The following is a 143,523-nucleotide window of genomic DNA, read 5'->3' on the forward strand; positions in this document are numbered from 1 at the left end:
GGAAATGCTTGACTAACAAGCAGAAGGTTGCCGGTTCGAATCCCCGCTGGTACTCTATCGGGCAGCAGCGATATAGGAAGGTAGGAAGCAGCGATATAGGAAGGCATCATCTCAGATTGTGTGGGAGGAGGCAAAATGGCCCAGGTGTGTGTGTGTGTGTGAAAGCCTCCACAACACTGCAGGATCTGACCCAACTCACATCCTTGTGGCCCCATGGCCTGACAAGGGATGCCACTGGCAGTATTTTGATGCCTCCTATTCACAAAAGATCAAGAGGGTGGGGAACAGAAAAGGGTTACACAAATGAAAAACCAGCAGGGCTACAGCAATGTAAACGGTGACTTTTATTGTCATCTCTCCAAACAGTACCATGAAAGGCACGCCACAAACCTTCTGGTAACAAAATGCATTGGCTATGTTCCTTACAGCACTCGCTCGGTCTTGTGCACACCACTGCCCTGACAGGAAGAGCCTTTCACGGAAAGGATTAGTTCACTTATGCAGTGGAATGCTCATTGCCAGGACACAGACCACCGTTGACAGCAACAGAAAGCCAAAAGGGACCCCATATCCACTCAGTTCACACACACACACTTCATACCATAATGCGGGGGTTCTCAAGTTTGGGTCTCCAGTCAAGATATTGCAGTCTCCAACAATGACCTTTAGCCACTGTGGCTGAGGATGATGGGAGTCGTAGTCCAACAAGATCTGGAAACCCAAGTGTGAGAGCCCTTGCCACACACTAAGGCTATTCTCACGACCAGCAAAAATCAGGCTAGGAGAGCCTAGCCCGATTTTTGCTGCTGCTCGTGTAAGCCACCGGGCTTGTAGGCAAGCCCGGTGGCTTACAAGTGGCTAGTGCGCTTGAGTAGCCCTGCCCTCAGCCCAGGTTAACGGAGCGTGAGCCTCCCAGCTCGGGGGTCCCAGCTCAGATCGCAGCAGATTGCTTTTTACACTCGTATAATATAGAGAACCTGCTTCTTTGTATCGTACAGAGAACCCTTCTTTGCCTGGCTCCGGTCCCGAGTGTAATCATAAGGCACAGGCCAAGAGCAATTATTAATTCTTCTCATCACAGCACATCTGTCATGGCGAGGCAAGTGTGCTTTTAACACAGGCAAAGCTCTTTCTCACACATCCATGCCCAAGGCATCTTAACACTTGGCCAAACTCATGCATAAAGCGGGACAGGGAGTCGTTTTTAAAACCCAAGAGGGACATGAGAGAGGAGAACGTTGATCCTCACTCTGTTCTGCTGTTTGGGGCAAGTTGGCTGGAAAGAGAAGTGCCCGAAGAGATGAGACACAGGAACGAAGACCAGAGAAGGGGCCAGATTCAGCTTCTCTCAGCCATGCACACACTTTGTAAAAACTAGACCCCCGCCCTTTTCAATATGGATGGAAGGTACATGAAACATAAACAAACATGGCTGCCATCCTGTGACGTCTGGGATGGACAGCCCACAAAGGCCTCCATCGGCTCTTGGAGCCAGTGAGGGATTGAGCACCCATGGTGAAGCGAAGTCTACCATAACCCCCCACATCGCTTGCCCAGATGTGGAAGATTTCACCATGTGACTGGACTAGGGTTGACATATTCTGGCTATCCAAATCCGGGTGCCTAATTTAATTTGCATTATTATGTAAATTGGCTTGGAAATAATTTTTGAGCAGAAGAGTGACTGCATGTTTTGCTCCATGTTTTGCTCTCTTCTACAAGAGCTAGAGCTTAATTATTATTATTATTATTATTTGGAATGAAAGCTGAAATCCAGGTGACTCTGGGTGGGCAAAGCAATCTGGGTGAGGTGCTTAAAATCTGGGTGAAACCCAGAATGGGGGCATGGCAACTCTAGACTGGACACAGCAGCCAGCCAATTCTCTACGTGCTTAGTTAGCATTATGCCAAAGGCCACTGGGGTGGGGGGTGATGGGCACTGTAGTCTTACAAGATCTGAGGACCCATGTTTGAGACACCCACCCCGGCTAATGGATGGCAATCTTTATTCTTTCAGACCAAGTCTTCTGAATCAACCAACCAAGTTTATCGGGAACTCCTTTAGTGAAGAAGGAACCTTCCGGCTGAAGGCCGCTGTTAACCTGCAGCTTTCTCAAGGGACCCTTCCTTTCCTGCATCTCCCTGACCCAGAACAGTCCTCTTCTCACAGATCGGGGCGATGGCCCACTCTGCCTCTCAGGCCTATGCAGCACACGGTCCCTGGAGCCGGGCGTGCTGCCCAGTGCTTGGAAACCTTTCTTGCTTTATTTCTGGGAGCCAACTACACCTTGCGTTGCGTTGCAATGGCTACCAGTCTGGTGGCTCTGGGGCACCTCCAGCCTCAGGGGCAAGATGCTTCTCCATCCCAGTTGCAGGGGAGCAACAGCAGGAGAGGGGGTGACACAGGCAGCTGGACTAGACAGGCCTTGTTGGGCCTGATCCAGCAGGGCTGTTCTTACGCAAGGCGGTTGGCCCAGAAAAACCAAATACGTCAGAGTCAAGTGACGGCTGCAGGGCTCCCCAATCCGATCAGGACTGCAGTGGGAGTGGGGAGGAAAGGGAGTTTTAACCATGTGCCCCAAACCCAGTCCTAGTCTGAATCGGGGCTCCCTGCAGCCACTTAGCTCAGAAACACGGCCTCAGGAGCAAACAATTTGTCAGTGTTAGGCAGGTGACAAAACCCAGACGGTTCATCAAGTCCTGCTGTACCTGCGTTCTGAAGGGGCCATCCAACTTCTGTTGGGCTTGGTGTGGGAGGGGGCAGCCCACAGTTCACACAGGCCTGAGGCCCATTCACATGTTCAATACTCGCACAAGTGTACAGTGTACACAGGGACAGTCATTTACATGTTATGTTGAATGTGGGTACAGCAGTACACTGCCTATCTGTACCATGCATTTGAAGGGCCTGTATCCAGGTTCACTTTTAAAATGAACACAGGGGCAGTCATTTACACAAAGGCATGTACAAGTGTATAGACATCTGTATAGCATGTCTGAAACTGGGCTCTGGTCTTTACACCACACAGAGCCAAAATGGGTGGGATTAGCCAATCCATGCGAAGAAACTACTGGTGAAGCATCACATGAAGACCACTACCTCACTCTTATGCACACACACATACACCCTTTGTAACAAAGCAAATTTCAGTGGTGAGCTATAAATGCCTTCTAGCAGTTAGCAGATGCGAAGGAAAAATTATAACTAGGGTCCCAGCACGGTTCATGGGAACCACACACACCGTCGAATGTGGCAGCCTTCTCAAACAGGGGTTTTCAGTGCTCAGGTTCTCACTGGCTTCAAGAGCGGATGGAGGCCTTTGAGGGCCTTGAGTCATTGTGTCTGCGGATGGTGGAAGTTGTAGTGAAACATATCCAAAGCAACCAACACTTCGGCAGTTTAAAATGTCAACTGGTTCTTTGATAAGGTATTTCCTGGCCCAACAGTTAACACTGATTCACCCATTTTGATACCCAAGGAAAAGGAAAAAAAGGAAGGAAGGAACTGCTCATGCCTCTTTATAAAAATATCCGTACACTTTTAGCTTTATAAAATAATACATATTTTAAGAAAGACTCCAGTTAGAAAAAAGATGGTGTATCAAAATATGGTAACATTATGGCAGTAAGTACAAAAACCCTCAAAAATATTTCTGTGTTTTTTTTCCCCTTAAAGGCATTGTGCTGTGAGAATCTTCGTTTTTGTAAATGATTCCCCTCAAATAATGGCTGTAGGTATTGTACACCATACCTACTCCTTATAGGGGATCATCCTGATCCATTTAAAAAGAAGTCCATGGCTGCTATCCTCTGAACACCAAACCCTAAAGTAACCTCTGTGAAAGTGGCACGAATATTCCAGCAGACGCATGCATCCATATGGAACTTTCCCACGGGTTTAGTGCTAGAACACATGAGCAAGGCCATTTTGGACACTGGTCAGAAACTGGACTGGCTGCAGGCTACTCCAAAACGTTTGCCATTGCCATGTTCACAAATCAGGGAGCTAAAGCCAATTGCAGCACTCTGGGACCGGTATATTTTATAGGCGACAATAAATAAATACTTGTATATACACACAAGGGGGGCCAGAAACAAGCATTTGCTACATGTACACATTGCAAGTTTAATGGGTGCATGTCAATTTGTTTTGGAAGTGTCTTAAACAGAGGTGGGGAAGTGACCCTAAAGCACTGCAGCACAGGAATTACGGGGTCAAGGCCCTTTCTGCACACCCTGGGACTCCTAACTTGGGAGAGGCTGAACACTCCAACTTGGAATACCACTTATTTTAGAGGAGAAGGGAAGGAGCAGGATAGTGGCTCAGCCATGTCCCTCCTTAAACCACTGCAAGGGGGTCAGGCTTACAAACGTCTTCTACAGAGAACTGGTGGTCACCTACAAGCTCCTCGAAGTGCAGGAATGACAGGACTCCACTCCTGCTGTAAATGGCTCCTCTTGTGTTGACAGAGATCCTCCCACTTTGCAACTTTAGGATGCTTGGGTGGGTCAGGCCAGCATGATCTGAGCGGCGTGGACCACAGGTGACAGATGTTCATCTGGCACCCTTAAAAGTGGTCGGAGGATGGCAGCCGGTAGGAATTTGGCTACAGACTACAACAGAAACAGGATTGCAGCATCAGTCTCGAAAACCACACCCCGTCCTGCTTCTAATGGGTCATGCTGGAACTTAAGTAGAAGGGGGAAAATACAATAAAAGGGAAGCATCTTAGGTAGCAGGCAAGTCCCAGTTCAAAGAGGAGGGACAAGGTATACTACTGGGGGGAGGAATTAAACACAAAACCCCACACATGCTTACAAGGCAGAAGCAAACTCCTTATTCTTGGCAGCAAAAAGGGAGACATCTTCCCTCACTGCACGTAAGATCGATGCTTACATGATTGTCTATATATGTATCATAAAGGAAAGAAAGTGTAGTTAACTCTTCCTACAACAGGCATTTAAAACAAAAAAGACAAACAGAGCGAGGGGGGGGGACGACACATGAAAAGGGGTCTATGAGTTCCAAACATACATTAAACATATTTTCCTCTCTATAGACTTATATATGTATTTTTATATAATCTCTCTCTTTCTCAAACTTAAGGTACTTTGGTCAGCAAATCGTATTGCTACATCCTTACAGAGTATTTGCTCATTAGGAACAACAACAACCAGCTTCCAGAAGCTTTCCACGTCCCAAACTTTGAACATCTCTTTTTGTGTAAACTTAACAAAGTATCAGATGGGGGATCCGCTTGGATTGCAGCCCAAGTAAGTTTTTGTTTTTGAAGAACGGGGGGGGGGGGGGGGATGCAAGATGGCTTGATCACAGCATCACTTGCTTGTGCCCCACACCCACAGTCTTCTCAATGTGAGGAGCGCCCTTTCAGTGACTTATTGCTTACACCTTTGTCTGATGCCATCCGTTCTGGATGTGATCTTTGGCTTGACTCAAAGCAGCAAAAGGAAAACAAAAGGCAGACCAGCACTCTCACTTTTGCATCTTTACCACAACAGCATAAAACCAAAATAAAGGCTGAATGGTGATGCAGCAGGAGCCACGAAACCCGTAGCACGGAATACTTTCGAGGCAAGTCATGAGAAACTTAAAATGAACCCAACAATACTGTGCATCTTTTTGTCAAAATAAGAGAGAACAATGGCTGTTCCAATGGGCCACTTCCAGAAGAAAAGGCAAAGTCTTTTAAACCCAGCTGATCTATAGTACCCAGACGGAATCCTGCCACGATCACCACCACTGGTGCCAACTCCACTTTTGCCACGGGCATTTGCAGAAGCGCCACAGTTGACAAGACCTTGATTTTTCGTATCCAAGAGAAAAGAATTTGGGGAGGGGGGGGGGAAATCCCTATATGGCACCAGAAAGAATTTGAGGAAAGCGGAGATTTGCACCAGAGTATCAGCTCTGGAGCTGCTCCCAAGAGGCAGGGGTCAGACCACAAACTCTGGAACGTCTTCGTGGGCAAGATCCAGAGAGAAATATTTGCTGGCTCTTTTGACGGGAAAAGCGTCTTGGATGTTGATGCACTGTTGAGCCAGACAGCCATTACAGTACAGACCCTCCTCAGCCAGCCCATGGCCACAGCCGAAGGTATAGCTCTGGGCCGTCTCCTGGCACAGACTTGCCAGGCGCAAGAAGTCTTTTTGGTACAGGCGGATGTCATCCAGGCTCAAGCTGTGCCGGTCGGTGGAAGTCTTTGGCTTTCTGCAGACCGTCTGTGGAAAATGAGAAATCAGATGCACTTAGGTCCACTTTGCTGTGTCAGTCATATGGCACATGTGATCAACGTCAACGTCAATTGCGTTGACAGGTGCATCAGTGGAACCAAGTCCATACAAGACAACAGGGAGGTGAGAATTCATCCTGCCACCTCAACAGCAGCACCACTTTTGCTCTGGTCTCTGGGATGATCTACTGGACCTGCCGACTGCTGCAGAACATACCCTCCCACATACTGTAGCTACCCCTGAGGATCACGTTGCCAAGTCGCTTTAGATGCACACAACAACTCAACAAAATGCACAAGGCACAACTCACAAACCTGTGGCAACGAATCGGTGCTCTGGCCCCGAAGCTTGACAACGGTCTCGGAGGAGCTGGAGGTGGAGGAGCTTACTTCTTTGACGACTAATCCTGAAATCAGGCAACAAGCAACAAGAACCAAGAGGTGAGATTCGTCATTATTCAGGAAGGGCTTAGTTCTTACCAGGCTTGCTTATGGCACGGTATGATCGAAGTTCACGTTTTGTTTTGCCCTGGGAAATTTCAATCCCTCCGCTAATTGGACGGATTTTATGGAGATGTGGCAATTATGTCGAAGTCAGCCTGCTCCCTGCTCCACTAAATCAGGAGCTCCCAACTTTGGGTCCCCAGATGTTGTACTACAATTCTCATCATCTTCAGTCACAATGGCCAATGGGAGTTGTAGTCCAACATCACCTGGGGGCTGAAGCTTGGGAATTGCTGTGCTAAACCCTCTGTGCCCAGATAATTTCTGCTAGTTTAAGTCCCGGAAAGGACTGTAATACTGTGTTAAGCTTAAGAAATGGGGTACCGGTACTAATGTTGTTTTGGAGGCTGATGAAGCTTTGTGGGCGAAACGGCACATATCCGGAAGAGCCGTTCGACTTTGATTCATGAACTACATTGATTCATGAAGTTTGTTTTTCTCCACAAGGACATGCAGTGGGCTTTATCTCTGATCCAGGTCAGCTTATTTATGGAAGCATGCTCGACGGGTTCTTTGCTATCAGCATGCTAGTGATTTTACATCTTCACTTCTGTGCAGACGGTATTGAGCATTTCGCCATTGAGGACGTCCACACCTTTTTTTGAGACCATGTCTGACGCAGTGCTTTTGTCATCTGCCACTTCCATTTTGATACTTGACTTTGCCTATGTCATCCTGCAGCCCAATTTTTGCCTGGCTCAGTTACACCTCCTTCCTTAACTTTTGACTGTTATTGTACATGCCATTATCTATGTATTCTGCATTGTGAGAAGGCATTACTGTTATTGCACATGCCATTATCTATGTATTCTGCATTGTGGTTGGTTTGAGTATTACTGCATACATTATTATTATTTTTCTTGTGGAATTATTTAGTTTAGATTCATGATTTTTGTTTATTAATGTTATGGATTATTTATTATTGGCTTATTATTTCTGAATATACATTTTCAGTGTTTATCTATATTTTCAGTGTTTGGTTATCATTATCTGCATTTTTTTGTTTTGTAGTCACGGTGGGATTTCCCTTTCTCCTCTTTATTGTTAGTTTCAGCCCCAGCCCCAGTTGACCACCTCAGAGAATGAGGCCAGACGTACCCTCTCTTTTCTCTCTAACAAACTCAGAGTAGCTTTAATAGGCTTAACAACCACTCTGTATTAACGGACAATGTGCAGGCTCAGCAATCATTTGTGCAGAGATGCTCAGGGGCCAATTTTCACCATGTTTTTTGATATTAGACCCACTTCACTTTTTAAAAAAAGAATGAATTAAGTATCTATAACACCTGACTAAATAATTGATAACTCAGATGGTTTTGATTCAGCAGATTGTAATGGATGAAGATATTGTGCCACTGTTGCTTATTTCCTTGATTGTCTTTGGAAATATGAACTGGGCTGTTCATCACTATTTAGGGTAAGCGTTTGTGTGTGTCTGTGTGTGTATGTGAGAGAGAATGTGTGTGTGTGATATTATTGTAACTACATTCTGTAAAATAGTGTTTTTTGTTAAAACTATTTTTAAATTTTTTGTGATTTTAAATTTTTTACTGAGTTTTATTGTTTTGAGCTGTGTGCCCCACCTTGTGGCTTCAGCATTAGGCGGTCTATAAGTGTCACAAAATAAATAAATAAATTACAGATTTTCAACAAAAAGTAGTTTTCAAAATGATGGCAAAAGGAATGAGAAAATGGTTCCCTGTCTGCAAGGGGTTCGCAATCTAAAAAGAAACACAAGGCACGCACCAGCAACAGCCACTGGGAAGGATGCTATAATGGGATGAATGGAGACGAATAGATTCCTCCAAGGTCCCTTCCAGTTCTAAAAGCCTACAATGAATTTAGGCTAGACATCAGGAAGAATTTCCTGACTGTAAGGCTTGTCGAACAGTGGAACTCTCTGCATTGGGCAGTGGTGGGCTCTCCTTCTTCAGAGGTTTTCAAACTGTGGCCAGATGACCATCTGCCAGGGATGCTGTAGAAGATTCCTGCACTGACCAGGGGGTCAGATTAGAGGACCTCCGAGGTCCCTCCCAACTCTTCCAATTCTACGTCTGTTCTCCCCTTGCTAAATACAAGAGGGCCATTACTTTAAAAAGGTGCCTGTTTTCTTCCCAGCAGAGTTTATTAAAAAATAAGTTCACTTGGAATCTTCCCTTGCTAATGTTGAGCCACAGTGCATTACCTGAGTGCCCGTTAAATTTCCTGGCCATCAGCATGTCCTCGGTGATGTAAATGCAGACGTCGGGGCTGATGTCATCCAGGGACGTTTCGCTCGTTGGCTCAATGTCTCGGGGGTCATCAACCAGCATCTCTATCTCTGAGCCAGACAGAGAGGGGAGGGAGAGAGAGGGTGAGATTACTGTGGTGGGAAGGAAGCTTTGAGTGCAAGGAGGCATCAACCTTATCTGAAAGGTGGCATAATGGCAACCTTGGAAGATAAAGGCAGTTCCACATCACAGTTCTCCAGATGTTTCACAGCCAAGTAGATGAGATGCATGAGCAGTCCTCCCACCTTTTAATAAAAACCCAGAAGAGTGGCTATGGGAGGAAACAATCAGAGGAATGGCAAGGGGAGGAAAGGGACTTCATCCTAGAGGTTATTTGTCTCCTCCAAATCCATCCCCACGACCTGTTTTACTCCCTGCAGGGGAAAAGATGTAGAAGGAGGTGCTTCTTAGCTAAAAAAAAAAAAAAAAAAGGCCCACAATTAAGAATTAAGCAACCTTTCCCATTGCCATTCCTTTAATGCTGATCACTCCAATGCTTCTTGTTTATTATTTCTCATTTGTAAATATTGGCAGTTCACAGCCAATAATTAAAACAGTTAAAAGTTTAAATTCTTGCAGCTACTGCTCAGTTAAAAAACAAAGCACCCATCAGGAAGCTGCCCCCCACGCCTCGTCGACTTTGAGCCTCAGTTCTGGCCCGCTGGAGCGAGGAAAGGGTTTCGGCCATTTGCAGAGGAGCTTGGGATTTCCCTCTCTTGCCCCAGTTTTCTCTTAAGATGCTGGGTGGTCCAGAAACACCTGCCAGTGACATTTTCCTTGAATGGAATGTTCCGAGTCTGCATGATCACCAGAATGTGGAAGGAATCTTCATCACTAGAAGCAACAGGGACATGCAGACTGACAATCTGAATAGCTCCAGCTATATCCTTTACATCCCTTATTTTGGGGCATATGGCTTCACATTCTAGTCAATAGGGTGTGAGCACAACGTGTTGGTCTTGGAGGGGAAGAGCTGGGCTTGTGGTAGCAAGCATGAATTGTCCTTTTTGCTAAGCAGGGTGCATCCTGGTTTGCATTTGAATGGGACACTACATGTGCGAGGGCTGTAAGATATTCCCCTTAGGGCAGGGCTGCTCAACTTCGGCCCCTCCTGCAGATGTTGGCCTACAACTCCCATAATCCCTGGCTATTGGCCACTGGCTGGGGATTATGGGAGTTGTAGTCCAAAAGCAGCTGGGGAGGGGGGCAAAGTTGAGCAGGCCTGCCTTCGGGAATCAGGCCGCTCTGGGAAGAGAATCTGCATGCTTACATGCAAAAGGTTCCACGTTCCTTCCCCAGCACCCCCAGGAAAGGGCTGCTGAGAGAGACACCTGCCTGCTCGTCTGGTGGCTACACAGAGACGGACCTTCTCTGTTGCCGCCCTGAGACTCTGGAATGCGCTCCCTGCGAAAATAAGAGCCTCCCCAACATAGACATAGGAACATAGGAAGCTGAGTCAGACCATTGGTCTATCTAGCTCAGTATTGTGTTCACAGACTGGCAGCGGCTTCTCCAAGGCTGCAGGCAGGAGTCTCTCTCAGCCCTATCTTGGAGATGCTGTCAGGGAGGGAACTTGGAACCTTTTGCTCTTCCCAGAGCGTCTCCATCCTCTGAGGGGAATATCTTGCAATGCTCACCATTCTAGTCTCCCATTCATATGCAACCAGGGCAGACCTTGCTTAGCTAAGGGGACAATTCATGCTTGCTGCCACAAGACCAGCTCTCCTCTCCTTATCTCCATCTTGGACCACTAAAAAAAAACTTTAAAGACACATTTATTCACCGAAGCTTTTTAACTAGGCTTGTGGTTTTAAATTGTTTTAAGGTTTTAATTTCTGTTTTAATTTATTTTACTGTAAAACACCTAGAGACAGAAGTTTGGGGCGGTGTACAAATATAATAAATCAATATAAACCTTCCCCAGTTCTGCCGCCTGAGAACCTCTTTAGAATGGAGATGCTGGGAACCTAGGAAGCTGCCTGCTACTGAGTCCGACCCTTGGTCCATCTAGCTCAGGATTGTCTACCCAGACTGGCAGCAACGGTTTCTCCAAGGTTGCAGGCAGGAGATGTCTTGGTGATGCCAGAGAGGGAACTTGGGACTTTCTGCATGCACACATGCACGTGTTCTTCCCTTAGCGGCCCCATTATCCCCTCAGGGGACTATCTCGCGGTGCTCACACCTGTGGTCTCCCATCCAAATGCAAACCAGGGCAGACTCTGCTTAGCTAAGGGGACAATTCATGCTCGCCACCACAAGACCAGCTCTCCTCCTCCCTGGGGGACCGAACCCTGGACCTTAACCTGCCCAAGAGCCGCAGCCACGCCAGCGGGGTTACCATCATCCTGGGAGTCCTCCTCCTCCAGCCGCTCCTTCTCGCTGCTCTCCACGCCGGAGGTGTGGGAGCTGCCGTGGCTGGTCATGGAGCTGCAGGCCCTCCTCAGCTTCCGGTGGACGGCGGCCGGCAAGAAGTCGTCCTCTGCCCCCCGCTCCCGGGGCTTGGGGTCCGCCTCAATCCCCGAGGTGTGGGAGCTGCTGCAGCTGGCGGTGGAGTGGCGGGAGAGGCGCTTGTGCTTCGTGCTGCCCGAGCTGCTCCCACTGGCCCGGGAACGCTTCTCCAGCTGGTCCATGTCCATCTCCAGGGCGTCGCTGATGTAGGACTCGCGGTACTGCTTCTTCTCTGGAAGGAGAGCCACCAGTTGGAGCCGGGGAGGAGGGCAGAGCCATTTCTAACGGGACGTCCCAGTGGCGGGACAGGGCAGTGGCCCCCAACCGGTGGTCCTCCAGAGGCCACTGGACGGCAACTCTCACCACCCCCAGCTGCAATTCATTGTGGCTGGGGAAGATGATGGGAGTTGTAGTTCAGCAACATCTGGGGGGGGGCACAAGTTGGGGACCATAGGGTTCTCGGGGGGAAATGTCCAAGTCACACACATTGTAAACGGCTCAGCCAGGGGATGGGGAGAATCCATGAGACAGACGCACACGTACACTGTGGGGTGTTGCCGACTGGGTGTGAGAGACCCGGACTGAAAATCACCAGCTCTTGGGAACTCCCCGCATCCTGATCTCCAACTCACCTCCTCCCTGTCCTGCTTCAGACAGATGCTGAAGACCTCCTCATTTCAATTGGTTTTCTGCTAGCTCATGTTTGGATTCATGGCTGCTCTTTTCTGACTGGCGGCTATGTTTTTATTGCTGCGGTCCCTTTGCATTTTTACCTCGGTCGACTGTACTTCTATTGTATGGACAAAATAGACCAAGTACACTGTTTTAACTATCTAGGAATAACCTTCCATTCTTCTGGTTGGAGAGATGCACACCTAGATTGTCCTTCACAAGTAGCACAGAAGAGTGCCTCAGCTATGATATCCTACTCTCACACCAAAGGAGGGCGATATGTCCCTGCGGTTTTGAAATTCTTTGAGGCAAAAGTAGTGGCACAGCTACTATCGGGTGCACATTTGGGCCCTTACTTGAACCTTGCCTGGATAGAGACAGTGCAATCTAAGGTTCTAAGATCAATTATGCAAGCCCCTAGATGCGTCTCTAATGCAGCACTAAGATTGGAATTGGGAGTCATACGAATGGAAACTCGGGTATGGATGACCACGCTTAACTATTGGCCGACGGTGGTATTCTCACCAATGGGTCTGACCCCACTGATGCTTGAAGATAGTTTCCAATCACAGTGGGAGTCAGTCGTTAAAGAAAAGCTTGCCTTTTATGGCTTTCCCCTTGAAGTGCTGCAATCCATGGGTTACGGACAAGCAAAAAAAAGGCTGTAAAGCAAAGAATATTGGATATGGAGTGGCAACAGGTCCCAAAACGACTTAAATCATGGAGATCTGCTTTTAGCACCAAGCCAGCCGATTATTGTCAAGCCCTAATAACTTCCAAATATTGTAGAGCATTTGCGCTGGCCCGCTTTGATGTATTGCCTTCGGCAGTTTTATATGGTAGATATGGTGGGACTCCTTATTCTGAACATTACTGTCCATGTAGTACCCAGGCCATAGCGGATGTGGGTCATGTTTTATTCTGTTGTAATTTTTATAGGGATTCGCGTGAATCATTGATTTTATCCCTGAGTAAGGACCTACCAGGCAGAGGAGATGAAGCATATATTTTATTTCTCTCATCAGACCACCAAGTCCACGTTACTCATAAATAAAAATAAAATAAAAATAAAATAACATGGCTAGGTTTTGTGTAATAGCAATGAATATACGATGATTACTCATAACTCATAATGAATATTATAATCACTCATAATGAATATACGTGATTACTCATAACGTGGCTAGGTTTTGTGTAATAGCGATGAATATACAATGGCATCTAATGAGTAATCTACTGGAGTAATCTACTATACTACTGTATATCCGTAAAGTTATTGTTGCTATATTATTGTATGGACCTGATTTTGTGCTCCCCACCTCCCTTCTTGCTTCTGTACTGGTCAAAGACTGTAATAAAGTTTATCTATCGATCTATTGTTTTGTGTGCTTTTCTATCCATCTATCTATCTAGTGCTTCCTACATTTATTATTATTGTTAATATTACTATCATAGAAGCTGCTTTGAATCCACTTGGTGGAGATTTTTAGAAGGCTGAAACCCTTTTAAACCAACCAACCACCCACCCACTCACCCCAACCCACCCACCCAACTCACCGCTCTGCTTCCAAGCTTACAGGGTGGCTCTTGGAACCACCAGAGAGAGGTCTGAGGGTACCACATGGCTGCAGCTTGGATGGTGTCATGGCTCAGTGGCAGAGCACTGGTTGGCATGTGGAAGATCCCCAGTTCCATCCAGGCAGGGCCGGAAAGCGCCCCCACCCTCCGTCTGACCCTGGAGAGCTGCTGCAAGTCAGCACAGTCAGTCCCGAGCTAGATGGAGCTCCGATTCTACAGAACGACTCAGAATGGCTAAAATGTCTGGGGCTGTTTAGTTTGGAAAAGAGGTGACTCCAGGGAGACATGATCGAGGTGTATAAAGTTATGCATGGAGCAGAGAGAGAGAAAGGACAGAGAGCAATTTTTTCTCCCTCTCTTGCAACACTCGAACCAGAGGTCATCCCATGAAATGGAAGGCTGGGAATTTTAGGACCAACAAAAGGAAGTACTTTCCCACACCGCGCACGGCTAATCCATGGAATTCTCTGCCACAGGAAGTGGTGATGGCCACCAGCCTGAATGACTTTAAAAGGGGCTTAGACAAATGCATGGAGGACAGGTCTCTCAATGGCTACTAGTCCGAGGACTATAGGCTACCTCCTTGTTCAGAGGCAGGATGCCTCCAGATACAAGTTGCAAGGGAGCAACAGCAGGAGAGAGGGGCACCCCTTTGCTCTTGCTGGAGGGCTTCCCAGTGGCATCTGGTGGGCCACTGTGGGAAACAGGAGGCTGGACTCGATGGCCTTCCTCGGCCCTGATCCAGCAGGGCTGTCCTTATGTCCTTACGCCTCGGGAGAGAGAAGGGGCGGCTACCTTCGTTCTCCTCCAGCTTCCGGATCTGCCGCAGGACGGGCTGCAAGTTCATGTAGAGGCGATGGCTGTTGCTCAGGAGCTGCAGGAGGTGCCGGGAGCGTGTGGGGCAGCCCGTGTAGTAGGTGAGCTTGCGGGCGGAGGGCAAGCCATCGGGCAGGATCTCAAACCTCTTGCCCTGTGGAGACGAGGAGAGAAAGCCACCGTCAGCGGCACACAGGGGCTCCCACCAGGGGGCCCCTTCCCCTTGCTCAGCGGCTCCGGGGCCCGCTGCCCACGGCTCTCATTACACCTTGCTCCTTGCCCTCGATTCCCCTCCAGGGCCTGCTTACCCCAGCTTGCCAGTCCTTGGGGCAGGAGCCCTGGCACCCTTTCCCCAAGAGCCATTGCAGTCCAGAGGCGAGAGCCAGAAGGAGCACCTCCTTCCCCAGACTCCCTCTTGTGCGTCTGGACAGGGCCACTGTGGCAGGGGGTGATGGGAGTTGTAGTCCAACAACATCTGGGGACCCAGGCTGGAGAATCCCTGCCCATCAGACTGAGGCTTGTGACGGGTGTCGTCCTGCCTTTGGAGGTGCTGGGAGTGCCTCCTCCAGCATGGTCCCTGCTGTCTGGGATACCTGGCCATATGGGCCTTTTGCTCAGGGAAGGTGAGTTTCCCCTCTTTTGCTCAGGGAAGGTAGAGGGCGGCAGCCATACTTCAGGCCAGCTTTTCCATTGAGTCGTAAAGGTTGCGCACACAACCAAACCTAGTCGGGTGAGAGGAAAGGCAGGATTTTACCTACCTGCAGCCAGATGACCCGAGCCCACTTCTGGCTCATGTGCCAGCATGGCAGCGGTGTCCAGAGCAGGGATCTGGAGGAGGAAGTCCTCCAGTATCCCACAATGCATTGCACAGGCAGCAAAGAGGCTACTGTTTCAACACAACATCTCCCGACATCCTGGCCACTCTGGCCACAGCATTCCCTGGTGGAGATCGTGCCCAGCTGCAGGGGAGCTGCTGAAAACAGCCCGATCAGACCGACAATCGAGGCTGTGAAGTCAGATCGGGCCCTTAACCTGGTGAAGACCAAGATGGAAAATTCAGGGAGCCCTAGTCTGGGGCAGCAGGGCAGGTGGCAGTCCTGTGGCTCCATAAGAGCCTGCGGAGGTGCGTTTACCTGTGCGTTTAGCCCATGGAGGTGCGTCCTACCCTGGAAGCGCTGGTCGTGATGAACGACCTCTAAGTATTAAATTAGCAGCAGCTGTATCTGCATCTCAGCAAAAGAGGAGGCAACGGGGTAAGAGCCATTCTGCATGCAAGCCCATTTCTCAAGAGGGAGATCTTTGGGCCAGGACCTGCGTGATCTGGCCAGCAACAAAGCCACCCACCCAACAGAGACACTCGGACGTGTGTTCTGGGGTCAGCCAACGGTGCCTGCAGAGGAAAAGGGGCGGACTCCCGACGCCTTGCTTGGTACTCACCACAAAGACCAGCTTTCCCACATTCGTCCAAGGGAAGTCATAGAGCAACTGTTTTTCACTGTTTGCGTTCTGGGGGTGCAAAGAGAGAAAGAAGTGACAATGCTAGTGGACCGTGAATCCCGCTGTTCTGAAAAGGGTATCATTTTTCACCCAAAGAAACACGCAAGGCCCACTGGAGCCAGCACCACGTCTCACCTCAGAAGCAGATCTAAGAATGTGAGCTTCAGGCGGATGTACTTCAGGCATTTTGAGTCTGGTATCCCAGCCCCAGACGGATTTTTCCTAATGGGCTGGCACTGTGCTTGCCCCATTACAATATGAAGTTGCCTGAAGCCATGTCAGACCCTTGGTCCAGCTAGCCCAGCCCTGCCTGAACAGATCTGCAGCAGCAACTCGGAGGTCTCAGGAGAAGCATTTCCTGCCTCTCCTACTCTGGGCCTTTTAACGAGCAACCCCACAGGTGGAACCTGGCAAAGTATGTGCTCGGTCACTGAGGTATGGCCCCTCCTGTGGTCACTTGACTGGCTGAACACGAGCTTGGATTGTTGGCTAGCTACCATCAGGACTTGCTGATCAGTTAGCACAGTTTATAAATGAGCAGCCAGAGGACTCTTGTGGAAGGATATGTACACTTGTATCAAATTTTAGTGGCATCAGTGTGGAAGTGTGCACATGTACACACACACACACACACACACACACACACACACACACACACACACACTCACTCACAGTTTTGTTAAAACAAAAGCAATAGTCTTCCCTCCAGGACTCAGGTCAGTGCAGTTCAGCCTGTCTGCAGAAGCAGCCCATTATGCACAGCCCTGATTGTCCGGTGCCCATAACATCATGAACACCCTTCTTTCCTCCCACTTACTGGAGCAGTTTTTCCAATTAAAAAAGAAAGAAAAAAGGACGGTGCATTTTAAATATGATAACAAATTAGCATTCAACTGGATAAGTGTACAAGTCAAGCTTTTAAAAAATAAAAAGGGCAAACAGACCACATGGGAGAGATGTGCAAGGTAGACAGGCAAGTCAGTGTTAGAACTGCTGGCAAGTCAAATGCATTGCTAAGGAGTGGGTGAGAACTGTCTCCATTCCATGGGAGGATATACTGCAGAGTGTTCTGCTACAGGGCACATTTAAACTCATCTTAAATTTCGGAAACCACGCCCCACCTCACCTCCCTGTCCCAATCACTGGACGCAACTGCAACTGACAGTTGCTTAATTTCATGCTCATTTCAGCCATCAGGAGGACTAGAAACCTTTATCCTAGGAAGAGGCAATTCTTCTCAAAAATCCAAATGCTGTGTCTGATGTGAAATTCTACACAGAATTTAGCATGCAAAAAAGCGAACAGCCTCAGGTTGGCCCCTTATGTTGTGCACTCAGGACAGGGCCTTCTCTGTTACTGCCCCCAGACTCTGCAATGCTCTCCCGGTGGGTATCCGCTCCTCAGCCTCCATCACGGTTTTTAGAAAGCATGTCAAGTCGTGGCTTTTTTATGATAGTCTCCACTGCTGCTGCTTGTATTTTGTACTGTTTTTATGCTTGTGTTTTAATTTTCTATCTAATCTAATCTAATCTAATCTAATCTAATCTAATCTAACTCAATATTTTAATGTGTCTTTTTTATAATCTTGTTTTTAAATTTTATTGTGAGCCGCCTTGGGATATTCTTAATGAAAGGCAGGGTATAAATTTAACAATAAAATCAAAATAAAATAAATTTTAAAAGTTCGGGATCCATACCTGGAATATCTGTATCCCCCGAGTGGTAAGCCCAAGAGTCAGGGAGGCCTCAAATTCCTTCTTGTCCTGAAAAAACAGAACTACAATGAAAAGTCCTCTTCTACAGTCGCCATTCTACACATCCCATCACCAATGTCATTGGCTGTTTCTATGGGCTGCCTGCGGGAGGGAACATTCGGGCAGGAGAAGCCAGATGGATTGGCTTTTCCCCTGCACTGGGACGGATGGCGCTCAGCTAGCCCTGCCTCGTGACGGAGCAGATATCAGAGCATGTGGAGCTGTGCGAAGGCGATCCTTGCAGGGGAGGTGTGCTGTGCTCAGCCCTTCTCGTGCCTACTCTTTCCTGCAAATGAACCCCAAAGCTACTCTCCAGCTAGGCTTACGTCGGGTTTTCAAACCCAGATGGGGAAAGAGGATGAGAGAGAGCCCAGGCCAGCATTTGCAGGGATAACGGGCCAGTTGGGGGGCGGGGAGGGATTAAGCACCCCCCACGCCTGCCTGTTGGTTCCAGCTGGCAAGTGGCCCTCACTCTGTGCATTGGCAAAATATGGGACTGAGAACCCCACATTTCTCCTGTAACATAACAGTTCTGCATTAAGCCACAGGAAGCAGTGTGGAAACTCCGGGAAACCAGAGAGGATTTTCATAGCCTGGAGCTGTCTGGCCCTCTGCCAGGAGAGAAGGATGCCCTCACTGTGTCTATGGCCTGCAACACGCCCCGTCTCTTTGGGTTGTAAAATCATAGGCAGGCCACGGGACCGTGCAGCCCTCCCTTTCAATGTGCAAAGACCCTCACAGCCTTAGCCAGGGTTAAGGCTTATCATCTGCACCACCCTTAACCACGGTTAATGGTAACCAGGGTTCCCTCTCAAGCAGGGTCAGCAGATGCAGGTCAGCGCCTGGTTCAGCACTTGGCATGGTCAAGGCTGGTGCAGACTATTATTACCTTAGCTTACGGGTGTTGAGGAAAGGGTGTGGGGAGGAAGGTTTCCTAATTGCATAGCGTGGTCCTGCACTCTGAACCGCACCAGAGACCAGGCGTGTGGCATCACCTGCACCAGATCTCAAAGGCTGAACTAGGAGGCCCATCAACACACAGAGAGTTCCTTTTTGTTTGGAAAAAGTGCTGTCAACATTTGCACGGGAAACAAGTCTCACTGCATCCAGGCTGCATCGAACAGATTTGGTGCCAGGCCGAATAGACCATTTCCGAAAGCTCCACTGCCAGACGTCCTCCCCCTCACAACACCAGAACTTACAACACGTCTTTATCTCCGTTTCTGAAAAGCACCATAAAGAGCTGCAGTTTCCCAGCAATTCATGTTAAAATGCGCCACTAAAATCTGCCTCCGAGGCTGATGGACGATAATGATTGGGAGACAGCTTCAGTTCACATCTTCCAGCCAGGAAACTGCTCAGCAGCAGCTGCTGCTGCTCCTACAGATGCCTGCGCTTCAGCTGACCCATACCTTGTACAGTCTGTAATAATGCACAGCGACATCGTCCAGTCGCACGGCCTCTTTGATGTACTTGAGGTGGGCTTCCGAGGCGGTCAGAGCGCACTGGTCCTTGTGCATGATGGGAATGTGCTTCAGGATGTAGTCCTTCCCTCTTTTTGCCACCACCTGGCAAGAGACCCAAGACACAGCGGGCATTAAGGGAGGGCTGGGAGCTGCCCGTCTGGATTAAGGGACCTCCCTCGTTATTTGCCAAAATGCCGCCCATGGCCCAGCGAAGACGTAAACAGGCCTGCGCGGACCATACTAAACATGCACATGAGAACTCTGCAATGCAGAGGATGCAAACTGAGTCCATTTCCATAACGTCTCACTTAGTTTGATTTATTTTAACTGAGAGGGGCCACAGCCCAGCAGCAGAATGTGGAAAGTTCCAGGTTCAGTTCCCGGAATCTGAAGTTAAAAAGGATCACAGGTGAGAGGGGAAAGACCTATTAGAGAGACAAGTCCAGGTTAGATAGACCCGTGGCCTGACTTGATTGAGGAGAGCTGGTCTTGCAGTAGCAAGCATGACTTGTCCCCTTTGCTAAGCAGGGTCCGCCCTGGTTTGCATTTGAACGCGAGACTACACATGTGAGCATTGTGAGATATTCCCCTAAGGGGATGGGGCTACAGCTCACGGGAAGAGCACCTGCTTGGAGAAGCTGCTGCCAGTCTGTGAAGACAATACTGAGCTAGACGGACCAAGGGTCTGACTCAGCATAAGGCAGCTTCCTATGTTGCTATGACTCAATATAAGATACCTTCACACACACATTTTGCAATGTTTGCAATTTATCTTGCTTTTGCCCATCATGGGAGGGGTAAGGTCACTGAAGCCAGCCCCACCCACTTTAAAGTACATCTTTGTGATCAGAAGGAGAATACACACACACACACACACACACTCCTTCTGATCACAAAGAGAGAGATATATATATGAAGAATAATATATTTTAAAGAAGAATAACCCTTTGAACATTTTATCCACTACTGTAGAATTACGACAGTGTGTACACACACACCGCTTATGACAGAACCCATAAACATGGCTTGTTGTTTTGCTTATCTCTGTTGCCTTTCATCAACAGCACTCAAAGCAGTCTAACAATAATAAAAAACCACCATAAAATACAAAGCCGCAGTAGCATAAAAGAACGTCGAGAGAGCAACCATTCAATAACTCAATTAATTCAAGCCTGCTTCAAAAAGCAATCCCACCCTCTCACCCCTCGAAAGAAAGTGAACCAATAAGATTAACCACCAAAAACCCAGAGAAACAGAACTGATTCGTGGCCAAGCTAGAGAAGCAAGAAATAAGTCACTGCACTTTTGTCTGTCTTTTAAAGAGGGGTGTGTTTTTTGGGTTGGTTTTTTTTGTTGTTGTTGTTAAATAGTACTTCTGGATTGGGACCACAGCATGGAGGAGGCAGGGTTTCATCCTCCTCACTCCCCAAGCTTTTTTCCTGACAAGGAGCCAGTGCATTTGATACCTTACTGGCCCATGCAATGAGAAAGGGGACATATTGAGAACATGTCTGTCTGGGCGCTTTGCACAGACATCCTGATGCCCTCCGAGTTGGAATGCAGAGCGGCCATTTGGATGAAGAGCTCACCCCCACATGGTAAAGGGTCATGCCAGGAGGGCATCAGGACGTCTGCGTAAGTCGCAGAGAAGCCATTCAGAAGAACAGCCCACCTCTATGTGATAAAGGGACATGCAGGACAGCATCAGAACATCCGTGGAAGATGCCCTGGAGGGTGTGCTCTAGAGCAGAGACTCTCAACGTTGGGTCCCCAGGTGTTATTGGACTTCAAATCCCATAATCCCCCGCCCCAGTGGACTTTGGTTGGGGATTATGGGAGTTGAAGTCCAATAACATCTGGGGACCCAACGTTGAGAATCCCTGCTCTAGAGGCACCCCCTTCTTAACCACGTGGACTGGGAATGTGTCGTCTGAAGCAGGGCAGTGTTTCTCCTTCCAGGGCAACCCGCAGCTTTGGGAGTTGGGAGGGGGCTGCCTAGCTGTGGGGCAGCCACAGAGATCTCCTCCTCCAGGGTGACAGCCCATCTCGCTTTCGCAGGCAAGGGCACCCCAAGACAGTCTTGGTTGCTGGGCAGGTACATAGGAGAGCAACAGTAGACCGTTCTCTGGGCAACCTAGAGGCCCAGCCCATTTAGGGCTTCAAAAGGGTCCAAGCAGCACTTTGGATCGTGTCCAAAAGCCACCTGGGAGCCAAGGAGGTTCCTTAAGATTCTGCGCAACCTGCTCACAACCACTGCCTGGCTTCCACGCTCTGCACCTTTTGGAGTGTCTAGACACAGCAACTGCCTGCTCTTTGCTTCTGGGCTGGATTGAAGGGATTTTCCTCAAAGGTCCTAGGAGCCTGCTTACCTTCGGGCAGGGGTTTCAGCAAAGCCAGCTAACTGAGCAAAGAGGCACCTTTTAAATTTCCTTCTATTTATTTATTTAATTTCTTAAAATTTATATCCCGCTCTTCCTCCGAGGAGCTCAGAGCAGTGCCCATGCTTATTTTTATCCTCACAACAACCCTGTGAGGTAGGTTAGGCTGAGAGATACAGGTCTGGCCCAGAGTTAGCAAGGGGAGAGCAACTGGCCCTATCCATCCCCAGCAAAGCATCCCTCCAGTGGCTGTTGCTGGTGTGTCTACCTTATGTTTCTTTTAAGACTGCGAGTCCTTTGGAGATAGGGGACCATCTTTATTTATTACCTAGTTCTAGTTTCTCAAACTTGGGTCCCCAGATATTGTTGGACTACAATGCCCATCATCCCCAGCCACACAAGGCCTTTGTCCAATAAGATCTGGAGATCCAGCTTAGAGAACTTTTGCCTTTGGGCATGTCTCCTCAAATACATACCTCCCCTGCAGAGGCTGCTTGAACAGAAGAGTACATCAGGCTCAGTTTCTGGACACTTTACTGGCACTTTTGTTCAGGAAAATGTTCTAAAGTGGCACTGGCTAAAGGGCGGAGTAGAACTCAATTTTAAGCAGATATCTTTATTTCTTCTGCTGTTAAACTGCTGCTGGTTTTAAATGCTGTCTTGTTTTTAATCAGATCCATGGTTTTAATTCTCCATTTTATTATTATTTAGGACTTTCCTATCTGCTGTCCTTCCAAGAAGCTCAGGGTGGTGTGCATGGCCCTGTCCTCACAACAACCCTGCAAGGCGGAGAGATAGGGAATGGCCCCAAGTTAAACAGTCAGCTTCAAACATCTGAGTGGGGATCGAGACAGAATTGTAAATTTGTATCTACTTGCAAAGCGTATTAGTTGTTTCTCAAAACACACCCACTGAATTTTTTTTAGGACAAGCAAGAATTGAGATTTTTAGATAAATGAATAGCCACAATTCTCTTGACGATTTTAAATTTTTGAACAATTGCACAATACCCGTTTCCCTCCTGCCTTCTCCAGGCAAGAAGATGCATTGCTCAGGCATAAGATTGGGGGTTTTGCATAAGAGGAGGCAGCAGAGCAGGGAAGCATCACCCAGTCCCGTCATGCGTGCCCGCCCTCCCTCCCTCCCTCCCTCCCTCCCTCCCTCCAGGGTCTACATCCCACGGTCCCTGCTCTTAAGAGGCCAAAGCAGCGCCCAGCAGCCCAAATCCTAAAATATGGGGAGGCTTTCAGCTGGGTTTATCTCCCCTCTGCTCTCTGGCACGCCAAGGCAGCAGCGTGGAGGGAGCTGAGGTGGGAAGCGTTCCTGGCTCTGCAAAGCATTTCCACTTCACAAGGTCTGTGTCATCCACGCAGTTGAGTGAGCTACCTGAAGGCGGAGGCATTTTAAAACACAGACCACACGTACACAGAGAGACGTGAAAGACTCCTGGGAAGGAGGGCTGAAAATGGAAATGGTGACTCAACACTGCTGCCAGCATCTAATCCTCTTACCTGGCAAGTTTGTACTGAGGGTTACCTGGGGAGTTGGCTGAACGCAAAGCAGAAGCTTGAAGCAGGCCAGTGAAATCGGCAGGAAAAACCGGCCACCACGCCTCAGAAGGAAGGCCTCGCAACAGACCTGCCACCAGCGGAATGTCACTCCGTCTAACCCAGTGTTGCCTCCTCTCTGAGTGGCAGCAGCTCTTAAGGGTTTAGGCAGAGAAAATGCCAACCAACGCCCCGAGGACAGGGCCGTAGCTCAGTGGTGGGGCATCTGCCTTGCATGCTGAAGGTCCTAGGTTCAATCCCTGGCAGCATTTCCAAGTAGGGTTGGGAGAGCCTCCCGCCTGAAACCTTGGAGAAGCTGCTGCCAGTCTGTGCAGACAATACTGAGCTAGACGGACCAAGGGTCTGACTCAGTAGAAGGCAGCTTCCTATGCTTCTGGAAGCCTTAGTTCTCCTGCACCAGAGTCAGAACTAGAGATGCCGAGGACCTTGTGTGCAAAGCATATGCTCTACTAGTGAGAAAATGGAAGAGAGCTGGTCTTGTGGTAGCAAGTGTGACTTGTTACCCTAGCTAAGCAGGGTCTGCCCTGGTTGCATATGAATGGGAGACTAGAAGTGTGAGCACTGTAAGCTATTCCCCTCAGGGGATGGAGCCACTCCGGATAGAGGAGAAGGTTCCAAGTTCCCTCCCTGACAGCATCTCCAAGATGGGGCTGAGAGAGATTCCTGCCTGCAACTTTGGAGAAGCTGCTGCCAGTCTGTGAAGACAATACTGAGCTAGATAGACCCATGGCCTGACTCAGTATATGGCAGCTTCCTATGTCCCAATGTTCCCCCGAAAACTCCTCTGAAGACCAAGGCGGTCCTTTCATGAGGCAAGGTGGGGCTGCTGCCTCAGGGGGCAGCAGGGCAGCAAAGGTGCAGGGCGGCTCTCCTCACACTCCTTGCAAAGCTTGGAATGATGGACCCCAAGGGCTGGACATCACGGTTACAGCATTCCCCTCTGCAGACAGTCACCGTGGTAACCATGAGCAGCAAGGTGGAGGGTGGGGTCAGTGAGGCCTGCAGGTGGGCCTCCCAAACCACGTCTGGTGCTGCTAAGTGCGCAGGCACTTTTCAAAAAATGGCTGAACAGGGCAGTTGTGTGCAAGGAAGCAGATTTCGGCCAGACATTAGGAAGGACTTCTTAACTGGAAGAGCTATTTGACAGTGGAGCCATCTGCTTCGTGCAGTGGTTGGTTCTCCGTCACCAGAGGTGCTGGACGGGTTTCCTGCTCTGAGGAAGGCGTTGAAGAACTCCAAGGTCCCTTCCAGCTCTGACATGATACGTTTCTGTGATTAATCTAATTAATTTCACATGTATATCCCGCTCTTCCTCCAAGGAGGTTATGTTTGCCCTCACAAGAACCCCGTGAGGTCGGTTAGGCCGAGAGATACGTGACTGGCCCAGAGTCACCCAGTGAGTTTCATGGCTGAATGGGGATTTGAACTCAGGTCTCCCCGGTCCCAGTCCAGCACTCTCACCACTGCACCACACTGGCTCCCAGTGTGGCTTCCCAGAGCGTCCCCATCCCCTAAGGGGGATATTTTGCAGTGCTCACGCATGTAGTCTCCCATTCAAATGCAAACCAGGGCAGCCCCTGCTTAGCAAAGGGGACAATTCATGCTTGCCACCACAAGACCAGCACATGGATTCTTGTACGCGGCCCAGTGGCCAGCGTTTAGAAAGCGGGCACCATCGCCCTTGTTTCTGGCAACCTTACTGCTATGGCAGTGAAACAGTTAACTCCCCTCTCCCCCCCACACCCCCTTGCCTGTTTCCATATCGCAGCCAGAGGCATGAATGTCTCCGTTATGCATTCCCTATGACATCAACCTCCCTTTATAACCCGATCTATTCTGGGGATGCCCACAGCTGCGAGGGCGACACCGAGAGAGCCAGAGAGCCGTTCTGACTGAAGCCACACAGGCGGCCACACACCACAGGGGGAAAGAGGCCCAGCACAAGTGTCCGGCGGATCGGATGTGCACACCCCTTGGAAGGAAAAGAACGCCGAGTCCCTGGGAAGGTCAGACGGCCGGCCAGTGGGAACACACATTCCCAGATTGTGTTGACCACAACTCCCATAATCCCCAGCCAGAGGCCACGGCAGCCTTGAGTCAAAAACATCTGGAGACCCCTGTTAGAGGGACACTGTTGCTGGCCCCCCTGCCTGAGATCCTGCCCCCAATCTGCCCCTCTAAAGCAGCACTGCCAAGCTGTTGAGCTTCTCCCTCCCTCTCCGCCCCTCTAGAATCCAGTGGATGCAGCATGTCTGTCTCGGCTTCTCTGGTCCGGCTACGGCCAGCTCAAAAACGCAGCACCACAGACGGGTGACCCCAGACTTGGCTTCCGGGTGGCGGGCAGCAGTGGGCAACTGCTCTGCTGAATGGTCCCCTTTGCTAAGCAGAGTCTGCTCTGGTTTGCATTTGAATGGGAACTGCACGTGAGCCCTGTGAGATATCCCCCTTAGAGGATGGGGCCACTCTGGGAAGAGCAGAAGGTTTCAATTTCCCTCCCTGGCAACTTCAGGTAGGGCTGAGAAGCTGCTGCCAGTCTGTGAAGACATTACTGAGCTAGACGGACCAATGGTCTGACTCAGTAGAAGGCAGCTTCCTATGTTCCTATCCTTGACACAGCCGCTGCAAGCCCCACCAGGACTCTCCAAAAGGCCAAATTGCACGGGATATCACATGCCAAAAAAGATCTTTCCAAAGAGACTCATCAGCCAGATTTCCAAAAGCAAAGCCAGCTTGTTGCCCGCCCAGCTGGAAAGCCCCCACCGCCCTCCACTGCATTTTTTCCAGCTGAGAGACACCCACCCACCCACGCAGAGCTCAGCGCAAGGCCCGGCCTCCTAGCTGTGGCCCCACAGAGTCAGGCCCTTAAAGACCCCTCCCTGAAGAAGCTGGCCTGCCGCGCCATGAGGCAGCCTGGGAAAGGTCTCCTACCCAAGCCGGGAAGTAGGCTTCAGGCTCAAAGTATTTCCCGTAGTGCTTGTTCCTCTTGAAGTTGCCCAGGTCAGCCTGGAGGGCGAAGGCTGCCAGCAGGAAGTAGGCCTCCTCGCGCAGCACGCACTGGGAGCGAAGGACTTGCTTCCGCAGGTGCCAGTAGTAGTAGTAGCGGGCGGTTCTGTCGCTGGAAGGAGGCAAGAGAAGAAGGCACAGAGCAACCAGCGGTCAGGGCAGAGGGAGGGAGAGCCAGACATGCACTGCTTTGATGGCCAACGCCAACAGAGAATGGCCCCAATCCAGTGGTCACTTACTTAGTTATTTATCTATCAGATTTGTATACCCCCTGATATGTAAATCTCTAGGCGGTGTACAAACCCCAACATTAAAAATCACAGGTTAAAATCCATAAAACACGACAAAAACAGGGCGGGTTCATGACAGAGGAGGCGCTCTCTTAAACAGTCTGGTCCCAAGCCATTAAGGACTCTATAGGTAATAGCCGGCACTTGGGATTTCACCCAGAAACATATTTTGCATGTGAAAAGCTACATTTTCCACATGTAATTGCATGTGAAAAATGGGCCCTGGCTATCTGAAGGACCGCCTGCTCCCAAGAGTTTCTGCCCATCCAGCATGATCGTCCGGGGAGGGGGGGGGGCTTTGCTCCATGTGCCAACATTGAGAGAGGCTACATTGTCGTGCACATTATTTTTATTATTATTATTATTTGTTGCATTTATATCCCGCTCTTCCTCCAAGGAGCCCAGAGCGGTGTACTACATACTTAGGTGTCTCCTCACAACAACCCTGTGAAGTAGGCTAGGCTGAGAGAGAAGTGACTGGCCCAGAGTCACCCAGCTAGTTTCATGGCTGAAGGGGGATTTGAACTCGGGTCTCCCCGGTCCTAGTCCAGCACTCTAACCACTACACCACACTGGCTCCCACATGTCCCACATGGGACAGGGCCTTCTCTGTGGTTGCCCCCAGGCTCTGGAACGCTCTCCCACTGAGTGTCCGCTCCCTGACAACTGTGGCTGCTTTGAAAAAAACACACAACCAAAGACCTTTTTATTTGTTCGGGCGTTTGCCCCTTATGGGCTGCCAGGTTCCTCAGCTCCTCTGCTATTCTGTCTTGTTTATGGTTGCTTTTTGGTGTTTTATGGTTTTTAATTGTTTTAACTGATTTTAATGTTTTAATGTGAATTTTATGGAGTTTTATTGCATTTTAATTTTTGTAAACCGCTTTGGGTTGTCTTAGGAAAGGCGGCATAGAACTCAAATGAATAAATGAACGAATAAAGCACTTGCAGACGTGGGCACAGTGAGCTGGGTGGTGGCCCAGAAACAGGCCATGGTGGCCGTGCTGCGGCTGCAGCCATGCTGATGCGGGGGGTGGCAGGGTGGTCAGCGCCCTCAGGCTGCCCCTCTTGCTGCCCCAGTGCTCCCCCTTGCTCTGAATGGCAGCCAGGTTCCTTCCCAGGCCGCCTGCTGCTACTGAGATTCCCCCTCCCGGCCTCCCCCCGCCCCACACGTGCCCTGCGCCTCCCTCCGCCGTACCTGATCAGCCGGCCATTTTCCACATAATACTGGACCCGGAAGTGAATGATCATCGGGGGACCAAACTGGTCGATACCCTGCAAACAAAGGCAAAGAGAGATTCAGCCTCCCGTGCAAGCAGGCGTGTGGGCAAGGGAAGCACAGCCAAATGAGAGCGGCAGAGGCCATCTCCTCCTCTCTCAAAAGGGTCCCCCTTCTGGTCAGCCACCTCCTCATTCGAGAACTGCAGGAGTCCCCCGCGTGGGTCGGACGACAACTCCCACCACGGGATTAAGGGCTCTACGAGCCACACCGAAGCGACGGGGCAACTGACAGCGCCCAGGCGGGCATTGCTACCTGGGAGTCTTAACCTGCCTGCCTCACTGGAGGGCCCGCGAATGGCTGGCGAGGTCAAGCTTCGGAGACCGGCTGCCGGGACTCCTGGCTCAAGACCGACACCCCGGCCTATCCTGGCCGCTGCCAAGGGGCGCTTCCGTGTCCTGCTTCTGAGGCACCCGCCTGGCCGCTGCTGGGACAGGACACTGTTCTAGGTGGGCCTGGAACCGCTCCAGCAGGGCTCTTCCACAGCTCAGTGGTGGAGCATCCGCTTGGCATGCAGAAGGTCCCAGGTTCAAACCCCGGCAGCCTCTCCAGGTCGGGCTGGGAGAGACTCCTGCCTGGAACCTTGGACAGTCGCTGCCAGTCGGGGCAGGCAATCCTGAGCGAGATGGACCAAATGGCCCTGGAACGCAGGGGATTGCCAAAGGGCCAATGGCCGTCTGGAAATCCCATATGGCCACTGGGGAGGAACCAGTGCATTCCAGGGGGCATTTCCTGTCATTCATTTTAGGACGAGGCTGCAGCTCAGTGGTAGAGCCCTTGCTCTGAATGCATAAGGTCCCGGGTTCAAACCCCGGCAGCCTCTCCAGGCAGGACTAGGAAAGACTGGGAAAGAGAGCTGCTGCCAGTCAGTGTCGTAGACAATACAGAGAAAGATGCACCGAAGGTCTGACTCAATATAAGGCAGCTACGTTCCATAGCTGGAAAGGAAGGAGTCCCATCAGGAAGGAGCACAGCGATGGTTTTGGGGGCTAGCAAAAGAAGAATTACGGCGAGGCACAGAAGTGGGGGCCAAAGAGCGAGCAGGCTTCCCAGAGCAGCTGGGATACTGGCTGCAACGTGCCCTTGGACAAGAACCTGAGCTTCAGATGCCCTCCGGAGTCAAGCCTCAGCCGCCACCGCCACCACCTTTAGGTTATTGGTTGGAAGCAGCCCGGCCCTGACCTTATGACACTTTGACACATAGGAACATAGGAAGCTGCCATATACTGAGTCAGACCATGGGTCTATCTAGCTCAGTATTGTCTACCCAGACTGGCAGCAGCTTCTCCAAGGTTGCAGGCAGGCATCTCTCTCAGCCCTATCTTGGAGATGCTGCCAGGGAGGGAACTTGGAACCTTCTGCTCTTCCCAGAGCGGCTTCATCCCCTGAGGGGAAGATCTTGCAGTGCTCATACATCAAGTCTCCCATTCAGATGCAACCAGGGCAGACCCTGCTTAGCTATGGGGACAAGTCATGCTTGCTACCACCAGACCAGCTCTCCTCTCCCCATGACACCCATCTGTCTGGAGAAGGGGGCAGAAAGCAAGGCCAGCTCCCACAGGTCCTCAAAAGGCAATTTCCCAAGACATCGCCCTGCAGGACTGCAGTGCATCTTTCAGCAGGCTGGAGTTTCAACACCAAGTCAGCCTGGAAGGCTAATGATGCCGTATATTTCTGAAGCGCCTGGCGTTAAATCACTAACCAATTTAAAGTTTCCAATTCCCGCTTCTTAAGAAAGGGGGAAAATACATATAACATTCTTTCTCTTTTCTTTTTTGAAGGGGGAAAAAAAAAAGAAGAGCTGCAATGGGTTACAGATGATTTAGCTTTTAATTAGATCTCCTCTGCTCCAAGCTGACAACTTCATTTACAGACATCACAAAAACTTCAGAGACTGCCACAAAGACAGCACTGAAAACTCAAGTTTCCTCCAGATTAACTCTGGTAATCCGGAAGTCAATCACATTACATTCTCCCCACCTCACAAACACTGCTTGTGATAGATCAGGGGTATTCAAACTTGTGCCCCCAGATGATGTTGGACTACAACTCCCATCATCCTTTGCCACAACGGCCAATAAAGATGAAAGATCCTGAAAGGGGCTAGTCTCCCTTTCATATGCAACTATGGTGGACCCTGCTTAGCTAAGGGGACAAGTCATGCTTGCTACCCCAAGAACAGCTCTCCTCTTTACGCTTGTGCAACCAGGCCTAACACCTATGGCATACCTCATATGTTCCGCAGGAATTTTGACTGCTAGCTGAGCATCGTGCCCCTGCTAGCTGAGCAAAAAGACACCTTTCAAAATGGGGATCCTCCTATATTTCACAGAGGGAGAGCAACTGGCTGTACCCATCCCCAGCACAGCATCCCTCCAGTGGCTGTTGCTGGTGTCTGTCTTATGTTTCTCTTTAGACTGTGAGCCCTTTGGGGACAGGGGGCCATCTTATTTAAAGTAAAGCGTGCCGTCAACTCGATTTCGACTCCTGGCGGCCACAGAGCCCTGTGGTTGTCTTTGGTAGAATGCAGGAGGGGTTGACCATGGCCTCCTCCCGCGCAGTCTGAGATGATGCCTTTCAGCATTGTCCTAGATCGCTGCTGCCCGATATAGTACCAGTGGGGATTCGAACCGGCAACCTTCTGCTTGTTAGTCAAGCATTTCCCCGCTGCGCTACTTAAGGTGGCCCCACCATCTTATTTATGTATTGTTTATTCTTCTATGTAAACCACTTTGAGAACTTTTGGTTGAAGAGTGGTATAGAATATTCGTAGTAGTCAAGCCAAAATCAACCTAGTTCAGATTACGGCTTATTTTAATGAATTGATTAGCCAGTGAACAAGTGGATGAGCAATCAACTAAAAATGCATTAATCTGTGGACAGCTGTATGTAGGCTAAGCTAACACAGGACCACTCAGCGAGGCATTACTATCATGGTGGCAGACTCAAAGAAAAGGAGATATGGGAGGGAAGCTAGAGGTGTTGCTCTCCTTCTAGTCCTCCAGGACCACAGCTGCAAAACGAAAGGGCTGCTCCTACCTTGCTGGCTTCCTTCTTCCACTCTTTTGGGCAGTACTTGTAGAGCTTCTGGGACAATTCCATGTAGACGTGCTCATTGTCTGCAGTGGAAACAAACCGAATGACTGGATCAGACAACTGGAGGTTGCCATGAGTTCCCTGACATTCCTTTGAAGAGAGTAACAATTCTGCATTCACAGCTAAGGAGAGCCACACTTCAAGGCAGCCTTTGTGATTTCACTGAGCCTTTTCTGCCGAAAAGAGAATTCCCACGCAAGCTCGTCCTTAGACTATTGGACACATTTCAAAGATCTTATTTTGTCATTTAATAATCTAGCACATCTTGTCTACTTTAATTAAAAACAAAAAAACAAAACGCCAAATCATGCCTTTCCAGGCCTTAACAATTTTTCTTTGTATCTAGGAGTCAGCCCAAAGATTTGCAAACCAGACCAGGGACAGTTGACAAGAATTACTGGACTTAGTGACAGACACTGTGGGAAAGGTGAGGGTGAGTGGGCTTCTCTTTATCCCCTTTACAAGTAACATACTTAGAACAAAAACCAGGCTGCCTGGGACAAATTAAGATTTCATTAAATAACTCCACCTCTGAATATCAGAGTCTGGGTGCCATGGCTAGATTAATAGGTGCCATGGCTCCCGGGCGCCTGGGATCTGTCAAGCCCTGTGCTTCAACACAACTAGACGGCAAGCCAGTTTTTAACTTACTTTCCTTAAGGTAAGTAAGCTTATGACATCACCCAGGGGTGTGTGTGTGTGCGCACGCCCCCGCCCCCAAACTTTGCAATGCCTGGACTGTTTTGAACCAAATTTGGTATAGTTGTAGTGACACCTCAACAGTGTGGCTTGATGTCATCCACCCCAATCTGGCCCTCTCCACTCCCAGCACAGGACTTCCAGTGACTGTTGCTGGTGTCTATCTTACATTTCTTTTAGATTGTGAGCCATTTGGGGACAGGGAGCCATCTTATTTGTTTGTTATTTCTCTGTGTAAACCGCCCGAGCCATTTTTGGTAGGGCGGTATAGAAATCAAACTACTACTACTACTACTACTACTACTACTAATTTGAGATGGCAGATGCGTGCATGTCTGAGCTGGAAGTGGGCTAATTGAGCTTAAAAGATCAGTCAAGATTATAGTGAAAGAAAAGTAGGCAGATTAGTTCTTGCCAGAACTTCTTGTAATCGGTGCAAAATGGAAAATTGGAGGAGGAGAGAGAGCACAGAGGGGGCTCATCCACACCGGGCCCAAACGTGGCAGGGCATGAGCCACCAAAGCTGCCCTCCGGGGCAAGCGGAAGGCAAGTGGCGTGCACCAGGGTTCCGGGCAGGAGCTTTGCAAGGAATGCCATGCCCAACGGCCAACAGGCAAGCAGGGGGTGTCCGGCCACGTCCCCATGGGGTGCAAGCGCCATGCGTGGGGGAGGAGCCCAGCTGAAGCAGGAGCCACTCCACTCCGACTTACTATGGATGACGCTGAGCCCGAAGAGGTGGCCGTCCTTCAGCCGCAGCAGGTCACACACCTGGACGAGTAACTCGTGGCACAAGATTTTAACCTACAGAAAGGGCAAGCAATACATCCCATTGTTACTTCAGAAGGTCTCTTTGAGCATGGTCCAAAATAATCCACTCCATTGCTGCTTCAGCAACATTGGTTACGGAGTTGCTTCAAAGCCGGAGGTGGGCAGACCTGGCCCTCCATTGTGGCTGGGGAAGATGGGAATTGTAGTCTGACAGCAGCTGGAGGGCCAGGTTTGCCCACTCTGTTCTAAGCCTAAGGGAAAGTGCTGGTATTAACCCCTGCAGCCCTTCGGAGCCTGGGGCCAGGAGAACGCAAGGCCAGGGGACTGCCTTCAGCAACTGAGCTCCTCATGGCAGAGCGGATGAGACACACAAAAGGGGGGGAAAGGGAGCCTCCTCAACCACAGAGCCAAGAGTGAGGGATGGCAAACAGGTGTCTGCCTCATCAATGGCTTTCCAGTGCCCAACCAAGGCTTGGCTTAGGAGGAAATCTTTTAGGCTCACAGAATGCGGTCTGTTGCGATGGTTTTCATAGGAAGCTGCCTTATACTGAGTCAGACCACTGGTCTATCTAGCTCAGTATTGTCTTCACAGACTGGCGGCGGCTTCTCCAAGCTTGCAGGCAGGAATCTCTCTCAGCCCTACCTTGGAGATGCTGCCAGGGAGGGAACTTGGAACCTAGATGCTCTTCCCAGAGCGGCCCCATCCCCTAAGGGGAAGATCTTACAGTGCTCAAACATGTAGTCTCCCACTCAAATTCAACCAGGGCAGACCCTGATTAGCAAGGGGACAATTCATGCTTGCTGCCACAAGACCAGCTGTTTGTTTGTTTATACCACCTGATATGTAAAACTCTAGGCGGTGTACATAAGAACTGCCCTGCTGGATCAGGCCCAAGGAGGCCCATCTAGTCCAGCATCCTGTTTCACACAGTGGCCCACCAGATGCCTTGGGGGAGCCCACAGGCAAGAGGTATGTGCATGCCCTCTCTCTTGCTGTTACTCCCCTGCAACTGGTACTCAGAGGGATCCTGCCTTTGATGCTGGAGGTGGCCTAAGCCCTCTGACTAGTAGCCGCTGAGAGACCTCTCCTCCATGAAGTTATCTTCACAGGTTAAAATACATAAAGCACAATAAAAACAATATAAAACAAATTATTAAAGTTATTAAAATTCTAATTAAATGCTTGCGAGAACAGGAAAGTCTTGAGGGTCTTCCTGAAAACAAACAGAGAAGGAGATGCAAATTTCAAAGCCCTGGGGAAGCCACTGAGAAAGCCCGGTTGTCTTTTGTTTTGTTGTTGTACGCCACCTTAGGTGTTTTCCCCACAGAAAGGTGAGGCATAAATATTCAAATAAAATTAAATAAAATTCCTCAGTGATTGTGCAGGGAGACATTGTTCCAGGCTCTGCACCATCCTGATGTCTTAAGCGGCTGCCACAACCATCAAGGTCTACCAAGGTCAATGATCATTCACATGAGGTACTGTACCTTCATCCAAAAGGAGCTGACAATCTATGGCCTAGATTTATTATGCACATCAAGAAGATCCTCATTTTTGAGGTTGATCTGCATAACTTGGGGAGGCTGGGAAGTTCTGTTGCTGAGTGCTGGGCTGGTCAATGGAAAGACCTCAGGAACCTAGATATTTTCCTGAGAGAGCAATGGAAAGCTGGAATGCATAGTGGAGATTTGGCTGGATGAAGCAGGCAAAGTCAGTCTCTGAGCTCTGTCCTCCAAGTGTCTCTGTTTGGCACCACAGCCAAAAAGTCCCTTTTCCCAGTTGCCACCCACCTAACATGAGCCTGGGTGGGCTGAGACCTGAAGACTACTCTGATGACAATCAGAGCTGCCAAATACTGAGTCAGACCATTGGTCCATCTAGCTCAGTATGGCCTGAACTGACTGGCAGCGGCTTCTCCCAGGTTTCCGGTAGGAATCTCTCTCAGCCCTACCTGGAGATGATGCCAGGGATTGAACCTGGAATCTCCTGCATGCTAAGCAGATGCTTTTCCTCTAAACTATGGCCCCATCTCCTCAGGGGGATATCCCACCACAGACATGTGTTCACTCATCCAAATGCAAACTAGGGAAGACCCTGCTTAGCAAAGGGGACAATTCAAGTTCACTACTGCAAGACCAGCTCTCCTCCTCAGTCCTAACCCCTGCTAAAAGAGCAAAGAGGCACCTTTTTAACACAGCGATTCTCTTTATTTAGCAGGGGGAGAGTAACTGGCCCTATCCACCCCAGCACAATACCTCCAGTGACTGTTGCTGGTGTCTGACTTATGTTTCTTTTTAGATTGTGAGCCCTTTGGGGACAGGGATCCATCTTATTTATTTGTTATTTCTCTATGTAAACCACTTTGGAACCTTTTGTTGAAAAGCGGTATATAAATGTTTGTTGTCGTGGTTGTTAACAACTGAGCAGGTTTATATGGGACCATCCAGCTCTCTTTCTTCTCTCCTGCTGAAGGTCACCTCCAGTACAGGTGGGATGACAAGGAGAAGCAGGACCGACATGAATAGTTGCTCCACCGATGGATACCAGCAGAGATAAAAGTTGCTAATTTTTCTGGGAGGACTTTGGATATATCTTTGGGAGAACACCACTTCTCAAAATAAGCCACTGAAGACAACCGATTTCAGGTCGAAACACATCTGGCTGCTGGCTCTTATGGAAACTAAGGACTCTTTCCCTATAAGGAATCAATTTATTTCTCCTTGATGACTGACTTGATGACTGATTTGGATTTATGCCACCTTTGTGTAACATTACAAATCTTTCCATAATTATTTATAATTTTAGCTACAGTGAGTGTGAAAGCTATCTAAGATTTGTTATATGGTGTATATATTAACTAAGGTGTGGCAAGGACAGTTTTTATGAATAGATTGCGACATACTTTTTCACATGCGTGTTTCTTTTGTGAGATGTGACAGTATTAAGATATGTATGGATTAGTTATGTATACACATTACCTTGGATTCTTTTATTGTATCTATTGTGGCCTTTTGAATCTGAGGAGCACGCGGTCCCTTTTAGGTGTGTTACATTTATACAACTCAGTCAGGAGTGTGGGTTGCAGGGAGTAGCCACTGTGCAGGAACTGGCATCCTGTCAACCACAGAGAAACAGCTGCGACCATGCGCAACACACACCATCGTTTGTGTTGAAAATGGGGGCTGTAGCTTCTTTGTAGTGCCCACGCTTTGTGCACAGAAGGTTCTGGGCTCAATCCCCGGGTAGGGTTGAGAACCGTGTTGCCTCTTAAGTTTTTTCATCTGTGTGCAGAATGAATTTTGTTCTTGATGGCAGTATCAAAACAGTGTGTGCGTACGTGTGCATTCAGAGGGGGACCTTCCTGATTCAACCTGAGCGGGATCTAAAATTAACTGAGCGGACATCAAAAAAGTTGTGTGCATGTGCGCATGTTCATGCCTTAGAAGGAACACTGTTTGGGAACGACCTCTCCCAGACCCTGGAAAGCTGCAGCCAGTCAGTGTAGGAAGTACTGTGCTAGAGGAACCAACAGAAGGCGTCTTTCTATATTGCTATGGTGTTAGTGGGCAGATTGAGGGCACTCCACTTCGCCTAACTGTGGTTAAAGCAGAGGTTCTCCACCTTGGCTCCCCAGATGTTGACGGACTACATATGTAGAGTTGTAGTCCGACAACATCTGGGCAGCCAAGGCGAAGGGCTAAGGGAAAGTGATGGCTGCACCCAGCTACAGTGTCCCAGACAAGAATGCCCCTCACCAGTATTCCCTCTAACAGGGATTCCCAGATGTTGACTACAACTCCCATAATCCCCAGCCAAAGGCCATTGAAGCGAGGGGGTGCTGGGAGTTGTAGTCAGCAACATCTGGGAATCCCTGTTAGAGGGAACAGTGCCCCTGTATCCCATTTTCATCCTCCGTCAGCAGTTAGGAAGCAGACTGCATCAAACTGTAATCTCCTGCGATTAGTTTGCACCAAGTGGGACCTGAACAATGCTGCAGGGGCCAGAGAGAGAGGGGGGGGGGAGGGTGTTTGCTCACAGCTGCTGCATGGAGGCCTCGTCATCTACCAATTTCGTGGCAATTATGGGAATGACATGCACATTTAGAAAAACATGCAAATCCACTGCGACATATTCTGATTTCCAGCATGGCTCTCGATACTGCAAAAACGGCTCCCCTGCCTTGTTGTGAAAGCACCAAGTCAGGCTGAGTAAGAGAAGCAATAAAAGAAGCAGCAGCATTAAAATGATGCCGTGTGTGAGAAGGCGAGAAAGATAAATACATGGGCCCAGTCAAGATGACAAGAGAAGGCAAAGCTCTGAAATTATGATCACTGGGAGATTCTTAATAGGCGACTGACCTGTCAGGGGAAGCAATTTGGGAGAGAGGTGGGTATTTCGTGCGGCACGCAACAGCCAATATATTGCACAGAATGGCTATTTCCCAAAGCAAACACGATCCACACAGCTGAGATAAAGGGCTTTCGGACGAGAAGCAGAAATGGAACGGGCCCCCTCTGCTTTGTTTCCCCAAGCACAAAAGGCAAGGCGCTCCCACCAGAAGAGGCCCAGTGGGCCACAAGGGAACCGGAAGCACAACGCTTTTTCTATGTGATTTCGGAAGTTCTGTTGCTGAAGATACCTGGGATGGGATAGGCGGGCTTCTTAACTGCCAAATCTATGATGCCTGTCTCTGTGGAACTGCAGCCACAGGAAGCTCCAGGATTCCACCCCGAGAGCAACTGTGGGTGGCTTCAAATTGTGTGGAGGAGTGACAGAGTGGGGGTGCTGTTCGTGGGGAGAGAGGAGAACTGCTTAGCCCTGCCTCTTCCCACTACTCCACACAAGCAGAGGAAGATGGGAAGCTGACTCCTCTGTATAGAACAGTTTGTCCCTGTGCTTGGGTGGAAGAGATGGTCCAGCTCTTGGTCCATCCAGCTCAGCATCGTGTACACCAACTAGCAGCAGCTTTCCAAGGTTTCAGGCAGGAGCCTCGCCCAGCCCTGCTTGGAGGGGTTGGACCTGGGGCCTTCTGCATGCCAGCAGATGCTCTTCCACTGAGCTATGGCCCCCTCCGCTAAAGAGAATATCTAGCCGCAGACAGAGCTCATGTGCCCGTCACCCAACCCAATGCAAATCAACATGAGCCCTGCTTAGCTAGCTCACGCACGTTGATGATGATGTTGAGGGAATCGTCGTTGGGGAGGAAGATACAGACGCTGCGTCGGTCTTGCATGACTCTGTTATTGTGGAAGTTCAGTTTGTTCATCATGCTCCGGGCCCTGCCCGCGGACTGGTTAGAGAGCTGCGCCGGGACCGCACGGGAAACTCAGGGTCAGAGCACTCGGTGGCCAGCAGCTCCTCTTCATCACCCAGGTCACAGCAGGAGGGACATCTCGGCATTTCTCCCCAGGGGCAGCATCGCTGGGAAGGAGAAGAAGCACAGGAAACGTTACGACACCGGCTGACATCGCCTCAACATCAAGCGAGAGCCAGGACTCCTGTCCCCACGGGGAGGGTAGCCGGCAAATCCCCATCACCAACCGGATGCCAAGGCAAAGGCCCTAGACCCCGGTGGCAAGGAACCTGAACCCAGACCCCCAAAGACGGTCCCTCCTGGTCTGGACTCACCCAGAAACCTCTCACCCTTAGGTGCCCAGTCACCAAAGTAGAGGTGGCAACAGAGAGGGGTGGTTGAGGCCCGGCAGTGCTCTGAGCTCCCGGCCTGGGGGCTGTCCCTTTAAGAGGGGACATTCTGCAGGAGCCTGAGAGGCTGGCCTGGCCAAGAGACACACAAGGGCTCCGCTGGAGCTGGCATCCACACGTTCCCTCTGAGCTCCCATAGACCGGCCAGCCTCACGGATCCTCACAGGAGCCCAGGACAGTTTTGGAGCTGGAGAAAACGGCAGGAATAATTCTGCTTCCTGGCACTCCCTGCCCACCTTCTCAGAGAGCACTCAGGTTCAGCAGTTCCCCTTAATGGGCTCCACTGGCCCTGGGGAACATTCAGCCCTGCCTGAAGGTGCCTGGTGAGAATGGCCACCCCCGTGCAGTGCCCAGAGGGCAGTGCAAAGCAGTCAAGTATGCCTAGTTGAAGCTCTGCACAGGTCTGCTAGTTACCTCCACCCTGGTCACCTTGTGAGCTGCTCAGGGGCATCCATAGGAACAAAGGAAGCTGCCTTCTACCAAGTCAGACCGTTGGCCCTCCTACAGCAGGCCTGCTCAACTTAGGCCCCCCCCCCAGCTGTAGGCCAACATCTGCAGGAGGGCCGAAGTTGAGCAGCCCTGGTCTACACAGACTGACAGAGGCTTCTCCAAGGTTGCAGGCAGGCGTCTCACTCTCTGTCCTATCCAGAGATACCAGGGAGGGGTGGGGTGGGGGCTTAGAACATAAGAACAGCCCTGCTGGATCAGGCCCAAGGCCCACCTAGTCCAGCATCCTGTTTCGCACAGTGGCCCACCAGATGCTTCTGGGGAGCCCACAGGCAAGAGGTATGTGCATGCCCTCTCTCCTGCTGTTGCTCCCCTGCAACTGATACTCAGAGGCATCCTGCCTCTGAGACTGGAGGTGACCTACAACCCTCCAACTAGTAGCCATTGATAGAAAACACCTCCACGAAGTTATCCTAACCCCTCTTCAAGACATCCAGGTAGTTGGCTGTCACCACATCTTGTGGCAGAGAATTCCACAAGTGGATTATGTGTTGTGTGAAAAAGTACTTCCGTTTGTCGGTCCTAAATTTCCTGGCAATCAATTTCATGGGATGACCCCCAGTTCTAGTGTGATGGGAGAGGGAGAAGAATTTCTCTCTATCCACTTTCTTCCACACCACGCATGATTTTATAGACCTCTATCATGTCCTCCCACAGTTGTCTTTTTTCTAAACTAAAAAGCCCCAGGTGTTGTAGTCTTGCCTCATAAGAAAGGTGCTCTAGGCCCCTGATCATCTTGGTTGCCCTCTTCTGCACCTTTTCCACTTCTACAATGTCCTTTCTTAGATATGGTGACCAGAATTGTACTCAGTACTCCCGGTGTGGCTGCACCATCGTTTTGTATAAGAGCATTATAATATAAGCCGTTTTATTTTCCATCCCTTTCCTAATGATCCCTAGCATGGAATTGGCCTTTTTCACAGCTGCTGCACACTGAGTCAACACTTTCTATGAGCTGTCCACCAAGACCCCAAGATCCCTCTCCTAGTCAGTCACTGACAACTCGACACTTGGAACCATCAGCATGTAAAACAGACGTTCTAGGGAATGTTCTACAATGAATGGCAGGGAACAGTGTTCTCTCTAATTTTTTTTCATCTGTGTGAGGAATGAGATTTGTTCTGGGTGGGAGTATCAAGGCAGTGTGTGCACAAATGCATTCAGAGTGGGGCCTTCCTGATTCAACCCAAGCGGGATCTAAAATTTACTGAGCGGACGTCAAAAAACTTGTGAGCGCAGGCATGTGCGCACACCTTAGAGGAAACACTGGCAGGGAATGCCCACTGAAAAGCCCTGTTTCCTTCCAAAAGGCTATCAAATGCATGGAATTTTCAAACGGCCAATGGCCATTAGGAAACTCCATGCATTCCCATGGGCCTTTGGAAGGAAGAACATAGGAAGCTGCCTTATACCGAGTCAGACCCTTGGTCCATCTAGCTCAGTATTGTCTACACAGACTGGCAGCAGCTTCTCCAAGGTTGCAGGCAGGAGTGTCTCTCTCTCCGGAGATACCAGGGAGGGAACTTGGAACCTTCTGCATGGAAGTTAGTGGCAGAGGGCTGGTGCAGACAGGCCGTGGTCTGATCCAGCTCAAGCCATTCTCACATTGGTCCCTCGCTCACAGGGTCGAAAAGACCACCTTCTGCCCTGTGGCAGAACCATCTGCTCCCCCAACCGCCACAAGCCAACACTCACACACCGCACAAGCCACCACGCAATCCAAAAGCAGGCACACTTCAGAGAAGCAGCTTACAAACATATGGCTCACCACCTCCAATTGTAAACTCTAATGTAAAATGTACTGGAATTTACTTTAAAGGGTGGCATGCAAAAACGTCTACTTAGTCGTATATTGTTTTAAAAAGTCCCAAAGCATCAAAGTAGCAGTTTAAAGTACCAGTTCCAAGATTCAAATACAGGAGGATCTCGATATCCACGGCAGTTCCATTCCTGGCTGCAACCACGAATATGGAAACCGCGAATATCGAGTCATTGGGGGGTTATGCGATTGCGGGGGTTAGCTTCCTGGTTGTCAGGGAAATCACAGAAAATGACCAAAAACTGGCCAGATTATACTTTGCTGGTCCCCTGAATTGCACTGTGCCACAAAAATCGCCATTTAAAAACACTTTTTAAAAAAACCACAAAGAGCTATTTTGAGGCTCTGAAACACAAAATGGTGGCCAGAAATGACCTCCATGGTCATTTCTGCTCAGCCCCCGACCTGTGGATACACAAGGTCAGCATGTCCCCCCCCCATAATATGCCAAGGTCAGGTGTCTTTTACCTGACTGCAGATACACGAATCCGTGGATAACAAATCAGCAGATATCAAGGTCCCACTGTACTCTTCCTCGCTATTAATTGAATAAAACAAAACAACCACCACCACCACCAACAACAACAGGAGAGTTAGAAAAATCCTAAAGTCCAAACTCAATGGCGGGAACACCATACAAGCCATAAACACCTGGGCTATACCTGTTATCAGATACACTGCAGGAATAATAGACTGGACCCAGGCTGAGCTAGAGACGCTAGATCGTAAGACCAGGAAAATAATAACCATCAATCATGCTCTGCACCCCTGCAGTGATGTATATAGGCTATACCTCCCTTGCAGCTCAGGTGGAGGAGGAATGCTGCAAGTCCATCAAACAGTAGAGGAGGAGAAAAGAGGCCTTGAAGAATATATCAAGGACAGTGAAGAAGATGCACTTAAAATGGTCAATAATGCGAAACTATTCAACACCAATGAAAGAAAGCAGGCCTACAAGAAAAAACAAGTCAAGAACCGAGCAGAAAAATGGAGAAATAAGCCCCTGCATGATCAATATCTACACAAGATAAGTGGAAAATCAGACATCACCAAGACCTGGCAATGGCTTAAGAATGGCAACTTGAAGAAAGAAACAGAGGGTTTAATACTGGCTGCACAAGAACAGGCACTAAGAACAAATGCAATAAGAGCAAAAGTCAAAAAATCCACAACAAACAGCAAGTGCCACCTTTGTAAAGAAGCAGATGAAACCATGGACCACCTAATCAGCTATTGTAAAAAGATCGCACAGACTGACTACAAACAAAGGCATGACAAGGTAACAGGGATGATACACTGGAACATCTGCAAAAAATACAAGCTACCTGTAGCCAAACATTGGTGGGACCATAAAATTGAAAAAGCTGTAGAAAATGAAGATGTAAAAATATTATGGGACTTCCGACTACAAACAGAGAAACATCTGCCACACAATACACTAGATATAACTGTAGTCGAGAAGAAAGAAAAACAAGTGAAAATAATCGACATAGCAATACCAGGGGATAGCAGAATAGAAGAAAAAGAAACAGAAAAAATCACCAAATACAAAGATCTACAAATTGAAACTGAAAGGCTGTGGCAGAAAAAGACCCAAATAATCCCAGTGGTCATTGGCGCCCTGGGTGCAGTTCCAAAAGACCTTGAAGAGCACCTCAGCACCATAGGGGCCACAGAAATCACCACCAGCCAACTACAAAAAGCAGCTTTACAGGGAACAGCCTATATTCTGCGACGATATCTATAACAACTGACAATAAAATTCAGCCATCCCAGGTCCTTGGGAAGGACTCGATGTCTGGATAAAACAAACCAGTCAATAACACCTGTCTGACTGTGTAAATAAATAAATAAATAAATAATTAATATTGCTGGTACTGTTTGCAACACTCGAGATATATTGCACCAGAGGGTCCAGATGCTGCAGGCGTTCTGCAAATATCCCGATTGCCGATGCACAATCAGTTGGGTCAGCACAAGGCCAAACTACACATTCCTTAAAACTGTGCAGTTATGTAGGTCTGACTAACCAGGTGGGCCAACATGTCAGGCATCGTCGGAGGAACTTCCATCACTACAGCTGGAGCCTGCTAACGGAGCAAAGAGGCACCTTTCTCACGTGGTGATTCTCTTATATTTAGGAGGGGAGAGAGCAACTGGCCCTTTCCAATCCCAGCACAACAACCCTCTGGTAGCTGTTGCTGGTGTTGCTCTCATGTTATGTTTGTTTTGAAGATTGTGAGCCCTCTGGGGACAGGGAACCATTTTATTTATTTAGGTTTATTTTTCTGTGTAAACCGCTTTGAAAATTTTGCTTGAAAAGCAAAATATAAATATGCAAAGTAGTAGTCGCCTCCAACAGCTGGAACGCCTTAGCAACTACTACACACCCCACAAACCCCCATTCAGGCACCTAGGAGGAAAGTTTAGGCAGCAGAACGCCATTTCCTGTCTGAGTCAGGAAGCCAACATTTCTGTCAGATCCACCCTCCAACACGGCCCCTTCCAACATTGCCACGGTCATGTTGGGTCAGAATTCCACATTTCTGGCCATGTATGCACAGTCCTCTTAAGCGAGTCATTAATTGGGAGGTGCTTAACTTTCTTTTACTGAACAGCAGTCATTGAGGGGGGGTGGGAAAAAAAAATCTCAATTGGAATTATCTCAAAATATCTCAAAAATATCTCAAAATATCTCAACTGGAACCGTGGCATTGGGGAGGGCTTGTTGGCCCCACTCTGGCCCTGTTGTGCTCCTGATCTGGATCACCTCCCCAAACCTGGCCTTTGCCCCGGGAGCAAAGCTGATGCCAATGGGAGCTATTTCCCAGGGACACGTAAGGAGCTGCACGAGGCCCCTCCCCCCCCCCGCCCACACACCATGCATGCAAAAGCCTTCCAGAATACCAAGGGTTCTCAAGTTTGGGTCCCCAGAATTTGTTGGACTACAACTCCCATCATCCCCAGTGACAGTGGTCTTCATCCAACAGCATCTGGGGACCCAAGGCTGAGAAGCCCTGACTGATGGAATTTGCTGCTGGAGATGTCAGACTGAAAGCTTCCCAGGTGGGGAGAAATGCATGGCCAGATATGATTGCTGGTACTTAAACAGTAAGTGAGTAATACAGACACCATGTGTGGGAAAGGATCCGAAGGAAGGGAGAAACTTTTCCACATGGCTTTAGCACAGACGCTGGTTCTGGCAAGAGTGGAGTGGTCATTTTATTTCAGACTCACCCAGACAATGCCTCCTTTACAAGATGGAGTGGTCCATCTGGCATACACTCTAAGACAGGGATTCTTGAATTTGGGCCCCAGAGGTTATTGGATTCCATCCATTTTTCCTTTTGAGAGCTTTGGCCATGGTGACTGGGGGTGATGGGATTTGTAGTCCAGCAACATCTGGGGAGCCGCGTTTGAGAACCCCGGTTCCAAAGGGTTTGCTGAAGCAATCTCTCTTTGTGCTGAAGACCCTCAAAACCCAGCAAGGCTCCGATAACGGAATGGAACAAGCAGGCAACTCAGCTTGACATTGGAGCAGGAAGAGGCGGCAGAGCGGATTCTGGATGCCACCACTTCTAACCGCAGGTTAAGAAATGCCATTCAAAAAATGCTTCATGTTAAAAACCAACCTTCTCCACAAGTAGAAAACCCAGCACATTGGGGGGAAAGTTACAACCTAGGCAGCTCCTCCCTGTTTTAGCTTCCTACTTGCAGAGAAATGTGTTTATTTATGCAGGAGAATATTTACAAAATAACTGAGGTTGAATGTAACAACAGGGACCATTCTACCGGAGCAAAAGTGGGACTTCGGGGACAGGGATAAGCACTCCACTACTGCCCAGAGAGTGGAGAGTGGAGGAGAGCTAGTCTTGTGGTAGTGAGCATGAATTGTCCCCTTTGCTAAGCAGGGACCACCCTGGTTTGCATTTGAATGGGAGACATATAGTATATGAGCAATGTAAGACATTCCTCTTAGGGGATGGGGCCGCTCTGGGAAGAACACCAGCCTGCTTGCATGCAGAGGGTTCCCAGCTCCCTCCTTGGCAGCATCTCCAAGATAGGGCCGAGAGAGATTCCTGCCTGCAACCTTGGAGAAGCCGCTGCCAGTCTGTGTAGACAATACTGAGCTAGATGAACCAAGGGTCTGACTCAGTATATGGCAGCTTCCTATGCTCCCCCTTCAAATCAGACCTTCCCCGTCCTTCTGCAGAGACCTGGGTCCTCAGACATGGTTTCCCACTGAATATGTAGTTTTGATCTTATTGTGCACGTTTGTGGTCTGACAGGCTAATTTTCCCATCCTTTCCTCCACTTCCATAACACCAGAGCCAACACTGGGCCATCAGCCAAATTATTTAATGAGGATTGTGCTCAGTCCTGAGACACCAGGGCGATTTCCAGATTAGACCCTGCAACGGGGTCACGTCGTATCTTGGAAGTGTGCTTCCACGCTTCCTGTGTTGTGACACCGCAGTCCCTACGCTGACAGCAGGGTGCCGTTCACATTTCCGATGCCTTGTTTCGAATTTAATCGCTGCAATATAGAGCTAGGGTGTCATATATCCGGCGTAAAGAAGTTGCTGTTTTTTCAGGTTGTTAGTTTCTGTGAGACTGCTCCCCCTGCTGTTTATGTTTCAAGTGCGACTTGCCTGAACGGAGGCATCTTGCTGCTGTTGAGCAGCTAGTCTGGAAAGCGCCCAGAAGAGGAAATTCCCGGCTATGCAGACTAGCACCTCATGGACTCACCTCCCACTTTTTAATATGCTTTTAATTCTACTTCAAAGCTTCCTCACACACATCTGCCGCATAAAACGACAGCTGTTGCCTTTCTGAGGATCCTCTCCGTTTCCCTTACCTCTGCTCCCCGAGGGCTGTTTTGGAATCTGATAGCTTTGGGTACCAGTGAAAGTGGAAGGCAAAATGTTTTGCTGATCTCTGTTTGGGCTGGCACTTAATTGCTTAGAAACTGCTGCTATTGATTGATTGAGGATCCACAGCCTCAGCGGATGCCAGCCTCTTGAGCCGTTTGCTCACACACTAATATATGGAAAGGGCCAGGATTCCCTAACGCCAGTCTGGAAGCCATGCTCAAGGCCACGAGTGGTGAAACAGGCCATGGATTCATCTGCACACACATTCTAACAATAAAAGTGTCTTTGCCAAAACCTCTTCCAGAATATAAAACACCTGCAGTTCACCATTTGCCTGGTAAATGCAAATCAATATTAAATGCTCAAGCCCTCTCTGACAGCAAACCAGTCTGAAGAACAGCCCTGCTGGATCAGGCCCAAAGCCTATCTAGTCCAGCACCCTGTCCCACAGTGGCCCATCTGATGCCTCTTGAGAAGCGCACAGGCAAGAGGTGAGGGGGACATGCCATCTTTCCTGCTGTTGCTCTCCAGCAACTGGGATTTAGAGGCATCCTGCCTCTGAGCCTGGAGGAAGCCTATAGCTGTTAAGACTTGTAGCCAGTGAAAGACCTGTCCTTCATGAAGTTGCCTAAGCCCCGCTTAAAGCCCTCCAAGCTGGTGGCCATTATCACATTCCATGGCAGGGAATTCCCTTGATTAATTACGTGCTGAATGAAAAAAATACTTCCTTTTGTAGGCCCTAGATTTCCTTCCCATATACTCCCCTCCTCCCAACAGCACAGCCTCCATCCATGGTCCCTTGGACCAGTGTAAACTTCTTCTTTAGTGCTTAGCCCTTACAGGTGCTTATTGAGAGTGCAGCAATGTTAACTCCTCTCAGTTTTTAAGAGGATGTCCATGCAACAGAAATGGAGCAGAATCCAGGAAGGAGGGAGGCTCAGGACCTCTCATTCAGCAAGGTGAAGAAAGTTGGTTCAGGTGCTGAATTTTCAGGAGCAGATTTGGAGCCAACCATCCCCAACTCAATCACCTCTGTTGTGGCTGGCAGGACTGCAAAGCTGCCGGCACCACTCTAGCCAGCCCAACTCTATGATCAGCACCATTCTAGCCCAACTCTATGTACAAAACCTCCTCCTCCTCCTCCTCTCTCAAGTCTCCTCTCAGTCTTCCACGGCTGCTGCAGGATACAGCATTAAGAACAGCCCTGCTGGATCAGGCCCAAGGCCCATCTAGTCCAGCATCCTGTTTCACATAGTGGCCCACCAGATGCCGCTGGAAGCCACAGGCAGGAGTTGAGGGTGTGCCCTCCCCCCTGATGTTACTCCCCTGCAACTGGTACTCAGAGGCTGCCTTTGAGGTTGGAGGTGGCCTTTAGCCCTCCAACTAGTAGCCGATGATAGACCTCTCCTCCATGAAGTTATTCAAATCCCTCTTCAAGCCATCCAGGTTGTTGGCTGTCACCACATCTTGCGGCAAAGAATTCCACAAATGGATTATGCGTTGTGTGAAAAAGTACTTCCGTTTGCTGGTCCTAAATTTCCTGGCAATCAATTCCATGGGATGACCCCTGGTTCTAGTGTTATGGGAGAGGGAGTACCTCTCCCAAGCTTGCTGGGACAGGAAAATGACAGAGAGAACTCCCAGCAGATGGCGCATGCTTTGGGTCCTAGATGCTGCTTCTGAGAATGTGCAGCAGCATCCAAGGATAATGGGAACCATGGGAGTGACATTTCCCATGGCTCCCAGGGCCCTTGAATGCTGCTGTGCAGCCTCACACCACCATCCATGGCCTCTTTGCCACTCCCTCAGGAAGTGTGGGAAAGGGAGGGAACAGCAAGGGACAGTCTTGGCGGATGCAGTTGCTAGGCGACACAAGAAACAGCCCTGTTGGACCAGGCCCAAGGAAGCCTATCTAGTCCAGCATCTTGTTTCACACAGTAGCCCAGCAGCGAAGCCCACAGGCAGGGGGAGAAGGCATATAAACAGTGACTGTTGCTGGTGTTGATCTTATGTTTCTTTTTATATTGTGAGCCCTTTGGGGACAGGGGTCCATCTTATTTATTTGTTGTTTTTCTGTGTAAACGTCCCTGAGCCATTTTTGGAAGGGTGGTATAGAAACTGAATGAATGAATATAAATACGACAAATACTTATAAACTGCTTTTCAACAGAAGTTCCCAAAGCGAGAGAGGCATGCCCTCTCTCCTGATGTTGCTCCTCTGCAACTGGTATTTAGAGGCACAGGTCCTGATCATACCATCAAATGTTCCCTGAGGCTCAGACTCCTGTTTCAGATAGGATTAACTCTGCATGTCCAATTCAAATGGGAACCATTCCAATAGGGTCCATTTTCCATCTCAGCCATTCACACACCCTTATTATAGCCAAGGGCAACACTTCGCACATCAACATAATTCCCCCCCGCCTTGCTTTCAAAACTGTACTCTGGGAAGGCTTCAAAGCCATGATGATGAACATCCGATTTAAATCCAAATCCTTATATGGGCTTAGCCCAGACTTTCACTATCCAAGACTCAGCCTGATAAGCGCCAACCTTCACCCACTGCAGTCATTCCAACTAAGGGTTGGCCTCAGACAAATTGCAGGGGTAATCTTTAAACCTGAGGTGGTGTCACCCAGGAAATGAAAAGGGCCCTTTTCTCTTGCCTTCACCACCACCACCACCACCCACTTCCCAATGTTACTGTAGGAGCTTTCTAAACAACCAAGACAGAGAAGGAACAGGTCTTGAGTTCCAGGAGCAGGTCTCTTCTCTCTTCTCCAGGGTGGAGTTACATGTCAGCAAGCAGGGCCTTTTTGGATGTGGCACCTTCCCTTTGGAATTTTTCCATGGTTAGCTCCTTGGGGATTTCCAGGAAACAGGTGAGAACCTTTGTGTTCCACCAGGACTTTGGCGTCTAACTTTTCTGAGGCCGGGGTCTATGAGGAGCAGTTAGCTGATCAATATTGTACGTAACTGAAATAGGTTACAATTATGTATTTCCAGACTTATTTCTGTGATGAACTGTAGTGTCTCGTTATTTGCATCAAACAACTGCATTGAACAGCCGCTGTTTTTTGAACAGCCTCAGGGGCTTATGTAAGCCAAAAGGCAGAATGAAAATGGAAGAAAACTGATGCATTTCTGCAGGGGCGTCAGTAGGCGGGGGGGGGGCACTCATCAACCTCCTCCCTCCATCATGACCTCTTCTGAAAGGAAGTACAGAAGTGGTGGCACCTGCAGAGAGCAGGGGAGATTGCTCCGAGCTCCACTTTCCACCTCCATAGGTGTCATAATAGAGGCTTTAAAAAAAACAAACTAATTTTTCTTGGAGGGTATATTATTGAGTTGAATGATTTAAAAAAAAGCAGGGCTGCATATCTGGGCGCCAGATCCTTTAAGTACACCTAGCAATGCCCCTGCATCTCTTGCAGTCATGAGGGCTAGCAACTTGATTGCTTTAAAAGCAATGAAATCGGAAGTTTCCAGAATGTTGAATCCTCTTCCTCAGTATGAAGTTATGAGCATATGCAGGATTGCCCAACAGCCATGGTTTCTCGGGTCTGGGTCTTGGATATGATCTCTCTATCCCTCCCCCTTCCCTCCCTCCAAAAAAAAAAATCGCTGATGATTCACACTGGAGTTTTTCAAGCTGCTTCACGGCATTCGTTTCGGCTCTCTGCTTAGGTGACTCAGTTCACTGAGTGGAATCCCTTTCCCCTGCCCACTGCCGTCTGTCCCTGATAAAAGTATCACAGCTGTCCTGAGAGAGCCCGGGTGGGTGGGAACAAGCTCATTTTGCAGGGAGCAGCAGCTTCTGCAACCCAGTGTCCAGCGCACTCCACAGAGAGAGGGGCCAAACGGCCCTCGATCAGCGCCACATGAAGGAGATGGCCGGAGAACAGAAGGCAATTCATCTCTTCTCACAAGTGGCCTCCTCAAGCCAAAAGGCTCTTCCTGGCCACGGAGAACAGCTCAGCAGTTCAACGCCGGCATGAGGCAAAAGCCGTTCTTGTCTGCTGCTTGTGCAGAGCATTTACTGCAGCGGGGAATGCTGCCACACTGACCCCCACATCACGCGGCACTTGGACCAAGTTCGGCCTCCCCAGTAGGCCATCCTGACTGCTCTTGGCAGCAACAGGACTCTTGTGGTCCAGCTCTGCAGGGCTGCAGCTTGCAGATCAGCTTTCAGGACTTCAGATGACTAAGTGGGGCAGGAATCTTGGGTTCCCAGATGATGATGATGATGGACTAAAACTCCCATCATCCCCTGCCAACACATCTCAATGGGGTGATGGGAGTTGTAGTCCAACAGCACCTGGGGACTCCAGGCTGAGACCTCCTATGGTAGGGAGCATAAGAACAGCCTCCAGTGCATCATAGGAACACATAGGAAGCTGCGTTCTACTGAGTCAGACCATGGGTCTATCTAGCTCAGTATTATCTACACAGACTGGCAGCAGCTTCTCCAAGGTTGCAGGCAGGAGTCTCTCTCAGCCCTCTCTTGGAGATGCGGCCAGGGAGGGAACTTGGAACCGAGATGCTCTTCCCAGAGCGGCTCCATCCCCTAAGGAGAATAACTTACAGTGCTTGTCTCCCATTCAGATGCAACCAGGGCAGACCCTGTTTAGCTAAGGGGACAAGTCCCACTTGCTACCACAAGTCCAGCTCTCCTCTCCTCTCCCTCTGTCAAGGTCTCCTCTCTGCCATCACATCCACCCCAAGGCAAGTCCCACAATGAACTGGGGGGGGGGCTCAGAGGAGGGGGCCGGGAGGGCAGTGTGCCCTGTTGGGCCTCTGGAACCCGGAGCCGGCCCCGATTTAGACCAGCAGCTTCGGTCTCCCTCCCTCCCCGCTACTGCACCCTACACACATGCTTCTTTCTCTCCCTCTCTTTTAGGCCAGAGGAAGAGGGCTGGACTTGTGGTAGCAGCTCATGGGGAGGTGCCAGCTCTCACCAGTAGAACCCCATTTACGGCAATGCCTGTAAGTCCCATCTCTCCACTGTAACATGAGAGCTCAGGCTGGCTTACAGGACAAGACAAGCTAAGTGTATAATGCAAAACACGCAACGCAGCAGGAAAAGGACACCTGGAGACTAAAAGCCACCATCAAAGAGGTTAACCAAGGGCTTGCCTAAACAAAGGAAGTGTTAACTTGACATGGGAAAACCAAGAGAGGGGAGCATTTCATGGGGCAGGGAGTTCTACAGTCTGCCTGCAGCCAATGAATCTTTTCTTCATTCCCAACTGCCCTCTCTAGCTGGCCACAGAGGATGAGCAGGGCCATATAAGGGGAGATATGGTTCTTCAAGTATCATGGCCCTAAACCAGAGGTTCTCAAATTTCGGTCCCGAGATATTGTTGGACCTCAGCTCCCTTCTTCCCCAGATGCAATGGCCATGGTCCAACAACATGTCGGGACCTATGTTTGAGAAATTCCTGGTTTAGAGCCACAAGAGTTTAGGACTGCCTCTATCCAGGGGCTGCCTTGGAACATGTCACTCCACTTTTGCATTGACTTCACTGGCAACCAGCACCTTAAACTGCACCCAGTTACCAGTAAGCAGCCTAGCAGCATCTGCCCCAGCCGGTGTTTCTGAACACTATTCAAGGGCAGCCCCACACAGAGTGCATTGCAGTAGTCCAGTCCTGAAATAATGAAGAGAATGCAGCAGCCAGGTAGGTCTCTGGGTCATCTCAAAGAGACCATCTTACTCCTATATTAAAAGAACGACACTGGCTACCAATAGGTTTCCAGGCAAACTACAAGGTGCTGGTTAGAACCTATAAAGCCCTAAACCACCTAGGTCCAGGGTATTCAAGAGAACGCCTTCTTTGCTCTGAACCACACCGCCCATTGAGATTATCCAGAGAGGTTCGTCTGCAGTTGCCACGGGCTCAACTGGTGGCTACTCTGGGACAGGCCTTCTCCACTGCTGCCCTGAGACTCTCTGGAACACCCTCCTGCTGAAATCAGAGCACCCCCATCTCTGACCACTTTTTAAAGTCCCCAAAGATGCATTTATTCATCCAAGCTTTTTAACTAGAATGGTGGTTTTAAATTGTTTTAATGTTCTACTGTTTGTTTTAATTTGTTTTCTGTCACTGCATACCTCCAAGAGGTGTACAGATACAGTACACCACCCCAAACTGGCAACTCGTGGAGGTATGTACCCTTTGCTAAGCAGGGACTGCTCTGGTTTGCTTTCAAAAGGGAGACTCCATATAAAACCGCCTTGGGATTGTTTTAATGAAAGGTGCTATACAAATTTAACAAATAAATACAAAGAAATAAAATACGTGAGCACTGTCAGATATTCCCCTTAGGGGACGTGGCCGCTCTGGGAAGAGTACCTGCCTGCTTGCATGCAGAAGGTCCCTCCCTGGCAGCATCTCCAAGATGGTGCTGAGAGAGACTCCAGCCTGCAACCTTGGAGAAGTCGCTGCCAGTCTGTGTAGACAATACTGAGCTAGATAGACCAAGGGTCTGACTTTGTTCATAGGAACATAGGAAGCTGTCATGAGCCAGCGTGGTGTAGTGGTTAGAGTGCTGGACTAGGACCAGGGGGACCCGGGTTCAAATCCCCATTCAGCCATGATGCTTGCTGGGTGACTCTGGGCCAGTCACTTCTCTCTCAGCCTCACCTCCCTCACAGGGTTGTTGTGAGGAGAAACTCAAGTATGGAGTACACCGCTCTGGGCTCCTTGGAGGAAGAGCGGGATATAAATGCAAAATAATAATAATAATGTACCAACAGCTGCCTGTCATCCGAGCCACACCCCAATGCCAATTTCGCCCCTAAAAAGGTTGCAGCCCAGAACAACAGGAGGGAGGGAAGTCAAGTGGCAACATTCCTGTCAAGGTTCATTACCAGGGAAGAAAGAAAGGTGCAGAGCGGGAGGCGGCAACCGACAGCGGCGGGGAGAAGAGAGCTGTCACTGCTGCCTGCCAAATACCTGCAATCGCAGCACCTGAGGCTGAGTTCCTGTCATGTCGGATCAACTCAAGCTAGCCCTCTATCTGGGCACGGTAACAATAGCGGCAGCCACAGAAGGGCAGGCGGGAGACAGAAAGCACCAAGACACCTGTGCTGGGAAGAGAATCCAGACTTCCCGGACGCAGCTGGAGGGTGGCCGCGTAAATGAAAGCCAGGAGCAGGCCTGCACCACATAAGGCCCGAGGTCCAGATTCAACCGGCAGGGCATATTTTACTGGCCCCCAGGTATCCTGCAGCAACAATGGAACTGGGGGCCTGGAGCACCCTAACCCTATGCATGTTTCCTCAGAAATATGCTCCGTGGTGTACTCAGTAAGGCTTACGCCAATGTAAGCATGCCTAGGATGGCAGCCTGAAAGCCACGGCAGTTTAGAGAGCTGAGAGGACTTGGCATTTATTTGGGGCTGGCATGCACTGCAGGGGCCCCACTGATGGAACAGGGACAGGATCCATTCTCTGGCCACTCTCCTTGGGTAAAACTATGGGTCTAATGACAGGGGGAACAAACCCACAAGTAACTAATAATATTTTTAGTTCAGCCACAATGGCCAGAGGGAGGAGAGCTGTCCCTTTTGCTAAGCAGGGCCTGCCCTGGTTTGCATTTGAATGGGAGACTCCATGTGCGAGCACTGTAAGATATTCCTTTCAGGGGGTGCGGTTGCTCTGGGAAGGGCATTTGCCTGCTTGCATGTACAAGGTTCCCAGTTCCCTCCCTGGCAGCATCTCCAAGATAGGGCTGAGACAGACTCCTGCCTGCAGCCTTGCATAATCGTCCAGCTGTGCAAAGTCACAGGGATTTTCAGAGTTGCACGCGTGTGCAGCTGTTCCAAGCAAAACGTGAGGTACTCAGCGCAAACAGCCAGCGCAACAGCACTGCCTTCGCCAGGATGCCAGCTGCACATGTATGCGGACACAAACAGAGGCATCGGAAGGAGCCGTCACAGATTAATCACTGCAGAGAGAACTTGCACATCACTTGACGTCAGCTGAGATGCAACACTTCCCCCCAAGTCCCAGGAGGACAGTTGCCAAAAGCTTTTAGTGGGTGATCTCTGAGCAGTACAGTCCTCCAATCTGAAAGTGCTCTCAGGTACAGACTGTGCAGTTTGCTTGAAAAATTAAACCTCGGAAATGCCCTTAGACCAGGGGTTCCCCAGCTTGGGGAATGTTGCTAGACTACAATTCCCATTATCCCCTCCTTGCTATTCACACCCATGGGGTTCTCCCTCCAAACCGCCCCAAGATTTCATCTTTGGGATCTGTTGCTATGCAAATATTACAGTCATGAGAATGTCCATTGGCCACTGCGACTGGGGCTGATGGGAGTTGTAGTCTGGCAACATCTGGGGACCCAAAGTGGGGAGCCCCTGCCTTAGACAGGATCAGAAAAAGAGAGCTGCAATGGATCCAGTGAGCCTTTAAACACCACCTCCAACGGCAACATTTTGCAAGCTGGTCCGCTGCTCTCGGCTTCCCAAGACCAATGATTAGGATTAGGGGAGGGGGCGTTGTGCAACATTTCATCGGGCTCCAAAGCAGCCTGGTTCAGATTTCACCCAGCTGACGACTCCCTATGTTCTGCCACTCTTGGCAAGAGAAAAGAAAGTACTTAGGAACTTAGGAAGCTGCCATTTACTGAGTCAGACCACAAGCCCATCTAGCTCAGCATTGTCTACACAGACTGGCAGTGGCTTTTCCGAGGTTGCAGGCAGGAGTCTCTCTCAGCCCTCTCTTGGAGATGCTGCCAGGGAGGGAACCTGGAACCTTCTGCTCTTCCCAGAGTGGCTCCATCCCCTGAGGGGAAGATCTTACAGTGCTCACACATCTAGTCTCCCATTCAAATGCAACCAGGTGTGCCCATGCGCGCGCGCACACACACACACACACACACACACACACACACACACACACACACACACAGAGGTTTTGAGGACAGCGTCCTCTTTCACTCTGCAGGGCCTGAACCTTTAACTAGCAGTTCTGGGGTCTGCCTTCTCGATCAAGGAGCAACACCCTCTTCTGTTCTCAGGACAGCTACATTCACTTACAGATCCCAAAGATGAGATCTTGAGGTGAGAGTGGGTGGGAGGGAGAACCCCAGAGATGTGAATAGCAAGGCAGGTGTTGTACTTCAAGCACAGTTTGCATCAACAACAAGGATTCTGGTGGGGGGGGGCAGCTTGGGCTCAAAACTGATCTCAAAGGCTTGGGAAACACTAATTCACAGGGGTCAAGGAATGCTGACTCAGTTCACTTCACCGGCCAGACAAGATATTTTACTCCTCAAAGGGTTCCTCGAGCTATGTTGGTACATTACTCCTCAGGATTTTTCCTCACTCGTCAGACATCATTTTTCACTTGTCACAGACCAGCAGACTAATGGATTTCCTGAGCCCTGCTATGGGAACTTCCCGCTGCGGAATGCAGCACATCACACCAATGAAAATTCCAGTCCACATTCCAAAAACAAGGAGGTCAAGTTCCTAGTTCTCATGACTATTTCAGAACTGCATGAACATGTAAAATTCAAGCAACTGGTGGAGGAGAAAGCTGGATCTGCAAAGCTGCACGCCCACTTGCTAGGCAGAGTAAGGATCGTACGTGCCTCCCCCCAAATGTACTTTCAGTGGCAAGTCCAGGTTGAGGTCTCTCGGTGATGTGGGAAAAGACCCTCAAAGACTCTTGGCTTGCTTTCCTTCTAGCTGAGACAGGCTCTTCTCTGAGGGGGGATGCATTCAGGGCCAAGTGATGGGGGACTGGAAACTGCAATCTCTTTTTCAAAAAAGCAGTGGTGCGTGGCCCTAATTTGGCCAGCAGCCACAGCAACAGAGGGAGTGGGACTTAATGCTCTCCTCCTGCACGGACCCCCCAATTTAAAAAAAAGGTAAAGGTAAGGTGTGCCGTTGAGTCGATTTCGACTCCTGGTGCCCACAGAGCCCAGTGGTTGTCTTGGGTAGAATACAGGAGGGGTTGACCGTTGCCTCCTCCCACACAGTATGAGATGATGCCTTTCAGCATCTTCCTATATCACTGCTGCCCGATATAGTACCAGCGGGGATTCGAACCGGCAACCTTCTGCTTGTTAGTCAAGCATTTCCCCGCTGCGCCACTTAAGGTGGCCCCCCCAATTTAAACTGCCCTCCAAAGTTGCAATTAAGCTGGGGAAAGGAAGACTGACTTCGTTTCCCCCTCCGAGAATCAGTGTGGTGTAATGGTTAGAGGGCTGAACCAGGAGACTTGGGTTCAAAATCCCCATTCAGCCATGAAACCACACTGACTCCAGGCTAGTCACTTCTCTCTCAGCCCAACCTACCTCACAGGGTTGTTGTGAGGATAAGCATAATCATGTACTGGGCTCCTTGGAGGAAGAGGGGGATATAAATGTAAATAAAAATAAACAGCAGTGTTGTGGTGTTAGCGGGTGATGCAGAGCAGGGATGAAGAACAGGCGAAGGGAGTTAGAACCCCTCCTCCACACCACGGCTTTAATCCAAACTGGGTCCCCACACAAGCCCCATTCACACGTTGCGTTATGTTCAACATGTGTACAAGTGTACAGATCTGTATACCGGTACTGTGATTCACATGTTATGCTGAAAGCAGGTGCAAAGTACACTTCCTGTCTGTACCATGCATTTGTAATTGATTGCCAGGAAATCTAGGACCAACAAACGGAAGTACTTTTTCATACAATGCATAATCAACTTGTGGAATTCTCTGCCACAAGATGTGGTGACAGCCAACAACCTGGATGGCTTTAAGAGGGGTTAGGATAACTTCATGGAGGAGAGGTCTATTGACGGCTACTAGTTGGAAGGCTACAGGCCACCTCCAGCCTGAAAGGCAGGATGCCTCTGAGTACCAGTTGCAGGGGAGTAACAGCAGAAGAGAGGGCATGCGCTTAACTCCTACTTGTGGCTTCGAGCAGCATCTGGTGGGCCACCGTGTGAAACAAGATGCTGGACTAGATGGGCTTCCTTGGGCCTGATCCAGCAGGGCTGTTCTTATGTTCTTATGAAAGTCCAGTATCCAGGTTCACTTTAAAAATGAACCCAAATACTATCATTCACACAAACACATGTACGGGTGTATGGATATCTGTACACACTGATACAGCCTAAAGTCTGAATCGGGGTACTTGTTTTTTGAAAAAGACATCGGGACTTCCCCGTCCTGAGTCTGGCTTATGGTCTACCCTCCAAAGCACCAGCAGGGCATCCGAGCCGGGTGGACGGTCTTTCCTCTTTGTGCTGCTCTGGAAAGCAAGCCGGAATGGGTGGAGCAGCCACCGAAGTCATGACCACCGCTCAGACCTGGTTGGAGACCAAAATCAACCTCCCTTCCCCGGGTTCACTTTCGGGCTCGGAAGTGCTTTCGAGTAGTAAGATTTGAAACCGGTGTCCACGCTTCAGCAGATTTAAAATGGCTCCCAACATGGGAGGTGTGTCCATTTAAGCAGCGCTTTAAAAGAAAAAGCCGTGTCATCTGATGCATTTCTAGCCATGGGGGGTAAAAAGTGCTGGAGTCAGGGGAAATTCGCTGCAACCATCTGCTTCTCATTTCCACAATGAAAGCTTTGATTCCTTCTCACACACACTCAGGGCAGCCTCGCTGCCAGGTCCTCCCCCTCAGCACTGGGCTCAATCCTAGCAAGCGACTTTGCTGCACACTTTCCTGTGGTCTGGTGGCTTAGAAAGCAACCTGCAAGTGCAACACTTCTCTGGATTGGCTGAATCCGAGAAGGGACCCGTCTTTCCTTCTGCTGTCCTGGGAAGAGCCTAAACAAGAGGGTAGGCAACGGGCAACGTGGGCTCCCGGACTTCCCAAGGAGAAGAGCTGGTCTTCTGGCAGCAAGTGTGGATTGTCCCCTTGACTAAGCAAGGTCCATCCTGGTTTGCACTTGAATGGGAGACTGCATGTGTGAGCACTGGAAGTTATCCCCCCATAGGGGATGGAGCCACTCTGGGAAAGAAAAGGTTCCAAGTTCCCTCCCCGGCAGCATCTCCAAGATAGGGCCGAGAGAGACCCCTGCCTGCACCCTTGGAGAAGCCACTGCCAGTCTGTGTAGATGTAGATAATACTGAGCTACATAGGAACACAGGGAGCTGCCATATACTGAGTCAGACCACAGTCCATTTAGCTCAGTATTGTCTACACAGACTGGCAGCAACGGCTTCTCCCAGGGTGCAGGCAGGAGTCTCTCTCAGCCCTATCTGGAGATGCTGCCAGGGAGGGGACTTGGAACCTAGAAGCTCCTCCTAGAGCGGCTCCATCCCCCGAGGGGAATCTCTTCCAGTGCTCACACACTTCTAGTTTCCCATTCAAATGCAAACCAGGGTAGACCCTGCTTAGCTAAGGGGTCAAGTCACGCTTGCTACCACAAGACCAGCTCTCCTCTCCTAGATAGATGGACTAGTGGTCTGACTAGGTATATGGCAGCTTCCCGTGTTCCAACACGCGGATCACAAACCCATCTCTCTGTGCCCCCTAACGATCAAATTGCTTTTTGATCAGCTAATCTAACAAACAGCTAATCTAATCTAGGAGGCTTCCAGCCCTGGAGGAGTAACCCTTGTGCAAGAGGATATGGACACATCACCCAAGGAAGGGGTCCCAAGGAAGGAGCGTTCTCCTTTTCCTCAGACTGATAACCTCCGTCCCCGAGACCTTCACTCTCCATGACAGCAGAGGAGCTGTCCGCCTGGGAGTGGGATGCCTCTAGCCCATCCCTGAGGGCCTCACCCACATACCTCTCTGCCTCCCTGAGCCTCCCCAGCTCAGCACAGCAGTCTTGCAAGCTCTGTGGCGGTTCCCACCAAGCTTATATCCCGCTTCTCTAACACAGTGCACAGACACCGTAGCCCTGTTCAGACACGATGCTGTCTGTCCATTCATGTTTCTGTACACATGTACATGTTTTTACGTGAATGAGCAATATTAATTTTGAAAGTGAACTTGAATACAGACCAATGCAGGAGACAGACCAGAAAGACCCATTCAGATGTTCTGTTGTACATATGGACAGGAGAGCTGGTCTTGGGGTAGCGAGCATGAAGTGTCCCCTTTGCTAAGCAGGGTCCACCCTGGTTTGCATTTGAATGGGAGACGGCATGCAAGAGCACTGGAAGATATTCCCCTGAGGGGATAGGGCTGCATGCAGAAGATCTGACTCAGTATATGGCAGCTTCCTATGAATCTGGACACATGCCCATGTTTTTGCATGAATGACTGTACAAGGGTTCCCTTTAAAAGTGAACCAAATGCAGGTAGTGAGTACATGTGCTGAACTGTACACAGATTGGACATGCATCGAACATGATGCACAGAGAGGGCTAGTGCATGCCGCACCTGTTCCAGGACACCTTCTCGGCTCATGCGCAGCAATGCTTAAGCCCAGCAGGCCTGCACAGCACGCAACATGCCACAGGAGCCTCTGCAAACGCAGGTTTTCTAGCCAAAGTAGAAGGGCTCCCCAGTAGAGACCTTGAAGCAGGAAGACTGAAATGAAGGCAGACCGTTTGATAGATCAGTACTCCAGCTCTGTGGCGATCTAGCCCAGCAGTGTCCATCTGGCACCAGAACCCCCCGCATGAAGAAGGCTAGGTTAGAATCCTTATCCTCATCACACTCGTTTTCTGCATGCAGGGAATGGTTTCTGCACGGAGGATCTTTCAACTGTGATCCCTTGCTCTGTATTTGGCCATGGTACGGTCCTGGGCAGGCTGCCCTTTTCCGCCACACAATCCTTGGCACCTCTGAGATTGCAGAACAAGAGACTAAGCGATCAGCTGCAACCCACAAGCCCTTCAATTACATGTTCCAAGCCTTTCATTTCGAGATCAAAAGAGCTGAGCAAGATACAGGAGCTCTGGTTAATACCAAAGAGTTGTAATTAGGCAATTAGGAATTAATGAATCAAAAGAGCTTTGCGCAACAAAGACAGGCAGATCAAGAAAGAGGAGAGCTAAAAGCAGCCTTGTTTGGAAATTCAGAGGTGTTCCATGTTTTGCTACGGCAACCTCAACAAAGTCACTGCCAACTTGAGCGTTTTTCCCAACATGAAGCAAAAGCTCTTGCCTAGAAAATGGGAAATGGGGCAGCAACAGGATTTCACTTTACTTCTTGGAGAACAGCCTTCAAATCCCTCAGCACCTTTTCCGGATACTGCTACATCTGTTCCAAAAGGGAAACAGAGAATGAATTTACCATCCCTATAGGCTGTTCTCAACCCATCTAATTTATACAACCAGGCTTCAGATGCACAGCAAAGCCATGGATGAACAGAGTTCCGAAAACATTCCATCTGCAGATGCTACCAATAAGAAATCCATCCATGTTTTCACGCAGGGAAAGAGGTCTCCATTGAAACACAAACTCCCAGTTACTGGTGGCCAAGGACATCACCACTCAGCCAGAAAAGGAATACGGAGAGAGAAATAGGAAGAGGGAGCTCAAATGTCGCTATTTCGATAGCAACATAGGAAACTGCCATATACTGTGTCAGACCATTGGTCTACCTAGCTCAGTATTGTCTTCACAGACTGGCAGCGGCTTCTCCAAGGTTGCGGGCAGGAATCTCTCTCAGCCCTATCTTGGAGATGCTGCCAGGGAGGGAACTTGGAACCTAGATACTCTTCCCAGAGCAGCTCCATCCCCTGAGGGGAATCTCTTCCAGTGCTGACACATCAAGTCTCCCATTCAGATGCAACCAGGGTGGACCCTGCTTAGCTAAAGGGATAAGTTACGCTTGCTACCACAAGACCAGCTGTCCTCCCCAGAGGAGATCCAACTGCCTCACCTTCCAACATACAAGACTGCTGGACCACTGGTCCATCCACCCCAAGAACGTCTTCTCTGTTTGCCAGCATCATTCCAGGGCCTCCGGTAGTGGCAGAGGGCTATCCTAACTTGTTATCTGTGATCAGGTGGGGTTTTTTTAACTTCCTTTTTTGATGTTGCTTTTTTTTTTTAGTGTTATCTACAGCTAATCTGGTGTTATCTACAGCTAATCTGGTTTTAAACTTTTTAAGCCTTTCGCCTTTAAATCTGGTTTTAATGGGTCCTGTTTTCGTTATTTTATTTATTCTACTAATGTTGCTGATCGTTTTACTATTTTTGTGAGCAGCCCCAAGCAGAACTGCACTGAAGGAATGGGATATAAATATTTTAAATAAATATGAGATAAATACTAATTTACTCTACAATTGCTTGCCCCCCACAGATTTAAAAACCAAAAGGGTGTTTGTTCATTTGGTTATAGATTTACTTGTTTATTGTTAAATGTCTATACCACCTTTCATTAAAACAACTGCAAGGTGGTTCACACAAAACTTAAAACAAGACAGACAATTAAAATATCAGCTAGAATATAAGGATATAGATCCGATTAAAAGATTTAAAAACAAGCACAATATAACCACCACAAGATACAAAGCAGCAGCAATAGGATCATATAAAAGCCTTGGCAAAAAGCCACAATTTCACTTGCTTTCTAAACAATGTGATGGAGACCGGGGAGCAGATGGCCACGGGGAGAGCATTCCAGAGTTGGGGGGCAACTACTGAGAAGGCCCTGTCCTGCATGCCCAACATCCGAGTCTTCCTCATTGTTGGCACCCGGAGCAGAGCCTCCGCAGACGACCACGTCAAGTGGGCAGCAACCCTTGGGAGCAGGCGGTCCCTCAGATATCCCGGGCCCAAACCATTAAGGCCTTTAAAGGTCAGAACCAGCACCTTGAATTGGACCCGGAAACAAATTGGCAGCCATTGCAGCTCTTTCAAAATGGGTGTGATGTGATGTGACCCGAGCAGGCAGCTCCAGATAAAACTCTTGCCTGCTGCATTTTGCATTAGCCGCAGTTTCCAAATATTCTTCCAGGGCAGCCCCACGTAGAGCATTTTACAGCAATCCAGCCGCGACGTGAATCAGGCATGGGTGATTGTGTCCAGATCTGCCTGCTCAAGAAGAGGGAGCAGCTGGCACCTCACCCTGACTGGCTCTCCTACTGACCAACGGTACCTCCGTTTTGTCCAGATTCAATCTCAGTTTATTAGCCCACATCACAGCTTCCAACCTCCAATTCAGGACATCCACCACCTCCCTAGGATCAAGTGACAAGGAGAGATAGAGCCGAGTGTCATCCACATATTGCTGACAACTCAGTCCAAGTCCCCAAGTGACCTCTCCCAGTGGTTTCATGCAGATGTTAAAGAGCACGGGGGACAAAAACGAACCCTGCGGGACCCCACAAGCCAATGGCCCTGGAGCCGAGCAGTAGTCCCCCAGCACCACCTTCTGGACCCCTCCTCCCCCAAAAGGACTGAAGCCACTCCAAAGCAACACCTCCAGTTCCTATACTAGAGAGGCAGTCCAGAAGGACACCATGGTTGATGGTATCGAATGTCGCTGAGAGGTCCAGCAGAACCAACAGGGACACACTCCCCGCCATCCGTAGGTTGTCCACTAAGCGACATGCAAACTGATCACAACGGGCTGTAGATGGTTCCTCCCCCATTACCTGGGGGGATCTGTGGGGGAACGTTCTAAAACAAGGGTTCCCAACCTGTGGTTCCCCAGATGCCGATGAACGACAACTCCTATCATCCCCCATCACAATAAACTGTAGCGGGGAAGATGGGAGTTGTAGTTCATCAACATCTGGAGTAGCCCCAGAGGTTGGGGAGCCTCGGTTCTAATTTCTTTTCACTGTAGAACAATTTTAAGTTTGTCAGCAACTCCAAATGCCTCCAAGCAGCTATGGGTGTGAAATGGCTGGTAGTGAGGTCTATGGCGCCTTCGTGTTTGCATGCATGTGGATCGATGCTAGAAATGAAGCTCCCTGCTCTGAGACTGTGAACTACCGGAGTCCAGGCAAGGGAGCTGGGAGCAGGGGAAAAGGGGAAGCCTCCAATCCTAAACAACGCAGTCCTGAAGACCCTCTCCAAGCCCCATCCTCATTAAGAGTTTCACCCCGACCTTAAGCATCTCACTCAGATTGCATAGCCTACCCAGATTTGCCCAGATTTCAGCTTTCATTTTTTTTAAAAAAAGAAAAAGCTAAGCTCTAGCCCTTGTAGAAGCGGAGTTAGGGAGCAAAACGTGCAGCCTCTATTCTGCTCAAAAAAATATCTTCAAGCCAATTGACATAATATGCAAATTAGGTACCCGGATCTGGAAAGCATATGGCAACCCTACGCCCTCATTAGGACCTGAAACCACAGAAAATGTCCGATGCTCTTTGCCCTCGGCTGTCCTTGAGCCCCATTCGTGAACTACCCCACCCCCCTGCCTCCGCCCATCCCCACAACACGAGCTGCGCATCCAGGATGCGTCAATGGTGAGAAGTGAACTGGGAAAGTTCCGCGGGGTGTTGCAGTCTTAGACCCACTGCAAACTGCGGCTCCGCTTTATTTTGCTGGAGGAGAAGCCGGGCATTTGGTTACCACCCACAACCCAAAATGTCTCGTTTCCTCCGTGGAAAAAACGTCTGCTTGATCCCCAGGGATGATGGAAGAATCTGGTCAGGGCTGCAGGAAGAGGGGCCGCACCAGTGCTGATCCAAGCACTCTGGGGCCAGAAGTGGCCTTCCGGCTTCCGGCTTCAGGCTAAGTTTAGGAGCCTGGCTTCCCAAGGATTTATCATCAGAGCTGCTGAAAACGCAGGCGCGCTCGCCAGACCAGCGGCATTCTCGGCCAGCCCGGGCGAGTGCTGCTTCGCCTCCAGAGGTCTGTCCTGAGCTGCTGCTCATGGGGATGCTCAACCTCCCCAGCGCCTGCTCAGCCTGCCACACTGCCATTCTCTCTCTCCTAGGAACGCAGAACAGAGGAAGCTGCCATATACTGAGTCAGACCCTTGGTCTATCTAGCTCAGTATTGTCTTCACAGACTGGCAGCAGCTCCTCTAAGGCGGCAGGCAGGAGTCTCTCTCAGCCCTCTCTTGGAGAAGCCAGAGAGGGAACTTGAAACCTTATACTCTTCCCAGAGCGGCCCCATCCCCTGAGGGGAATCTCTTCCTCCAGTGCTCACACACGTAGTAGCCCATTCAAGTGCAAACCATGGCAGACCCTGCTTAGCAAAGGGGGCAACTCGTGCTCACCACCACAAGCCCTGCACACACTCACACTGCCACCGGTGCCCCACAACCACACCAAAGGCCTCAGGCTCAATCTCCAGGCAGCTTCAGAAAGCTCTACAGGAGGGGTTCCCAACCTAAGGTTCTCAGATTTTGGTGGACTACAACTCCTATCACGCCCAGTCACAATGGCTAGAGGAGGAGCGCTGGAAAAGACTTCTTCTGCCTGAAGCCTTGGGGAGCTGCTGCCAGCCAGGGTTGACAGCACTGGGCTAGAGGAACATTCACACATGAAGCGGCTTTAGACAGAGCCAGACCACCGACCCATACTGCTCCATCTTGCAGGGAGTTGTAGTCCCCACAATATCTGGGGATGCCAACTTGAGCAACCCTGGCTGGCAGCAGCTCTCCAGAGTTCCAAAGAGCCGACTTCCCCAGAATCTACAGGCAGGGCTGGAGACTGAATGTGGGGCCTTCTGCTTGCAAAGCAGGAGCCCTTTGCCAAAAGTGTGTTCCACATGGCGCCAAGAGGTGCTTCCAGTCCCGAAGGGAATGCATCCACTTCACAGGGTGGCCCTGATTCGGGGTGCCAGCTTCCCTTCTAACTCTGTATGGTCGAATGTGTGGCATCAGGCCTGGACACCCCAAGCAACAAGAGCACGGAGAAGAGGCCACAGGTGGGGTGGGCTAGGTGCCCCACCACGGAACAGGACGCGGCTCTACAAGCACCGAGGGAGGAGAACGAGTTCTCGGGGTGGCAAGGAGGAATGGTACCCTTTGCTAAGCAGGGCCCACCTTGTTTTGCATTTGGATGGGCGGCCACCTGTGAGCATTGTAGCACAGTCCCCTTCGCATGCAGGAGGCCCCAGGTTCAATTCCTGGCAGGGCTGGGAAAGACCCCTGCCGGAACCTTTGGAGGAGAAGCCACTGCCAGCCAGCATAGACAGTACGGAGCGAGCGAGAGGGACCAAGGGTCTGACTCGGTATGAAGAAGCTCCCTATATCCCAGGGCTGAATGCAACTCTGCCCTAGAGGCACAGCCCCACTGATCAGCTTCAAAACGTGGCGCGTAGGATACATTCAGAGGCCGCTGCAAGAGCAGAACTTCTGACAGTCTTTAAGGGGGGGTGGAGCGGAGGGAAGTCAACACAGAGAGACATCTGGGTTGTAAATGTCAGCGGAAAAAGCCACACAGTTATGCGGTGAAGGAATTTGGCTCCGTCTTCCTGGGAACGTTACTTGAAAAGAATCCGTCTGAAGGCGATTGTTTAAAGCAGGGACTGTTTACTGCTCTTCCAGAGTGAAATGTCCTCAGCCAGCTCTCTCTCTCTCTCTCTCTCTCTCTCTCTCTCTCTCTCTCGAATACGCTTGCAAAGCATTTTAAGCACCCACTGTTTTCCACACATGGCCTATATGTTTCCCTAAACCTCTGGTGCCAAAGGCGGGGGGGGGGCCCTGCTGGAGAGAAAGCGGTGCTTGGAGCTGTGCTTGTGAGGGAAGCGGCAGAGGTCCTGGCTTCTTGTGGCCACCCCCCTCCCTGCCCCAAGCATCTGGGGCTCCTCCGAGCTCTTTGCCACAGAGGAGGGCGGGGTGGAGCTGACAGCCACCTTCTGAAGTCACTCCCAAGGGCAGGCCAGCACACCACAGGCGTCCCCCTCGCCAAGGGATGCCTAGTGGTGCCGCCCGGCTCACTCCACCAAATCCAGAGCATACGCAGACAGCCAGCCCTCACGGACCCAGGATAAGCCACACCGCCCGGAAAGCAAGGCAGCCCAGAGAGGCAGGGGCTTTCGGGCTTGCTGAAATCTCCGGGGGCCATTCCTTACGCAAGCACCCACAGGAACAAGGGAAGCTGCCTTCGACCGAGTCAGACCACTGGCCCACTTAACGACCCTGGCTGGCAGCGGCTCTCTCTCCCGGTGTCAGCAGGGGCCCTGCCCAACCCTGCTGCTTCCTGAGTGCCAAGTGCATCTGCTCTCGCTCTGAGCTACAGCCCCGTCGCCTCAGTTGTGGAGAGCCTCCGCTTGCTGGTAGGAAGAGCAGGCTGGGTGGAAAACGGGGGGGGGGGTGGTGGTGGCCTTGAACACACGTGCAGAGAGAGAGACCCAGGCCTCAGATCCGTTCCTGCCGCACGGCAAAGAGAGCGGGGCTTTCCAGTTGGGTAATCGCCCGGGCTTCCTTCAAAGCATCCTGGGAATGGCCATTTGGCAAGGGGACGGAGGACTCTTGGAATGCTGCTTCCTCCTTCCCAGAACCGCCAGTCTCTGGAGAGCGAGCATCACCACTCAAGCAGGCTGAAGCGGCACGCTAAGTCCCATTCCAAGACGGCACCACGGTCCCGATTCTGGAACCCTGTTCTGGGCAGACACTATGGAACGGACCGGCACCCAGCCTGCTGGCCTGCAGCAGGGCTGGGAGGGACGAGGAGGCTCTTGTGTCACCCGTGCAATTAATGAGAACATTTGCCAGCGAGCAGAGACGGTTGATCTGGACTCCGGGAGGAGGGGGAAATTAAATGGGATGACTCAAATTTCCCTGGGGGGATTTTTTGGGTGTGTGTGCGCGAAAAAGTGGTTCTTTGGCTCCAGCTGGCCGGGAGGAGGAGGACACCCTCAAGCCAAGCTCTGACAGCCGCCCAGACAGCTGCCAGCAAGCGCTGGACTTGTGGCTCGGTGGTTGCATGGAGGAATGACTTGCTCAAGGGCTCTCCGGCCAGCAAGCAAGCAGGGCAGCGCCCCGTGCCCCGTTTCCAGGGTCGCCGTGGCTCATGGGAGGGGACACTGTGGGAGCAAAGACCTCTGCAGGCGTGATGGAGAGCCCCTTTCCTCCACTGCCAAGGGCAGATCGAGAGCCCAGCCAGAACTGCAGCCTCGTATCTTCCCCCTAGCCACCTAATGGCGCGGCAGGGAAGCAACCTGCCTGGAGAGCAGGAGGCTGTGGGTTCAAATCCCCGCTGGTGTGTTTCCCAGAATATGGGGAGCTCCTATATCGGGCTGAGGGCACAAGCTTTCCTTTCCCTATCTTCCCAGAATTCAGGAGTCCCCACAGGTCACGGGGCCACAATTCCCGTCATCCACAGCCACGATGACCACAGCATGATGGGAGTTGTAGTCCAATGACATCAAGTGTGAGAGCCCTTGGCATAATGTGTACAAGAAGCAGGGCAAAGCACACGGGTTGGTTCCCATGATCAGGAGCATCCCGCCAGGATCCCAGACCTGCGGGCGCTCCCAGGAACTGGCCGTGTGCCAGCAAAGATCAAGGTCGAGGGTGGGGAAGCGATCATGGGACAACGGCAATCTAGGTAGGATGGCAGGGCCCACTCGTGTCGTTTGCCAACATCTTATCGAGGGAGGTGGAGGAAAAACCCTGCCTGCCCCCTCCTACCCAGAGCGTGGCAATATTTCACCACGTCCCGGTCACTTTCCCGTCCTGCTGTCTCGGTTTCTGTGGACATGCAGCTGGTTCTCAGGAGCATGCGCAGAGTCTGGAGGGAATCCTGGCCGGTCACGCCTCCTGCACAGCTTTGGATCACGGGCATCAGTCCGATGCAGTAGCCGGGGGGGGGGCACCAAAGGAGGCAGCTCAGGTTGCTTCTCTCTCTCCCGCCTGAGGACCAGCCTGCCTGCAGGCCAGGGTGGATGAAAAGCCATGATTTTTTTTTAAAACCCCAAAATTTGATTTTTTTTAACATTTAAATCTTATTTTTAAATAAAATGCTTTTTGAGGAAAAAAATCTATCTAGAGATAGTTTTCTGTTTAAGATACATTACAGTCCAAAGGTTAATCATCATGAAATAAGGATTAGTGTTTAATTATTTTTAATTTTAATTATGTAGCACGAGGCTGTATATATGCAATGGTTAAATTTTTTGGTAAATGAATTCAATTAATCCCTTCACAATGTCATGCTCTTCCGGAGGTTTCTGTAAGATTATTTTGGGAAATTTTTCTATCTAGAAGAGGACCAAAAATGAAGCCTTCATCTGGTTGTAAATATTAAGATTATACCAGCAAGAATGAGTCTTTATGTAAAAAACCATGACTTAAATCTAGTCTTACTTACTAGTTATTTAAATTGTGGTTTAAATCAAATCCACCCTGCTGCAGGCTGCCTTTCAACAGGTAGAGCTGTGCTGTCAACCGCAACTACAGGCAGAGTGGCTCTGAGCTTCCCCAGCCCAGCGAGTAGCAGCCCGTGGAGAGGATCAGAGCCAGGGAATTTGGAGAAGTAATGCTGTTACCTGACCCATTTTTTTAACTTATTAACCATTACAGGGCAAGGAGAGAGAGGCAGGGTTTCTGTTTTAAGCTGCAGCCAGGCATCTCTTGATTCATCAAGCTCAGTATTGTTAACTCTGACTGGCAGCAGCTCGCCAGGGTTTCAGGCAGAGGACGGTCTCTCCCAACTAGGGTGGCCCTATTCAAGCTCCCCAAATCTGGGTGACCTAATTTGCATATTATGCAAATCACGTGACAACTAATTTGCATGTTTATTTATTTATTTATTTATTTATTTGACAGCTCTGTATACTGCCTGCCACTTCCCAAGTCACTAAGTGGTTTAGAGCAATAAAACAAACCAACAACTGCAGAGGAACTGTGGTGCCAATGGCAGGAGGCAAAGCCACAGAGCCTTCCTTCTCCCTCGCTGCCCTCCCATGTGATCGGATCCAGAGTAAAGTCCGGGAAAACTGGGTGGCGCATTTGAAATCTGGGTAAATCCAGTTGGAATTTAGGAGCCAGGTGGAGGACCCAAAATCTGGGGGTTACCTTAAATTCCGGGGGACATGGCAAGGCTACTCCCAACCCTACCGGGAGATGCTGCCAGCCAGGGATGGAACCTAGGACTGTCTGCAGGCCAAGCAGGTGCTCTGCTAGTGAGCCTTGCGGCATGAGTTAATTCCCGATGGTGTGAAGAAGTACTTCCTCCTCTTACCTGCCCTGGATCCACCGCCAGTCAGTTTCACTGGTTGAAACTGTACAAGAGAGGAGGAAAGTCCTCTCTCTCTCCACTTGCTCCTCGCCATGCCTAACTTTGCAAGCCTCCCTCAGGGACTCCTCCCACGTGGATGCCTTTTTTCCAAACTCAAAAGCCCCCAATGCTCGAGAGCCTTTCCTTAGAGGGAAGATGCTCCAACCCTCCTCAGTTCTTAGCCTGCCCTTCTCTGCACCTTCTCCAGTCTTGCAATGTTCTTCTAGGGACAGGCCGACTCCCTTGAACCTGCCTCATCCTCTCTCCATAGGAACCAGAGGAAGAGAGGAAGCTGCCATCTACTGAGTCAGACCCTTGATCTATCGAGCTCAGTATTGTCTACACAGACTGGCAGCAGCGGCTTCTCCCAGGTTGCAGTGGCTTCTGTAAGGTTGGCTCCTTCCATGTTTCTTCCAACTGCAATTTGTAAACACTGCTCTGCAAATGTGAGCCATGCTCTCCATCAGGGAAGCTGTGCGGGCTAGGAGTGTATGTTTCAGATGTGCTTCTTCCCCCGCCCCAAATGTCAACCTTCCTGCTGCTGCACTGTTTATTCATTTAAGCGCCCCCCCACCTTGAAGGGGGTGGGGGGAAGAGACCGCTCTGGCTCCTCCCAAAGGCATCGGCCTTTTCCTGCTGCCTTTTCCTTTGTTTAGATTCCTCGGCCCCCAGAGGCAGACAACTGGGGGCTCCTTTTAACTGTTCACTCCCCTGATCCCATCTCTCCTTGGACTTTACCCATGCAAAGTTAAATACACTCTGAGACTGGCAGCATGTCAGCAGCGCCAGTCCGCCCAGTGGGATTTTGGATGCTCGGAGTTCCAGCCAGAGAGATTTGATCTGAACAATGAAAAAGATTTAAAGCCTTCCGGTCTGAAGGCCACAGCAGGGATGATAGCCAAAGAGAGGCACACTTCTGAACATCTATCCCAGGGGCTGTCTTCATGATTCTTTTCCTTCTTCCCTCTTGTCAAAATGTAGATTGTAAACTCCTTGGGGCAGGGATCTGTCTGGTACCAATTATGAAACTCTAAAGCTCCACTGACACAAAGAATTCCATTCCCCTTCCACCAATTGACTTCTCCGAGAATGTTTTCAAATCAGTGAAAACATTCCATGTTTGGGATGTGTGTGTGCATGTGCGCACGCGCGTGCGCGCACACACACACACAGAGTTGCTGGTTCAGAGTAGTAGCTGCTTGCACAGGGAGCACCATTACATCAAAATAGCAACAGGGTACCTCTCTTATCCCAAACGAAGCACCTCTTTAAAAAGTCAGCACCCAACATAAACACAAGTCCCTTTCAGGCATTATGTTCTACATGCATATACATGTTTATGTGAATAGCTGTATATGCATTCATTTTTTTAAAAAACATGAACCCAGGTCCATAAAAAAAAAAAAAAGAACCTGAATCTCAAATGCAGGCTACAGGTAAGAAGTATCTTGCTGCACATGTATTGAACATAATGGGTGAACTGCATATGGATCTGTACAGGCATACATTGTATGTGGGGAAAACATCATGTGAACAGAGCTACAGTTCAGAGTGTATCCTTTATGGGATGGAGCCGAAGTTCAGTGGGAGAGCATCTGCTTTGCATGCAGAAGGTCCCAGGTTCAATCCCTGGCAGCATCTCCAGAAGGGCTGAGAGGGACTCCTGGCTGAACCCTTGGAGAGCTGCTGCCAGTCAGTGTAGACAATACTGAGCTAGATAGGCCAAGGGCCTCACTCAGAAAAAATCGGCTTCCCATGTTCCTAGCTTCAAATAAAATGCATCAGAATCTCCCCATCTCTGGCTCAACGACTTCTAAAACATGCATGTTTTATCAGGCTTTTAGTTTATGATGTTTTCAAGTTTATTTATGGTAATTGAAATAATTACCTGTTGAAATAAGAGCCTCCCCATCTCTGGCAACTTTTTAAAAAGGCACTGAAGTCAAATTTGTTCACCCAGGCTTCTAATTAGATTTATAGTTTAAATACTTTTAATGTGGGGTTTTAAATGATGTTAATGTTTTAATCATGTTAATTTTGTTTAATTTGTACTGTTTACACTGTTCAGGGCCCAGAGAAACGGGTTTGGGGCGGTATATAAATATGACCAAATATGTTGTTTGGTCAACTTGTAAACCACCCTGAGATTTTAATACAAACAGACAAAAACAGATCTTGAGTTCCACTACACTCCTCCTGGATTCTCCGCTAGAACAGAGGTGTCCCCGGCCTTGAGCCCCCAGATGTTGCTGTACTACAACTCCCATCATTCTCTCATATTCTGGCTGGGGATGATGGGAGTTGTTGTCCAACATATGGAGACGCACCGTTGGGATTCCCTGAGCTAGAAGGTAGGTGGGATGTGTCTCTCCTCCTAAATTCCATACATTCTAGAGGAAGCTCTGTACCCAGGTTGTAACAAACTCCCATATAGAAACATCTAATGATTCCCAAGGAAATGAACATTCTTTTGTCAGATGACAAACTCCCTCCAGCAGAACTTTAAGGCAACCTGGGCCACTCACTTTATGTTGCACATCGATGCCTGCCACAAGAAACAAGGTATGCTGGTCCATCTAGCTCAGACTTTTGCTCCATCACTCTCAGTATTGTCTACACAGACTGGCAGTGGCTTCTCCAAGGTTGCAGGCAGGAGTCTCTCTCTGCCCAATCTGGAGAGGATGTTAGGAAGGGAACTTGGTACCTTCTGCATGCAGGTGCTCTTCCCAGAGTGGCCCCATCCCGAGGGGAATACCTTACAGTGCTCACGCGTGTAGTCTCCCATTCAAATGCAAACCAGGACAGACCCTACTTAGCAAAGGGAACAATCCCTGCTTGCTACCACAAGACCAGCTCTCATCCCAGAATCAGGATCCACGGCTATTACGCTCGGCCTCCCAACCCTAAGGCAGATTTCAGTGGATGCCTGCTTGAAGTGGTGGTATCAGGTTTGTGGTTAGAAGTGAACCAAGGGCCCTAAACAGGACTGTTATTTTGTCTGCAAAAGACCCAGCGCCACAGTTCTTAAATAACCCTCCATTAATTATTAAAGGCCCACTTTATCGTCCGCACACTGCACAACATTACGGCTGGCTGTTCTTTTCTCGGTCACAAATCACAGCACCAGACAACAGTGAGGAGGAGTCAGACCACATTGATGCACTGAGCTTCCTCAGGAGAAAGCAACTGGGGAAGGAGGCCAGGCGCAGGCCTGCAAACATTCCTCAAAGCACCTCTTTCCAGAAAGGGCATGGAACCCACTTAGCATCCAAGAAAAGGTTTCCCCCCCTCCAGCCCTCAGCAAAGAAGGGGAGGAGGGAGTTGAGATCATCCGAAATCTGGAATTCACCATCATTTCTACATCTGGTCTGAATTACGCTTTTCATAGCACTGCCTGCCCTATAATAGGATAATTGCTTGCAGATTTGGGGTTTTTCCTTCTTCAATGCTCTCTCTCAAAAACAGGAGTTTCAAAAGGAGGAAGAGAAAACAAAGCCACACAACCCCCAATTCTCTTGCAAGAGAAGACCAGAGAAACACAATATGTATCACAATGCAGCATCAAGTGAAGCCCAACCGGACAAAAAGCTCAATTTGAAAGATTTTCTCCTGAAGGTCAAAGAGGGGGGGGGGAAACAACGCACACATACACAAACTGTGCTGATTTCCCATTCTGTAGTCTGCTTCTATCGCATACTGATCAAAACTAGCTTTGGTGGAGGTGGGGGGAGAACCCAGAACGGAAGAGCAGGCATCGCTACACAGTCACTAGGCTACTTTTATTTTATTCTTCCTTTTGCAAGACATAATGCTGCCCGGCAGCAAAAGCTTTTTGCATCAGAATCCGTAAGAGCTCCCCCCCCACCCCACACTAGGCACTGCATAGATGCAAATGAAAATGCTACAGTAAAACCTTGAATGTGCTCCTCTCCTCCTGCAATGCTTCCTCCATGTAGCTGTCCGAACTCTTTTTGGTTAGATGTTTAAGATCCTTCCCAGTCAACTTTCTCTCTCCCCCCCCCACACCCCCTTTCACTTCTTGAACATTTGGCGACAGGTTCTGGATGGAGAACCCTGCTGGTAAAATAACTAGATATTAACTATGCTCTGCAGGAAACCTTCCCTTTCTATTAATCTTCCTGGAGGCCTCTTTTTTTCACCATGATCTATTAATCCAATAGACGGCAGTCCTCAAACTGCTGGCTCTGGAGTAGTCCCACTGAAAACAAAGGCAAACACAAAATTACCTCTCACCAGGCAATGCTTTCATTCGCACCAATTAAGGAATAGCAAAGCATTAAACAGCGAGCCTTTTGAGTTCTACAGAACTCTTCATCAGGACAGGACAAGGAGCATACCGGATGGGCCTCAACAACCTGCCGTTTACAGCACGCATAGGCCACCTTGGCTCCCCTGGATGATGGGAGTTGTAGTTCAGCAGCAGCTGGGGAGCCAAGGTGGCCTGCCCCCGGTTTCTAGAATCAAAAGCTGGAGTTTCTGCAAGCTTGGATCAACTTCTGGACAGAGCAGGATGGTTTTCTCTCTCACAAACCGCCCCCACCCCTCAAGAGGAGCTGCTGGGACAACGTAAGCAGACAATGGCTCTGCCCCCCAAATCTGGAAGTAGAAAACCTGGACATTAAGCAGTCCAGTTCCGCAGCTCTTAACCAAAACTCACAGCTTCCGTCCAAGGCAGAGAGCACAGGAACAAAGACGACATTCTCAAAACACGAGAAGTCTAGTACTGGAACTTTGGCTCGTGTGCTGCTTACCTGGACTTTTAAGGCACAACCCACTGGCCAATTCAAACGCACTTGCTCTCGTGCAACTCCCGCTCATTTCAATGAGGTGCATCCTGGAGGAAATCCTAGTGCTGTGATCTTCACGGTTGTTCAGGCGGAGGCCACTCTGGCAAAACCACCACCACCACCACCACCACCACCCACCTTCAACGTGAGAGCCATTTCCCACTGGGCTGATCTCTGCACAGGACTGAGCTTTCTACCTTTCTAAACTCTCTACCACAGGATGTGCTGACAGCCCACAACCTGGATGACTTGAAGAGGGGTTTGGATAACTTCATGGAGGAGAGGTCTATCAACGGCTACTAGTCAGAGGGCTACAGGCCATGTCCAGCCTCAGAGGCAGGATGCCTCTGAGTACCAGTTGCAGGGGAGTCACAGCAGGAGGGAGGGCATGCCCCTTTCAACTCCCACCTGTGGCTTCCAGAGGCATCTGGTGGGCCACTGTGCGAAACAGGATGCTGGACTAGATGGGCTTCCTTGGGCCTGATCCAGCAGGGCTGTGCTTATGTTCCTCAGTGCTGGTGGCGGGGGGGGGGGCTTAAGGGAGACGGAGCCCCCCCTCTTAAGAGCTCCGCAGAGAAAGCTCTGGGAAGGGCTATACTTCCTAGCACTCTGTGCACAGGGATGTGGCTACAATGGGTGGGTGGGGTGGGGGCAATGTCCTTGGGCCCTGGAGTGGGGTGGGCACACCAGTAAGGGGACAGCTCGCTCCTTGTTGATGTAGGAATATACGAACGGAGTGTGGCAGGCATAAGTGTTTTTAAAAAAGGTTAAAAGCCAGGGGAATACATGCATGCAAATGTATGTATATGAGAGGGGGGGGAGAGAGGGGGGGAGCAAGCATCTGCACGTGTGGGGAGTGTGTGATATTTTTTGCACAGGAGAGAAAGGGCATGCTAAGGATGTTGTTCTTCACTGCGTCTTTATTGTTCTCCTGCAGCAAAGGGGGGGGGGTGTTTTGGGGGGAGGTGGCAGAGCCCCGCAGGGTGCACACATCCCCACATCCGTTGCTTGCCCTTCGCCTTCCAAGATGGTGCAGGAGCGCAAGAGGCTCCGTTTCCCCTAGAGGAGCCCTGCCCCTCACCCAGCACTGGGCCAAGCACAGCACTGCACGGAGAGAACAGCGGTCTCCACGTGGTGCCAGAGGGGCCGTGCAGAGTTCTCCGCTTGGGCTGAAGCGTCAGCAAAGAAAGGATAAGTCAGGGGGCCACCGCTGGGCCTTACAATGAAGTCCCCTGTCCTAGTGGATTGGGCCCCAAGTCTTTTTTAAGGACACAGTGCCCCATTATCTTCTGCAGATCCCCCCAACGCCACGCACCTTTCCCCACCATCTTGCTGCCCTTGCAGACTCTCCTGTCTCATGGCTTCTGCTTTCTCCACTTGCGCCTTCCAGGTTGGTTTTTGTTCCCTCGCACACCGCACGGACCACACAGCCGTTTGCGCAATGCACAGCGGCAAGCGCAGGCAGACACACAAAGCAGCCTCAAGTATTGGCCGGACCGAGCCGTGAGGAAAACAGACGTTTTTATCACGCCGGAGCTCCCTCCAAGGCAACACTGAAGCCGCGCAAGGCACTTGAAAGCAAAAGGCCTTGTGCGTTTATGGCTGCTACGAGTGAGAAGCTGCTCCTTCTATAAAGCGATAAGGCTGAACACACCAAGCTGGCCGACACTCGGCAGATCACTGGTCCATTTAGGTCATCTATTCCCGGGGTTCTCAAACATGGACCCCCCAGACATCGTTGGTCTAAAGCTCCCACCATCCCAGCCACAAGGGGTTTTCATTTATGCTCATATTTACACACTGCCCTTGATTCTGAGACCCAGGACAGTTAACAACAAGGTAAAGACAATAAAATTTCAATTTTAAAAAAAGAAAAGAATGCAGGTACAAATTTAAAGAGAGAAGGGGAAGCTTACTGGCCGAAAGTCTGAATAAAAAGGGTGGTCTTTAATTTCCTCTTAAAGGCTGGGAGCCATGTGGATCTCAGCTGTGAGCGAGTTCTGCAGCCTGGAGGCCATCACCAAGAAGGCCCCATCCTGTGTGCTTGACAGACGGTGCGTCGGGACGTGGAGCAGAGCCCTCCCAGCCGATCTAGGCAGGTGGGCAGATTCAGCGGGGAGCAGGCGGTTCCTAGGGTATCCAGGGGCCAAGCCATTTAGGGCTCTAAAGGTAATAACCAGCACCTTGAATTGTCCCCGGCATTGTTCCTTCTAACAGGGATCCCCAGATGTGACTGACTACAACTCCCAGAATCCCCAAGCAAAAGCCACTGCAGCTGGGGATTCTGGGAGTTGTTGTCAACTACATCTGCAAATTTCTGTTAGAGGGAACACTGGCCCCCAGAAACAGATTTGCAGCCAGTGCAGTGCCTTCAGGACTGGAGTAATACGTACCCTGTGAACCGTCCCAGAGATCAATCTGGCAGCCCCATTCTGCACTATCTATAGTTCCCAAATACTTTTTCAAGGGCAGCCCCACGTAGAACGCACTGCAGTAATCCAAGCACAACATGACTAAGGTATGGGTGACAGAGGCCAGATCAGCCTCCGGGAGTTGCAGTCCAACAATATTTGGGGAACCAAGCTGAGAACCCCAAGCAGTCCGGGCGGAGGCTTGCCCCGCTGATATCGCCCGTAACCCGACAGCAGAGCGCCTGCTTTGTGGGCCGAAGGTCCCAGATTCCATCCCTGCCATCCCCAGACAGGGCTGGGAAATATCCCTGGTGGCGCAGTGGTAAAACTGCCGCCCTGTAACCAGAAGGTTGCAAGTTCGATCCTGACCAGGGGCTCAAGGTTGACTCAGCCTTCCATCCTTCCGAGGTCGGTAAAATGAGTACCCAGAATGTTGGGGGCAATATGCTACATCATTGTAAACCGCTTAGAGAGCTTCGGCTATAGAGCGGTATATAAATGTAAGTGCTATTGCTATTGCTATTGCTATTGCCTGAAATCCTGGTCAGGGTGGGCAGGAGTGAGCTAGATGGACTCAAGTGAAAAGCAACTTCCTCGTTTCCAGCCCTGACACTGGAGATCCTTTAGGGGAGGGGTGCCAGGGATTGAACTCCGGCCCTGCCAGCTACCTGCTCTAGTAACAAGCGGTGACCTTCCATCGGCAAACATGACCCACCTGCGTTTTCAAAGAGAACTGCTGTCTGTGGGGAGGCGGGCGTCTCAGGCATCCCAGATTAGCACACTGACTAGATCGAAACAAGCAGCAAAACGAAGCGAGCGAGTTTTGGGGATACGAGCACGTGCATGTCAGAACCAACGATACCACTTTCATAGGAACATAAGAACAGCCCTGTTGGATTAGGCCCAAGGCCCTTTTAGTCCAGCATCCTGTTTCACATGAGTGGACCAACGGATGCCTCTGGGAAGCCCACGGGAAAGAGGTGAGGGTAAGCCCTCTCTCCTGCTGTTGCAACCCTGCAACTGGTATTTGGAGGCATCGTGCACCTTCCTTATGAGGCAAGACTACAACACCTGGGGGAGACATGATAGAGGTCTAGACAATCATGCATGGTGTGGAGAAAGTGGAGAGAGAGAAATTCTTCTCCCTCTCACACAACACTAGAACTGGGGGTCATCCCATGAAACTGATCGCTGGGAAATCTAGGGCCAACAAATGGAAGTACTTTTTCACACAATGCATAATCCACTTGTGGAATTCTCTGCCACAAGATGTGGTGACAGCCAACAACCTGGATGGCTTGAAGAGGGGCTTGGATAACTTCATGGAGGAGAGGTCTATCAACAGCTACTAGTCGGAGGGCTACAGGCCACCTCCAGCCTCAAAGGCAGGATGCCTCTGAGTACCAGTTGCAGGGGAGTACCAGCAGGAGAGAGGACATGCCCTCAACTCCTTCCTGTAGGCTCCCAGCGGCATCTGGTGGGCCCCTGTGGGCAACAAGATGCTGGACCAGATGGGCTTCCTTGGGCCTGATCCAGCAGGGCCGTTCTTATGTTCCTCTGAAGCTGGAGGTAGCCTATAGCCCTCAGACCATGGGACCTAAAAAAGGAGAGGAGAGCTGGTCTTGTGGCAGCAAGCATGACTTGTCCCCTTAGCTAAGCAGGGTCTGCCCTGGTTGCAGATGAATGGGAGACTTGATGTGTGAGCACTGGAAGAGATTCCCCTCAGGGGATGGAGCCACTCTAGGAAGAGCAGAAGGTTCCAAGTTCCCTCCCTGGCAGCATCTCCAAGATAGGGCTGAGAGAGATTCCTGCCTGCAACCTTGGAGAAGCCGCTGCCAGCCTGTGAAGACAATACTGTGCTAGATGGACCTATGGTCTGACAGTATTTGGCAGCTTCCTATGTACCAGTAGCCATTGATAGACCTGTCCTGTTATAGGCAGGCAGTAGGGGAATCACCTTTTTGAACATGGATAGAAAAGTGGCACACTCCAGGGAGGGCTGTTCTAGGCATCGCTGAAGAGAGAAAACTAGCACATCATGTGGCGTCTTCTTCCCCCGTAAAGGAACGTTTTAAAAAATATGTCGTCTCCTTCCTGCAGCCTGGAGTGGTATAGTCCATTCTGCTGCATGTGCAGACTCAGCAACTCACTTTGTGGAGCATTTTCAGCTTCCCAAGATAACTAAAGCAACTCTTCAGTGATCTGCCATCCTCTCTGGTGACATTTTAAATAAATAAAAATTTATTTTTTAAAATCACATTTATATATCACCCTATCCAAACGGCTCTGGGCAGTGCACAACAGCAAAAACTAAACCCACACAATATGGGTTTTGCCCTTACCAATGGATATGCCCTTACCATTCTTTTAAGATTCACACTTGCGGGGTTTGTTTTGCAAGTTTAAATGCACACGACAATCCAGAGGCTCTCTCTGAACGAGTAACCTTAAGTGAAGGGCTGTTGAGATGTATGCAGCCCAGAACAGATAGGGCTAACTCCAGAAGCGGACTCCAGACTTGTGCAGCATTCACATGTGCTCTGCATTAGTCTAGGTATGTTCAGCCAATAGACATATAAACACATTCTGCTGCGATGGTAGTGAGCACCATCACAATATTGGGACAGGGCCATCACTATCCACGTTGGGTTGCAAAGCAATAAAAGCAAAATAAGGTCTCCGCCCCAAAGAGCTTGCAATCTAAATACAGACTAGGGCGGAAGAACAAGACAAAGAAGTCCCAAACATAATAAGGGATGAAGGAGAACAGACACCATTGCACAAGCCTAGGGTTCAATCCACTGTGGATGAGGACGGGGGAGTTACTCAAAACAGATGTGGAGCATGTGTGTTCCTTTGAAGTAGCAGCTAGAGAGGAAGCTGGCACCACAGGGGCATTCTGGGAAGAAACTGCAGGACTAACTAGCAGCGAGGGAGAGTGGATGGAGTCACTCAAGGGCGGCTGCAGGAATATAGGAACATAGGAAGCTGCCATGTACTGAGTCAGACCGTTGGTCTATCTAGCTCAGTATCGTCTTCACAGACTGGCAGCGGCTTCTCCAAGGTTGCTAGTCTTGTGGTAGCAAGCATGAATTGTCCCCTTTGCTAAACAGGGTCTTCCATGGTTTGCATTTGAATGGGAGACTACATCTGAGCACTGTAAAATATTCCCCTTAGGGGATGGGCCCGCTTGGGGAAAGCACACCTGTATATTTGCATGCAGAAGGTCCCAAGTTCCCTCCCTGGCAGCATCTCCAAGACAGGACTGAGAGAGACTCCTGCCTGCAACCTGGGAGAAGCTGCTGCCAGGCTGTGAAGACGATACTAAGCTAGACAGCCAATGGCGTGAGTCGGCTGAAGGCAGCTTCCGACGAATGGGGAAACAGACCATAAGGGTCTGATGGGGACCAAAGCTTGGCTCGAAGCAGGAGCTGCCAACCTGAGCCTCTTGGACAGCACTGACCCCATGATTCCCAACCATAATTTACTGCAGCTGGGGATGATGGGAGTTGTAGTCCAACACCTGGGGAACCACAGGTTGGCCACCTGAGGTTTTAAATACATTGTGAAAAACAAAAAAGGACACCGGGGGGGGGGGCAAGGCCGTGCACTGAAGAACTCACGCTGCATTTTGCAGTCGCTGAAGCGCTCCTTCCTTCCGAAGGGTCTGACCCTGCCAGTGGGATGCAGTACAGGGACCCAGTTGAATGAGCTGCAGGTCTCCGCCACTGGGTCCCTCTGTCACCTCCAGCGAACGCCAGTGGCCAGGTTGCAGGATTGCCCCTAGAGCCCCAGAATTCTTGCAGAATGTAAGAACTGCCTTGCTGGCTGAGACCAAGCTCGGCTGAGCCCTGCAATCTGTTTCCAACAGTGGTCAGCCAGATACTTCCAGAAGCTCAGGCTTGGCACGAACAGGACAGCCATACCCAGAACCGACTATTCTGTGGCAGGCTGCTTCTGCACAAGGAGGACACATTCAACTACCACAATTAAAAGCCATTGATGGAATTAGCTTGTACAAGCAAGACCTTCGCTTCTCACAGCTCAACGAGATTTGGAGCACTGGCAGAAATAAAAAATGGTGGTTGTGTGTTAAAGGACCCAGGATTTCTGGGACTGAGCCAGTCTGCAGACGTTCTGTGCTGTAATATCCCCCTTACAGGATGAGGCCGTAGCTCAGTGGCAGAACTTCTGCTTTGCATGCAGAAGGTCCCAGGTTCAATCCTTAGCAGCATCTCCTGGTAGGGCTGGGAGATACTCTTGCCTTGGAGAGCTGCTGCCAGTCAGTGTAGACAATTCTGAGCTAGATGGACCAAGAGTCTGGCAAATTCCTGTGTACCACAGATGTGGGAGGGGTGGCAGCTACCCAGAACCAAAGCAACTGCTCCCAGCGCCCTCTCCCCAATGAAGAACAAATGAAGACCTTTTTGTTCTGGCCTGCTTTCTGCTCTTGGTCCAGTCGATTCTTTTTGTTTGCTTTAATTGCCTGGTCCTGCGTTTAACTGTTAATCTAGCTTACTTTGTTAACCTAATTTTAAGGATTTTTTAAAAATCTGAACTGCCATAGGCATCCCTCAATTGAAGCACAAAGGTGAAGCATATGTGTCTTAATAAATAGGAAATAAAGTCACTCCAGTTTACCTTAGATGAGGTGCTTACAACTACTAAGTGGTTCACTAGACATCACAGAAAGCACAGGGACTCCTTAAGGGAGATTTGTGCCATGGAACGGAGGTCTCCTCTCTCTCTCTCTCTCTCTCTCTCTATCTCTCTCTCTCACACACACACACACACACACACACACACACACACACACACACACACACACACACTCAAGACCAGCATGCTTCTCAAGAGTCACAGAAAAATGGGGCTATAGCTCAGTGATACAGGATCCACTCTGCATGCAAGAAGTTTCAGGTTCAGTCCCCGGCGTCTCCAGGTAGGGCTGGGAATATCCTTGTCCAGAATCATGGAGATCTGCTTCTAGTCAATGTAAGCAATACTGAACCAGTTGTCCAACTCGGTAGAACCCCGGGTGTGAACTGCATGAAGAGACACCTTTGAAAGTGACAAGTCTTTTACATTTAGCAAGGGGAGAGCAACTGACCTTCTCAACCCCAGCCCAGCATCCCTCCAGTGGCTGTTGATGGTGTCTGTCTTGTATTTCTTTTCAGATTGTGAGCCGTTTGGGGACAGGGAACCATCTTTCCCTCCCTTACGTAAACCACTGTGAGAACTTTGGTTGAAACGCAGTATATAAATACTACTACCACTACTAGAAGATGGAGAAGATACTGGGGGTGGAGAGGGCTAGTTGCTCTCCCCACTACTAAATAAAAGAGAACAACCCATTTTTGAAAAGGTTCCGCTTTGCCCAGGGCGCTCTCCAGATTACACTCTGATCAGCATTAAAATGCTTCAGCTTGTCAGGATCGTTTTGGAAACGGAAATAGCTTGCGCAACCCCTCCTATAACGGGAAAATCCAGCTATTTATTTGTGACGCATATGCAACATTGTAGGACTAAAACGCAAGGATGAAACGCAAAAGGCGGCACCGAAAATGTGAACGGCACCTTGCTGACAACGCAGGGACTGCAGTGTTGAAACACAGGCAGTACAGAAGCACACTTAACGGACAGTAGCGACACTGTTGCCGCAGGTAATCTGGAAAGCGCCCAGTTAGCAGAAGCACCAAGAACCAAGTGAGCACTCTGCCGCCGCCCCCGCCCCTTTACCAGTTCACAAATAATGTTCATCAGGATGCTTGTCCTCATGTGCAGTGTTTCCTCTAACAGGGATTCCCAGATGTTGTTGACTACAATTCCCACAACCCACAACTGTACAGAGCAGCGGGGAAATGACTTGATTAGCAAGCCAGAGGGTGCCGGTTCGATTCCATGCTGGTCTGTTTCCCAGACTATGGGAAACACCTATACTGGGCAGCAGCAATATAGAAAAATGCACAGGAGATGGCAATGGGAAACCCCTCCTGGATTCTACCAAAGACAACCACAAGGCTCTGTGGGCGCCAGGAGTTGACACTGACTCGGCGGCACAACTTCACCTTTTATTATTATTATTATTATTATTTACATTTTATATCCCACTCTTCCTCCAAGGAGCCCAGAGTGGTGTACTACATATTTGAGTTTCTCTTCACAACAACCCTGTGAAGTAGAGAGAAGTGACTGGCCCAGAGTCACCCAGCTAGTCTCATGGCTGAATGGGGATTCGAACTCGGGTCTCCCCGGTCCTAGTCCAGCACTCTAACCACTACACCACGCTGGCTCCCAATGCTGTTGACCTTTAGTCAACAACATCTGGGAATCCCTGTGATGGGGGAACGCTGCTCAAGTGTTGCAGAAACCAGGGAGGGGCCAGCTTGCCATAGGCTCCCAGGCCAGAGGGTCTTCTCTGTGGCCCTCCGCCTTCACACACCCACGCTTCTCCAGGGCAAGACATCCGCAGTGGGTCTGTGCCGGCCGCAGCAGCCCTCTGTTCTTCCATTCCTGTGATCCTTCACCCACCCTCCGCACTGGCCTTCCAACCAAGCACCAGGGAAGGTGGATTAGGGATCACTCCAGGGCTGAGAGCTGGCTCAGCAGGTCTTGCAAACATCCTGAGAAACGGGCAGCCCTTGCCAGCTAGGACGGGAGCCAGGAAGGTTAGTCACAGCCGGGGAGACAGCACTGCTTGTCAGAAGCCAGTGAGAACACAAGAGCAGTCCTGCTGGATCAGTCCCAGCAAGGCCCTTCCAGTCCAGCATCCCCTCTCCCACAAGGGCCCACCAGATGCCCCCGAGAAGCCCACAGGCAAGAGGTGAGGGCATGCCCTTTCTCCTGCTGGGCGCCATCTTGCCTCTGAGGCTGGAGGTGGTCTATTGCCATCAGACTAGTAGCCATTAATAAACTGGTCTTCCATGAGTTTGCCTAAGCCCCTCTTAGAGCCATCCAGGCTGGTGGCTGTCACCACACCCTGTGGCAGAGAATTCCATAGGTTAACTCTGCATTCTGTGAAAAACAGCTTCCTTGTGTCTGTCCTAGATTTCCTGACAATCGGTTCCATCAGTACATAGCTACGAGGCAGGCAGTGTGCATCTGAACACACAATACAAGCAGACTTCAGTCCCAGAGTAACAATGACAAATACAGTACCCTGGGATGCACACAGAACTGGCGCACAGGCATCACATTTTCCCCAGGGATATTACAGTATAGAAGAGAAAAATTACATCACAGCCGATTCCTACAGAAACATCGCTCCTGCTTCCAAAGACCACAAGTCAAAGATTCCCAGGTTTGGGCACTCAGATATTGTTGGGCTAAAACTCCCATCTTTCCCAGCCATGATGGCCTGAGGCTGGGGGTGATGGGAGTTGTAGTCCAACAACATCCGGGCACCCAAGGTTGGGAATCCCTGAAGTAATGTGTAAGAGCAGCAATGCATTTCCAGAGATTTTCCCAATCTCTACAACCAACTTATAAGGCGGGTCAACATGAGTACCCCAATTACTGCCTCAGTGGCAGAGGGAAGAGGAGAGTAGAAAGCTCTGTGATCCAAGCCGGATCACCACTTCTCTTCCCACCCATACAACAACCCATCGGCCTAATCTGATCAGCAGGGCAATCCAAGGCAGCCTGTTCCAGTGACGCTTTCTCAGATGTTTCAGGACTTGTTTGTGGCTGGAGGATTCTAATCAACAAGTTTCAAGACCAGAATCCAAACGCAGAGCCAACTCCAGAAGCCCACCCTGAAGCAAGCCCTCTTCTGCTTCAGGGAAGCATTTCGCAGGAGAAGGCAGGTGGACTGGAACACCCAGGCAGCACGGGAAGAGGGCTTCTTTGGAAAGAGACTGCAAGTGGGAATGCAGTGCATCCCTAGGAACTTCTCTTCCCCTCAGAGGGCCAGCCTCAAGTCTCCTCCGAGCCCTCAGGGACCAGCCTCACGCACCTCCTCTTTGGGGGGGGATCACAAAGTTCCTCCCACCCCACACACACACACACACACACACGGGGTAGGGGGGAAGGGGCTGGGTATCCTCAGAAATGGAGTGAATGCCTGGAGTGATCATCACACACAGGCTGAGCTGTTTTGAGCCCGGACTCCGAAGCCATCCGCCTCACAGCAGCTGCCCAGTGCTCCTGACATGCCAAGCGTTCGAGAGAGTGCCCCCGCCCATGTGCAGACTTCTACTCCGAGGAGGAGGAGGAGGAAAGCGGCCAGGTCCAAAGCGCTGAGGCCCGGACATTCCGCAAGCTAGCCGGGCACCTTCTTCTGCCCAACCTCAGCTCTGCTTGTAGGGAGAGAGACACGGAGGGCCGGCCAGCGGGCACCGAGGCCGCCCGCCGGCCCCTCTCATCCCGGAGACCCCCTGCCAGGAAGGCGGCCCCCTGCGTTGGGGGCTGTGAGCCACAGCAGCCTCCTGCTCTGCCCTACAACCTGCCCCCGCCACACGGAGGGAGGAGCCCCCCCTCGCCTCCAGAAAGCCCCCCTCCCCTCCTCCCGCGAAGAGGAGCCCTCGATCTTGCAGACGGAGCAAAACCCTCTACAGCTTCTGCCCGCCACCGAGCGGGATGCAGCGGGGGGGGGGGGGTCTGCCCCAAGCCGCCTTACGCGGAGCCCCCTCCCGCAGCCCTCTCTACCAGCACCCCACCCGCAGGTCTGAACCCCAATCAATCCCTGAGCCCCCCCCCCGCACCAGGAGAAGGGCCCCCTGGGCCGGACCACCCGCGCCGCAGAGGCAGGGGCCCCACCAGAGCCTGCCCTGCTGCGGGGAAGAACCCCCCACCTCGCCTGCCGGGCGCCACCAAGCCTGCCGCCGCGACGCTGAACAGCCCCCAAACTTTCTCCCTCCCAAGAGCCGCTGCGCCGTCGTCTGCTCGCCCCGCCACCAGAGCCCCTTCCCCGGCCGAGCGCAGGGCTGGAGGAAGAGCCCCCCCCCCCGCTCCTTCGCGCGCTCTCCCCAAACCTCCCGGCTCTCTGATCAGCGGCGGGGGCTGCATTCCAGCGCTCGAGGAAGCGGCGGCCGCTTGAACCGGACGGCAGCGCGGCTCGGAGCGACTCTCCGGGCTCGGCTGCTCTTACCTCCTCTGCCTGATCCGCGAGGGGACCCCCGCCGCGGCGCCTGGGCGTCCTCAGCCTCCCCGCACCCCTGCGGGGAGCCCCCTTTGCCTCCGCGGCCGGCTGGCTCCGCCGCGTTCCTCCCGCTGCTGCTGCTGCTGCTGCCGCCGCCGCCGCTCTTGCCGGCGCTCCTCCCCTCGCTCAGCCCAGCAGCCGACTGGAGCCTGGATCGCGGCAGCACATGGAGAGAGCCAAGCCGGAGACCGTACCAAGCTCGCCGGCGGGGGTAGCCTGCGCCCCGCGCGCCTTGCCGCTCTGCGCCCGGGCTCTTGGTGAGGGCTGGCGCGCTGCGCTCCTCCCCGGCCGGGCGCCTTCCGCGCTCTCCAAGCGCCGGAGCTTGCGCTTGGCTGGCCGAGGGGGCGGGCAGCGCCTCAGCCTCCCCCACTCCCCTCCTTGGTACAGCCTCCGCCCCGCGCATCGCAGCCTCCTTGCTGTCCCGGAGGAGCATCACCCGCAGCTACGCGCAGCCCGGGGGACGGGGCGGGGGGGCACTCTGCACGTGCTCAAAGGCACCTCTCTGGAGTGCTGCTGCTGCCTGTTTCAAGTCGACCCAGTGGAGACATTGTACAAGCGCAGTCCTCCTATGCGTGTTTACTCAGCAGCAGCAAGGCCCGTTGAGTCTGGTGGAGGAGAACTTACTCCCAAGAAGGCGCGCTTATGCACGGTTTGTTGTTTCTCACGTGCACTTGGGCACGGTTTGCGCCGTGTGGACGAAAACTGTGCCTTGGAAACTGTGCAGTTGGGCATATAGAGAAGGTTTAATAAGTAAGCCAGTTGCTGTTTCTTAAAAGGAAAAAAGGAAGAGAAAATAAAGATAAATACTGTTTCCTTTCAGCCTTCATCATAATCTTATACAAAAATTATATTACAACCTTCCCATTCTTTGCATTGTGCCCCCATTTCTCTTGCTTCCTCTTTGTCTTTCTCACTTTCTCCTCCCCTTGTTATTTCTTCCCTCTCCCCCGTTCCTTCCCCGACCCCCATTCATTCTCATTTTCTCTTCCATCCCTCTCTAGTGTAGGAAAGGTCTGTAGTAATAAGGGGGTGCTTGTGGGTGAATTTGTGGGGTCGACTCCTGGCGCCCACAGAGCCCTGTGGTTGTCACAGGTAGAATGCAGGAGGGGTTGACCATGGCCATCTCTTGCACAGTATGAGATGCCGATGCCTTTCAGCGCCTTCCTATATCGCTGCTATCCGATATCATGGGAAACATACCAGTGGGGATTCAAACCGGCAACCTTCTGCTTGTTAGTCAAGCATTTCCCCCACTGTGCCACCTCATGGCGCAGCGGGGAAATGACTTGACTAGCAAGCCAGAGGTTGCCGGTTCAATTCCATGCTGGTATGTTTCCCAGACTATGGGAGACACCGATATCGGGCAGCAGCGATATAGGAAGATGCTGAAAGGCATGATCTCATACTGCATGGGAGGAGGCAATGGTCAGCCCCTCCTGTATCCTACCAAAGACAACCACAGGGCTCTGTGGTCACCACGAGTTGACTCCGACTCGATGACACCCTTTACCTTCCCATGGATGGGGGTGGGTGGCACCCAATGCTTGCGAAGTAAGAAACAAAGCTTAGAATCACCCATGCACATACTGTAGGACTGTATGCATGCAAGAACAGTTGTGAAGCAAAAGTCTTTCTCAGCATGTCTGCCTGCCATGTGCCACAGTGAGCAGGGTCTTCCCCTCCTTGTACCGGGGAGCGCCTCATAGCTCCGCAAGCACTTAACATTAAAAATAATTGCAGCCTAAGGCTATAGCATATACTCTTTCCTGAGAGTAAGTCCCAGTGGCTGGCATGCTTGAGCAGTCCTGTTGGAATTCGAGTGATTCCTGAGTTATAGAGTAACTTAGTCCAGGGTGTAGCTATAACGGAGCAGATGGTTTCAAAGAACCGGTGGCCCCCAGCCCCTGAGGGCCCCCCAGCTCCACCCCTCCCTATTTTCTTCATTATCTCCCTCACTCCGAGGGGCCGCCAGGGAGAGGGGTGAACACAGCCCCCTTTCCCCTAGCTATGCCCCTGAGGAGAACTGGTCTGGGAGAAGAGAGCCGGTCTGGTGGCAGCAAGCATGACTTGTACTCTTAGCTAAGCAGGGTCCACCCTGGTTGCATTTGAATGGGAGACTAGGAGTGTGAGCAGCACTGGAAGAGATTCCCCTCAGGGGATGGAGCTGCTCTGAGAAAAGCATCTAGGCTCCAAGTTCTCTCCCAGGCAGCATCTCCAAGGTAGGGCTGAGAGAGATTCCTGCCTGCAGAAGCCGCTGCCAATCGTTGACTGGACTAGCACCTGCTCAGCTTGTAAATCTTGAAGTCAACCTATCACAGAAGCCTTGCTGGGAAGCTGGTCTCACTTCCCCGAGAAAGAAGAAGTTCCAGGGGAACTAGAGGAGCTTGGATCAGACTATATAGGAGCTGTTTGTGTGAGCCACAATAGCCTCTAAGTACTAGAGAAATGATTTGACTAGCAAGCCAGAGGGTGCCGGTTCGAATTCCCGCTGGTATGTTTCCCAGACTATGGGAAACACCTCTATTGGGCAGCAGCGATATAGGCAGATGCTGAAAGGCATCATCTCATACTGCGCAGGAGGAGGCAATGGTCAACCCCTCCTGCATTCTACCAAAGGCAACCACAGGGCTCTGTGGGCGCCAGGAGTTGAAATCCACCCGACGGCACACTTTACCTTTTAACTAGGGCTGAACAAGCCAACTCTTTCCCAGTTCCTGCACCTCAGCTGAGAAAGCCACAGGACTGGCCTGGTGGTAGCGAGCATGTACTGTCTCCTTTGCTAAGCAGGGTCTCCCTGGTTTGCATTTGAATGGGAGACTACATGTGTGAGTACTTGAAGATATTCCCCTTAAGGGATGGGGCCACTCTGGGAAGAGCATCTGCATTCTTGCATGTGGAAAGTTCCAAGTTCCCTCCCTGGCAGCATCTCCAAAACAGAGCTGAAAGAGACTCTCCTGCCTGTTACCTTGGAGAGCTGCTGCCAGTCATTGTGGACAATACTGAGCTAGACAGACCAATGGTCGGACTCAGTATATAGCGGCTTCCAATGTTCCTAAGAATGGGATGTGAGACCAGCTAAAGGCCTGTAAATCAATGCCCAGATTAGAGTGGAAAGAAATTCCACCAAGTATATCCTTCCAAATGAACCTCTGCAAGATCTGATGGTGAAATCTGATGCAAGATTTGATGGCAAATATTATCTGGATGTGCAGATCTACCTGGGGTATATTTGAGCTTTGGCAGCAGCATTTGGCACCCCAAGCTTTTGCCAGAGCTGCCGGCATGCAGTTGCCACAAGAGTTGGCCAGTATTTAACAACTGGCCTGCAGTAGCAGCTAGTCAGGATTTCAGTATCTTGACAACTGGTCTGCAAAGCTTTGAGGGTAAATTTCAGTTCTGAAAATCAAATATAGAATTGTGAGATGAACATCTAAATTTTGAAAGTTGAGAACTGGCAGATTTTGGCATGTTGCACGATTTTGTTTTTGTTCTACTTTGTTACTTGAGATGACTCAAGCAAGCAAGCCAAGCTTCGTGAATGGGGCGTGGGGAAACCCTAATAACATCACTAATAAATATTAATATAATAATAATAAATAATAATAGTGATGATAATTAATAATGATGATGATAGTGATATATAGCACAGCATTTATATAATACATCAGAGTTTCACATGCGCACTCTCAGTAGTTCTCACAACAGTCCTGTAAGGCAAATCAGTATAATTATCCCCATATTGCACAGGAGATGTTTAGACTAAGGCTGTAAATATGCACATATTAGAGAGTAAATCTACTGAACTAAAGGGAATAACTTCTGAGTAAACAGGTGCAAGATCCACTTGTCTAAAGCCCTTAGCAAGTTAATGTTTGAAATCACGTTTGAACCAGGGGCTTTTATGTTTTTATTCTAAGATAACCAGACAAAACCAGCCACTTTTCAACACGCAGTCTTCTTTGGGAGAAAAGGCCTCCTATACAGCTAACGGTGATACAATCTCTTTGAGCTCCCTGCCTTATAAAGCAGAAGACAGGTAGGAGAAAGGATTCCTTTTCTCAGCCCGGAAGGCGATTTCCCCCGAAGAAGAGAGCTTGAGCACTCCTCAATCAAGCAGAGAGACAAACAGAAATTCAGCAGCTATGTCACCTCATGGGGATGTGGTGGAATAAAAGCTGCCTCTGTTGAATTTCTGCCTCTTATTTATTATTCTTTTATAACACCCTTGGGTAGCATTTATCAGGGTGGATAATGCATAATGCATTTGTTCACGATTTGTAGGTGACCCCACCCAGTCCTAGGAACATAGGAAGCTTCCATATACAGAGTCAGACCCTTGGTCCATCTAGCTGATTGGCAGCAGCTTCTCCAGGCAGGAGTCTTTCTATCCCAGCCCTACCTGGGGATGCTGACAGGGAATGAAACTGGGACGTGTGTGTGTGTGTGTGTGAGAGAGAGAGAGAGAGAGAGAGAGAGAGAGAGAGAGAGAGAGAGAGAGAGCGCATATATTATTACCTGACCTCTGTGGGGGGTGTGTGTGTGTGTGAGAGAGAGAGACAGACAGACAGGCTGCATATATTATTACCTAGAGGAATTGATTATGTTCAGAGCAGACCTAGACAACTTGGGATCCTCTCAGGTGAAGGCTGCCCAGTGGCCATCTATGGGGAATTGCCAGAGCCTCCAAAAAATCTCCCATTTTTTTGCTTGCCCAAGTCTAAGAAAGCAGGGCAAGAGGCAGGCATGTCCTAACCAGGGTGTGTCTGCTTTTAGAGAGAGATGTCGGACATTGGGCTGGATCCTGTACATGGCTGGCAGGCTGCGTTCCTCTTGAGGGCCACATCTGAATCTGCCGGCCTGGAGTTTTCCATGTTCGGCTGGAGTTTTCCTTCCATGCACTGCCTGGGAGCATGGCCCATTGTGGCGCCTGCTTCCAAATAAAGAGGCCAAGGGAACTGCGTGGTCAGACGGCACATGCCAACAATTCTCCAACACAGGACAGGAAGGCGGGGTGGGGAAAGAGAGCGCAAGACAAGCGGCAGAGTGTTTACAGGAAGGAAGGTTTCGTTTAAAATTAGAAGGGGCAAAAAAGAAGAAAAGGAAAAGCCAGCCAGCTCTGTTTGTAATCCAGCCAGCTCTGTGATGTATCTCTGAGTCTGAGGCATGCCTGGTGTGGGGCGGTGGGGCGGGGTGTGTGTTCTTTCCCCCTAAACAACAGCTCCCCGGCCTTCTGCCTTGCTGCACTGCAACCAGCTTGCAGTGGGACAAGAGAGAGAGTGTTCAAAAGAAAGAAAGGACAGAGGCTACAGAAAACCATTTCTAAGCTCTTGTTTAGCTAGAACAGGGATTCTCAATGTTGGGTCCCCAGACGTTATTGGACTTCAACTCCCATAAGTCCCAGCCCCAGTGGCCTTTGGTTGAGAATTATGGGAGTTGAAGTCCAATAACATCTGGGGACCCAACGTTGAGAACCCCTGAGCTAGAGGCTAAACATATTTCTTTACTGGCCGTTGATGGTTGGTGGCTACTGGATATTAAGCCTCACCGTAGACCAGGGGTTCCCAACCTTGGCTCCCCAGATGTGGTTGGACTACAACTCCCACCACCGCGTACCACAGTGTCATGGCAACAGGGGATGGTGGGAATTGTAGTCCAGCAACACCTGGGAACCTCCAGTTGAGAACTCTGTAGTAGACCAGCATTTTCTGTTTGTGTATGTGTGAGAGAGACAGAGAGGATCAGAACTTTCTGGCCGTTTCGCAGCCCAACCGGTGTGTGTTTACTTGGAAGCCAGCTCTGCTGAATTCAGGGGCGCGGATCCCCAAGCGAGTGTGCCTAGATCTGCAGCCTCCGTGCAGAAGCAAAGAAGGCAGACGCTGGAGATGCTGCAGCGGAATGGGGTGTGTGCAGTCCCCAAAGAAATGCTGCTTGCTGCTTCTTGAGAACAACTGAGCAATTGTTGGATGGTAGGAGGGGGGAGAGTTTCCATGACCAGCTCTAAGCAAATCTGCCATATGCAAGCAATTATCACCGCAGTTACACCCCTGCTGGTAATCACCAGAATCACCACTTTAAAAAAAAATAAAAATGGATAGAGGCTCTGCTGCTGTGCCTTTGGCAGCTAGATGGCAGGCAGAAAGCTGAAGCCTCCCCCAGCATTTCCATCTCCCCTTGCTCTGCCTCTGTCTGTCCGTGATGGGCTCTGCTCAGAAGTGCTGTTGAAGGAGCAGAAGTCGGGGGGGGGGGGCAGTTCCTCCCAATCCCCACCACCCTCACCCTGCACCATTCCATTCCATCGTGTCTGGTTAGAATGATCCGGGGCTTGGAGAGAAGCCCCTGGCTGTCCTAGACATTTGGCCCTGTGGAAGCAGTGAGTGGGCTGTCAATGCAGGGGAATGACTTGACTAGCAAGCCAGAGGTTGCCGGTTCGAATCCCTGCCGGTCTGTTTCCCCAGACTATGGGAAACACCTATATCAGGTGGCAGCAATATAGCAATATGCTGAAAGGCATCATCTCATACTGCACGGGAGGAGACAATGGGAAACCCCTCCTGTATTCTACCAAAAGAAAACCACAGGGCTCTGCGGTCGCCAGGAGTCGACACCAACTCGATGGCACACTTTACTTACTTTAAGTAGCATCTTTCAGTGAGCTCCAGTTTTGTGCCAAGATTCTGCAAACTGTTAATCCCATGTTCACGGGGGGGGGGCATGTTCACCCCTCTCCCTGCAGGCCCCCCAGAGTGAGGGAGATAATGGAGAAAACAGGGAGGGGTAAAGCTGGGGCCCCAATTTTTTTTTGAACCCATCTGCTCAATCATAGCTGCGCTCCTGCAAAAGTGTATGGATCTGCTTATTTGGGGTGATTAATTCTGTTTCTGCTAAAAGGGCTATGCAGGATCCTTAGGTCCCTTGTTTCTTAGAGGGAAGCTAGACATTATTTTAAAGTCGGGCTGCACAATTTCAGCTCTCCAAGCCCGAGCTGTTGTTGGACTACAACTCCCATCAGCCACAACCACAGGGGTCAGTAGTCAGGGATGGTGGGAGCTGTCACCCAACAACAGCCAGAGGGCCAAAGTTGTGGATGATGGGAGTTGTAATCCAAGAGCGGCAATTGAAGGACCGAAGTTGTGCAGCTCTGGTTATTTCAAAGCGCAGGGGACCTCCATGTTTGGGATTTCCCAAAGAGATTTTTTATCACCCAAAGGTGCTGAAATCCTCCCCCACAGTGTGTAGGAGAGGGCATAAGACTTTCCTCCAACATCTTCCTGCTAAAAATCCCCCCCTTGAAGTTGCTGTTTGCCCCTGAACCAAAATCCTCCTGCTTAACCCCTGCTTCTGGATTCTGGGATTTCACTATGTCTTGTTCCATACAATGTCACACTTGTCTTTCCAACTTTAAGGACTAGATGAGGGTGGGGTTTTTTTTGGTTTTTTTAAAAATGGAAACAAAAATTCTGAGCATACAACCAAGACTTGTGCTTCCTCTCACATTGCCAACCATTTTATGAGCTCTTCTTCCTCACCTTTAACAGCAACTTGATCTGCAGACATTAGCAGGTGTTGATACTTAACTGCTTTTTTGTTTCACCTGCTGAGGTCTACAAGGTGATGTTATAGGCACAAGAGCAGGCTGGGTGGCATTTTTTCCTTGCCCAGGTGGCAATGCTAGCTCGCACAGAATATGCACAGCCATAGAAATCATGGCTTACTAAAAAAAAAAAAGCACCCAGAGCTTTCCCAGACAGGTGGCTTTACTGTGGCAGGAACTTCCTGAAGTTAGGCCATTTGGAGCACTGCCCTAAAGTACTACTTTTTTTGGACACTTATAATGCTCAGTAACTGGGAATCGCCAGAGTCAAAGCTGGATAATACCGTTGAAGGGCACTGTATGTCACCATCCTGACGTTACTGTAAATGATTCCCTTGTATGAACGAAGTCTAGCAAAGTTGCATTCAGTTGCCATTTGGAAAAGCTCCTATTGAATCCGTGGCTGAGGTAAGACTCGAATTCGACCACCAGCGTGCTTTCCAGACTAGCTGCTCAACAGCAGCAAAATGCCTCCGTTTAGGCAAGTCGCATTTGAAAACTAAACAGCAGGGGGAGCAGTCTCTTGGAAGCTAACAACCTGAAAAAACAGCAACTTTTTTACGCTGGATACACGACGTCATAGTTCTTTATCGCAGCGATTAAATTCGAAACAAGGCATCGGAAATGTGAACGGCACCCTGCTGTCCACGTAGGGACTGCGGTGTCACAACGCAGGAGGTATGGAAGCGCACTTCCGAGACCTGCCGTGACCCCGTTGCAGGATCGAATCTGGAAAGCGTGCAGGATCAAACAACAGAGGTCTAGCCACTGGGCCACGTTCCATCAACATTGGGGTGGTTTCATCTTGCGGACTGAAAGCCCTGCGCCTTCTTAGACATTTCAGCCGATGAGGACGACGACACTGCAGAGCTGTGCCTCAGAACTACATCAACCGCCCCCTGAACTGAAAGGAAAAGAGCAACCCACCCACATCTCCCTTTTTGGAATCTGGAACGCCGTCCGTTTTTTGAAAGCACAAGCTGGGAGAGCCCCGAGGGAAACTGTGGACTGCAGCAGAGAGTTGGTGCCTCTCGGAACTCAGCAAACGGAGCTGAATCTGTGCTCCCCTCAACTGCGGCGCTGCACCCTGCCTCCTCCTCCTCTCCGTGGGGGTTGCACTCTGCTAAATCTGCACAGGCAGAAAGGAGCGTCTTCTGCAGGAGCACGCAGCTGCTGGCGAGGGGTCTGGGCCGGTATCGTTTGGATTCACTCTGCAACTGCATTTCAGCAAAAGCAGGAATGGCTACACAAAAGGCTGGAACCAGACCATCACTACTGAATGAGTTACCCACAGGGAAAACTGTGGCTGGTTCCGACCTCGGTGGCTCACTGCCCCAGGCCTCTGCTGCTCCTTTGCGTGTCTCCCCAGTGTGCCCTTAGAGAGGGGGGGCAGCCCCACTCCACCCAATACTTCCATCTGTTTTAGACCACATGTGATCACTGCCAGGCTAAGGAGTGGGGGTGCCCCAGGTAGAGCCTGGCCTGGGCGCCCCACCCACTTGGCCTGTGTGGGCAGGTGCCTCCTGTTGCTTGCCCGGCCACTTGCTCTCCTCGCCACCTCCGCCTGCCACTGGCCTGCCATGACCGCTGGCGGAGGAAGCCAGCTTGCGGCCCGTGTTCCTCCCCCTGCTGGCCCCACCACCACACCCCCTGCGTCTGATGTCAGACGCAGGGAGTGTGGCTGAGGCATCAGATGTGGCCCCTGTTGGGCAGCAGCCTGAGTTCTTTGAACCCATCTGCTCAGTGGTGGCTCCGCCCCAGCCCCGGCGCGTTACAATGACATCACGGTGCAATGTGGCAGCACGATTATAATACACGAGGGCAAGCCGGCTGCCCAGAAGCAGCTGGCAGTGGCAGGAACAGTGGGTGGCAGCGGTGAAAAGAGCAAGTGGGTAGCCGGGCAGGTAATGGATAGGGAGTACTTGGTCACTTGCCTGCTTGCTCACGCCAGTGACCACACGAGAGATGCGTGCATGCCCATGGGGAAGGGGGCGCCTGTGCGGGTGACACATAACCCAGGCTGTCGGCGCCCCTCTCTGCTTGGCACCCTAGGTGCTCGCCTATTTGCCTAGTGGACAAGCCGGCCCTGCATGTGATTATTTCTCTGGAGCAGCTCCAGTCAGTGAAGTGTTTCTACACACTGGCTGACAACCAGCCTACATTATTCCTAGGCGGGCCTATTGAAATTAAGTAGTCCTTTAGACCAGAGAATCTCAACGTTGGGTCTCCAGATGTTATTGGATTTCAACTCCCATAATCCCCAATTGAAGGCCACTGGGGCTGGGGATTATGGGAGTTGAAGTCCAATAACATCTGGGGGGGACCCAACGTTGAGAATCCCTGCTTTAGACTATTCCTTGGGGAGTGCTCTTCAGTTAGTCAGTCAGTCTGGATTGCAGGCACGGATTATTACTGTTAAAAATAAGGTAGGGATAGGAGTTTTCCACTGAAAACTCTTTTGGCTTGAAACCTGGAGGGGACATGGGGTGAAAGAAGAGGACAAAACAAGCTTCCCTCTGTGTGTGTGTGTGTGTGAGAGAGAGAGAGAGAGAGAAGAGAGAGAGAGAGAGGGAGGGAGAGTTTTCACTACTTGTTTCATGATGGTGGCAGCAGTGTTCCTCCTGGCGGCTGCTATCTTTCTCCTTTGAGCCCCCACCCCACCCCCCTGCAAGTGGTGCTAGGTCATTATGCAGCATTATTCAGAGGGGGGTACTGGGGGGAAATGGCACACACCACTGGCAGCCATGTAGTGTTGTTCAGAGTGGGGATTGTGGGGGAAGGCTATAGGGCTACCATTATCCATATCTGTGTAACAGATTTGTTTGGACTTTAACACATGGTGTGTTGGTTGCTTGGCATGCAAATAGGTCTGAGGTGTGAACGATGTTCACCCTTTTCTAACATCAAAGAACTTCAGGGAAAACCTAATCTTGGATTCAGGTAAACATAGTACAGGTAGACCTTGTTACTCGCGGTCCTGACATCCACGGTTCCGCGTATCTGCAATTGGGCCATTGACACCTGACCTCCAGATACATGGTAATAAAAGGGTTAAAACAAGTGTATCTGCAGTTCCTCTATGGCTGGAAATGACCTCCGAGATGTTTTCCGGCCATCATTTTGCAGCTCTTTGGGGGGGATTTGTGTGTGTGTGTGTGTGTGTGTGTGTGTGTGTGTGGCCATTTTTAGCCTTTTAAAAAGCCATCTTTTGTCCTGCAGGAACCTAACCCCCAGTTGCCATTGGCTCAATGCCTTCTTATCTGTGGTTTGTTACCGAAAGAAATTGGCGGATACAGAACTCCCGCAGATAAGGTCCACCTGTACAGTGAGTGCATGTACAAGCCCAATTCAGACATTATTCTATACAAGTGTACAGATGTCTGTACACTCACACATGTGTTTGTGTTCATTTTAAAAGTGAACCTGGATACAGGCCCTTCAAATGCATGGTACAGATAGGAAGTGTACTGCTGTGTTCGACATGACGTGAATGCCTGTACCTGTATACAGATCTGTACCTGTGTAAACTGTACACTCGTTGTATGAGTGTTGAGCATAATGTATGAATGAGCCTACAGTGTTACAGTTTTGCTAGCAGCATAACACATTTTGGTGGATCTGGAGTTCCTGTGCCCGCCTTTTGGTTGCCACTAGAAAGGAAAGCGAGGGCCTTCGGGTGCGGCTTTTCTCCGCCAAGAAAGAAACAAAGCATGTCTACTCACATTAGGAAACAACAAGCCAGCCCTGATCAAGATGGACAGTCGGAGAAGGAGAAATGTTATTGAGAAAGGCAGGCGACGATTCCAACGACAACAGATGCTCTTGCTACGGAGGTCCCCGAGGAGGTCCCTTTTATTGCCCTTCTGTCTCCTAGCAAAGTGAAATGCAAGTGGCGGCCAGGGGAGCCATTTTGGACTTCATCGCGTTGAGGGGGACCTGCTCACACTGAGATTTAGGAGAGCACTTCACGCAGCTCCGCTGGATCCATTAGCTGAGCCCCTGGGGGGGTGTTAAATGCTGCAGGCTGTCCAGTGGCCTTGTCCCTAAAACAAACCTTTTTAAAAGATTCGTTTCAAAACATAGATGAGGTTGTATCCATAGAAAGTTACTCACCACTAAATCCCACTGAAAGTAGAGGGGCTGGAGTTAATCATCACTAACTAGTCTCGCCATGGATTGCAGTGGAACTTGGTCACACGACTCACTTTCTTTGCAGAACTCCCATGACTTGTGAGCAAGGCTGCTGCCCAAAGTTCTGTTTTGGAACGAAGGTTCCAGAAGAGCTCCACCCACCTGGGAAGTCCATCGATTCCCCCAGGCCTAGCAGAGGGGCACCTAGGTAATTTTGGAGCCTGGACCTAAAGGCCTTTGGAGCCCCACTCCCAACCTCACCGCAAGTTAAGCATCATTTTTTAACACGTAGGTTCTTGAGGACACACACAAACCACACCACCCAGGACAGACTAAAGAGGATTTCGGGGGGCCCAGGGGGTGTGAGGCCCAGGACTTCGGCCCCCAAAGTCCAAGGGTAAGGGGCTCTCTGGGGATCAGGCCTGGAGCCGATCCCTACAGAGATAAAAAAAGGCTAGAATGACACACAGCTTGAACATCCAATAAAAAGTGAAAGCTACTATGCCCATTTTAGACGCATGGAGGCATCATCCCATTGCATCTTTATCATCCTTTGCATTGAATAAAATAATGTATTTATGTACTTTCAATATCTGTACGCTGCCTCTCAATGGCAATACAGCTCAGGGCTTCTCACAAAATTAATAAAACAGATAGAACTATATAATAATGTAAAATTAGCAAAATTAATAGGGATGAACTAAAAACAGGACCCAGTTAAAGCCAAGGTTAGGAACATAGGAAGCTGCCATACATAGGAACATGGGAACATAGAAAAAGCCAGCGTGGTGTAGCTTCCTATTTCGCTGCTGCCCGATATAGATGTTTCCCATAGTCTGGGAGACATACCAGTGGGGATTCGAACCGGCAACCTCTGGCTTGCTAATCAAGTCAAGCCAGCATGGTGTAGTGGCTAGAGTACTGGACTAGGACCAGGGAGACCCGAGTTCAAATCCCCATTCAGCCATGTTACTAGCTGGGTGACTCTGGGCCAGCCACTTCTCTCTCAGCCTAACCTACTTTACAGGGTTGTTATGAATAGAAACTCAAATATGTAGTACACCGCTCTGGGCTCCTTGGAGGAAGAGTGGGATATATTAATAATAATAATAATAATAATAATAAACAACTTGTGGAATTCTCTGCCACAAGATGTGGTGACAGTCAACAACCTGGAAGGCTTTAATAGGGGTTTGGATAACTTCATGGAGGATAATTCTATCAACAGCTGCTAGTTGGACTGAGGGTTATAGGCCACCTCCAGCCTCAAAGGCAGGATGTCTCTGAGTACCAGTTGCAGGGGAGTAACAGCAGGAGGGTGGGCATGCCCTCAACTCCTGCCTATAGGCTCCCAGTGGCATCTGCTGTTGCTCTCCTGCAACTGGTATTCAGAGGCATCTTGCCTCTCAGGCTGGCGGAAGCCTATAGCCCTCAGACTAGTAGCCATTGATAGGCTTGTCCTCTTTTCAACCCCCAGGCATGCTCTCTTCATTAGTTACTGAAGCCAGGGATGAAGTCGGCCATGCCTCTCCACAGATCTCCAACCTTGTGTCGCAGGATGCTGGAGGTCTGTGAATGGATCTCTTGGCTGGAGTCCTTTTGCTTTTGCCAAAGTCAGCTGCAGCAAACTGGAGCCGTGGTGCTGGGGGAGGAGTGGCTAACCCTTTCCCCAACCCCGTGACCCAACGCAGGTCATCATTTCTACAGAAATGCTCTGAGACACAGAGGGGAAAACTTGCAGCTGTGATGAAAGTCTGCATGTTTCGTCCTTCACGGATCATAGCTGTGGGCAACTGGGCGTTTGGAGTGGCATTGTGGCATGGTGTTAAAATTGTTAAATAATGGTTAAGTATTGTTAAATATTGTTAACATTATTTTAATTTTTTAATTTTTATTTCTTACATTTTTATACCACCGCACACACAAAAATTCCCTGGGCAGTTTACAATCTAAAAGGCATCAAAACACAGACCCTGACATACTGTGGTCATGCTAAATACAACAGCAGAGGAAAAACAGCCTGGGCCAGTTTGAACAAAATTAAGTCTTCACTTAGCTATTTACTTAATTATGATTCTATGCTGTATGAATCATAACTCAGTGAAGACTCAAACTTTGCAACTCAGCCATAATGTCTGCTATGATCTATGGCAGGGGTTCCCAGTCCTGGACTACAACTCCCATCACTCCCAGTCACCATGGCCTTGTGAGGATGATGGGAGTTGTAGTTCAACAAAGTCTGAAAACCCAAGGTTGGGAACCCTTGATCGATGGTGTGGAGTGTTGGTCGACAATATTAGCCAATGAAGAAAAATTAGCTGTTAATACAAAGAACTATAGAATGATGTATATGCAGAATTCTCTTCATGATCATATACCAAATGAAAAAATTCATCAGCACATGGCTGTGACAGATGTAATATAGGCCATGTATAATGCCAAAGATAGATGGGCTAACCATATGGTCCCCACAAAACAAGTGGACAACTTCCCACCTTATAAGTTGGATTCCAGGGATTGAAAACTCCCCTGGAGCACCTAAAATGTGACCAGCCAACCCAGTATATTGGTCAGCAACAGCAATCATGCACTTGAATATTGTGATGTGTTTGTTGAGCGATAGATAAGGATATGTCAAACCTAAGAGGCTTTCCAGGTGGCAGTGATGTGCAAGATTTTTAAAGCTTCTGCATGAGTTTCTAACACTGTCTTAGGGTCCAGATGCTCCCGTACACTTCCTTGGTGTGATTTGACTCTCTTGCCACATGGTGAGCATGGATTTAGCACAATTTTGTCTAAAGTTGTGTAAAATTTAGCACAATTTCCCTCCTGCCAGCCATCACTTGCAAACCTGTCAGAATCCAAGCACTGGCCAGCAGGTGGCGCTGTGGAAATTGTGCAAGATCCATGCTCAATATATGGCCAGAGAGTCAAATTATGCTAAGAAGGAGCACAGAAGCCCACAGGAGCATCCATACAATGAATAAAAATGTGTTAGAAACTTGTATGGAAGCTTTAAGAAACCTGCACTTTACTGCTGTCTGGAAAGCACTTTACTGCTGTCTGCACTTTACTGCACTTTACTTTCTGGAAAGCCTCACTGTGATAAAAATGATTCTGTTTACTGGGCAGTGCTCTGTGCATTTTGTTAAGCCAGTGGTCTGTCCCAGTAAAAGTTGTATTTTTTATGTCCTCCATTGAGATGATAGAACCAGGAAGTACAAACTTCCTCAGCTCTGCAATTGAGAACCATTTCTTTCAGCTGAAGGCCTAATCCCAACAAAGCTCCAAGGTTTTGCAATGGACAGGGGGGAAGTCACTTAAAATTCTGTACCTGTATATGCAGAAATCTAATCAAGTCCATGAAACGCCTCTCCAAAGGACTGGATCATACTTCTTGACATGGTCAGGCCAGCCAAGGCCTCGCACATCAACAGCTGTTCTGCTTTGGGTGACTTGGTTGCTTCTCTTTTGCTGTTGTCGTTATACAGCGGTAGAAGAGTAATGAACTGGAGAGTCAAGAGAGCCCTCTGTCGGATGTGCACCCTCCGTGGGGCAGCTGTAAAGGGCAAAGAGTGGCCAGCACACCACGCCCCGATGTTCTTCTTTCTCTCACTCTAGTGTCCCCAAGGAGCTGTTTGGACAGAAGAAAAAAGTTTTTAGTGTGAATAGAAGCCGCATTTTCTTATCAACAAGGAACTTTTCAAGATGGATTGAGCGTCTTGAGTTTGAGAAATTAACCGACTAACACTCAAGAAATTCACAGAGAGACTGCCCAACTGCCCAACTTCAATGAAGGTACTTAAAAAAAAAAAGTTATGTATGTACGTATGTATGCATTTTAAAACATTCTCCCTGACTTTCAACAAGGAGGATAACAATTAGACTCTTTAAGACAACCACTTAATGTTTAAAACTAGGGGATACGTGTTTAATCAATTAATTGATTAGATTACTTGAATTAAAAAGTCTGATCAGGCAGCAAATTGAGCGTTTTAAAAACAAAATTGTTGTCTTCAATACAAATAACGATAAAAACTGCAGATGGCAAGCACCATCTTAAAAGAGGCACCCCCCTTTTCTTGTACATAGATGGGAATGCATCCTCTGAGATGATTGCTGCAATGACTAACAGATGCCTACATCATCAGACAACAAAGGAAGTACGCTTCGTACTTTAGAAATATCCTTTTCAGAAATTTACAAGCTGAGCTGACCGATGAATCAACTAAAATGCATGTGATCAATCTAGTAAGTTTTCTTTAAGCAGGAATTGGTTCCTATTAAGAAACTAATAAAATGTCAACAAAATGTTAAAAATCAAAAGGACAGAAAGTGCAACCACAAAAACCCCAATAAGAGTGGCAGAATCCTGCACTTTTTTTTTTTAAAAGATCCTGGTGGAGAGACAGTAGGCTTGTTCACATGACCACTGGCAGTGGAGGAGAGGCACACAGGAGAGCCAGATGTCATGCTTCCGGTTGTGGGTTGTGCACTTGCAAATGTTAAGGCAGGAGGCAGGCAGAAGGATTGTGTGCCAGGTGGCAGCTGGGGCCGACGGCTCTTCCTCTAACCTTGGGGACGCAATCTGGGGAGAGCGCACTCATCCTACCCAACTGCTGCCTGGCACACGATCCTTCTCCCCACCTTCTAACATTGTTTGCAAGCACACAACTGAAAATCTAGAGCATGCGCAGTTCTGCCACTCGGGCTGGGGGCTTCTCCTAACCTGCTGGTGGTCAAGTGAAGAAGCCTAATTCTAGTGAAGCTGAACTTGCGTGGGAATGACGAAATGCTCTTGTGCAGTCTTGGACGCAAAAGCTGCCTTTGACTGTGAGCCGCACATTCCTTGCTTCCCCGAGAAGCAGGGAGTTCCAGGGGTCAGCCTTTCTCAGGGTCAGCCTCCTTGCATGGAGAGAGTATAGGAGCCTGCTGCTGCAATATCTGTTTATTCTCAAGTATACTTACTAAGCATGCATGTGAGATTAATCATACATCAAGGACACAGAGAGGCAGTGACCCAAGGGAGTGCCAGGCCCCACCCAAAGCAGACGACATGCATTTGGGACCTTCTTCTGCCAGATCTTTCTTGCTAGCCACATGCCCATCTGGCTACCTCCAAACTGCAAACTGTTGGCCAAACTACATATTCCATGTTTAGGGAGCTGATGTGTTTAATCCTTCTAGCAAATAATAGCTCTCTCTGTGTGTAGGGGGTGGGTGGGTTAACCCTCTGCCCCACCATGGTCCCAGTCCAGACTGGCCCCTTGTGACTGCTATTTAGTAAATAAAAGTAAAGCACATCAATTGTAATGGTGTGTTCAACATAACACAGGGGTTCTCAAACTTGGGTCTCCAGATGTTGTTGGACTACAACTCCCATCATCCCCAGCCATAGGGACCCCGTGACATAACATATAGTTCGGATCAGAGCTCTCCAAGCAAGTGGGATGGATCCAGCAGCTCATAGACACCAGCCAGTAAAAGCCATCAATGCCCATTTCAGGAAGCCCCCATCAGCCATCAATGCCCACTAGAGAAGTATTTTTAGCTATTAACTCTACAAAAGACATAAGAATAATTCAACAGCTGACTTTATAACAAGATTTCCTTTGCCCACTGCATTTGAGTATACTGAATATTCTTCACAGGCTACAGAGCTGAAATGGATTCACAAGAGGAAGAAGTTCAAGACCCATCAGTATTGTAGAAGATCCACTTTTTTAAAAAGTATTTTTTCCATTTATTTCAACTGAGCACTGTCTTATCAGCTTCTCCTATCACTGGTGGTAACTTAGCAAATGCAGTGGAAGGAACAGCAGTCACCAACAGCATACTTATTGGTTATCAGTTGTACACACAGCCCAGCATATCCCCAGCTATTTCAGGTGACATCAAGCTCCCATCAGAGTGCGGCAGATGTCTTCAGAAGCAAAGCTGGCTTCTATTTGACAAATCCTCTGGTATATTTTAAAACTTGACACTCTGCCCCTTCTGCCAGCTTCTCATGGGCTCAGACTACAAAAACATGATTCATGCACAGATGATGAAGCCACTTTGAAAGCATCTGCTGTAGGGGCAGAGCTAAAATGTATGCTGACTGGGCATGTGGACATCCACGAGAGACTCTTACCACACTGTTTTGACAGCCTGTGGAGGTTTATGCAAACAGCATTTACTTTATGCGCGAGAATATCCCTAAGCAGGCACTATTATAGGTGCAGAGTCTTGTTACACAAGGGCCTGAACAGAACATGGCCAGCGGTGCACTGGAGTTATATAAATCGATGCTGCAGCAGCATTTGGAACACTGAGTGCAGGTCTGATTGCTGCATCTCAAAATGTACATCACAGAGCTGGGAAAGGTGCAGAAAAAGGCAGCCAAAATGATCAGAGGCCTGGAACACCTTCCGAATGAGGCAAGACTGGAGAACCAGTAAGCCAGGAAGAAAAGAACCAGAAATCCCTGCTTCAGATTTAATTAATTAAATTAAATTAATCAATTAAAGTATTTCTATACCGCCCAAAACTTGTGTCTCTGCATGGTTTACAACTAAAATCATTGAAAACATCAAATCAATTAACAATTAAAATCATTTAAAACATTGAAAACATTGAAAACCCAGTATTAAAAAGTTTAAAACAATCTAATTAAAAGCCTGGGTGAATAAAGATGTCTTCAGTGCCTTTTAAAAAGTTAAGCCACCTGAGATGCGTGGAGTACAATTCTGAAGACAAACATGCCCCAAATAGATGAAAGGCATGAGAGATCCTTCTTTGTGGTGAGTAGGGGTGTGCATGGAACCGATTCCAGCGGTACAATTACAATTTAAGTCAAATTCGAAACGGACCACTGGTCCGTGATCCGGTTCAAGTTGAACCGGCCCCCAGTTTGAACCAGTCGAACCGGCCCAGTTTGATTCAAACTGGGTTCAAGTCAAACTGGGTTCGAATTGAACTGGTTCGGCACATCCCTAGTGGTGGGCCCTAAAATGTGGAATTCCCTGTTATGGCAGATTTGTTTGGCAACTGATCTTCCTGCTTTTTGAAAGCTGTGAAAGATCTGGCTTTTCCACCAGCCTTTCAGTTAGTTATGTTGCTTTTCCTGGCTCTTTTATTAGTGCGGTTTGATTTTTTTAAATGACTGCATTCAGTATCATTGTTATTTATTGATTATATCAATTGGTGGAGAGCCCTTAACTCTGGCGTCAGGATCGTGTGTCTGCTTGGGCTTCATGCAGCCTGAGAATACACAAGCTCAAACACCTAGAGTGCCCGACTCTGGGGGAAACCCCCAACGCACCACGCTCATCATGTGGTACATTGTGGGATTCTTTCCTGGAGACTGGGAAAGAGACTGGTGGTTGCTTGGGGATGGACCTTCGCTGCTGCCCCGAAGCTTTTGAACCTGCTCCCTGCTGAAATAAGAGCCTCCTCATCTCTGACAATATTAAAAAAACATATTTAAAGACACATCTGTTCACCCAGGCTTTTAATTAAATACTGTTTTAATCTTTTAATAAATTGTTGTAATGTTTTAACTTTTTGCTGTCATTTATTGTAACTGATGTTTTAATTTCTCTGTTGTCATTATTTGTTTTAACTAATGTTTTAACTTTTCTGTTATTTTTTCTTGTAAACCGCCAAGAGACATAAGTTTTGGGAGGTATAAAAATATGTTAAATAAAAAAAAATAAAAATAAAAATAAATAAATGTAGACAATACTGAGCGAGATGAAACAATGGTCTGGCTCGGTACAAGACAGCCGCCTATGTTCCTATTGCTGTTTTATTGTTAATTTGATGTATTGGGTATGCTTTTGTCTTTGACTGGAACTGTGGGCTATACGTTCTCTCAAATGAATAATCAACCATTTGCTCCCTTTTAAGGGTACCACCTCCAAGCCTGCCCTTTCAGGTGAGCAGTTTCTCCTTGCCTGATGGTAGGACCAGCCTGGCATGTGAACGGAAACCCACAACAAATTGGCCTTGCATTCTGCAAGGCTGCTGTCCTAGATCTCTCGCATCTGCCATAAATGCCTTTTGCAAGGAACAGAGTGCTGTGATGTTCCAAGCAGCCAACCACCAGTCCCAGCAGCCCGAGTGTCAACACTCCTCATTGATCCCACCCTGCTGGTCTACAAAGGATTTGGTCCCTTCCCCAGAGAGAATGCCACCATGCCCTGTTGCTGCATTATTTTGTTAGGATCATGATTTCAAAAGGTATTTATGAAACGCTGTTCTACTCAAGATGCGCAAAGCACTGGACAATTTTTTTTTTAAAGCCTAGCAGCAACCATATTATGAAAATAAAACCAGGAGAATCTCTCTCCAGCGGCTTCAGAAAATGACAGAAAAGAATGGAAGGGCCAGGTGCACTCACACAGGCCAAGGTGTGCTATAGGTGAAGCACTGTGACTTCCAACCAGACTTCCCGTTTGGGGGTCAACCTGGCTGGGGTGGGAGTGCTCAGGGAGGCTCGCCCTTTCCCTGCGTCCCAAGTAGCTCTCAAAAACCACTCCCTCCCCAGGAAGTCGTGATTTGGCCTGGAGCAATGATTTCTTTTTAATTCCTCATATATATCCTCATATATATCCTCCACATATCCAAACTATGCATTGGACATCCTTATCCAAGGAATTAAAAAGAAATCACACACACACACACACACACACACACACACACACACACACATATTTGAAGGTATTAATGTTTTATGTATTTTATGTATTTACTGCTGTTGTTGTTTCTTTTTCTTTTTGTATTTATGCTGTATGTACATACATACATATATACTGCACTGACATTAAAAAAAATTGCATGCTGACTCAGCTATTCCCCAGCGTTTGGCTCCCTTCTTGCCCTCCAGACTGTGTGTCTTGGGTAATGTAAAGCCAAAAAGCAGCAGCAGCAGCAGGAGCCCCCCCACCACCACCCCCGGCCCAGCCCTCCATCTGCATGAGCTGCTCTTTCCCTTCTGGAGCTCTTTAGTCCCACAAGGTCAGGCCCTGAACCGCATTCCAAAGGCAGGTCAAAAGAAGCATTTGGAGAGCTGCGATTCTGCCAGAACAATGACTCACTGTACACATATATGAACCAGTTTGGTTGCAGGTCACTTGCCCGGCTGCCAGGAGGGAGGGGAACAGGAGGGGAAGGAAAAGGAAACCCAGCCATGACGCCTTACAAAGGGAAGAGGCGGGAAGCTTCACCCTGTCCACCATGCAACTTAATTTGGGGATCCACTTGGAAACTGCTCTGCAACATCAGCTCTCCTTTCAAGGATGGTTCCATGGGATTTTCTAATAGGCTTCAACATAGTCACATCTGAGAGAGGGTTCACTCTGCAACAGGGGTTTGGCTTCTAGCAGTCTGTGGGAGGGGGCCGCTCTGGGAAGAGCACCTGCCTGCCTGCTTGCCTGCAGAAGGTCCCAAGTTCCCTCCCTGGCAACTCCAGATAGGGCTGAGAGAGACTCCTGCTTGCAGTCTTGGAGAAGCTGCTGCCAGTCTGTGTAGACAATACTGAGCTAGATGGGACCTATGGTCGGACTCGGTAGAAGGCAGCTTTCTATGTTCCAAAGGGTCATAGGAATGCATGGGATTTCCAAATGGCCACTGGTCATTTGATCAAAAATAGGGCTTTTCAGAGGGCATTCCCTGCCATGCATTTTAGTCCATTTGCTAGAGCATCTACATGTTTGCATGCAGAAGGTTTCAAGTTCCTTCCCTGGCAGCATCTCCAAGATAGGGCTGGAGAGACTCCTGCCTGCAACCCTGGAGAAGCCACTGCCGGTCTGTGTAGACGATATTGAGCAAGATGCACCAATGGTCTGACTCAGTAGAAGGCAGCTTCCTACATCCTGCATAGTCATTCAGATTAGACAGTAATGTCTGCATGGGCGTGGGGATAAGGAGTGCACCCCTGGCCTCATCAGATTCCTGCTCCTCTCTGCCCAGCAGCCTGCGTGAGCCGCACAGTCCCCCCCTTGCAGCTCAGAATACAACTCTGGGTGAGCAGAGCCATGCCCTGGACACCATGCTCGGCACAGGCCCTGCATTCATGGCATGCCAAGTCCCTGACACCCTCTCAAGACTGCTCAGCTGCAGTTTCAACAGGCCAAGAGGGACTGGTTGGAGCAGAGCTGAGCTGCCAGACCCCAGGCCTGATGGCTGCCCCTTCACACTTCTCTCTGCTCTCTAGGCAGGGAGGGGTACCTGGAGCCTGCAGGGGGTCGAAGGCCAGACCTCATCCCAAGCTGTTCCATTGCCCTAGCAAGTTGCTCCTCTGGAGCTATCCAGGGTGCTGTAATACTGCTGCCTTGGACAGGGTTGTTGTTGTTGTTGTTTTACACAGTCAGACAGGTGTTATTGACTGGTATAACAACAACAACAACAACAACAACAACAACAACAACAACAACAACAACAACAACAACTGTAGTCGAGAAGAAAGAAAAACAAGTGAAAATAATCGACATAGCAATACCAGGGGATAGCAGAATAGAAGAAAAAGAAATAGAAAAAAACCACCAAATACAAAGATCTACAAACTGAAATTGAAAAGCTGTGGCAGAAAAAGACCCAAATAATCCCAGTGGTCATTGGCGCCCTGGGTGCAATTCCAAAACAACTTGAAGAGCACCTCAACACCATAGGGGCCACAGAAATCACCATCAGCCAATTACAAAAAGCAGCTTTACTGGGAACAGCCTATATTCTGCGACGATATCTATAACAATTGACAATAAAATTCAGCCATCCCAGGTCCTTGGGAAGGACTCAATGTCTGGATAAAACAAACCAGTCAATAACACCTGTCTGACTGTGTAAACAAGAAATAATAATAATAATAATTCGATTTCTATACCGCCTTTCCAAAAATGGCTCAGGGCGGTTTACACAGAGGAATAATAAATAAATAAGATGTAATCAGTTGACAACCCTACTGATGTTCTTCTATGTTGTCGTTATTAAATGGCAACAAACGAGCATGTATGGCCCAAGTGACCATGTAAACAACGTAGGAGTGGAATGACAGAGGCATAGATTTTGGACTCATATTTGACACCCACAATGGCAATGTTCAGATACCAGGGGCAGACTGGCAGAATGACTCGGTTGCTGGCCAAAGGTCACCGTTCTTCTGCAAAAAAGACTCCAAAGGGAGGCTCCAGCATGAGACTGGTGGGCTAGGACAGGTCAGAAAATTTGATTCTCTTAATGGAGGGCTTAATCCAAAGGAGGGACTTCTTTCCTCCTGCATGGAGTCAAAATTGACTAGCGTGGCTAGAATGGTAGCACGATCACCAGGGACTACTGTTATGAATGGGCCACTTTGTTCTCATCTTATTATTATAAGAAGTATATAAGAATATTTATATACTGCTTTTCAACAACAACAACAACAACAACCAAAAACAAAACAAGAACTTGTGTAGGTTCAGGCTTTGCCATAGAAATGTCAGTCCTCAACTTTTATATTTCATGGCCCATGGGGTCCCTCTGTTTGCATTTTTTGATATTCTCTCTTTGAGAGCTGGTCATGCAGAAAAAGCATGGATTGTCTCCTTTGCTAAGCAGCCTTCACCCTGGTTTGCATTTGAATGGGAGACTACATGTGAGCACTTTAAGATATTCCCCTCAGGGGATGGGGCCATTCTGGAAAGAGCGCCTGCCTGCTTGCATGCAGAAGGTTCCAAGTTCCCTTCCTCGCAGCAGATTTTTTTAAAAAAATGATTTTACTTGACATTTGGAATTCTTGAATTATTACCCCCTCCCTCCCTCCCTCTCCCTCTCCCAACATAGCTATCGTACTCTGCAGACTTCTTAGAAACTGCAATAATGCTGAAACGACATAGTAACTTTTGCCAGCGACCAGGAATAGTGGGGTTGTAACCAGGAAAATAGCTGAGTTATTCCAGTAAGCAGGAATGACGAGGCTGTGGTGTCTCACATATTCATCTCTCAGCAGTCAGATGGAGGACTGAGGCCCAAGCAGTTCCAGAAGTTTTTGTAATTTTCTATCATGAAACAAGCCACTTACAGGACTTTTTGATATTTTTTTTTAAAATAAAAAAATCATTAAAAATCAATGGATTGATCAATCTGCTTCAAGATCAATACCCAGTGTCCTGCTGACCTGTCTTACATCTGCACTCTAGGCCAAGCCATTCTGGAAATATAAAAGGAGTGAAAAGTGGGTGGTGCTCACCCTTTTTTATGAAGGCAATGAGCAGATTACTCCATATGATGGTTCAAGGGAGAGTGGGGGCTTCAGTTCCAGTTGTTTTTGTGGTTTTCTGGCACGAAACAGGACTTTTAAAAAGGTGGTTTTTAAACAAAAACAAACAAACAAACAGAAAATCATTAAAAGTCATTGGATTGACCAATCTACTTCAAAATCAATACACACTGTCCTGCTAACCTGTCCTACATCTGTGCCAAATATCAGAGCTCTAGGCCAATCCATTCTGGAAATATAAAAGGGGCCTTCTTTTTCCTTTGGGAACATCATGGGGCCCTCTAGGAGAGTGGGCACACAGACTTGCCCCCCCAGGCCCATGCCTAATGGTGCCCCTGATCTTCTCTTCTCTTCTCTAGGCCAGGGGTTCCCAACCTCTGTTAGTCCAGATGTTGCTGAACTGTAACTCCCATCACACACAGCTACAGTTTATTATGGCTGGGAATGCTGGGAGTTGTAGTTCAGCAACATTTGGAGTGCCACAGGTGGGTAACTCCTGCTCTAGGCTACATATACCCAGCTCCTTCAACTGTTCCTCATTGGACTTGGCTTCCAGACACCTCACTATCTTTTCTGCCCTCCTCTGAACCCATTCCAGTTTTTCACGGTCCTGAAAATGTGGGGCCCAGAGTTGGACACGGTGGTTGACACATCCTGACTAAATTTAGTTGAGGAAGTCCCACTGAAATTAAAAGCACAAGCTGGACTTTCTCAAGTGAATTTAGTCAGGATGTCAGCCAGTATTCCAAGCAGGTCTGACCAGCGCAGAATGGAGCGGAACGGTGACCTCACATGATCTGACATGATGCCTCCATTAATGCGGCCCAAGAGTGCATTCACTTTTTAAGCAGCTACATCACATGACTGGCTCACGCTGGTCTCATTGTATGAAGTATGCTGCTGAAAGGGTATCCACACACACACCTGCCAATATTTGGAACTGCCATGTCACAAATGTTGCCAACGTTTGAACTAGCCTCTGTTGCTCGTCCGTTAACAGCCGCGCCACCTACAGAAATGAGCAGGTAATCGTATCTCCATGCTGTGAAAAGCTTGTCTTGCTCTACGTTCCTACAATGTGTAGGCTATCTTTCAGCATACAACTCTCAGGATAGTGATATCCAGCTTAAAATCAAACAAATACAATAAAGTATGATAAAGCAATAAGAGAGAGAGAGAGAGAGAGAGAGAGAGAGAGAGAGAGAGAGAGAGAGAGAGAGAGAGTGTGTAAGTATATCCTTCTGATTCCCATGGACACACCAGTTGAGAAGGGCATGCTAGGAACATAGGAAGCTGCCTTCTACTGAGTCAGACCCTTGGTCCATCTAGCTCAGTCTTGTCTACACAGACTGGCAGCGGCTTCTCCAAGATCACAGGCAGGAGTCTCTCTCAGCCCTATTTGGGGGATGCTGCCAGGGTGGGAAGTTAGGACCTTCTGGATGCAAGCATGCAGGTGCTCTTCCCAGAGCTAAGGGTCACTCTTACACTGCTCACACATGTAGTCTCTCATTCAAATGCAACCAGGGTGGTCCCTGCTTAGCAAAGGGGACAATTCATGCTTGCTACCATAAGACCAGCTCTGCTCCGCTAACCACTCTTAATTCAAGAACTCTTAATTCAAGAACTCTAGACCAGGGTTTCTTAACCTTGGGCCCCCAAATGTTGTTGGACTACAACTCCCATCATCCTCAGCCACAAAGGCCATGTCTGGGGATGATGGGAGTTGTAGCCCAACAACATCTGGGGGCCCAAGGTCAAGAAACCCTGCTCTAGACTTATATCTGGGTTTGCACCATGCCTGAAAAGGGTTAATACCCAGGCACTCCGCCTGATTGTCTGGCCTTCCCTTTGTGTGAGGAGGCAGGGGAGTTTACATGTGCCTAAACTGGTTGATATCAGACCCTGGAACTGACACACAGAGAGCCCCCTCCCAATCAACTGGCCTCTTCCACACTCCATACTTCATGCGCCCCCCGGCCTGCGCAACAGCACTAGAAAGAGGCCAGCGTTGACTTGATGGAGCAAAGGAGGAGTAGAAGACTCCATGCCAGAGAGAGAAAACTTGTGCTCTCCAGGCAGGGAGGTGGAGCTTGAGTGGGACAGTCGGTGCCTGGAGGTATTTAAGACTTCATTCTGGCCCTGGCCCCTGGTGGAGCCATTCACTCACGCGGAGCTCTCCAGGGTGCTGAAACCCCTCTTGCCGGTGGGTTCCTGATTTCAGAACTGGATGCCGCCATAGGTGTCCCCACCCAAGCTTTTCGCCCAAGCTTTTTAACTGGACTGTGGTTTTAAATTGTTTTAAGGTTTTCATTTTAAATCTGTTTTAGGTTGTTGAAAGCCACCTAATGGTGCAGTGGGGAAATGCCTGACTAACAAGCAGAAGGTTGTCGGTTCAAATCTCCGCTGATACTATATTGGGCAGCAGCTGAAAGGCATTGTCTCATACTGTGCGGGAGGAGGCAATGGTAAACCCCTCCTGTATTCTGCCAAAGAATCTGTGGGCGCCAGGAGTTGAAATCGACTTGACGGCACACTTTATGCTTTATTAAACTGCCAGAGACAGATGTTTGGGGTGGACTACAAATCTGAAAACTAGATAGATAGATAGATAGTTAGATAGATAGATAGATAGAAGAGGTGGCAGGGCAGTGGGAATGGGGAGAGGGAGAAGGCTCAGATAAGGGGGGCAGGGGGCAGTGGCTGCTGCTTCTCCTTGGTACAGTGGGTCTAGGTGGGGACTCAGCAGTTGTCAAGCCCTGATGATGGCGCTGAGAATTAGAGATCCCTAATCCCTTTACAGGACGACAATCCCCAGGACTAAGGGTTATGTCAGCTAAAGCAGGCTTGCAGTGCTTTCACATGTATTCATATTAATATGACTTCCATGGCTCTCCCCCACCCCCCAGTGCCACTGTACTAAGAGCATAAAACAAGCAGAACCAATGGGTTGAAATGGCAAGGAAGCAAGTTTGGGCTAGCCACCAGGAGGAATTCGCTAACTATAAGAGCTGTTTGCTGGTGGAACTGTCTGCCTCATGCAGTGACAGGCTCTCCTTCCAAGGTTTCCAAGCAGAGGCTGGACAGCCATCTGGCTGGGATATGATAGCATATCCCTTTCTGAGATGAAAAGGTCTCGAAGGCCCTTTAAACTCCTGTGAGTTGCTAATAAGATGGCAATGCCACAACTTCCCGGTGCATTCAAGGAAGCAATACAGAGCAGGCTTGAAGGCAAGTGGTGCTTCTTGCCCGCTCACAGAGGCAGCAGGAATTAGAAGGCCCCCAGCACAAACCTTTGGCTTTTTTACGTGACATCTCCATCCCCTTGAAATTTCACCATTTTGTGGGGCACGTATGAAAATCTCAACTCCCTTCCTCCATCCCCCCCCCCACCCGCCCAGCAAGCACAGATTCATGTCAATGACGAAGGCAAAATACCCACGGAAGTGCAATCTCCTGCCTGCCCCAAGGTGGAGTCTTCCACCTGTCAAGTCTCTCCACTCAGATTAACTGGTGCCAGGAGGCCACACTGTGGTGCCCCATCAAGAGAACAGGTGGGGGCACGATAGGCCATGCCCAGGAGACTTCAGAGCAGACAGAGGGGTGGTTTCCATCGGCTGGGCATGGGCTTCCTGAAAAGGGTTGGGCATGGGCTTCCTTCCGCCTTGCTGAAGTCAATGGGACCTGGGAAGTGCATGCATTTGGCTGGCTCACGGCAGGGAGAATTAAATCCAGGAAATGAACAAGGGCTGCATCCAAGGGCTGTCAAAGGGTAGAGCACCTTCTTCCTAGCGGAGGCAGAGATCCCTAGAGATTGTGCATGGCAGGCAGTTGGACCACACAGTCTGAGAGGTGATCCCCCTTTAGAAGCTGCAGAAGATCCTGTTGGGTCCTGTGCTGCTCAGATAGTTGTCCCCCCCCCCACAATTGATTAGGGATGGGCCCTAGCTCAGTGGACGAGCATCTCCTTTGGATCAGTTCCTGCATCTGCAGGTAGGGCTGGGAAAGAGCCCTCCAGGAGAGCTGCTGCCAGTCTGTGAAGGCAATCCTCAGACAGATGGAACAAGGGTTCAGCTCAGCAGAAGGCAGCTTCCTATCTTCCTCTGGCTTGGGTTGCACCAACGTCTCCTCCGGGCATCTGCTTGCCGGTCTGCCTTCCCATCAGTTCCTGAATGAAGCTCCCCCCTGTTTATTCTGCTCCATGCTTTAAGTGGAATGGGGTATTTTTAATTTAGATTTTTAAAAGCTGCTCTTAATACGATAAAAAGTGATTGTTCTTATACAAAAAAACCCAAACACCACTCACACCCATTAACTGTGGAGCAGCACCGGCTCGCAGGGGCTCGTGATTAAATGGGAGACCTTTGCTGATTGCTTTTAATAAGCCATTAGTGTCTAATTATCATGCAAGCGGTGCAATTAGACACACGCAACCTTTCCGGCGCAGCCTTCTCCCAGAGCCATTTGCCAGCTGCCTTTCCCTGCACAACCAGGGAGCTTTTAGCCCTGGCTGCTTAGTAACATTCTGTCAGGAACAGCCAGGACTTGGGGACCAAACGGTGTGTTGCGGCTAATGCCCCATTCAGGAGATATGCGGAGAGCTGGGAACGTCTCCTTTTAAACAAATACACACTGGGAAGGGGATCTGGTCTGGATTGGGACCATGGTGTGTGCAGGGAGGAGGTTTGGCCCTTTCCCTCTGAGCTGTTTTTCTGCCAGAAATCAGAGTCTCCCCAAACTGTCAGCGAATTGCTATTTTGGAATGGAAGAGCATCTGCCTCACAGGCAGAAGGTCCCCGGGTTCAGATCCTGGCATCTCCCAGAAGGGTTGGGCAGTGCCCATCTGACAGCCGAGAGAGAAATGCTGCCAGTCAGTGTAGACGATACTGGGCTCCGTGGACCAAGGGTCTGACTCGGTGGAAGGCAGCTGCATATGTAATTGGCTGCAAATTTGTCTCATAGGTGGGTCATAAAGGCACAGCACGATTGGAGGGGGACCAGGGACAAGATTTGAAGATGGCTCCCCCTGCCTTCACCATGCCCCCCCCTTCTTTGGGCAGCAGGGAGTGCCAACCTGTTGGGATGCTCATCCCCAACGCTGCACCCGCCTCTCTATATTCAAGCTGACACGGCCGGATGATGTCCCTGGCTGCGCTGGTTTGGTCAGGCAGAGCTGCCCTCCTCCTAGTGAGGAGAGAGGGCCCCTTTAAGGCAGACCTCACGGGCATTGGGGCAGTTCTAGGACATGGGGACATAGGAAGCTGCCATATACTGAGTCAGACCCTTGGTCCAGCTAGCTCAGGATTGTCTTCACAGACTGGCAGTGGCTTCTCCAAGGTTGCAGGCAGGAGTCTCTCTCAGGCCTCTCTTGGAAATGCTGCCAGGGAGGGAACTTGGGACCTTCTGCAGGCAAGCGGGCAGGTGCTCTGTCCGGGGGCCACAACCATCTGGCAGCTACCTGCTGCCTCCCCTGCCGCTCTTCCACTAAGTGCTCAGCCCCAGCCTGCAGCAGCTGCTCTCAAGTCACACTCTCTGGCAGCTGTATATGCGCAGGGGTGGGGGCGCGGAATAGCTGGTCTTGTGGTAGGAAGCATGAATTGTCCCCTTTGCGAAGGAGGGTCTGCCCTGATTTGCATTTGAATGGGAGACTCCATGTTTGAGTAGTAGGGGTGTGCATGGAACCGGCCAGTTTGGTTTGAGTCCGAACCGTGCCAGAACCAGACTGGGCCAGTTCGGTCTGGCGCCTCCTCGAAACCGCCCCCCCCCCCAGTTCAGTTCAGTCTGGGGGAGTTAACAAATGAATTCTTAAAAAAAAAAATTAAACTTACTCCTCCGGGGAGGGGGTTCTTCAAGGTGGTGGGGGTGTGTGTTCTGCAGAGGTTCCCCTCCCCCCGCCAGCCCTCCTGCCTTCAAAAATGGCCCTGTTCGTCCATTCTTTGGCCCGTTCGGGCCTTTCCCTTTGCATGGTGGGCATTTTGGAGGCTGCCACGCCTGTGCAATGGGCCTCTGAGTGGCCTGGGTCATGGTCTGGGGGGTTCAGCCTGGGGTTGAGCCAAACCAGGGGTGGTTCGGCTCGTCCGCACGCCTTTGAACCGAACCAGTTCAGACTTCGAACCGATTCAAACGTGTTTGCACATCCCTCTGTGAGTACTAGAAGATATTCCCCTTAGGGAATGAGGCCATAGCTCAGTGGATGAGCATCTGCTTGCATGCAGAAGATTTACTTCCGGGCATCTTCAAGTAAGGCTGGAAGATACTCTGGCCTGTAACCTTGGAGAGCTGCTTGAATTTCCAGTCAGTGTGGACAATATTGAGCTAAATGAACCAATGGCCTGACTCAGTATAAAATAGTTTCCTATGTTTCTAGGACCAAGGGTTAAGAGCATAAGAACAGCCCTGCTGGATCAGGCCCAAGGCCCATCTAGTCCCACATCTTATTTCACTTAGTGGCCCACCAGATGCCTCTGGGAAGCCCACCGGCAAGAGGTGAGGGCATGCCCTCTCTCCTGCTGTTGCTCCCCTGCAACTGGTATTCAGAGGCATCTTGCCTCTCAGGCTGTAGACGGCCAATAGCCACCAGAGTAGTAGCCAAGAAGAACATAAAGGTATTTAGGAACATTTAAGTGTTCTTCAATGTGGGTGCTCAGATTCTGTTGGACTACAACACCCATCATTCCCCACCACAACAGCACCTGCCATTGCGGGGGGGGGGATGATGAGAGTTGTACTCTCATCAGCATTTGGGCGCCCACGCTTGAGAACCCCTGGGATAGACCTTTTGGCCTGCTGCAGCTGGGCTCTTAAGTTCCTTTGTTCTCACATTCGGATTCTCCCGTCTGTTTTCTGCAACAGGGAGACCTGAAGACAGCAACCTCAGCGACATGAAGAGCATCAAGAGCTGTTGCAGGACTGGGGCGTTTATTGTACGTGATGCAGAGATAACGACTGTGGAGGAGCCACTCGAGAAGAGAAGGGGAAGCACCGTAAGAGATAACAGACCCGAAACTAAGCTGGAAAGGTGGTTATCTGCCAAAGGCACTGGAGAGTGTTCTGTATGGTGTCTTGAGCTCCGAGAGCCACCCTGCCTGATAAACAACCCTGCCAACAGCCAAGCAGCCTATCAAGACAACATTCTGCAGGTTTACATGATGCTGAGGACATCTGGATCAGCACGAAGGAGATTACTATGCCGCCCATTTAGTAGCTCCCTTATGGTCTCTTGGTTGTCTCGATGAATGCAAACGTGGCTTCATTTTTCTGTGCCACAAATTCCAATGTGTGGTAAAGATGAGGGGCCCTAACAGGAGGGAAGGCGTCCCCACTCTTACCACTTTACACTGGCCATCTGGGTTAGTATAAACTGTGGTAGCTGACACTGGGTGGAGGGAGGGAGGCATTCCTTTCAGCTACAGAATTTCACGGCTGGAGTGGTCTTTGGAGGATGCCCTTTCTCCTTCCCTCCTTGTTTTCCATGGTTTTCAGATCTTCAAAGAGTTTCTATTACAAGTGTTGTTTATACATTTTGAAAGACATACATATTTTCAATTATTGAGGTGGGTTTGGTGCACTTAAGAGGTTTTTGTTTGCTTAGCAAGAAAGTCATCGCTCTTCAAGTTATGTTTCTCTGTTATGTGTGAGGAGGGGGCTAGGTGGGGTGTGCCTAGGTATGATTCATTCTGCTTTTAGGTGTTGTGAACATTAATCGTGATCTCTATCATGTCCCCCATTGTGGCCTACACTTTCATGGACAGCAGTTCAGAGAGTCCAGAATCCGACATGTGTCTGACGTGCAGCGGGCAGCTACAGTAAGAACAACCAGATTCCCAGTGAGATTAAACATGCCATTAATTTTTTTTTTTTTTTTAAAGAAAGGAGGATACTGTTGTGGATAGTTTACTAACACACCCTGCTTCAAAAGCCATTTCAGGACAGGCAGTTGCTGCGTAAATGAATACAATTAGCAGCAGCAGGCAGAGAAGAGAGTGGAGCCATGGTGAATTTAGTGGCAAGTGGAGAGATCTCAAGCATCGTGATGATGCACGGAGTGGTTGTCTTAGGGCAGGTTCACACATCATGGCAGCAAGTGAGGTCCACCAACTGCTGGTTCCTGGCAAGCGTACGCTCCTGACGCAAGTTGCAAGTTCTGCTCCCAGCATGTCATCCACACCCACCAATGTCAGTTCCCCAGCTGCACTTCCTTCTGGAAACCCAAGATCTGGAACCTAGATTTGAAGTTGGTTACAGATGTTGGGTAATAGGACAGAAATGCAGCCGGGGAAACAGGTGAAAATTGTGGCTTGCACCAGGAGTGCATGCTCCCTGAAAACTGGCATGGTAGCAAGCATGAATTGTCCCCTTTGCTAAGCAGGGTCTGCCCTGGTTTGTATTTGAATGGGAGATTACATGTGTGAGCACTGTCAGATATTCCCCTGGTGCAGCTCTGGGAAGAACATGTGCATGCTTGCACACAGAAGGTTCCAAGTTCCCTCCTTGGCAGCCTCTCCAAGATAGGGCTGAGAGAGACTCCTGCCTGCAACCTTGGAGAAGCCACTGCCAGTCTGGGTAGACAATACTGAGATCACCAGGAGAGGTCCGTCTGCAGTTGCCACCAGCTCATCTGGTGGTCACTCGGGGATGGGCCTTCTTTGTTGCTAACCTGAAGCTTTGTTGCTGCCCCGATGCTCCCTGCTGAAATAAGAGCCTCCCCATCTCTGACCACTTTTAAAAAGTCTTTAAAGATGTATCTGTTCACCCAGGCTTTTAATTAAATAGTGTTTTAATAGTTTTAACATTGTTTTAAAATATCGTTTTAAAATTTTAAATTGTTGTAATGTGTCAATCTTTTCTGTTTTCATTTATTCTGTTTTAACTAATGTTTTAACCTTTCTGTTGTAAACCACCCAGAGACATGAGTTTGGGCAGTATAGAAATATGTTAAATAAATAAATACATAAATATGTACAGCAAATAAGCAATTCTATTCTGCATATATTGCATCCACAAATTCATATCCAGATAAAATCAGATTTCAAGTTCACATTTGTGGATAAAATTGCTTGGATTTGGGCCGACTTGGCCCAAATCCTAGCATTACTGCAGAGTCAATTGTAGGGGTGTCCAATAACTCCTCTCTGATTAGAATGGATCAGTTTCAATTTGTGTCTCCCGAGGATGTAGACAAAGCTTTTTGGACATGTTCGGCCTACCATCTGTCCTCTGGATCCATACCCAACATGGCTTATATCAACTAGTAGGGAGGCTGTTAGAGATGACCTAGTTGACATCATAAATGCCTCACTGCGGGAGGGCAGGCAGCCGCAGGGATGGCCACTCTTCAACCTCCCTTGGTTGGGCAAGGTGACTGAGAGGGTGGTGGCTGATCAACTCCAGGGCGCTTTCCAGATTAACCCCTACAACAGTGTCACAATGTACCTGCTAAGTGTGCTTCCATACTTCCTGTGTTGTGACACTGCAGTCCCGATGCTGTCAGCAGGGTGCCGTTCACATTTTGGATGCCTTGTTTCAGATTTTATCGCTGCGATTTAATGCTATAACGTTGTATGTCCGTTGCCAAAAAGTAGCTGTATTTTCCGTTGTAGATTCTGGGGATTGTTTTCAATTTGATCCTGCCAAACCGAAGCATTTTATCACAGTTCTAGCGGGTAATCTGGAAAGCGACCAGGCAGTTTTGGAAGATACTGATTATCTTCTAGACCCATTACAAACTGGCTTTAGAGTGGGCTATGGGGTTGAGACAGTCTTGGCTGGCCTGATGGATGATCTATATACCAAGGAATTGAGAGAGGGAGTGTGACTCTGCTGGTTCTTTTGGATCTCTATGGGCTTTCAATACTATCAACCATGGTATCCTTCTGAATCATTTGAAGGATTTGGGGAAAGATGGTACTGCTTTGCAGTGATTCCGTTCCTATATCTCAGGCAGATTTTAGCCTGGGCTAATATATATTCTGGCAGAAGTTTTCAGCAAAGAGGGGGGGGCAGCAGTGAAGAAAGATTCTTTCTCTTTTTAAGTTGCGAGCCCTGCATTTAAAATTAAAATGGTGCATCAAAGGTAAGGGGAAACTTGCAGGCTCTGCCCTATGCTTTTATTTTCTTCCTGCATGAGCAGGACGTTGACGCTTTAAAAGCCATTCTACAACATACATTCTGGCAGAGGTTTTCAGCCAGGGAGAAGAAAGACTATTTCTCTCTCTTTTGAGCCCTGCATTTATATTTTGCAAGCGAGTGGCAGTTGATAAAGATTTCATTTCTTCTACGATTCTTGAAGCAAGTATGTGCTGCTGCTGCTGCTGCTGAGGAGTCTGACTGACCTTTTTCAACACAAAATAGACACTGTTTAAGTAGTGCTGTATCAGCAGGTATTTGGAGTGTGGAAATTAATGTTCCCTGTCTGCTATATTGAGTCCCACTCCACCTACCCACCTCTGATTTCTGTGGGTTTTAGCACCATCCTGCTGCACTTTTGACTATTTTGGTTGATATTTTAATTGCTATATTTGGTTTTAGTGTTGTGGCTTTCACGCAAAATATAGATTTTTAAAAATACTTTCATAAAACAAAACATGGTTAAATATGCTGTGCATATTGTGAAATGACTGCCTTGTAGCAGTAATATATTTATTGTCCAATACCAAGTTGATTGCTCAGATTCACATTGTCACTTATGCTACAGGAATGAGAGTCCTGCTCTTCAGAATACTTTTGTTTATATATATTTTCTCAATAAACACACTGCCCTGTGGGAAATCCTCTTTACAATAGCCAGAAGATATGCTATTGAAGAAACCATTTGCACCTTGAAGAAACCATTTTAGAAATGGCTCACATATATGTAATATAGTAAAAGGAATTAATGGAATAGTGAAGACAGAAGAGAGGGGTGTGTGTGTGTGTGTGTGTGTGTGTGCCATTAGCATAGCATACCTGGCTTGGAGAGTTATGTGGGTGTAGGTCCTTAATGGGATGTTAAAGAACCCCAGGGAACATCCCATGCAAACCTTTTGTACATTAATAGCTGCATGGCAGACAAACAGTCAATCCATGATATTGGAAATCTTTCAGCTTTGCATCTGCCTTGTTTTTTAGATCTGCCTTGCAATTATTATACTTAAATATGAAGTGAAAGAAAGTAAAAACCCAAGTTTATAAATAGAATTGTAAAATACACTTCTTGCCTTCCATGGTTATGGTGTGCATGCCTGTGTGTGCACACCTGCGCATTGTATCTATATTTATTTATTTAAAATATAGTGGCACATAATGATGCACATGTGCGCACACTGCCTTGATACTGATGCCCAGAACAACATTCATTCTGCTCTCTGATGAAAAGAATTAGAGGGAACACCGGATAACACCCAAATCTATTTCTCCATGAGATCAACATCACGGCCTTCAGGTAGTAATGGGGTGGATGAGGGATAATAAACTGAAGCTGAATCCAAACAAGATGGAGGTACTAATAGCGAGGGGTCATAATTCGAGGGATGTGATAGAACGTCCTGTTCTCGATAAGGATGTACTCCCCCTAAAGAAACAGGTACAAAGCTTGGGAGTGTTTCTGGACCCAGGCCTCACCCTGATGTCTCAGGTGGAGGCTATGGTCAGGTGCGCATTCTATCAACTTTGGTTGATATGACAACTGCATCCGTTCCTTGAAGATAATGATATCAAAAATGTGTTGCACTCACTGGTAACTTCTCGGCTTGAGAAGTACATGGAGCTGTATGTGGGGCTGCCTTTGTATGTTGTTTGAAAACTGCAGTTAGTTCAAAATGCAGCAGCCACATTGATCTCTGGGGTTTCTTGGAGACACCATATTATACCTGTTTTAAAACAGCTGCACTGCATGCTGATATTTTTCCAGGCAAAATACAAAGTGCAGGTAATTATCTTTGAACTGAAGCCCTAAATGGTTTAGGACCGGGTTACTTGGGAGAGCGCCTTCTTCAGTGTATTCCCACCCCACTTTAAGGTCACCAGGAGAGGTCCGTCTCTGGCTGCCACCAGCTCTCCTGGCAGCGGCTCAGAATCGGGCCTTCTCTGTAGCTGCTCCTGGGCTCTAGAACGTGCTCGCTATGGATATTAGAGGCTTAAGAGTTTTAGCAGCCTTTAAAAGAGCCCTAAATATCTGCCTGGCCTTAGGTGAGTACTGAAATGATTTTAAGCTAGTTTTAATTTTGTTTTAATGAGCTATTTATTTGTTTTCAAATCTATTTTTATATTTGTGAGCCACCTAGAGCCATCTGGGTGAGGCAGAATAGAAATTAAACAAACAAACAAAACAAAACAAATCTGGGGACCTAAGTTTGAGAACCCCTGGCACAATACTCACGATCAAGATCAAGGTCCCTGTGGTCTGCTCCTCCTCACCCCCCCCCCACCACCAGCGCTCAAAATCGAGGATCAATACATTATCCAGGCTGCAAAAATGGAAACCAACATTTTGCTCAGGAAGCAAAAAGAAGTCAGGAAACATGACCGAGAAGAGATTACTGTAGGATGACTATGCCAGTGACGCTCAAAAAGCATGGGTGAAAACCAGAAATGCATCAATCTCTTTATTAAATGCTTGATGCTTTCCTAATAATCTGCCATCAGAGGCAACTGCTACACTCGGGCTCCTGTAAGGGCTGCCCCACTTGTAGTTTAGCCCTTAACCATTTCAAAATTCCAGAAGGAACAGAGCCACCCCGCTCCCCCACCACCACCACCATGGAAGGGTTCAAAAGCCCCAGAGCAGCATCTCTGGGAATCCCCGAGGAACCCCCTGTTTCTTAGGAGAGCCAGTCTGGCCTCTGAATCATGTAACTCGATCTCACACTAGACTGACACCGGATCAGAAAGAGGGTGCCCGGAATTGTTCATTGGGTCATGGCTCTCTGTCTGTTTCCCGTCCACCGTTTCCTATCCGTGACTTCAATGGAGATCTGCTCATCACACCTGGTGACAATTCCCAACACACCCATCTCTCTCTCTCTCTCTTTTGTCCTGTCATGGAGGACTTTGTCACCAGCAAATTGCCCCCCAATTCGTCTGCAGAATAAAAGGGGCTAGTGAGGCCAGAAGCACAGAAGCGACATTCCAAGCATTTCTGGTTCCCCCCTACAGCTTTTAAGCCATCCTGCTGGTATTTACTTGGCAAATCTCTTTGAGCCCAAGGCTGATGTCTGCACTAGGCTTCTGAAAAAGTACTCTGCAGGGAGTAAAGGGCTACTCAGTTTCAACAGGACTACTTGGAGTAATTTAGTTGGGATGTCAGCCAGCATTTTTGCAAAACAAGGAACAAAACCATTCAAAGTGAGCATGAGAAAACCCCCAGAGGTACAGTGATTGGAGATGTATGATTTCAAACGTCCTCCATTTGCTTCCCATCTCTCTCTCTTTCTGGCTGGTCACTAACTTCTTTTTCTCAGCCTTCATGCCATTGGACCAGTTATGCAGCTCTGCTTCGGTATCAGGAGGAGCAGCAGCAAGCACACAGGTCCACACACGTTGCATGGCAAAGGACGTTCAGCCCGCATGTGTGGGCTCAACTTCCCTGGCCGCGCAACTTGTTTGGGCCTGTGTGCTTGCTGCTTCTCCTCCGATACCATCTGCTCAGCCCAGATCTCTGTCAGCCAGCAAGGGGCGACTACGGTGACACTGAATGCCTGTGCTCCCTTCTCCCAAGGGAGAAGCCTTCGTAAAAAACATGATGCCACACCCCACCGTCCCCTCTTCTGAGCACCACCACAACACCCTCAGAAAAAGGCAGAGAGTACACAGGTCCAAACATGACTCTGTCTCTGGGAGACCATTCTTCGGGCACATGATGGCGTGAATTTGGAAACAAAACCAGGGCTTTGTACAAGGCAGCGGAAATATAGTCCAGAGCTGTTTTCTCTGCAGGCGTTGCCAGCAGCACAGCAGCTCTCTGCAACAATGGTCAGCAATTGCAAAGCGAGAACGAGGAGCCTGAAGAAGGAGCACCTTTCTTACGAGGCAAGGCTACAACACCTGGGGCTTTTTAGTTTAGAAAAAAGACGACAGCAGGAGACATGATAGAGGTCTATGAAATTATGCATGGTGTGGAGAAAGGGGAGAGAGGGAAATTCTTCTCCCTCTCCCATCACACTAGAACCAGGGGTCATCCCATGAAACGGATTGCCGGGAAATCTAGGACCAACAAACGGAAGTACTTTTTCACACAACGCATAATCCACTTGTGGAACTCTCTGCCACAAGATGTGGTGACAGCCAACTACCTGGATGCCTTGAAGAGGGGTTAGGATAACTTCATGGAGGAGAGGTCTGTCATCGGCTACTAGTCGGAGGGCTACAGGCCAGCTCCAGCCTCAAAGACAGGATGCCTCTGAGTACCAGTTGCAGGGGAATAACAGCAGGAGGGAGGGCATGCCCTCATCTCCTGCCTGTGGCTTCCAGCGGCAACTGGTGGGCCACTGTGGGAAACAGGATGCTGGACTAGATGGGCTTCCTTGGGCCTGATCCAGCAGGGCTCCTCTTATGTTCTTATGAGCAGTTACTTGCTCCTTAGGTCAGAGCAGAACAGCCATGACTGGATGACTGGATGACCTAGGCAGCCATGACTGGATTTCCATCCTGGGTGGTGGTTTTTTGCAAAGATAAATGCAGCCCCCAGGTGGAAGGGGATAAGATCAGGGCCACAGTGCTCGAGAGAGGAAGGAGGGCTGGTCTTGTGGTAACAAGCATGAATCGTCCCCTTTCCTAAGTAGGCCCCTCTCTGGTATTGTGGTAGCGAGATGGTCTTGTGGTAGCGAGCATGGCTTGTCCCCTTAGCTAAGCAGGGTCTGACCTGGTTGCATATGAAAGGGAAACTAGAAGTGTGAGCACTGCAAGATCTTCCCCTCAGGGGATGGAGCCGCTCTGGGAAGAGCATCTAGGCTCCAAGTTCCCTCCCTGGCAGCATCTCCAAGATAGGGCTGAGAGAGATTCCTGCCTGCAACCTTGGAGAAGCCGCTGCCAGTCTGTGTAGACAATACTGAGCTAGATAGACCAAGGGTCTGACTCAGTATATGGCAGCTTCCTATGTCCCTAGGTTCCTAATCTGGGGACTGGTCCATTTCTGCTTGGTTGTTGCCCAGAATACCAAATGGGTGATCCTCAAACTGTATCCCAGAGAACCTTTGGTGTCCCTCAAAGCTTCTAATATTCACTTCACACTACCTCATGGCTGTGCTGTGCTTGGCAGTGTTATTATCTCTTATGTCCCCAACTGACTGCAATTCTAAAGTTAACTTTCTGGATGTTGATTATGGTTTTTGTGAGATTTCTCTAGAGACAAGAGCTACGTTGCTTTTCTTGGAGGAAGGTTAGAATAGCACAGACGCTTGAAGGCAGCTGCTGCCTGGCTCCCCATGATGTAAACAGAGCAATATCAAAATGACAAGTTGGGCTTATGTTTGGGAAGACTCTTATGAAAGGGGCCGATCTTCCAAGAGGCAGCTTCCCTCCATCTTCTTGGCTTGGTTCACACACATTTTTTTGTTTTGTTTTAAAAACATTTTATATCCCGCTCTTCCTCCAGGGAGCCCAGAGCGGTGTACTACATGCTTAAGTTTCTCCTCACAACAACCCTGTGAAGTAGGTTAGGCTGAGAGAGAAGTGACTGGCCCAGCGTCACCCAGCTAGTTTCATGGCTGAATGGGGATTTGAACTCGGGTCTCCCCGGTCCTAGTCCAGCACTCTAACTACTACACCACGCTGGCTCTCTGGACCCTGGTTTCTGGACCCTGGGTATCTAGCAGCTGACTGTGTGAACGGACTTCACTGGAGACAGGATGAATATTTTGCCTGTTCTGTTGAGTCTGTGATGGCTCATCTACCCATGCAAGGCACTGTGGGCATCAAGTGATGAATGCACATGGACATTAAAAGATGAATGCTCATTAATCCTCAAGTGACACCTTGGACCTTCTGAAAACAAGAAATCTATTGCTATCTCCACAGTCTCCATATATACATAGAAAGCTATTCTCAAGACCTTTTTGCCATGATGCTATTGAGTGGGAAAGTTGCCACCTCAAAGGGGGTGAGGTGAATTAGTCCAAGATTACATATCTTCAGGTTGCTTTGTGGCAGGGTGAAAAGGTGAGGCTGATTTGGCACAGATTCAGGACCTACAGAAGGAAGTCCTTTAGTCCTTTTTCACGTCACACACAGTTAACATATGGAACTCACTGCCACATGATATGGTGATAGCCATTAGTTTAGTTGGTTAAAAAAAAGGATTCATGGAGGAGAGTTCTGTCAATAGCTATGAATCTGGGTCATCTATGGAGGCCTTTCTCCACCTTTCTTCCTCCTTTAGGAGTGCAGAAGGTGCAAAAGAATAACCTCTTCCTTATTCATTTTATGTTAAACATTAAAAAACCACACATTTATTTCAGAGGGTATTTGGGTTTTGATGAATTTGTGTTTAACTGCTGCTGTTCCTGATGGCATTTTTTATTCGTTCTGTTTTGAGTATGTTTCATTGATTTCTTATTTATATTAGGAACCTAGGAAGCTGCCATATATTGAGTCAGACCATTGGTCTATCTAGCTCACTATTGTCTTCACAGACTGGCAGCGGCTTCTCCAGGGTTGCAGGAAGGAATCTCTCTTAGCTCTACATTGGAGATGCTGCCAGGGAGGGAGGGAACTTGAAACCTTGCAGTGCTCACACCTCTAGTCTCCCATTCATATGCAACCAGGGCGGACCCTGCTTAGCTAAGGGGACAAGTCATGTTTGCTGCCACAAGACCAGCTCTCCTCTCCTAATATCATCTCCTCTCCTAAAATATGATCATGTTTTCATCCCTGCATGCCATGCTGTGACCTTGTTTTGCACTGGAAAAGCAGGGCAGAAATATACACCAGTCACTTAATGAACGGAGTTTCCAGCTCCAGGGGCCGTCTACCTCCAACTACGAGATGCTTGTGGGCAAACAACAACCTTCGTTCTCCATTTGGCAAGCATCCCAGTGGCATCCGGCAGGCCGCAGCTGGGGGCAGAAATGCTGCTCTGGAAACGCCATTCTTCTGTTCTCAAGCAGGCAACTTGGGGAAAGGAGCTAGTAAAAGCATCCCGGAGCCAGCACCAAGTATCTGGACGTGCAACTGTGAAAACATTCTCCCTGGCTGAGGCAAATGCTTTGAAGGCGCTGGAGGAGAGCTGAGGTCAGCAGCTTCTCTGTGGTCCCTCCTGCTCCCCGATGAAGCCGTCTTGCCAGCGGCTCCAGCCAATCTGGAAAGATGAGTTCAGGGAGGCTCTGCCATCCCTGGCCACCAGATTCCTGGCCGCCAGACAGCAGGCTGTGCGGGAACAGCTGGGAGTGGAAACGACCCGGCAGGGAATGCTTTGCTTTTGCTCCTTCAAGAGAGGCAACAAAACCCAAACCAAAACACAGCTTCCCCCATACAAGAGGGGAGAGGAGAGCTGGTCTGGTGGCAGCAAGCATGACTTGTCCCCATAGCTAAGCAGGGTCTGCCCTGGTTGCATATGAATGGGAGACCAGAAGTGTGAGTACTGCAAGATATTCCCCTCTTAGGGGATGGAGCCACTCTGGGAAGAGCAGAAGGCTCCAAGTTCCCTCCCTGGCAGCATCTCCAAGAGAGGGCTGAGAGAGATCCCTGCCCGCAACCTTGGAGAAGCCGCTGCCGGTCTGTGAAGGCAATACAGAGCTGGATGGACCAAGGGTCTGACTCAGTATATGGCAGTTTCCTATGTTCCTATGTTCCTAAGGCTTTCTGGCCCAGCGGGGAAGCAGCCCCAGAGGAAATGTCCCCCTTTCTTCCTTCACAGCTGCTTGCCAGCCACAGAGGTTACAGCTTGGACAGCTTCAGCCGGAGGGAGCAAGCCCATCTCTTCGCACCCCTGCTTGAATCGTCTCAGCTGCTGCCAGCCAAAGGCTGGTGATCATCACAATCTGGCGATTTGATTGTGTGGCTTGGCTCTTGGAGACCCCAGGATGCATTCTTCACCTTCTGGATGTCACAGCAATTTCAGGGAAGGAAGCCTGCGTGCCCCCCCCCCACCTACACTATGTGGCGCTTCCGTGCAGTTGGGCTTTTTGAGAGGCTGCTACAACAAAGACTGGAAGGTTGTGAAAAATCCAGAGGCAACGATAAGCATTTATACGGCGCTTTGGGGGTGCTTGCAGCATGCCATGTATTTTATCTCTGCAGTCTGAACACCAGCCCTGTAAGGTTGGCCTCAGGAGCTGGTGTAGTGCAGGGGCTAGACATGGAGCTAATGACGACTCTGGAAACCTCTGGTTTAAATCCTGCTTCAGGCACATCACCTTTCTTGGCCACATACACTCAGTCCCACCCTCTCACCATATCTGCAATGTGAGAATAATAATGCTAATTTACTAATGATACCCATTTCAAAAGCAAGCGTGAACCACGGAACCATAGAATTTTAGTTAATAGGAAACTTAGAGACAAACCCCAAGCTCAGTGCAGAAATCTGCGGCCCCGAAGTCCGGGGGTAAGAGGTCCATTGACCCTGGCTACAATTTATTATTGCTGGGGCTGATGTGAGAGGTAGTTTGAGATCCCCTGCTCTGACCCCTTCTCCCCTGTTCCTTCTGCTATGTAAACCCCTTTGCGAACCTTTATGGCAAAGCACTGCAACCCCTTAATCAACCATCACAGCTGCTGAGAGATGTGACCTGCTTAAATTTGTCTTACTGTCCAGTTGATGAGGTAAACCACTACTATGGATATTTATTTACCACTTTTCAAGCAGCTTTCAACACGGTTTACACAAGGGAAAAATAAAGATGACTCCTTGTCCCAAAAGAGCTCGCCGTCTAAAACAAAATGCAAGGGAGCATTCCAGCAGCAGCCACTGGAGGGATGCTGTACAGGGGCTGGATAGGGCCAGTTGCTCTCCCCCTGCTAAATGAATTTTAAATTGGTTTTATATCAGCATTGTTTTAATCATTGTATCCTGTTTTAATATTTGTTGTATTTTAACTTAGGTTACATGTCAGGTGGTATAGAAATATGATAGATAGATAGATAGATAGATAGATAGATAGATAGATAGATAGATAGATAGATAGACAAATAAAAGAGAATCACCAGTTTGGAAGGTGCCTGTTTGCTCAGCTAGCAGGGATAAAATGAGAAAGCTCAGGTAGGTCACCTTCAGTTCCCCGGAAAGGCAGGGTCTAAATGTGATAAAGAGCAAGTATTTTCCTTCCTACAGTCAACAGACATGAAGACATCATGCCAGGTACTTGTCAAGCACCTGGGCCTCCTCCCAAGTTGCCTTGGGATTGGCCCACCTCCAAAGGCAGGCGTGGGATTGGGTTCCTTCCTTGATCCTCAGCGTTCTCCTTCAGAGTGGGGTTTTTCTTTCCTGTCCTACTTGTCTGATCACCAAGCTAAGATAAGGAAGCAGGAAATTCCTCCAGTGACAGGCCTTTGCTGGAGCACATGCACTGAGCACCTTTTGCTGGGTGTATTTTATGCACATTCTTTCTTCCCAGGCTGAGCAAGGCGAGGCCATCTCCAGAAAGACAAAGCCTAACCCATTTCCTTTGTCACATGTTGTAGGTTATGGAATGCAGAGGTGGACGGAAATCTCTTCCCCCCCGCCCTGGCTTTAAGAAAGCTGGGAGCTGATACCTGTCTGGAAAGACAGGCTTAGGGAAGCCACCTGAGGGTAGGGCTGTAGCTCAGTGGAAGAGCATCTGCTATGCATGCAGAAGGTCCCAGGTTCAATCCCTGGCAGCATCTCCAGGTAGGCCTGGGAAAGACTCCTGCCTGAAATCTTGGAGAGCTGCTGCCAGTCAGTGTAGATACTGAACTAGATCGGTCAAGAGTCTGACTTAGCAAAAGGCCGCTCCCTATGCTCCTTGTGGGTTTTATCTTTTGGGTTTTATCTTTGCATTTTAGTCCTACAACATTGCATGTGCGTCTCAAATAGATAGCTGTCTTTTCCCATTGTAGGAGGAGTTGCAGAAGCGATTTACGGTTTCAGAACGATCCTGCCAAGCCAAAGCATTTCCCTGCTGAACAGCCTGTAATCCGGAGAGCGCCCTGCTGCTGGATAGCCCCTGCTTTGGGCAGTCAAAGGGAAGCAACACAAACAGGTGTCAATGAAGCACCCAATGGGCCGTCCATCATTTCTGGCAGTGTGTGGCTTTGCCCACCCACATTACCGATGCGCTTGTGCGCATTGACAAAAACAACAAGGACAGGGCCATCTTGATACGATGACACAATATGAAGATTCTCTTGTGGGAAGATTCTCTCTGAGGGTTTTACTGATGCATGTGTGTATTGATAACACACTGCAAAAAAAAAAAGGAGTCTTCATGGGACTGTATGTCTGGTTGTATCAAGACTCTGTTGCATCATGGTGGAGTTGGACAAACACTGCACTAAAAAAGACCAACACAAAGAAGTGGCAGGCTTTTTTAGTGCTGTGTTTGTCCACTCCATCATGGCAGTAAAACCTGCTCCTCTGTCAGGACCAGGGTAAGAGCTCTTCTCCTGCACACCACCCCCAGATGCTCATGTGGCCTTTCACATGAGCATCTGGGGGTGGTTTGCAGAGGAATAGCTCCTACCCTGGTCCTGCAGACGGGCAGAGCCCCCATTCGGCTCTGCAAGCCCAGCACACATGCGAGCTCTGCTTTTGAATTTGGGAGCTGGGCCCTCTCTGAGGATTGAAAGAGCTATCCCAGAATGCACTGTGCTGGCTGGAGCCTGGAGTTGCCCATTACAGCATCAGCCACCCTCTGATTGGCCATGAGGGGGAAGTCCCAGCCCTATCCAAGCCATTTTGTGGAAAGGATCATAGAGTGTGCTCTGCAGAGTGGCACATACATACATACATAACAGCCCCTGTAGCCGCTGCTCTCTATTACAGATATGGCAACTGACTGCCGGGAGCTGCTCCAAAGGGAAACACTCTCACACGATCAAAAACATTGAGGTAGAGGATCTCCCTTTCCCTCCTACTTCGGTAAAGAATAAGGTAGAGAAGCTCGTCTACCCACATTTAAGCGAGCTAAGTTGGAGGGATTTTTGTGGATTCTCACAAGCCTCCAAACCTGGGCTGTATGCCTCCAACCTTCATTTTGATAATCGTATGAATGGCTCTTTTCCTTGCACAACTAACCAAGGGGCATGTCCCCTATCATAAAATGCATTCCGCATGGTTTTCCCCCAGAGACACGCTCTCCAGCACTGGGCAGAAGAAAAAGTGTACACTTCTTGTTTTAACGTATGTCATGACTTGACAGCTCTGTGCTCTGGTGATCCCTCTTCAGTAGGGACAGCCCTGATTCTCTGGTACTCAATTCTGTGGGAGGGTTCACACAACCGCTGGCTGGTCTGGAAATAGGGGAAATGTCGGGGATGTGCGTGACCTCTGAACCACTTCAAAAGAAGATGGCATTTGTTCCTCCTCGAACATCTCTTTATATGTCAATTAACAAACAAAATAAACGTTGTCATTAGGCCAAGGCTCATGCTCCCCACCCAACATTCTCCTGACATTCTCCATCCAACTTCTATATCACAGGGGGGCAAACAATTTATTGTGGTTGGTAATGATCGGAGGGTCAAGTTGGAAGGCCAAGTTTGCCCACCCCTGATTTGCCCACCCAAATTTGCCCGCCCATGGGTGCAGAAGTCAGGAGAATGTCGGGTGGAGAATCTCGGGAATCGGAGAACTGGGTGGGTTCGAGCATCACACCTGATGGGAGGGTGCACTTTCCCTATATATCTCCAACATTTCTGGGCAAATCCGGATTAGCTTGAAAATAAACCTAAACCTGTTTTGAAAACAGTTTGGTGCATTTTCGAACGAATCCAAAGTAAGCGGAGGAAAATTTATCTCCACTTGACTGTCATTGCTATCACTAGGTGTTACATCAGAGGGTCACCCTAATCTTATATCTGAACCTTTGGAGAGTATGCTACAAAGAGGCAGAAAAGAATAGGGAGAGGAGGGAGAGGCACAACGGAAAGCAAAATTTCTTCAGAAAATTTAACCACATTTAACAATCTGCAGACTTTCCATGCTATTCTCACTAGGGTTGATCTCAGAGGTCATTGGCTGACATCCCGACCAAATTACTCCTGAGTGGTCCTACTGAAATTAGGTAGATTAACTCCTGAGTAGTACTATTGAGTAACTTAGTCTAGAATGTCAAGCATTGATTTCAAAGTTCAGATAAAAATATGAGCTTGACGGTGGAAATTTTCCACCATCAGTGATATTTTAAATACAGAATATGTGGTAACTGCAGCCTATTTTTTAAAAAGAAAGATAGAAAGAAGCCCTTTTATTGTTGCTGGTATCAAGCAACTGGGAATCAGCATCCCTTGGTGATCTACTGCAAACCACCCAGAGGTCTATTGTATTGGCAGATCCTGGCCTGCCTTCTGCCTGCCCTCTGCCCACCTCTGCACTAAAGTCAAGATGAACACATGTCCCAGAGATTTAACTTCTAGGGACTAGATTAGGAGGCTGCCTAGAGTCCTCTTCACGTGTTATGTACAATGCATGTACAATCTGTGTGCAGTCTATGCATGTACAGGTCTGAAAGCATGCACGGTTATTCACACATTACATTCATCGCAGGTACAAACGTACACTTCCTGTCTGACTCTTGCATTTGAAGAAGCCAGTTTCACTTTTGAAGAGAATGCATGTACAGTCATTCACACAAAAACACATGCAGGTGTACTGACAAGGGTACACTTGTGCAAAGTCATGTCTGAATAGCTGTGCAGCAGAAGTGTGCTGGGCCCATAACCTATTAGTACCACGGGGTTCTGCAGAAACCACTCTGAGCCATAATCCATAACTGTAAGGAACTTTACTTAAAAATAAGAAAAAGCTTAGCTGAGTTACATGTCTGTAGGGATGGAGAGAGGAGTCTGTGTCTTTAGTCTGTGTCTCTGTGCCTAACTGACACAAAAGTGGGTAGGCAGAGAATCCATTAACATAGGAAACCCTCCTCATCGCTTCACTTCTAGAGTCACCCTTTACTTTCGGGCTGGGAATAATCTCGCCACCCCTGCAATGTCCAACAATAAGGCTGTGGTCTCCCTAGTATAAGGACCTAAGAACAGCCCTGCTAGATCAGGCCCAAGGAAGCCCACCTAGTCCAGCATCCTGTTTCCCACAGTGGCCCACCAGATGCCTCTGGGGAGCCCACAGGCAAGAGGTCTGTGCATGCCCTCTCTCCTGCTGTTATTCCCCTGCGCAGTTTCCCCACTCAGGGCAAAATGGATAATGTGTTTCACACATACTGGAAAGCAGAGACGGCGCTTGGTTCCTAGGGATGGTGGGAGCATGATCTGTTGAAGGGCTGGCGGGGTGCTCCATTGTCAACATGGAATGCACGCAGCAAACAACGAGCCCTGGGTCATCCCAGTCAGGAATGAGGGTGTGTGAGAGCAGCAGGCCAATTTGGGAAGGGCGTTGGCCCGTTTCCCCTCCTTCCTCCCACCAGTGGAGAGTGGGCTGCCTAAGGAGTTCCTGCCTCTCCTGTCATCATGTTTGGCTAATAAGTAGGTTAGCCAGAGACTGGGAGAACTTCCTCAGCCAGGCGGAGAAGAGTGCCGGTGGATGAAAAGGGCTGACTCAGGATGAATCAGCCTTATCTCAGCAGAAAGGGCTGGCCGGGTAATTTGCAGCCCACTAACTAGGCCGGGTGCTTCTCGGTAGAGCAGTCATTACTTCTGAAGCTTTGTTGTGTGCCGTTCTTTCTAATGAAGAAAATTATGGGGAACCATCAAACGAAAACACTTTCCCTCCCTGGACTGGGTGGGGGCTGCGGATGTGAGAAACAGCTCGAAGGCTGCATGGCGTGGGCTTGTCATGGGGGCAGGTCCAGGTCCAGGTCCAGGTTTGGTGGCCCAGTTAATGGAGGGATGCCATCCTCCTGAGGGGGGTCACCAAGAGGCCAGCAGGGTCCACATTTCATGGCCCAGCCCAGCTTACTAGCCCGTGGGGCTTCTGTGTCTAGGAGAGGGCTGACTTCTGGGTGTTGGTGGCCCAAGCTGGCCATCCCTGGTCTAGATAGTCAGCACCAGGGGTGTAGCTAGAATTGAGCAGATGGGTTCAAAGAACCCTGGGGCCCAGCTCCTCTGCCCCCCCCCAAGCTCTTTGTGGATCCCTCAGCTCCTTGTGGATCCACAATAACTCTCTGCCACAAGATGTGGTGACAGCCAACAACCTGGGAGGCTTTAAGAGGGGTTTGGATAACTTCATGGAGGAGAGGTCTATCAACGGCTACTAGTTGGAGGGCTGTGGACCACCTCCAACCTCAGAGGCAGCATGCCTCTGATTTCCAGTAGCAGCAGGAGAGAGGGCATGCCCTCAACTCCTACCTGTAGGCTTCCAGCAGCATCTGGTGGGCCACTGTGTAAGACAGGATGCTGGACTAGATGGGCCTCCTTGGGCCTGATCCAGCAGGGCTGTTCTTGTGTTCCTGAGTGGGCCCCCGACTCCACCCCTCCCTAACATCTTCATTGTGCCCTTCACTCTGAGGAGCTGCCAGGGAGAGGGGCAAACACGGGTCCACTGGTCAGCAGTGTGCAGCTGGAATAGCACTGGGCCTCATTGCCAAGCTCGAGAACACCCCATGGAACTGCCTGTCAGGGCCCAGCAAGGACCAGGCCTCCAAGCAGTCAGGTAGCATACTCTCCAAAGGTAGCATACTCTCCAAAGGTTCAGATATAAGATTAGGGTGACCCTCTGATGTAACAACTAGTGATAGCAATGACATTCAAGTGGGGATAAATTTTCCTCCGCTTACTTTGGATTCGCTCGAAAATGCACCAAACTGTTTTTCAAAATAGTATGGTAATGGTTTAGGTTTATTTTCAAGCTAATCCGGATTTGCACCCCCACTTTCAAACTCCACCCTTCTTTGAGCATAGGAACATAGGAACATAGGAAGCTGCCATATACTGAGTCAGACCATTGGTCTATCTATCTCAGTATTGTCTCACAGACTGGCAGCAGCTTCTCCGAGGTTGCAGGCAGGAATCTCTCTCAGCCCTATCTTGGAGATGCTTCCATGGAGGGACTGGGAACCTTCTGCTTTTCCCAGAGTGGCTCCATACCCTGAAGGGGAAGATCTTCCAGTGCTCACACTTCTAGTCTCCCATTCATATGCAACCAGGGCGGACCCTGCTTGGCTAAGGAGACAAGTCATGCTGGCTACCACCAGACCAGTTCTCCTCTCCAGAGCTGGTTCTTGAGATAGTTCTTTGATGTCATTAGAACATCTCTATCCCCCTTTTAGCATTTTTCATGTTTTGATTACATGTTATTATACCCTCTGAGGGGATGAGGCCTGCTCTGGGAAGAGCACCTCTGTGCTTGCATGCAGAAGGTACAACAAAGTTCTCTCCCTGGCAGCATCTCCAAGAGAGGGCTGAGAGAGACTCCTGCCTGTAACTTTGGAGAAGCCGCTGCCAGACTGTGCAGACAATACTGAGCTAGATGGATCAGTGGTCTGACTCGGTAGATGGCACCTTCCTAGGTTCCTATGCTCCACACTCATTTCTCAAAGTGGGAGTAGATAACGATCTGGGCTCTGTGGAGAGAGAGAGCTGTTGTTCCTCACAATGGACGGGAAGCCGGAGCAGACTGCAGGTGTAGCTGGCAGCAGCAGTGGAAAACATTTCGGCTTCCCCTGGGGAACGAGGCACCTGGTGGGAACGGAGCCAGCTCGCTGGGAAGGAAGGTGAAGAGTGCGCCGAGCAGTGAGGCCCCGTGCGCCAAAATGTCCCAGCATTCCTGGGGGCTGAGTAATGCATGTGTGCTCTTGCTCTCTGGCCTTGGGCTGCTCTTGCGTGCCACTCGCTGGGGTTGCTGTTGACTCAAGGGGTGGGGGCTGGGCCCCGAGCACATACTTTCACCTTAACGTTGGCGGCTGGGGTGGCTGGATGGGAAATCCCCTCGACCAGAAGCCAGCCCTCTGAGTCCTTCCAGAGTGGGGAGCCATGCAAACATTCCCCTGAAACGGAGCCACCGTCGAGAAATGCACTGTTCGGCACATGGAAAAAGAAAAAGAAAGGGGTGGGGGGGGTGGGGGAAACCCAGCAATTTGCTGCAATGGCCACCACACAGCCAAAGACATTACACAGCGACATAGGAAGCTGCCTTCTACCGAGTCAGACCATTGGTCCATCTAGCTCAGTTTTGTCTTCACAGACTGGCAGCAGCTTCTCCAAGGCTGCAGGCAGGAATCCCTCTCAGCCCTACCTTGGAGATGCTGCCAGAGAGGGAACTTGGAACCTTCTGCTCTTCCCAGAGCAGCCCCATCCCCTCAGGGGAATATCTTACAATGCTCACACATATGGTCTCCCATTCAAATGCAAACTAGGGTGGACCCTGCTTAGCAAAGGGGATGATTCATGCTTGCTACCCCAAGGCCAGTTCTCCTCCCTTTCCAGATCTCAATCCTGATCCATGGTTGGGATCACTAAGGCCACCCAGCCTTACTGTTCCTTGGCGTCATACCTTGAGTCCCTGCAACTCCCCTAGCCACCAGGTCAGTGTGAATTCCTCAAGTCCACAGTCCTACCAAGCAAGCACACCTTGTGGGTGTGCACAACTTTGGCCCTCCCATTGTTTTTGGACTACAACGCACATCCTCCCCAGCCAAAGTGACCAATAGTCAGGTATGATGGGAGTTGTAGTCCAACATCTGCAGGAGGGCTGAAGTTGTGCGGCCTTGCCATACACAACTTGAGAGGCAGTGTGGCGTAATGGTTAGAGTGCTAAACTAGGATGGGAGAGACACTCACTCAGCCCTGAAGCTCAATCAAGTTGTATCAAGTTGAGTTTAGCTTGATCAAGTTGTATATTTAGCTTGATCAAGTTGTGTATCAAGTTGAGTTTAGCACTCAAGTTGTGTATGGCCTATCCTAGTCTACTCTAGCCTACCTCAGAGGGTTGTTGTGAGGATAAAATGGGGGGCTGAGTAATGCATATGCTGCCTGAGCTCCTTGGAGGAAGGGTGGGAATGAAATGTAATAAATAAAGTTAAGAACCTCAGTTTTCATCTGGAAAGAATAAATAGATTCCCAGTCACTATGTTTGCAGAAGTGAAGTCGAAATCTCAGAGGAAAGTGCTGTCTGAGTATCAATTTGAGTGTTTGGACAGGATTCGGCTTCATACAATCCGTTGCCCCTTGACATAATTCGGAACAGCAAAGAAAGAAGACTTTCTAATGACACTGCACTTGGGTGGTCCTGAGCCCATCAGGGCTCCTCTTTTATCTTGTCTGTCTGCTGTTTCATCTGCTGGTCTTGTTTTTATGTTTTGTTTTTATTACTGTTGATTGTGCTTCATTGTGGCTTCTTGTGAGCCAGCCTGAGCAGCAGTGTGCTGAATGCAGGAGACAGAAAGCTTTTACATTAAGAAAATATATATATATATATCAGTTTGGCAGCAAAATGGGGTCGCCTCACCAATAAGGCTTGCAGCAAAGAGCCATTTGGGGGGGCAAAGAGGCTCGGGGGGGCTTTTGGTGGGGAAACCGCATAAGGAGAAAGAATGAACTTCTCCTCCTTTGCGCGCATCGTCTTGATCAGAATCGGGCGGCCCCTCTGTGACCACTTTTTGTGAGAGAAGAGGCACCTCAAGCATGGTTGGTTTTCAGTAGCTTCTAAAACGTTTGCACTGCTTTTTAATCGTTGCACTTGTTTTAATTTTAATTTGTGCAAACCATCTTAAGACACCAGTTTTGGCAGCACAGAAATGTTCCGAATCAAAATAAATAAATAAATAGAAATGAAAAATTGATATAGTAGAGCTGTTATGAGAACAAGTTGCAAAGTCACCAGTTCAAATGTCTCCTCCTCTGTCACCCGTTCATGGGCCTGCTTCAGATCTCACAAACCAACGGAGAGAAAGACGATCTTAGTTAGAAAGGGGGTGAGCTCACTCTAAAGAGATGTTGGTGAACTCACTTTTCTTATCTAACTGTTATCCCCTTCCAGCATCTGGTCAGTTTCGGGACCTTCTGGCAGCTGTTGTAACACGATGTAACACGATGGTCGGTGCCACATTTTGGTCAGAGGCCTGCCCACATACGAATATGACGAATATTTATATACTGCTGAAAAGTATTTGTTTTTGTTGAAAAACAAAAGTTTCCAAAGCAGTTTAGATAGATAGATAGATAGATAGATAGATAGATAGATAGATAGATAGATAGATATAATAAAATAATGAACTGAAATGAAATGAAATGGCTCTGGGACAACCTTGTGCCCTGGGACAATCTTATCAGATCCAATTGGCCCCAGAGACTTAAAAAGTGGGATTGGACTGAAGCCTCGGAACCTGGGAAGGAAGTATGTTGGACTCAGCCAGCAAACCCTGCTTGGTGGGGGTCTCACCCTGTGAGGACTGCAGAAACCACAGTGCAAGGATTTTCAAACTGGGTTTCCAGATGTTGTTGGAGTACAACTCCCATTATCCCCAGCCACAACGGCCAAAGAGAGTGATGGAAGTTGTAGGCCAACAACATCTGGATACCCATATCTGAGGACTTCCTGCACGGTGTGCTACTGATCATGGCAAGATCATGCTTATCCCAATCCATTCTGTGTGCAGAGATGAGAAAAAAATCACACCTATTGGAACTGGCCCATTTAAAATAGGAAAAGGGGATCCCCAGAAAATACAAGAGTCCCCAGCTCTGCATATGCCATGAAAAGAACTTCTTTCCAGTCCAGGAATCATCAAAAAACGGAGAGGAGCTTTAAAAATGCTACTTGAGTAAATTGCAGGGGAAGGCAGGATCCAAACCATTAACTGCTGAGTAGAAAGTGCTACAAGCAACAAGTCACTACAGGCTGGAGGAGGCGAGGAGGCGGCCTTCCCTCCACTGGATTGTGGCCCTCCGGGAGTTCAGGGTGTGAATGCTTCGTTTAGTTGGATGGTTCGGCTGTGACCATCAGTCAAAAATCTTGCCGGGGAACCTAGCCTTGGATGGGGCCATCCCAGGTTCAATCCCAGCCAGCATCTCCAGGTAGCCTGAAACCTTGGAGGGTTGCTGCCAGCCAGTGAAGACAATCCTGAGCTGGATGGACCAAGGGTCTGACTCAGTATAAGGCAGTTTCCTTTGTCTCAGTGGTTGGGGAAAGGTGGAAAATAATTGAAACAGAGGATCTGATGCTAGCAATGATGTCATGTTCATTGGAATACATGGAGGGCGCTGACCAGGGACACAAACACTGGCCCTGCCCCAAACCTACACACACACACGTCACATTTGCATGAGTTTGCATATGCAAGTACACCCAGATGTACATAAGCACCTGTAAGCACAATCCAGGGCCCTCCATTTGACAGGGTACTGGAGCACCTGTGAAGGAGGCTACCTGTGTTTGGTTGTAGATATGTGTGAAAATAAGAACAGCCCTGCTGGATCAGGCCCAAGCCCTTTCTAGTCTAGCGTCGTGTTACACACAGTGGCCCACCAGATGCCTCTGGGAAGTCCAGAGGCAAGAGGTCTGTGCATGCCCTCTCTCCTCCTGCTTCTTCTGCCCTGCGACTGGTATTTAGAAGCATCTTGCCTCTGAGGCTGGAGGTGGCCCACAGCCACCAGATTAGTAGCCACTGAGAGACCTGCCCTCCATGAATTTGTCTAAGCCCCTTTTAAAGCCATCCAAGCTGGTGGCCATCACCATATCCCATGGCACAGAATTCCAAAGGTTAATTACACACTGTGTGAAAAAGTATTTCTTTCTGGTGGCCCTAAATTTCCTGGCCTTCATTTTCATGGGATGACCCCTGGTTCTGGAGTGGTGAGAGAGGCACCTTCTCCAGCTCTACAATGTCCTTCTTACGATATGGTGATGACCCTCTCATGTGTTCAAATGGAAGTTGGATAGGGCTACAACGGGCCATCCGTGGCTGATCTTCAATGCTCTTGTGATACCTGACACAAGTATACATAAAAGTAGGTACTCAAAAGGATTTTAGCATACAAACCGAGTATGCATAACGTTGGAGACACAGCTCCGGTTGCATCGTCATTGTCCCCTTCTATAATGACCACTAAGAGCATTAGGAGTTGAGAAAGTGAGGAAGGGTCTTCCTCTCTATCCCCCCTCTTGTTGTCTCTCCCTTTGTTCGGGCTTTCTCTGATTGGTAGACTGATGTTCTCAGGGGTCTTTCACTTCCTGCTCTGCTGCATTCTCCATTAGCCATCTGGCCTCTTTCTTTCCCCCTCTGCTCTGCACTATGCAGACAGAAGGCTCAGGGGTGCAGGCTTTTCTGTCCAAGTATGTAACTTCCCCAATAAATCTTACTTGCTTTTGAGGCTTAAACTTCTGTCTTAAGATACTTTTTTCATGGGCTTGCTCTTCTCAAACACATGCTATAATTGGGGAGAACAAAATCTCTCCCCTACAACACATAAAACTAGGTACTCAAAATCATTTTAGATTTTGTTTTAGTTCGAACAGAGAGAAAGCCCATTGGACGGAATTGGGAAAGGGAAGGATAGGGAAAGGGAAGGGAAGGATAGTGGGAAAGAAAGGGAGAGAGAAGAAAGGTTCAGGTTAGAACTGGGCTGAAATTGCAGGCCCAATTTTAATTTCATTTTTGCTTACATAAGGTGGGGGGGGGGAACCTCCTGTCTACCCAATTTTTCATCACCTCTCACGAATATTTTTGAGCATGTTCTAACACTAATAGAGGGATCTCAGGCTGACTGGTTCTGTTGACACACATGATGGGTCTTTGGCAACATCATATCAGAATGCATTCTGTTTGCTAAATGATATCTGGCTGGTTTTGTAGACCATGCGCTTCTGTTTGAAGAAGCTGTTGCTGATGGCAGAGAGAGAAACAGCCAGGGCTGGTGCTACCATTAAGCCAACTAGGCAGCTGCCTCGGGCGCAGACCTCAGAGGGGTGCAGAGTGTAGTGTGTCAATGTGTTTGCCTAGGGCGCAAATTAGTCTGGCACCGGCCCTGGAAACAGCATTGGAAAAATTGAAACAACTTGGAAAACATGGATTGCTGCTTGGAAAAATTGATTTGCCACAGAACTGGCCCAAAATTTGCATTTCCTACATACACATTTTGATGTGGAATTTGCAAACCATGAAGACTTGGTACAGTAGAAAGTTAGTGCATTGAAAGAGTAACTCTTGGCACCAACCATGGCTGTCCAGCAGTGCAGGTAATGAGCAGCAATCTGGGATCTTACATTCCTGGTGCTGCATCTCCAGCCTCCCCTTTATTCTTGCAAAGGGTAGCTGCAGCTATAACGCCAGCTGAAGGCAGCCTGCTTTCATGGGATGGAAACTATTTCCCAGAGAGCATTAAGTGCTGTATTTGTATACATCTGCCATAAACGGTGTTTCAGCCTTGTTCCATGGATTCCTTTCCCCTTCACTATTAAGATGAGAAGGATAAATATTTCTATGTTCAGTCCTGTACAATTTGGACACAGGGGTCCTTAAGCACCATCTTTGGGAAGGTTGGAGCTTAGTATGGTGGTTTAAAATAATAATAATACTTTAGGCTCGTGTTTGGCAGGAACCTGTTAAAACTTGGGGCTTTAGTTGTAGAGTAAGAGTGAAACAAATTGTTAGGGATCGGGCCAGACAGAGCTCTGTGAGAGTGCATCATCTGCTTTGCACATACAAGGTCCCAGGAAGGAAGGAAGGAAGGAAGGGTCAGTTTTCATGACACCTTGCAGTAAAGTCCCAGTCTAGTGGACAGGGAGCAAAAGGGGAGTGGGGGATATTTTGGAGGGAGCACCCACTACCACTTGCTAGGCCCTGAAGTCGTCACTGGATCAGTGCCCGTTACCTGCTGCATTTCAGGCTCCCACGGAAGCCCTTTCTTTTGCTTCGGCTCCAGCCACTGACTTTCCTCAGGAACCCTGGGTTGGAGCATGGATGTTTCAGATCTGTAGCTGAGTATAGCTTCTCACAGCCCCAACTTGGCCTCAACAATTTTGATACCAGTTTGTGATACAAGTTACAAGTTACAAGTTTGTGTGATGGCGGCAAGAATGCTTCTCTCTCTCTCTCTCTCTCTCTCTCTCTCTCGATTAAGGGCCATCAAGTTGGTGTCAACTCTTAGCAACCACATAGACAGATTCTCTCCAGGATGATCTGTTGGCCTCTCTCTCACACTGTCCCAAAGACTGACTTTCTACTTTTTCCAAAGATGGTGTGTACGTGTGTGGGCGGGACAGTGGGGGGCAGGGAGAGAGAGAATATGGATTGGAAAGTGTATTTCTGCCAGGGGCATTCTCAGTATAGCCCAGAGGCTGCATCACAGCAAGGGAGACAACAGTCCGACTGGATTTCCTGCCCTTCTTGCAAACAGATGAGAGGAAAACACAATTGAGAAGGAAGAGGAGTGCCTTGATTGCAGATGGCTGGCTATAATAGCCCTGGTTATTGCTTGCCCTTGATACATTTTTCTTTTTCTTAAGGGAAAAAAGAGACCGTCGAGGTCTCTCTCTGCAGAAGTTCTGTGATTTGGTGACGGAAGAGATTTCACTACCGCAAGCTGACTGGAAACAGATCTAAGAGGCCCATGAATGCTGCGGAGGAGACACGAACCAGCAAAGTGTGGACACCTGCACGGAGTTGAGCAAGGGGGCGGACAGAGAGGCTGGAGGTAAACCAGATGCCGGTCTAGTGAGCCGGTCTAGGCAGGGCTTCCCAGATGCAGACAACCTCTTTGCTTGTGCCATCATCGCCACGGCTGTGTTTGCCACTCTGGCTGCCAGCATCAGCGCGGACAGGGAGAGACAAGCAGGGATCATGGCAAGACGGCAGGGGGCAAGCTGGGCCCCCATGATCTTTAGCACTGCTGTCAGGGCATACCCACATGGGCCTCGTTTTTACAGAAGTGAGACATCTGTGTTTGGGCTGGACGCTTCAGAGGGACAGGTGGTGGGATGCTCCTCCATTGAAAATGACTCACAGAAAACAAGTGCGTTGGTGAGACATTTAGGCTAGAACCCTCCCCCTGAGATACTATTTTTCTAGGTGCAGGGAATTGTTTTTGTCTGGAGGAGCGTTCCGTCATGCAAGCATACCGTCCTCCATCTGAAGTGGTGCAATCCAGACTGAGGCTGACTGTCTCCAGTGAGAGCTAGGCCAGAATCATAGCCACATTTGCGCTGCTTTTGCTTGGAGCACCTTCCTTACAGGAGACAGGGAGACATGGTAGAGGTGTATAAAATTATGCATGGAGTAGAGAGAGAGTAATATTTCTCCCTCTCTCACAACACTAAAACCAGGGGTCATTCCATGAAACTGAAGGCCAGGAAATTTAGGGGCAACAAAAGGAAGTACTTTTCCCACACAGAGCATGCTTAATCTGTGGAACTCTCTGCCACAGGATGTGGCGATGGCCACTCGCTTGGATGGCTTTAAAAGTGGCTTAGACAAATTCATGGAGGACAGGTCTATCAATCACTACCAGTTTGGTGGCTATAGTCCACCTCCAGCCTCAGAGGCAAGATGCCTCTAAATAAACAGAAGTGCACCTAGGTAATTCTGGAGCCTGGACCTAAAGGCCTTTGGAGCTGCCCCTCCCCCCCGCCCCGGGAAAGTTAAGCATCATCATCCTGCTACACACACACACACACACACTCACTCACAAAAATGTAACAACAGGGGTGCCTTTGTATGGCTTCAACTAGTGCGCCAGCTGCGTCCCTTTCTTGAGAAGGCAGATCTGGCCACAGTTACCCATGCCTTAGTCACATCATGGCTGGATTACTGTAATGCACTATACGTGGGGCTGCCCTTGAAGAATATCCAGAAATTGTAGCTTGTGCAAAATGCAGCAGCTAGGGTTCTCTCTGAAGCTGCCCGGTGTGATCATATCACACCTATTTTGAAAGAGCTGCACTGGTTACCAGTGTGTTTCCGGGTCGTATTCAAGGTGCTGGTTTTGACCTTTTTGAAAGCCCTTTACAGTTTGGGCCTGGGGTACCTGAAAAACCGCCTGCTCCCAAGGGTTGCTGCCCGCTTGACGAGATCATCTGAGGGGGCTCTGCTCCGGGTGCCGACAATGAGAGAGGCTTGGTTGTCGTGCACTTGGGACAGGGCCTTCTCTGTTGCTGCCCCCAGACTTTGGAATGCTCTCCCAGTGGCCATTCGCTCCTCAGACTCCATCACAGTTTTTAGAAAGCTGGTTAAATCTTGGCTTTTTATCCAGGCCTTTACATGATTGTTTTATTGCTGCTTCTGTGTGTTTTTATCCGTGTAGTTTTTATGTTTGTATTTTATATATTTTAAATCAGATGTGTTTTCATATTTTTAGCTTAATACTTTTAACTGTTATTTTTATTATATGTTTTTTAACTTTGGTAAACCGCCTTGGGGTTGTTTTTAATGAAAGGTGGTATATAAATTTAACAATAAAATAGGTATATTTATGCAAAGAGGCATTAGCAGAAACATTTCAACCAGTTGCAGGGGAGCAGCGGCGGGAGAGGGGACATGCCTTCCGCTCTTGCCTGTGGACTTTCCAGAGCCATCTGGTGGGCCACGGTGAGAAACAGGATGCTGGACTCGATAGCCTTTGGGCCTGATCCAGCAGGGCTGTTCTTCTGTGCTTATGACCACCGCTTGCCCCAGGCCCCTGCTTGTGCCTGGCGAAGCCCCCTGGTGCTACAGCAGTCAAGGAGGAGGAAGTGAGCCATTCCCGAGTCTCTGAAATGAGACTCCAATCTCATTTCCGGCAGCAGCAGAAGACATGGCAGCTTCAGACCTCATAAGAACACAAGAACAGCCCTGCTGGATCAGGCCCAAGGCAGCCCATCGAGTCCAGCATCCTGTTTTGCACAGTGGCCCACCAGATGCCTCTGGGGAGCCCACAGGCAGGAGGTATCTGCATGCCCTCTCTCCTG

General features: G+C 49.3%; 1 protein-coding gene and 2 long non-coding RNA genes across 7 annotated transcripts; 2 read left to right on the top strand and 1 right to left on the bottom strand.

Moving 5' to 3' along the window:
- Positions 1–321: 321 nt before the first annotated feature.
- FRMD6 (FERM domain containing 6) lies at positions 322–84,947 on the bottom strand. 5 transcript variants are annotated; one of them, XM_053285660.1, is made up of 14 exons: positions 84,837–84,947; positions 37,503–37,756; positions 32,277–32,367; positions 30,811–30,890; positions 27,691–27,767; positions 26,131–26,317; positions 19,203–19,358; positions 17,734–17,799; positions 15,977–16,045; positions 14,519–14,693; positions 11,364–11,705; positions 8,941–9,075; positions 6,567–6,658; positions 322–6,240 (listed from the first exon to the last, which is right to left on the bottom strand). In XM_053285660.1, exons 2-14 carry the CDS (start codon positions 37,602–37,604, stop codon positions 5,956–5,958), a joined length of 1,857 nt encoding a protein of 618 aa, XP_053141635.1. In that variant the 5' UTR covers positions 37,605–37,756; positions 84,837–84,947; the 3' UTR covers positions 322–5,955. The 5 variants fall into 5 exon arrangements, with proteins under 5 accessions (XP_053141635.1, XP_053141634.1, XP_053141636.1 ...); XM_053285659.1 differs by lacking the exon at positions 84,837–84,947 and adding an exon at positions 84,592–84,826; XM_053285661.1 differs by lacking the exon at positions 84,837–84,947 and adding an exon at positions 84,476–84,530.
- LOC128340502 (uncharacterized) lies at positions 5,136–8,365 on the top strand. The gene is made up of 3 exons (XR_008313757.1): positions 5,136–5,274; positions 5,521–6,692; positions 7,203–8,365. It is a non-coding gene; the product is annotated as an uncharacterized LOC128340502 (long non-coding RNA).
- Positions 24,196–35,242, top strand: LOC128340501 (uncharacterized). Its single transcript, XR_008313756.1, has 4 exons — positions 24,196–24,442; positions 29,553–29,715; positions 31,214–31,300; positions 34,808–35,242. It is a non-coding gene; the product is annotated as an uncharacterized LOC128340501 (long non-coding RNA).
- Positions 84,948–143,523: the final 58,576 nt, after the last annotated feature.

This window comes from Hemicordylus capensis, chromosome 1 (genome assembly GCF_027244095.1).
Source record: "Hemicordylus capensis ecotype Gifberg chromosome 1, rHemCap1.1.pri, whole genome shotgun sequence".
Lineage (NCBI taxonomy): Eukaryota > Metazoa > Chordata > Lepidosauria > Squamata > Cordylidae > Hemicordylus > Hemicordylus capensis.

Bases quoted from the DNA above. Each gene is read 5' to 3' on its own strand.
- FRMD6 (XM_053285660.1), bottom strand. From the start codon at position 37,604: ATGATGAACAAACTGAACTTCCACAATAACAGAGTCATGCAAGACCGA. The intron at 32,368-37,502 runs GTGCGTGAGCTA...CCCTTTCTGTAG, and splicing joins CCCTCAACATCATCATCAAC to GTTAAAATCTTGTGCCACGA. The intron at 6,659-8,940 runs GTAATGCACTGT...GCCTGATTTCAG, and splicing joins GAAATTTAACGGGCACTCAG to GATTAGTCGTCAAAGAAGTA.